We start from the raw sequence: 144,179 nt of genomic DNA, 5'->3' as shown, positions 1-144,179 counted from the left end.
AACAGTCCACCATTTGTAAAGTGAAGTGAATGTCGCTCAGCCATGTCTGACTCTTTGTGACCTTATGGACTATACAGTCCATGGAATTCTCCAGGACAGAATACTGGAGTGGGAAGCCTTTCCCTTTCCCAGGGGATCTTCCCAACCCAGGAATCAAACCCAGGTTTCCTGAATTGCAGGGGATTCTTTACCAGCTGAACCACAAAGAAAGCCCAAGGTTATTGTAGTGGGTAGCCTCTCCCTTCTCCAGGGGATCTTCCAAATCTAGCAATCAAACCAGGGTCTCTTGCATTGCAGGCAAATTCTTTACCAACTGAGCCATCAGGAAAGCCCCATCAATTATAAAGCATAGCTCAATATTAGAGTATTTAACATATGAAAATTTGTGCATCTTAAAACCAATATAATATTTTTAAAATGGACTTAAGAGTAAATTTGTGAGCTATAATATGTGCATAAAACATAATTTTATCTTAGGAAAAAATAGCTTTTAGTCATCTTATCTTGAATTATATAGTGTGCAGCTCAATATATTCTAGTCTTTCCTATCTCTCACTAAAGTTTCTTAGAAGTTAATCTAGATTTAGCACCTTCTTATTAAGATTATTCCTATGTATTTATACAACTTTCACCTTGTATTGTGTTTTCCCTCTAAAAAAAAAAAAATTTCCTGGTGTATACTACTGATTTTCTAATTTTATATTTTATCACACTCCAATTCCTTGAGGTGTTTTTGTAGTTCTGTTTCTCTTTATTCTCTTGTCTTTTTAAAGAAAATATTGATATTGTCTTTTCCCTACACTTATGATCTTATTTTATTTTATAATTTAGTGTATTTATTGCCAGATAAATTCATTTATTTTTTACTCTAAGTTATTTTCTGATGTTTATAAAATCCAGTGCTAGCACTTTCTGACTCTTAGAGACAGACAGATTTAGAATTATCAACTAGAAGAGATGGTATATTTTTCATTGATATGTTTGCATTCTCTTGTCCAATTCTATAATGATAAAATGTGTTCTTTTGAAAAATATAGCCTATATTCTTTAAAAATGTATTTCTCAAAATTGTTAGAGGCTTGTAAGAATCCCTAAAAAACCTTGTCATCAACGTTTTGTCACTATTACTAATTCACTCTAAATTTGGTTCTTTATAATCACTAAAGAAATAATCAATACGTGCAAAATTGGGTAAAAATCAACAGCACAGAATCATAAAGTTTGGGTACTAACTTAATAGATTCCATCTTTTTTTTTTTTTTTTCTTTTTAAGTTATAAAATCACACTTATTCACATAGCTGGGAATTTTGCATTGAAATAGGAGTTTTAATGTAAGAAAAGGCCCAGTTACCTGAGAGGACCAAAATTCTGAATGACAAGCATAATTTGATTTTTTAAATTTATGTACCTCTACACATTTCCCTAAAATGTTGTATCAAAATCATAATGAAATCACTTTTTAAATTTTCTATTAGGGGAGTTTATTTTTTATTTTTTCAAAATTTGAAATTAAAAAATAATTCTTGGCCCAGCATCCAACAAAAGCAATAAAAGGACCTGCAGTAATATTCACTTATATTTTTGTATTTGGGAAAACAGACAATACATTTGGAAGTTGAAACATTAAAAAATACTATTCAGTTCAATTCAGTCGCTCAGTCATAACCGACTCTTTGCGACCCCATGAATTGCAGCACACCGGGCCTCCCTATCTATCACCAGCTCCTGCAGTTTACTCAGACTCACGTCCACCGAGTCGATGATGCCATCCAGATACCATACTAAAATGATCCCTTTTTGATAAGAGAATTATAAAGTGGTATTGTTTATGGCATTCTTTTTGTTTATATTTCTCTTTTAATCTAAAAAATTGTATTTTAAAGTTTAAATATCTCAAAATTTGATATGAATTTCTCCACAGACCTTCTGTTATATTTTTGGATATTTTATTTTTAATGCCATTTCAGATTTTTATGTACATCTATCTTAATATTTTAAACACTTTTTATTTACTGGGTGGAAAGAATTTTTATTTAAATTCTTCTTATTCATTTTTATTTAAATTCAGATTTATTTTAGAGTACAGGACCTTGATTCCTTGATTCTGGTTCTCAGCTAGTAACCTACTATTCCTTGATCTTCCACAGGAAAGCATATGCATATAGATAATGTTTAGAAAAGGGACCACTTTGAAACCTTAAGTAATTTGAATTCAAACTGTACCAATCTTTCCTGAATTCTTGGACTATCATGAATTACTAATGTTTGCACTAGTGACAATTTCAGAACCTGGAACCTAGGCCTTCCCAGGCAAAGTATAAGCTTGTAAGACCATCTTACCTTTCTGGAATCATGGACCAAAATAATAATAATAATAATTTTCCAGAAAATACAAACAGCAGAATCAAAGAAAAAGAGAAATGTGTACGGAAGAATGCCCTGGTCATCTAAGAGTCTGAACATCTCTACATATTTCATTAAAATTCATGGAGAAAGGAATCAGATGGCCATTTGATCCAAAATCAATTATTTTTAAACTCTTGATGAATATACATTTTAATATCTTCAAAACTATATATGTTGGGCTCATTTGATGGTATGCTGTGAAGAAGAAGTTAGCTGTGAAATTCCCTTTATTAGCTGTCTTCTGTGTTTTGTTCTTAGTGCTTTTCTTGAAGTAGTTGGTTCTCTTCTCTATCCAAAGAATTTAACAGCCTATTCACAGTCAATCACAGATCCTTCTTTGTGTATCAAATGAAGGGTATCCAACGAGCTAGAGGATCTCGGCCTACATGTTTTCACACCATTATTCTAGTCTTTAATCATGTTTCAGCTTATCTATCAGGGACTACTGATGCAAATTGTTTAAGTTCTGAAAATTTTTATGGGGGAACTTTGATAATATTCCTCCTCGGAGTTACTGAAAGTTGTAAATCATGCATAAATTCAGTGAAGACACATTATAGACTAGGTTGAGACTATTCAAACTAATGTACTACCTTTATTTATTGTACTTTGTTTTAGTGAGCACAAATTTGGTGTCTGAACAAATTCAAGTAAGCTTATGTAATGTGCATTAGAAACTCAAAACAACAACCACAACGTATAGAAAAACAAAACAAAACTCAAAATAATTCCCATCTACTTCATAAGTGAAATACCATAGCCCTAAAACATACCTGACATCTCTATACTTTATATTATTATATTTAATTATGCCAGAGAAATTCCAGTTTCTTATTGGAGTTTGAAGTGAAAGTTAAGAGTATTAATTTCTCAGTCTTATCTGACTGTTTGCAACCCCATGGACCCCACAGACCCTGTGGACTATAGCCCACCAGTCTCCTTTGTCCATTAAATTCTCTGGGAAAGAATACTAGATATCCATTCCCTTTCTCCAGGGGATCTTCCCGACCCAGAATGAACCTGGGTCTACCACCTTGCAAGCAGATTCTTTAATGTCTGAGCCACCAGGGAAACCCATTGGGAGTTTAAGTTTTCTTTTTCCAGTTGTGGTTGTCCTCTAGTAGAAACTGTTAGTTCCTTCAGTGATTTTAATATTGGAATATTCTAGAAAAATAACAAGATGCATAATATTGTCAAAGCACAAGCTATATATTCATAAAATTTTGGAAATACAACATATAACCAGAATTAAAATGGCCACTGTAGTTAGCTATACATAAGGACCAAGTTTTTGCTAAAATACTATTTCTTAAGCAAAAGTGTTACCCTAGGGAAAACAATATGAACTATAATTTAGGTTCACATTTCTTGTAACAATCAGGATTTATAATAAGTGCTTTGCAAAATTTGGAGGAAATATAGAGAAGTTGGAATCTAAAACAGATTTTCTTACTTTCTAATTTCAACAGAATGCCTGCCAATTGCTGCTAGTTGTCTGGAGTTTATAACCTGTGAAATTAAAAGTAAATTGAGTTGGGGAGTTGGGGAGCTGTACTATTTAAACGTTTAAAAATTACACATGCACTATTTTCATCTAAACGCATTCTAGCTTTCAGAAAGATTTATATTAGTAGGATTTGGACTGTGTCACTGTGTCTTAACCAGACTGACACTAACCACAACACTATCTGTTAAGAGAATTCCTTAGCACTTTCGGGCTTTTCATTCCTTGTGATAGTATCTTACTAGTGTAAAGATAAGGCATTAGGGAAAATATTCTCTTATGGCACTTCAAATTCTGAAGTTTTAATTTCAGCATTGTTTATTCCAGGAAAAATAGTGTAGCTCAAACATTTTCAAATATGAATTAATTCAATAACTCATATCAATGTACTTATCAAAATGAATTAACTTACTGCATTTACTTCAAATATCAGAAAGAGAACACTTCAAATTATTAATACTAGTTACCATTTAGGAGTGAGATTAGACAGTGAGAAATGAGAAGGACTGTTTTTCCTTAAAAATTTGGGTACTGTGCACATAGTTTAATAAACATGCTTTAAAATGTAAGATTATATAAATGAAACATATGGCAAAATAATATATATTTAAAGGTTCAGTTGGATGAAATTTATATTATCTTTATTGTTTTTCTCTCCTAAGAACTTTATCATGAAAGAAATGATGCTTTCATTAGCCTTTCTCATCATTTTGCCCTCAAAGAAAAACAAACTTACAAACATAGGTACATGTTTCTAGTCATACCTTGCTTTTTCTTAGTTTTTTATATCTTCAGGCATTTAATTGACCTTCATAATTGCAGAATAAAATGTCTTTGTTTAACTATTCTCCTGTTGCACTTGAAATTCACTGAGAAATATCTATCAAATATAGCCAAAAAGTGGATTAGAGTGGAAAAAAGAATCTGGGAAGAAAATATTTTTTCTCACCTATCATAACTGACTTCGTTAAGGGAGTCTATAAGTCAAAGCTTTATCTGTTTGGAGCTGGAGCTCCTATCCCAGCACCCTGTAAAAATAAAAGAAGAAAAAGGGCACTGAAGTCTCTCTCCCAGAAAAAGAAGTGACAAAGATCCAAGAGTTTTTCCTTCTAGACATGTGCTTTTGCTATCAAAAATGTAGCTGACTCTGCAATCTGAGATTTTTCTAAGTAGCCTGTACTGAGAACTCCTGAAACCAGAATTATCAGTTTTGCCTACAGATCATTGACCATGTTATAGTGCCCTTGCTCCTTCATAAGACTTTTAAAATATCAGTTTAGCTGATCTAGTAGTCTGACAAGCCTTCTGCAGTCGTTAGAACTTGTTATCAATCCCCGTGATAGCAACTGGACTTGCAGATGTAGTTATAAGCATTGATGTTCTAAGTGACTTCTTTCTCTCTAGTTCTGATGGGCTTTCTAAGGGTCTGAAGAAATGAGGACACTGTTTAAGTAAGAAAGAGTTACTGAAAGGAAGAAAAGAGATAGAAGAGTGCCAGACAGAGAGAAATGGGTTGGCCTTCTTAGCTCTGTCTTATTTACCTTTACTAAGTTATTAGAACTTAGGACTTTACAACTTCCCTGGTGGCTCAGATGGTAAAGTGTCTGCCTACAATGAGGGAGACCCAGGTTTAATCCCTGGGTGGGGAAGATCCTCTGGAGAAGGAAATGGCAACCCACTCCAGTACTCTTGCCTGGAAAATCCCATGGGAGGACGCTGGTAGGCTACAGTCCATGGGGTTGCAAAGAGTGGGACATGACTGAGTGACTTTACATCACTTCACTTCACTTCACTTCACTTCACTTCACTTCAAGTTATTAGAAAGAAGTGAAATTAAGTTTAGTACTCTTCATGACATATTCCATTCTGCTTTACCCTCTCAAAATGTATCCTGATTAACATGTTTTATAAAGGCAGCACAGCTTAAACTTCTTTGAAAGTAAAAGTCCAAAGTTATTTATTTTTTTCTTTATATGTGTGTGTACTCAGTCCTGTCTGACACCTTGTGAGCCCATGGACTGTAGCCTGCCAGGCTCCTCTGTCCATGGAATTTTCCAGGCAAGAATACTCAAGTGGGTTGCCATTTCCTTCTCCAAGGGTTCTTTCCAACCCAGGAATTGAACATATATCCCCTCTGTCTCCTGGGTTAGCAGGTGAATTCTTTGCCACAGCAACACCTGGGAAGTCCTTTTTCTTTATTAAGTTAATATTCATTAAGGACAAAAACAATGTTCTAAACATTACTTTGGATAATGGGGAAAAGAGAGGAGTTGAACTTCTGTTCACAAATAACCTCATTTCCAAGAATAAGTCATGATAATAACATTTCTTGGTCGTATTTCCATTGATTTGTTTGGATACATGATTTTACTTTCCACCTAATTGTGTGGCAGGTAACTCTTAAATTATAAGTAATTGTGATGTTTGTGTTCTTTTATAACTTAGTTTCTGGGTTAAACATTTCAAGACTATTATTTCTAGATGTGAAAGAAAAAAAAAGCTTGGTATTAGATTTTTATATTTCTGGAGATTTAAAAGCCCATTAAAATAATGCTTCTTTGTACTACATATAGAAAATGCAAAAGATTCCACGAGAAAATTACTAGAGCTCATCAATGAATGTAGTAAAGTTTCAGGATATAAAATTAATACACAGAAATCCCTTGCATTCCTATACACTAACAATGAAAAATCAGAAAGGGAAATTGAGGAAACAATTCCATTCACCATTCAGCATAAATAATAAAATACCTAGGAATTACCCTACCTAAAGAGACTAAAGACCTGTATGCAGAAAGCTATAAGATACTGATGAAAGAAGTCAAAGATGACATAAACAGATGGAGAGATACACCATGTTCTGAACTGGAAGATTCGGCTTTTACCCAAAGCAAGCTACCAGTTCAATGCAATCCCTATTAAATCACCAGTGGTGTTTTTCACAGAACAAGAACAAAACTTTTCACAATTTGCAGGGAAACACAAACGACCCCAAACAGCCAAAACTATCTTGAGAAAGAAAAATAGAGCTGAAAGTATCAACCTTCCTGTCTTCAGACAATACTACAAAGCTACAGTCATCAAGCTAGTACGGTACCATCACAAAAGCAGAAATATGGACCAATGGAATAAGATTGAAAGCCCAAAGAAAAGCCCATGCATAAAGGGATGACTTATCTTTGACAAAGGAGACGACAGTATACAACAGAGAAAAGATAGTCTCTTCAATAAATGGTGCTGGGAAAACTTTACAGCCATGTGTAAAAGAATGAAACTGGAACACTTCCAAACACCATACAAAAAATAAACTCAAAATGGATTAAATACTTAAATATAAGGTCAGAAACTATAAATCTCTTAGAGGAAAACATAGGCAGTATCCTCCTTGACATAAATCACAGTAAGATCCTCTTTGGTCCACCTCCTAGAGCAATGGGAATAAAAACAAAAATAAACAAATGGGATTTAATTAAACTTAAAATATTTTGTACAGCAAAAGAAACAATAAACAAGATTAAAAGACAATCTCTAGAATGGTAGAAAATAATAGCAAATGAAACCACTGACAGAGAATCTCCAGAATATATAAGTAGCTCATGCAGCTCAATGTCAGGAAAACAAAAAGCCCAACCAAATAATGGGCAGAAGACCTAAACAGACATTTCCTTAAAGAAGACAAGCAGATAGCCAATAAACACATGAAAAGATGCTCAACACCACTAATTGTTAGAGAAATGCAAATAAAAACTACAATGAGATATCACCTCACACCAGTCAGAATGGCCACCATCAAAAATATCTATAAGCAATAAATGCCAGAGAACATGTGGAGTAAAGGGAAGCCTTCTACACTGTTGGTGGGAATGTAAACTGATATAGACATTATGGAGCACAAATATGGAGATTGCTTAACCAGGAATAGGAATAAATCCATCATATGACCCAGCATCTGCACAACTTAGCATATATCCTGAGCAAACCACAATTCTAAAAGACACATGTACTCCAAGTTTCATTGCAGCACTGTTTACAATAGCTAGGACATGGAAGCAACCTAGATGTCCATCGACAGATAAATGGATAAAGAAAATGTGGTACATTTATAAGATGGGAGGTTACTCTGCCATAAAAAAAGAATAAATGTTAGTCAATTCTAACGAGGTAGACAAACCTAGAACCTGTTATACACAGTGAAGTAAGTCAAAAAGAGAAAAATAAATATCATATATCAAGGCATATATATAGAATCTAGAAAAATGGTATTGATAAACCCATTTGCAGGGAAAGAATGGAGACACAGATGCAGAGACACAGTCTGGGAGGGAGAGAGTAGGAGGGATGGAGAAAGTAACACAATAGAAAGGGACACAGTGTGGGAGGGACTTGTAGACACAGTGAGGGAGGGAGAGAGTAGGATGAATGGAAAAAGTAGCATCAACATATGTACACTACCATGTGTAGAATGAATAGCTGGTGAGATGTTGCTTATAACTCAGGGAGCCCAGTTAGGTGCCCTCTGATGACCTAGACGGGTGAGATGGGGGCGGGGGAGAGGAGGAAATCTCTAGAGGGAGTGGATATACGTATAATTATGACTGATTCGTGTTGGTCTGTGGCAGGAACCAACACAACATTGTAAATATTGAAAAACAACAACAAAAAGAAAAAAAGAATGTTAAAAAGAAAAATTAGGGGAAGCCAGTTGAGGGATATAAGGAAACTTTTTTAAAATTATTTTTGCAACTTTCTTATAAATCTATAGTTCAAAATAACAAGTTTCCTAAGAGGGTGGGGGGAATACATTGTTCAGTTCAGTTCAATTCAGTCGCTCAGTTGTGTCCGACTCTTTGGGACCCCATGAAGCTCAGCACACCAGGCCACCCTGTCCATTACCATCTCCTGGAGTTCATTCAGACTCACGTCCATCAAGTCAGTGATGCCATCCAGCCATTTCATCCTCTGTCGTCCCCTTCTCCTCCTCCCCCTAATCCCTCCCAGCATCAGAGTCTTTTCCAATGAGTCAACTCTTTGCATGTACATTGTACAGCACGGGAATATAGCCAATCTTTTATAATAACTTTAAATGGACTATAATTTATAAAATTTTGAACCTGTAAAATTTTGAATTAAATTTAAATTAAATTAAAATTAAAATTTTGAATCTATAAAATTTTCAACTGTACTATGTTGCACAGTTGAAAATAATAATGTGATGTTATCAACTATACATCAATTTTAATTTTTTTTAAAAACATTAGAAAACAAATTATACTGTTAAATGAGCTGAAGATGATTTTAGGATTAGTTTACCTGTTTCAAAGCAAATGCCAATTAGTGGCAAAAAATGGTACACTGAACCATAGAAGTAAATCAAGCTGAGATTAATGTGGAGAGTCAGCTCATATTAGTTACCTTCCTCTACTGAAGAAAAAGAAAAGAAAAGAAAAAAAAAATGAATATAAAGAACATAAGAATCATGTGAACAGTTTTCAAATACAAATATCCAAGCCCCAGCCCTGATGAGTCTTTTTTATCACCTTGGTAACTGCCACCTCCCCCTAGGTAACTTTTTTTTTTTTGTCAGCTTTATTGAAATATATTTGGCATGTAATATTGTACAAGGTTGGTAAACAATGTGATAATTTGATACACATATATATTGCAAGCTGTTAATCACAATAAGGTCAGTTAACAAATTCTTTACCTTGAACAGTTACCATATACATATGTTTGTGAGTGTGTAGAATGTTTAAGATTTCTAAGCAACTTTCAAGTGTATAGTACACACTATTAAGTACATCACTATTCTGTACATCACATCCCTGGAACTTGCTCATCTGTAATTGGAAGTTTACACCCTTCTGATGAAGTTCATTTGAAGACCAGTGCTGAGGTGCATTATTTTTGTTTAAATTTTAATTAGAGGCTAATTACTTTACAAATTTGTGGTGGTTTTTGCCATACATGAGGTGCACTATTAAGCGCCTCTTGAGCACCAGCTGTAAAACCTATGTGAGTATGTGAGTCACTAGGGATTAGCTGAGGAGGAAAATTGAGTCATGTAGTTTCCTGGACCTTAGTACCTGGGATTTATGCTGAGGGTTAGTGAAAGTCCACTAAAGGCCCCTCTGGTAACTTAATTCTGCCATTCTGCTTTCTGATCGTCCCCTCAGCTGTTTTCAGTTTTTCATGTCATCCAGTATTATCTGCACTCAGAAAATGAGGAGACAGACTCAGAGAGGGAGGGATGGTAGAATTTTCTTATATTTACATAAAGGTGAGATAGTAACGGTAATTGTATTTAGAGTCACCGTATATCTCCTTGTCTTCCCTCCATCTCTACCTCCCCCTTGTTTGGCCTATATTAATAACAACTAACACTGAAAAAAAGGAAACTTACAAAGTAAGAAGAACATTGAATTAGGACATATGTCATTTTATGGTAATTTTAAATCTCTGGCACTAAAAAGACTTGTTTAAAAATATCAATGTGGCCATGATTTGACACCTGATTAATTTACCTTTGAATTGTAAGGTCTAATTTTAACAGGAATAAGCTATGATGACTTTACATGAGAGACCATCAGTATTTAATATAATAGAGTTTACGTTATAGTTTTAGAAACAATTCTGGATTATTTATTTCTCTGAAGGGATAGACGCAGTTTGAAATTAATGAGTTGTCCAATATCTGACCTATTTGTGGGCACCAGGGGAGATGTATATTTTGTCCCTTAAAGAAGAGCTAATTTTAAAGGGCTATATTTTAAGATTTATCATTGGCTGGGGTTGGTTGTTGGATGCAAGAAACTAAACTTCAGCTAAAAATTTAACATGTGCAATTGCTTAAATAATACCAATGGGAATATATAATTTACAAGGTACTATTTTATACATTATACTTTATCTTCACTATAACCTTGTAAGATGTGTCATTGCTCTGTGCAAATAAAGAAATGAAAAAAAAAAAAAAAAAGAGTATTACAAAGGTCAATTTACTTGCCAAAGCATAGATATATCAGTCTGAAATACAGGATTCAAAATCAACTCTTCTGGCTCCAAATACCATTTCCTTTTATGAATGTCTGTGTGTGAGCTTCACATAATATATCACGTTAGTTGTTCCTGTTCACTTTCCTGGCAACAATAAAGACAAATTTTGTGGAAATATGAAATATGACTATTCAAATAAGTTTATATGTCAATCAAACTATAATTAAATCATTTTTGAATAGTAATGGCATTTAAAATTGCAATTTACTAATTATATAATGATATTTTGAAATGATATTTGAAAAATTAATGATTTATTGCTTTATCAATATGTGAGCCGTGAACTTCCTGATGTTCAAGCTGGTTTTAGAAAAGGCAGAGGAAGCAGAGATCAAATTGCCAACATCCGCTGGATCATGGAAAAAGCAAGAGAGTTCCAGAAAACCATCTATTTCTGCTTTATTGAATATGCCAAAGCCTTTGACTGTGTGGATCACAATAAACTGTGGAAAATTCTGAAAAAGATAGGAATACCAGACCACCTAACCTGCCTCTTGAGAAATCTGTATGCAGGTCAGGAAACAACAGTTAGAATTGGACATGGAACAACAGACTGGTTCCAAATAGGAAAAGGAGTGCGTCAAGGCTGTATATTGTCACCCTGCTTATTTAACTTCTATGCAGAGTACATCATGAGAAACGCTGGACTAGAAGAAACACAAGCTGGAATCAAGATTGCCGGGAGAAATATCAATAACCTCAGATATGCAGATGACACCACCCTTATGGCAGAAAGTGAAGAGGAGCTAAAAAGCCTCTTGATGAAAGTGAAAGAGGAGAATGAAAAAGTTGGCTTAAAGCTCAACATTCAGAAAACGAAGATCATAGCATTCCGTCCCATCACTTCATGGGAAATAGATATGGAAACAGTGTCAGACTTTATTTTTCTGAGCTCCAAAATCACTGCAGATGGTGACTGCAGCCATGAAATTAAAAGATGCTTACTCCTTGGAAGAAAAGTTATGACCAACCTAGGTAGTATATTCAAAAGCAGAGACATTACTTTGCCGACAAAGGTCCGTCTAGTCAAGGGTATGTTTTCTCCAGTGGTCCTCTATGGATGTGAGATTTGGACTGTGAAAAAGGCTGAGCACCAAAGAATTGATGCTTTTGAACTGTGGTGTTGGAGAAAACTCTTGAGAGTCCTTTGGACTGCAAGGAGATCCAACCAGTCCATTCAGAAGGAGAACAGCCCTGGGATTTCTTTGGAAGGAATGATGCTAAAGCTGAAGCTCCAGTACTTTGGCCACCTCATGCGAAGAGTTGACTCATTGGAAAAGACTCTGATGCTGGGAGGGATTGGGGGCAGGAGGAGAAGGGGACGACCGAGGATGAGATGGCTGGATGGCATCACGGACTCAATGGACGTGAGTCTGAGTGAACTCCGGGAGTTGGTGATGGACAGGGAGGCCTGGCGTGCTGCAATTCATGGGGTCACAAAGATTCGGACACGACTGAGCAACTGAACTGAACTGTCTAAGCTATACAAATATAATTCAAGCTGAGCTATTTAAAATCCTGAAAGATGACGCTGTTAAAATGCTGCACTCCATATGTCAGCAAATTTGGAAAACTCAACAGTGACCACAGGACTGGAAAAGGTCGGTTTTCATTCCAATCCCAAAGAAAGGCAAGGCCAAAGAATACTCAAACTATGGTGCAATTCTGTTCCTTTCACATGCCAGCTGGTTATGCTGAAAGTCCTTTAAGTTAAGTTTCAGCAGTATGTCAAACAAGAAATTCCCTATGTTCAATCTGGGTTTAGAAAAATCAGAGGAACCAGAGATTAAATCACCAGCATTGCTGGATGATAGAGAAAGCAAAGGAATTCCAGAAAAAAACAGCTACTTTTGCTTCATTAACTACACTAAAGCCTTTAACTGTGTGGATCAAAGCAAACTGGAAAATTCTTAAAGAGATGGGAATACCAGACCACCTCATATATCTCCTGAGGAACCTATATGTTGGTCAAGAAGGAACAGAACTGGAAATGGAGAAGTGGGCTGGTTCAAAATTGGCAAAGGAGTATGTAAATGCTATATTATGTCACCAGGTTCATTTAACTAATATGCAGAATACATCATGCAAAATGCAAAGCTGGATGAATCACATACTGGAATCAAGATTGCCAGGAAAAATACCAACAGCCTCAGAGAAGCAGATGATACTACCCTAAAAGCAGGAAGCAAAGAGGAACTAAAGAGCCTCTTTACAAAGTGGAAACAGGAGAGTGAAAAAGCTGGCTTAAAATTCAACATTTAAAAAATGAAGATCATGGTATTTGATACAATCACTTCATAGCAAATAGATGGGGAAAAATTGGCAGCAGTGACAGATTGTATTTTCTTGGGCTTAGGACTGCAGTCATGAAATTTAAAAAAGTCATGTTCTTTGGAATGTAAATTATGATAAACATAGCAATAAAACAAGTACTAAAAAGCAGAAACATCACTTTGCTGATAAAAGTCCATATAGTCAAAGCTATGATTTTTCTAGTAGTCATATACAGATGTGAGAATTGGACCTTAAAGAATACTGAGAGCCAAAGAATTCATGCTTTTGAACTATGATGCCAGAGAAGACTCTATATAGTCCATTGGATTCCAGGAGACAAAATCAGTCAAGCATAAAGGTAATCAGTGTTGATATACCTTGAGAGGACTGATGCTGAAGCTGAAGTTCCAACACTTTGGCCAACTGACAGGAAAAGCTGACTCAGTGGAAAAGATCTCGATGCTGGGAAAGTTCAATTCAGTCGCTCAGTCGTGACCACTTGGGCTGCAGCACGCCAGGGATCCCTGTCCATCACCAACTTCCAGAGTTTGTTCAAACTCAAGTCCATTGAGTGGATGATGCCATCCAACCATCTAATCCTCTGTTGTCCCCTTCTTCTCCTGCCTTCAATCTTTCCCAGCATCAGGATCTCTTCAAATGTGTCAGATCTACTCATTTAGTGGCCAAAGTATTGGAGTTTCAGCTTCAGCTTCAGTCCTTCCAATGAACAGTCAGGACTGGTTTACTTTGGGATGGGCTGGATGGATCTGCTTGAGAGTCCAAAGGACTCTCAAGAGTCTTCTCCAACACCAAAGTTTGAAAGCATCAGTTCTTCAGTGCTCAGTTTTCTTTTTAGTCCAACTCTCACATGCATAAATGAATACTGGAAAAGCCATAGCTTTGACTATATGGACCTTGTTGGCAAAGTAAGGTCTCTGCTTTTTTATATGCTTTCTATGTTGGTCATAACTTTTCTTTCAAGGAGTAAGCATCTTTTGATTTCGTGGAAGCAGTCACCATCTGCAGTGATTTTGGAGCCCAAAAAGAATAAAATCTGTCACTGATTTCACTTTTTCCCCATCTGTTTGCCATGAAGTGATGAGACCAGGTACCATGATCTGAGTTTTCTGAATGTTGAGTTAAGCCAACATTTTCACTCTCCTCTTTCACTTTCATCAAGAGACTCTTTAGTTCTTCTTCACTTTCTGCCAGAAGAGTGGTGTCATCTGTATACCTGAGGTTATTGATATTTCTCCTGGCAGTTTTGATTCCAGCTTGTGCTTCTTCCAGCCCAGTGTTTCTCATGATGTACTCTGCATAGAAGTTAAATAAGCAGGGTGGCAATACACAGCCTTGACGTACTCCTTTCCCAATTTGGAAAAGATCTGTTGTTGCATGTCCAGTTATAACTGCTGTTTCCTTACCTGCATACAGATTTCTCAAGAGGCAAGTCAAGCGGTTTGCTATTCCCATCTCTTTTAAGCATTTTCCACAGTCCATTGTGATCCACACAGTCAAAGGCTTTGGCACAATCAATAAAGCAGAAGCAGATGTGTTTTTGGAACTCTTTTGCTTTTTCCATGATGCAACGGATGGCAGTTTGATCTCTGATTCCTCTGCCATTTCTAAATCCAGATTAAACATCTGGAAGTTCACAGTTCACCTACTATTGAAGCCTGCCTTGGAGAATTTTGAGCATTGTTTACTAGCATGTGAGATGAGTACAATTGTGCAGTAGTTTGAACATTCTTTGACATCGCCTTTCTTTGGGATTGCAATGAAAACTGACGTTTTCCAGTCCGATGGCCACTGCTGTGTTTTCCAAGTTTGCTGGCATATTGAGTGCAGCACTTTCTTAGCATCATTTTTTAAGATTTGATACAGCTCAACTGGAATTCCATCACCTCCACTAGCTTTGTTCATAGTGATGCTTCCTAAAGCTCACATGACTTCACATTCTAGGATGTCTGGCTCTAGGTGTGTGATCACATCATCATGATTATCTGGGTCATGAAGATCTTTTTTGTATAGCTCTTCTGTGTATTGTTGCTACCTCTCCTTTTTATATTCTGCTTCTGTTACGTCCAAACTATTTCTGTCCTTTACTGTGCCCATCTTTATGCCAAATATTCCTTCCTTTGGCATCTCTAATTTTCTTGAAGAGATCTCTAGTCTTTCCCATCCTGTTGTTTTCCTCTATTTCCTTGCACTTATCACTGAGTAAGCCTTTCTTATCTCTCTTGGTTATTATTTGGAACTCTGCATTCAGATGGATACATCTTTTCTTTCCTCCTTTGGTTTTTCTTTCTCTTCTTTTCTCAGCTATTTGTAAAGCCTCCTCGGACAACCATTTTGCATTTTTGCACTTCTCTTTCTTGGGGATGGCCTTGGCCCATGACCTCTGTCCATAATTTTTCAGGCTTTCTGTCTATCAGATCTAAAATCTTGAATCTGTTTCTTACTTCCACTGTATAATCATAAGGGATTTGATTTAGGTCATACTTGAATGGTCTAGTGGTTTTCCCTACTTTCTTCAATTTATGTCTGAATTTGGCCATAAGAAGTTCACGATCTGAACCACAGTCAGTTCCCAGTCTTGTTTTTGCTGACTTTGTAGGGCTTCTCTTTCTTTGGCTGCAAATATAATCAATCTGATTTGGGTATTGACCATCTGGTGATGTTTATGTGTAGAGTCTTCTCTTGTTGCTGGGAAAGATTGAAGGTCAAAGAGAAGGGAGTGGCAGAGGATGAGATGGTTAGATAGTATCAGTGTCTCACAAAACATGAATTTAAGCAAACTGAGCAAATTCAGAGAGATAGTGAAGAACAAGGAAGCCTGGAATGCTACAGTCCATAGGGTTGCAAAGAGTCAGACAGAGCTTAGTGAATGAACAGGAACAACAGCAACTAAACTATGCATAGGATACCAAAGAAACAGTCGTTCTTCAATGCAGTCAATGCAGTTGCTCAGTCGTGTTTGACTCTTTGGACCTCAGGGCCTGAAACATGCCAGGCTTCCCTGTCCATCACCAACTCCACAAGCTTGCCCAAACTCCTGTGTATTGTCAGTGGTGCCATCCGACAGTCTCATCTTCTATCGTCCCGTTCTCCTCCTGCCTTCAGATCTTTCCCTGCATCAAGATCTTTTTTAATGAGTCAGCTTTTCGCATCAGGTGGCCAAAGTATTGGAACTTCAACTTCAGCATCATTCCTTCTGCTGACTATTCAGGACTGATTTTCTTTAGGATTGACTGGCTGAATCTCCTTGCAGTCCAAGGAAATCACAAGAGTCTTCTCCAGCACCACAATATAAGCATCAATTTTTCAGTGCTCAGCCTTCTTTATGGTCCAACTCTTATATCTGTACATGACTACTGAAAAACCAGAACTTTGACTAGATGGACCTTTATTGGCAAAGTAATGTCACTCCTTGTTCATGTGCTGTCTAGATTTGTCATAACTTTTCTTCCAAGGAGCAAGTGTCCTTTCATTTCATGGCTGCGGTCACCATCTGCAGTGATTTTGGAGCCCAAGAAAAGAAAGTCCGCCACTCTCTCCATTTTGCCCATCGATTTGCCATGAAGTGATGGAACTGGGTGCCATGATCTTAGTTTTTGAATGCTGAGTTTTAAGCCACCTTTTTCACTCTCATCTTTTACTTTTTTCAAGAGACTCTTTAGTTCCTCTTCGATTTGTGCCATAAGGATGGTGTCATCTGCATATCAGAGGTTATTGATACTTCTCTCAGCAATCTTGATTCCAGCTTGTGCTTCATCCAGCCCAGAGTTTCTCATGATATAGTCTGCATATAAGTTAAATAAGCAGCGTGACAATATACAGCCTTGACATAGCCTTTCCCAGTTTGGAAGCAGTCCCACTGGTCCATGTCTGGTTCAACTGTTGCTTTGTGACTTGCATACACATTTCACAGGGGTCAGGTAAGGTGGTCTGTTGTTACAATCTCTTGAAGAATTTCCCACAGTTTTTATTATCCACACAATTAAACGTTTTGACAAAGGCAATAAAGCAGAAGTAGATATTTTTTTCTGGAACTCTCTTGCTTTTTCGATGATCCAGCGGATATTGGATGTTTGATCTTTGGTTCCTCTGCCTTGTCTAAATCCAGCTTGAACATCTGGAAGTTATCAGTTCACATACTGTTGAAACCTGGCTTGGAGAATTTTGAGCATTACTTTACTAGTGTGTGATATGAGTACAATTGTGTGGTAGTTTTAACATTCTTTGGCATCGCCTTTCTTTGGGATTGGGATGAAAACTGACCTTTTCCAGTCCTGTGGCCACTGCTGAGTTTTCCATATTTGCCAGCATACTGAGTGCAGCACTCTCTCAGCATCAACTTTAGGACTTGAAATACCTCAACTGGAATTCCATCACATCCACTAGCCTTGCTCAGAGTGTTACTTCCTAAAGCCCACTTGACTTTGCCTCCAAGATGTCTGGCTCTATGTGAGTGATCACACAATCATTGTATCTGGGTCATTACGATCTTTTTTTGGTGTAGTTCTTCTGTGTATTCTTGCTACCTCTTCTTAATATCTTCTGCTTCTGTTGGTCCATGCTATTTCTGTGCTTTATTGTGACCATCTTTGTATTAAATGTTCCCTGGTATCTCTAATTTTCTTGAGGAGATATCTAATCTTCCTCATGCTATTATTTTCCTGTATTTCTTTGGATTGATCGCTAAGGAAGGCTTTCTTCTCTTCCTTTGCTATTCTTTGGAACTCTGAATTCAGATGGACACATCTTTCCTTTGCTCCTTTGTCTTTAGCTTCTCTTTTTCCTCAGCTATTTGTAAGGTCTCCTCATACAACCATTTTTCTTTTTGCATTTCTTTTTCTTGGATATGGTCTTGATCACAATCTCCTGTACAATATCACACCCTCTGTCCATAGTTCTTCAGGCACTCTGTCTATCAGATCTAATCCCTCGACTCTATTTGTCACTTTCACTATATAATCATAAGGAATTTGATTTAGGTAATGGTCTAGTGGTTTCCCTCACTTTCTTCAATTTATTCTGAATTTGGCAATAAGGAGTTCATGTTCTGAACAACAGTCAGCTCCCCGTCTTGTTTTTGCTGACTGTATAGAGCTTCTCCATCTTTGGCTTCAAATAATATAATCAATCTGATTTCAGTATTGACCATCTTGAGATGTCCATATGTAGAGGTGTCTTTTATATTGTTAGAACAGGGTTGCTATGAACAGTGTGTTCTCTTAGCAAACCCTGTTAACCTTTTCCTTGCTTCATTGTGTACTTCAAGACCAAACTTGCCTGTTAACCCAGTTATCTCCTGGGTTACTTTTGCATTTCAGTCCCCTATGCTGAAATGAACATCTTTTTCTGGTGTTACTTGTATAAGTCTTATAGGTCATCATAGAACAGTTCAACTTCAGCTTCTTCAGCATTAGTGGTTGGGGCATAGACTTGGATTACTGTAATATTTAATGTTTTCCCTTAGAAATGAACAGACTTCATTCTGTCATTTTTGAGAGTGTACCCAAATACTTCATTTCAGACTCTTTTGTTGACTATGAGGGCTACTCCATTTCTTCTAAGGGATTCTTGCTCTCCATAGTAGATATAATGGTCATCTGAATTAAATTCACCCATTCCAGTCCATTTTAATTCATTGATTCATAAAATGTCAATGTTCCCTCTTTCCATCTTATGTTTGACCACTTCCAATTTACCTCTCATGGACCAACATTCCAGGTTCCTATGCTGTGTTGTTCTTTAAAACACTGGACTTTTCTCCATCACTAGTCACAGCCACACCTGGGTATTGTTTTTCTTTTGGCTCCATCTCTTCACTCTTTCTGGAGTTATTGTCTACTCTTCTCCAGCAGCATATTGGTCACCTACCAACATGGAGAATTCATGGTTCAGTGTTGCATCTTTTTGCCTTTTCATACTGTTCATGGGGTTCTCAAGGCAAAAATACTGAAGTGGTTTGCCATTCTCTTCTCCAGTGGACCACGTTTTGCCAGAACTCTCTGCCATGTCCCGTCAGTCTTGAGTGGTCCTACATGGCATGGCTCATAGTTTCATTGAGTTAGACAAGGCTGTGATCCATGTGATCAGTTTGGTTAGTTTTCTGTGATTGTGGTTTTCATTATGTCTTCCCTCTGATGGATAAGGATAAGAGGCTTGTGGAAACTTCCTTATGGGAGAGACTGACTCTGGGGGAATCTGGGTCTTTTCTGATGGGTGGAGCCATGCTCAGTAAATCTTTAATCCAATTTTCTGTTGATGGGTGCCTCTGTTCCCTTTATAACAACTGTTGTTCCCCCACTGTTGTTTGGCCTGAGGCCAAACTATGGTAGAGGTAATGTGGAACTTATGCACTCACTGTTGTGTTTGGTGCCCCTGACCCCACAGCAGGCCACTGTTGAGCCACACCTCTGTCAGAGACTCCTGGACACTCAGACAAGTCTGGCTCTGTCTCTCATGTGACTTTGCTCCTTTCTCCTGGCTGCTAGTGCACACAAGGTTTTGTTTGTGCCTTCCAAGAGTCTTTTTCCCCAGTCCTGTGGAAGTCTGTAATCAAATCCCACTAGCCTCCAAAGTCAAATTCCCTGGGGATTCTCAATCCCTTTGCCAGATCCCCAGGTTAGAAAATCTGTTGTGGGTCCTAGAACTTTCTTAACAATGCAATAATTTCTTTGATATAATTGTTCTGCAATTTGTGGGTCGTCTACTTGGTGGCTTTATGGTGGGACTAATAGTGACCTCCTTTAAGAGGGCTTATGCAACACACTGCATGTCCCAGGTCTTCTAAGGGCAGGCAACTGCTGACCTGTAACTCTGCAGGAGACACTCACTCAAAGGTATGTCTGGCTAAGTCTCTGTAGGTCTCTGGGTCCTGGTGCACATAAGATTTTGTTTGAGCCCTCCAAGCATCTCTGGTGGGCATGTGGTTTGATTCTAAATGCAATTTCACTGCTCCTACTGTCTTATTGGGGCTTTTCCTTTGCCCTTGGACATGAGGTTAGAAAGCAGAAAATGTAGTCAGAGATTTTAAACTTAAACACATAAAGACTAAAATAAACATCATTTAGCAAAACAATTTAATTTTTCATAGACAGAAGGAAATTCTTACTGCATAAATCATAACTTTTTTTGTTTGTTCTGTATTTTTGTCTTCCTTCCCTTTCTACTCAACTGTGTGTTAGGATATCTTAAGACAGAAGAACCAAAAGGATATGTAGACATCCTAATGTCTTGGGTGGATTTTCATTTCTTTATTTCACTGGAGTGATTCATTCTATAACTATCCAGTTTGTGTTTTCCTACCTTTGAGCCTTCATCAGATCATGGCCTTTATACAATTTTTAGAGATTTCATTTCCCATTTCCAATTTCTGCTTTAGTGCCTTTATAATGTCAGCACTTTTCTCAACATTTATGATAGGTGCATAGATCCAGATGTCATTTAAGTCCATATTCCTATGATCTACTTAATAATTGCTGAACATAACAAGAGCATTGTGAAGATTTTACCAGAACAAAAGGTAAAGATGGGCTTATTTACTTCACCTTATCTGATCAGTGTTCCTTTCCTACTTCCTTCTGATGCTCATCCCTCCCTACATGGATTCATCTTACTTCCTCTCTGATAAAGAGATGTAGATAATTTGAGAAAGCATTGTAAGGGAGATAAAATTGGCTTTCAAAAGTATCTGTAGTCTGAAAAAGTTTTTAAGAGATAAAGATATAAAATGCAAGTTTTGCTACTAGTTTAAGATATTATTTGTAACCCCATAACCCCATAGTAACCCCCAAGAAAATAGCTAAAAAGATAGACTACAAAGGAAATGACAGGGAATCAAAAGTATACAATAAAATTAGACAAAGAAAAAAACAATAGAAGTGAGTAAGAAAAATAATGTAAGATATATAGAAAAACCAAAAACAAAATGGCAGAAGAAAATTTAAGAGTATTACAGTGATTTGGAAAAGACCCTGATGCTGGGAAGGATTGGGAGCAGGAGGAGAAGGGGACAACAGAGGATGAGATGGCTGCATGGCACCACCAATTCGATGGACATGAGTTTGGGTAGACTTTGGGTGTTGATGATGAACAGGGAGGCCTGGCATGCTGCGATTCAGTTCAGTTCAGTTCATTTCAGTCGCTCAGTTGTGTCCAACTCTTTGCGACCCCATGAATTGCAGCATGCCAGGCATCCCTGTTCATCACCATCTCCTGGAGGTCACTCAGACTCACGTCCATCGAGTCAGTGATGCCATCCAGCAATCTCATCCTCAGTCGTCCACTTCTCCTCCTGCCCCCAATCCCTCCCAGCATCAGAGTTTTTTCCAATGAGTCAACTCTTCCCATGAGGTGGCCAGAGTAATGGAGTTTCAGCTTTAGCATCATTCCTTCCACAGAAATCCCAGGAGTGATCTCCTTCAGAATGGACTGGTTGGATCTCCTTGCAGTCCAAGGGACTCTCAAGAGTCTTCTCCAACACCACAGTTCAAAAGCATCAATTCTTTGGTGCTCAGCCTTTTTCACAGTCCAACTCTCACATCCATACATGACCACAGGAAAAACCATAGCCTTGACTAGATGGACCTTAGTTGGCAAAGTAATGTCTCTGCTTTTGAATATGCTATCTAGGTTGGTCATAACTTTTCTTCCAAGGAGGAAGTGTCTTTCAATTTCATGGTGGCAGTCACCATCTGCAGTGATTCTGGAGCCCCCAAAATTAAGTCGGACACTGTTTCCACTGTTTCCCCATCTATTTCTCATGAAGTGATGGGACCGGATGCCATGATCTTCGTTTTCTGAATGCAGAGCTTTAGGCCAACTTTTTCACGCTCCACTTTCACTTTCATCAAGAGGCTTTTTAGCTCCTCTTCACTTTCTGCCATAAGGGTGGTGTCATCTGCATATCTGAGGTTATTGATATTTCTCCCGGCAATCTTGATTCCAGCTTGTGTTTCTTCCAGTCCAGCGTTTCTCATGATGTACTCTGTATAGAAGTTAAATAAGCACGGTGACAATATACAGCCTTGACATACTCCTTTTCCTATTTGGTACCAGTCTGTTGTTCCACGTCCAGTTCTAACTGTTGTTTCCTGACCTGCATACAGATTTCTCAAGAGACAGATCAGGTGGTTTGGTATTCCCATCTCTCTCAGAATTTTACACAGTTTATTGTGATCCACACAGTCAAAGGCTTTGGCATAGTCAATAAACCAGAAATAGATGTTTTTCTGGAACTCTCTTGCTTTTTCCATGATCCAGCGGATGTTGGCAATTTGATCTCTGGTTCCTCTGCCTTTTCTAAAACCAGCTTGAACGTCAGGGAGTTCACGGTTCACGTATTGCTGAAGCCTGGCTTGAATAATTTTGATCATTCCTTTACTAGCATTTGAGATGAGTGCAATTGTGCGGTAGTTTGAGCATTCTTTGGCATTGCCTTTCTTTGGGATTGGAATGAAAACTGACCTTTTCCAGTCCTCTGGCCATTGCTGAGTTTTCCAAATTTGCTGGCGTATTGAGTGCAGCACTTTCACAGCATCGTCTTTCAGGATTTGAAACAGTTCATTTGGAATTTCATCACCTCCACTAGCTTTGTTCGTAGTGATGCTTTCTAAGGTCCACTTGACTTCACATTCCAAGGTGTCTGTTTCTAGATTAGTGATCACATCATCATGACTATCTGGGTCGTGAACATCTTTTTTGTTCTGTTCTTTTGTGTATTCTTGCCACCTCTTCTTAATATCTTCTGCTTCTGTTAGGTCCAGACCATTTCTGTCCTTTATCGAGCCCATCTTTGCATGAAAGGTTCCCTTGGTATCTCTAATTTTCTTGAAGAGATCTCTAGTCTTTCCCAATCTGTTGTTTTCCTCTATTTCTTTGCATTGACACTGAAGAAGGCTTTCTTATCTCTTCTTGCTATTCTTTGGAACTCTGCATTTAGATGCCTATATCTTTCCTTTTCTCCTTTTCTTTTCGCCTCCCTTCTTTTCACAGCTATTTGTAAGGCCTCCCCAGACAGCCATTTTGCTTTTTTGCATTTCTTTTCCATGGGGATGGTCTTGATCCCTGTCTCCTTCTCAATGTCACGAACCTCATTCCATAGTTCATCAGGCACTCTATCTATCAGATCTAGGCCCTTAAATCTATTTCTCACTTCCACTGTATAATCATAAGGGATTTGATTTAGCTCATACCTGAATGGTCTAGCGGTTTTCCCTACTTTCTTCAATTTAAGTCTGAATTTGGTAATAAGGAGTTCATGATCAGAGCCACAGTCAGCTCCTGGTCTTGTTTTTGTTGACTGTATAGAGCTTCTCCATCTTTGGCTGCAAAGAATATAATCAATCTGATTTCGGTGTTGACCATCTGGTGATGTCCATGTGGAGAGTCTTGTGTTGTTGGAAGAGGGTGTTTGCTATGACCAGTGCATTTTCTTGGCAAAACTCTATTAGTCTTTCCCATGCTTCATTCTGCATTCCAAGGCCAAATTTGCCTGTTACTCCAGGTGTTTCTTGACTTCCTAGTTTTGCATTCCAGTCTCCTATAATGAAAAGGACATCTTTTTTGGCTGTTAGTTCTACAAGGTCTTGTAGTTCTTCATAAAACCGTTCAATTTCAGCTTCTTCAGCATTACTGGTTGGGGCATAGACTTGGATAACTGTGATATTGAATGGTTTGCCTTGGAGACGAACAGAGATCATTGTCATTTTTGAGATTGCATCCAAGTACTGCCTTTCTTCATGGGGTCTCAAAGAGTCAGACACAACTGAGCGACTGAACTGAATTGAACTGAACAGTGACTTGGGACAGAGAATGGACTATAAAGACGTTTTACCTTCAAACTCCCTTTAATGTTTTATTTGTATGTTTTTATAATGAGCTAGATTCTGTTCATTTGCAGAATAGCATAGATTTATATAAATAAATAAAAATGTTGGTAGGCTAAATACTAGTCTTGGTATCATGTATAGATCTAAGTGAGCAAAGTGTTAAATTGTTTATTCCTTCTCCAACCATTAGAAATCAACACCCAGTAGAATTTTCTTTTTTCTTTTTTTTTTTTCTAATTACAGTTGACCATTGAACAACATGTATTGAAATTGTACGGGTCCACTTAAGTGCAAATTTTTTTCTTTTTCAATAAATACTTACTATTGCTGTAGTGTTAGTCACTCAGTCGTGTCTGACTCTTTGTGACCACACAGACCATATCTGCCAGGCTCCTCAGTCTTCTCTAGGCAAGAACACTAGACTGGGTAGCCACTCCCTTCTCCAGGGGATCTTCCCAACTCAGGGATCCAACTTGGTCTCCTGCATTGCAGGCAGATTTTTTACCTTCTCAGCCACAAGGGAAGACCTAATACTATAGTACTACTCAATATGAGATTGGTTGAATCTGTGAACGGGGAACAAAAGATATGGAAGATTGTTAAGTTATAGGTGGAATTTTTTTACTATAGAGTAATAATTTCTATCCTAACCCCTATAATGTTCAGGGATTAGCTGTACTAAGTAAAAATAAATCTTGGTATAGAAATGAAATTGTACACAAACAGGCAAAACTAAAGCACACTAATATATCTTCTAATAAAGGAAACTAAATCAATTAGGTCTCAAAATACAAAGCTATTATTTTTCCAATGAAGACAGATTTAAGAAGCTGATAACACTAAAATTGTATCAGTTGTTTATTGCTTTTACAAATTCTAAAACATTAGTGACATCTCTAATCATCTGCTAAGAAAATCTGTAAATAAAATTTAAATAATGCTTAGAATATAATGTACAAAACTCTTATTACAATAGTGACTACATTGTATTGTATTTGTTTGCTAATAAGAAATATAATCATTTTCTAAAATTTGAATATCAATTATCTGGAAAGATGGAGATTCTGTTAAAATGAGAAAACTAACCAATATGTTTACATATCAAAATGAATTTGCTGAGATCCAACAATAGAGTGAGCTTCTCTTATCTGCTTTAGAGGTAAGCAGTACTGTGCTTATCTCATTCATAGATATGTTTTTTATCTGTGTACTTGTAGTTACCTATATTCAACAAATCAGACAAATATGTCAGTGTATAGTTTTATTCCCATTCCTAACTTAGACAAGTGGAAGAAAAATGTTCTCAAACTGGTTTGCATAATTCTCTCAAGCCATTCTTTTATTGTTGATAGTACTTCTAATGTTTTATTTACTTGGCCACATATTAGTAACTGAGATGTGTAATTCCTATGACTAAATATTCTGTGATTCAGAATCTAACCTTTTACACTTGTCATCCCTTGTCTTCTTTGAGTCCCAGTCTTACATCTGACTTTATAGTATCGACTGACCCTAATAAAGTCAGTGAGATGATTATTTGATAAAGACTTCTGAAATTACATTCCTGTTTTACTATGATTTCCTAAAATTGTGGTAATAATGCTAATATAAGATCTTCACTCTGAACACATTTTAAAGTATATAATAGAGCTTTGTTAACAATAGGTATAGTGTTGCCCTGAAGACCTCTAGAAGTTATTTATCATGTATAACTGAACATTTATACCTGTTGTATAACAACCTCCCATATGCTTCTTCCCCCGGCCTCAAGCAACTTCTAGATTTCTACTTTCTGCTTCTATGAGTTTGACTATTTTAGATATTTCATACTGGTAAAATTATGCAATATTCACCCTTCTATGACTGGCTTAATTTATTTGCCATAATGTCCTCAGTGTTCATCCATATTGTCACATATGGCATAATTTCCTTTTAAAGCTAGATGATAATCCATTGTTAAGTATCTACAATATTTTCTTTATCCACTCAACTATCAGTGGACATCTAGGTTGATTCTACATCTTGATTATTGCAAGTGGTGCTGTAGTGAACATGGGAATGCACTCATTTCTTTGAGATCCTGATTTCAATTCTTTTGGATAAATAAGTGGGATTGCTGGATCACATGGTAGCTTAAAAACAAGCAAACAAATAGCCTGATTAAAAGTGAGCATATAATTTGAATACACATTTCTTCAAAGAATACGTGCAAGTGGCCAACAGTAGAAAAAAAATGTACACCAACACTAATCACAGAAATGCAAAAAAAAAAAAAAAAAGGATATGATAAGATGTCACCTTACCCCTTTTATTAATAGAATGACTGTTAGCAAAATGACAAAAGAGAACACGGATGTGGAGAAAAGGGGATGCTTGTGTACAATTGGTGGGAATGTAAATTGGAACACCACTATGGAAGACAGTATGGAAAATCCTAAAAAACTTAAAAATAGAACTATCATATTATCCAACCATCTCTGTTCTGGATATATAGCCAAAGGAAGTGAAAGCAGGATCTCAAATATCACCACCTCATGTTCATAGCAGCATAGTAGTCAAAATAAGGAAACAACTGAAGTGTCTATTAATGGATAAATGGATCATGGAAGCATGAAATACATATACAATGGAATATTATTCAACAATGAGAAAAAAAGAAATCTTGCCATTTGCAACAATACTGAAAGAAAAAGGTCAGACAGAGAAAGTCTAGTATTTATAATATGTTATATATGAAATCTAAAAAAAAAAAATCATAGAAGTAAGGAGTGTTACCAAGAAGGATGGTTACCAATGGTGGGGGATGGGAGAAATGGAGGAGATATTGGTCAAAGGGTACAAACTTCCAGTTATAAGATGATTAAGCATTAATTTACAGCATGATGACTATAGACAATAATACTGTATTGTGTATTTTAATGTTATTAAGGGAGTAAACCCTAAATATTCACACTATAAAATTAAAATTTTAATTACATGACAAAAGAGGTCTGTATAGTTAAAGGTATGATTTTTTTTTTGTCCCAGTAGTCATGTATGGATGTGAAAGTTGGACCATAAAGAAGACTGAGTGCTCAAGAATTGATGTTTTTGAACTGTGGTATTGAATAAGACTCTTGAAAGTCCTTTGGATTGCAAGAAGATCAAACCAGTCAATCCTAAAGGTAATCAACCCTGAATATTAATTGGAAGGACTGATACTGTAGCTGAAGCTCCAATATTTTGGCCATCTTATGTGAAAAGCTGACTCATTAGAAAAGACCCTGATGCTGGTAAAGATTGAAGGCAAGAAGAGAAGGGGACAACAGAGGATGAGATGGTTGGATGGCATCACCAACTCAATGGACATGAGTTTGAGCAGGCTCCGGGAGATGATGAAAGACAGGGAAGCCTGGCATGCTGTAGTCCATGGGGTCACAAAGAGTTGGACACGACTGAGCGACCAAGCAACAACAATTACATGACAGTGTGGAGGTGTTAGTCAATGCTATGATGATGTAATTTTGCAAAATACAAATGTATCAAACTATACATTTGAGACCTTAAATTTACCCAATGTTTTGTGTCGATTATATCTAAAAAACTTGGGTAAAATGTGTAAAATTCTAAGACCAGAGATGTTAAACTTTAAAAATTATGGAAATGTTTAACTTAGAATAAAATTTTGTAGCTTATTTGATAAGAGTCATTATAAGTTCTAGTATACAAAATAGAATATGATTTTAAATTGCAATATCACATATTTTTTTTTTTTTAGTCAGAAGTAGGTTTAATTTGCTCTTGACAATGCATCACTTAAAATTTCTAAAATTTAATTAGTCCCAAGAAGCAATACATCACTGAAGCCCTGTAGAGGCACCTCTTTCTTTGAATTTGTCAACTTAAGAACAAATGCAGAGGAATGTTTAAGGCCAAAGTTTTGTGTCATAATGAAGTTTTGGATATAAAATTAGATCTCAGTCCTTTTACTCATCTCTATAATATATATAAAATCAGTAATTCTAGGTTGTGTTGAATGAGGTGACATATGGAAGGAATTTCATATAATCACTAAATTGTTGCATGACTGGCAATGCCATTGAAATTCCTTTAAATGCTGAAGCTACCCTTATAGCCAAAAGTTAAAACATTTGCCAATATCCATGCAAAATATTAATATGATCATTTCAGTCTTGCTGTCACTTCTCCTTGTCAAAATTTTTTAGTGCCCCTGAACAATCTATGCTTGCTTTTCTCCTATAAGCCTCAGTTCAAGTTGACTTGTGTAGCCTCTTTGCCCCTGAAACAAGAACAATTCACTGCCCTGTAATGTAACAACTTAAATATCATCTCTGATTGTCCTGTATCATGCCACTAATATTAGTTTATATATGTCTCTTCTTTGTATTGGTGACTTCTTAGGGCAAGAACTATCCTGCTTATTTTTGCATATAAACATGAAATCCAGTGAAAATGCTAAAAAATTATATACGAGTATAATGCTTCGCTACTAATATCAGTAAACATTTTAAGCACCTAGAGTTCCAGGTATTATTCTAGGTGCTGGGGTATAGTAATCTACACAGGCATTGCTTTCAAAGAGCTTTGCTTTATTTCAGTGGGAGGAAAATACTTAGCACAACACAGAAATACATTAGAATTAAAGATATTTTCAAATCATATAAAAAGAAAATAAACCAGTACATATGTCTCCTATAAATAGGTTATTTAAAGAAAAATTCTCTAGGATGATATTTGAAATGAGTTCTAGATAATGAGAAAAAGCCAACCAACCATTTGTAAACTCTGGGATAACATGGTCTGAGGCAGAGACGACCACTAACGAAAAACATTGAAATTTGACATTATTTCTTAGATTTGGGGGAATTAATTTTTGAAAGGCCATTAAAATTATATTTTATTCAAAATTAATTAGTTTTAATTCTCTAAATGAAATCTTCATAAATGCACATCTTTAATAAGAGGGTGTGTTAAGTAAGGGAAGTTCTCTTAAGGATACATTATACTTCTCATTGTCAAAACGAATGTTAAATAGTAATTAACATACAGAGATTTGGCATTCATGGTCTAAATTATGGTCAGTGGTTCCAAAAACAGTAATAAAAAAATAGTGACAGTACATTTGAAGCAGTGATTCATTTAAAACTTAGAAACAAGTGGTTAAAAAAACCCTTAATTTGTTGTAATCTATATAAAGTGACACAATAAAGCTGTGAAGAAGATAATGAAGAAAGGGGCATTCTTATAGATAATCAGAGATATGCTATAGAGATGAGGTAAAATTTTAGAATAGGATACAGAATTAAAACTTCCAATCACTACCTTAATAATGCAATAAATGTTCTGAATGTCACCCCTATTTGAATTTGAAAGATGAAGGGTGGCATTCATATTGGAAATATGCACCCATCGCAGAGGTTAGCTGTATACATAGCTTTTAAATATTTGTTTAGATTTCTGCCTCTATATGAAGTTTTATCTTTCTCTTTTAAGTTCCTGAGGTAATCAGCATCACTTTTAACACTCTGCATTCCCCCCTTATGAATCCAAAGACTATATATCTGTGAACAGTTAAAATTTCCATAAAATGATGGAGATGAGGAAAAAGTCTAGTGCCTAGATGGCTCCTATAGTGAATAAACATTCTCTCAGTTAGTCAAAGAAATTTCATTTGAGCAGAATACATGTATACTTGAGAACTGATGTAAGAATAAGAAAATATTGATCCCACAAGTTGCTGATAGGGGGAGAGAACAATGCAATCGGCTTTGTACTCTCCCTTTCTGGAATCAACTGTCTATTTGGGCATATATTTTTCAATTGGGTGTCATGTTTTTGTTAAATACACTATGACTGAATATTATCAATTTCTTTTAATCAGAAAGTAAATAAATTGAATTATTAACTTGACGCTTAAATGCTAACTCACTTGCATTTATAAAGTACTATCAAATCATAATGAGAGTGTTTTTATCACCATATCAAAAGTTAAGTTCCAAACCAACTTTGTCTACACTGTGTCTACTATACTAGGAATACTTTCTCAAGAACACGGACCATTTGTATACTTACCCATATTGTAGTCTCTAAATGAGCTAGACTTTAGAAAGGCATTGACTCCATGATTAGTGAAAAAGTTATTTATTTAAAAAAGAAAGTTAAAGGGATGAGGTTGTTACAGATCTAAGAATCTGAAGTGGAAAGATTTTAAGTACATGAATAATAAAATATTTTTAGAGATGGATGAAGGTGACAGAAAGAAGGACATGGAGCTTACTTCCTCTCACAAATACCTCAAAAATTCATCTACCTGTGGAACTGTTCTCATAGAATGCATACTGAATCCTGGCAGATCTCATACAACAAAAGATGCAAGAAGGATCACCACAAACTGGATAGGATGAAAGAAAATAAATGAATAAGAACTGGAATTGTATACATGGGAGGGAGTTGTGATAGAGGAAAGATTCCCCCACTTTGGGAACTCCCTTCACAAGCTGGGAAATCCGTTTGGACAGATAAGGAGCTTCAGAGGCTCAGAGAAGAGTACAGAAGCCAGCTTTCAGCAGGAAGAATATAGAGACTACCACAGATAGTCCTGGCCCCCTTTCTGTACTCTCCAACTTAAGATGCTCTTTGCTGGTGTGTGAAGGGGTTGGGTACTGAACTCAAGTTTCAACAGACAGATATAGGGAGAGAAATGGGATTGGCTGCATAGAGACAGCCCAAAGGGACTAGATTTTAGTCTGGGATGCATTCAAGGGTATGCACAGGAATAGCCTGGGTGCTCCATAGAAGCCTCATTGTTAAAGAATGTGAAGGGATGGGTGGGTCTCACTATAGCAACCTCACAGCAGGTGAGTCTCCACCCCTACAAATTCTGGAAGTATTCAGGTACCAGCAGGTTGCTAACATAGAGGCAAGGTTGGAATCTGAGCCAATTCCCAGAGAGTATGCAAGTTCAGCAGATTTACACCATTTGCATTTTGTGAGCACAGTGCCTGTGGGATATCTGAGTGGATTACTGGTGCTTCAGTGCCTGGAAGTGGGTCCAGTTTTAGCAGCAGTAGACTTTATGTGCACAAATACATGGAGGTGGGGCTGGAGTCTGAACTGATTCCTGTAGCTCCCACAGCGTGTCCTGGTCCATGTCTCCAATGGGTCTGTATGTTGGGCTTCAGCAGATATCTTCTGTTGGCTTTGTGAGGAAGTGCCTGAGGTACATCCAGGCCTATTGCCAGCATTCCTTCAACTTAGGTGAGGCCAAGAATAGTGACAATAAGAGTGTACTGTATGTAAAACACAACAGGTGATGGGTAGTTAACAATGTTTCAGAGCAGAGTTTCCATGTGGACAGCTTCTGCAAAGGAATATTCAGATGCTCCTTTTCCACTGGGAGCAAGTCAATCCTACCTACCTCACACTGTAGCTTAGAACTAAAGCCAGAGACTGCTACTCCAACAAACAAGGAGCAGACTTTGCCCCAAATTGGACTGTAATAAACACAGAATAACAAACAGGCCTTGCTCAACATTCACTATCCAGTGCAAGCTCTGACCACCACAACACTGATCAGACCCACTCCCTGTCAAGAATATAAAGGCCAGCACATACAGGAAAATACACACTGTTTTCAAGTACACATGGGGCATTCTCTAGAACAGACCACATTTTAGGACACAAAACATGCATCAACAAATTTAAGAGGATAGAAATTCTCTCAAGTATCTTTTCTGACTAAAATAGCATTAAAATAGAAATCAACCACAAAATAGAAACAATAAAAAAAAATTGCATGGAAACAAAACAATATACTCATTAAAAAAATGGGGAGAGAATGAAATCACAGAAGAAATTAAAATACTTTTAAACAAATGACAATGAAAACATAACTATACAAAATCTATGGGAGGCAGCAAAAGCAGTCCTAAGAGGGAAGTTCACAGTCAGACAGGTCATTTTCAAAAAGCAAGAGAAAAATCTCAGATAAACAATTTTACCTATTATTTAAACAATGAGGAAAAAATAAAAACAAAGTGTAAAGTCAGTAAAGGGCTTCCCAGATGGTGTAGTGGTAAAGAATCTAATTGTCATTGTTGGGGATGCAAGAGACTCAGGTTTGATCTCTGGGTTGGGAAGACTTCTAGAGTAGGAAATGACAACCCACTTCAACTTTCTAGCCCAGAAAATTCCATGGACAGAGAAGCCTGGTGGGCTACAGTCTATGAGGTCACAAAGAATCACACATGCCAGAGTGTGCACACATACACACACACACACACACACAAGTCAGAAGAAAAAATAAAGATCCGAGATGAAACAAACAAAAATAGAGATTAAAAAAGAATAGAAGAACTCAACAAAAACCAAGAACTGTTTTTTTGAAAGGATAAACTGAATTGGCAGACCTCTGGCCAGACTAACCAATAAGAACAGAGAGACAACCCACATAAACAAAATAAGGAATGAAAGAGGAGAAATATTACCACAGAAATAATAACTAATAAAATACAAATACAAAAACCCATAAGAGAATATTGCCAACAAATTGATCAACCTAGAAGAAATGGATAAGTTTCTAGAAACATAGCCCACCAAAACTAAAAAAAAAAAAAAAAAAAAAAAGAACAAGCTGATCACTAGAAGTAAAATATAATGTGAAATAAAAAAACAACAACAGAAATTCTCTGGAAACTAAAATCAAGGACCAATGGCTTCACTGGTGAGTTCTTCAAAACATACAAAAAGAACATATGCCAATCCTTTTCTAATTCTTCCAAAAGATTGAAGAGAAGGGAACACTCCCAAAATTATTCTATGAAGCCACCATTGCCCTTATACCAAAATTAGACAAAGACACTATAAAAAATAAAAATTACATTCAAATATCTTTAATGAATAATACACACAAATTCTTCAGCAAAATATTAACCAACCTAACCCAACAACACATAAAAAGGATCATATGCAATGAACAAATTAGATTCATCACATGGTCACAAGGATGAATCAACAAACAGTGGGATAAATCACATCAACAAAAGAAAAGCAAAAGCCACATAATGTTCTCAATAGATGGAGAAAAAGCATTCATGATAAAGTTCTCATCAAAGTGAGTATAGAGGGAATATATCTAAGAATAATAAAAGCTACTTATGTCAGGCCCACAGTGAACACTTTACTCAATGGTAAAAAGTTGAAAGCCTTCCACTAGTCTGGAATAAGATAAGGATGCTCACACTTACCACTTCTATTTAGTATAGTACTTGAAGTCCTAGCCACAGCAATCAAAGAAAAAATAAAGGTATCCAAATCAGAAGGGAAGAGGTAAAATTGTCATTATACACAAATGACATGGCACTATATAAAGAAACCCCTAAGGACTCCAGAAAAACAAAACCCCACAAAACTACCAGAACTAACAAATGAATTCAGTAAGGTAGCAGGATTTAAGATTTACATACAGAAATCTCTTGCATTTCTTTACACTAACAATGAAATACCAGAAAGGGAAAGTCGGGCGGGGGGGGGGGGGGGGGACACTTTTAAAAGCACAACCAAATAACCCTAAAACATTTAGAAATAAATAAACCTGGTCAAGAAGGCAAAAAATATATATGCCTACCAGAACTAGTAAATATTGACAAAGGAAATTGAAGATGATTTAAAGAAATGGAAAGATATCCCATGCTCTTGGATTGGAAGAATTAAATTTAAAAATACTTATTTTTTAATAGCATATAGTGTTTTACAATGTTGTATTAGTTTTTGTTACAAAGCGAAGTGGTTCATATCTGAGCAAAACTGAGTGATTCAGAAACAAGCAAAACACTGTAAATCACATTTCAATATAAAATAAATAAAATTTAATAAAGTATGTTAAAATTTTAAAACATCACTATGGTTTTTTGCTCTTTTTGTCATTTTAGCAAAAGATCTTTCTAAAATTGGTGCAATCAAAACCTTTTGCATTTCTATTTTGCAGTAAATATTTTGGACATGCTGTGGATGGTATTATGTTAAGCTACATTTTGCTATTATACTTACAATTGTGTGTTTCTATGACAGTTCTGTGTCTTCAACAGCCTGTTTGTGTGTTCATGTATATGCAAGAATACAAGAAATAAAAACTTTATGAACCAAAAGACTGATATGTTTTTTAAACAGGCCACCAACATTTTGATTTATGTTAAATTACATTTTTGAGGTTAGAGTCATTATGAAAATAAAACAAATTGAGAATCACAATAAAGACCTGTAAAGGAAACTTTAACTTTCAGAGACATTTACTAGGGAGGGATAAAAACAATGTGAAATATTAAAACATGTAATGTATTTTGAGTTTATATAATTGAAATATTGTCAAAATGCATCAGTGAACTCATGCATTTATACATTACAGGATTGTTAGAAAAAGAGTTGTTTTTCTGAGTACATTTATCTTCTATTGTATGATTTGAGGAGCACAGATTCTGGAATCAACTGGCCATGTATGAATCCCAATTTTATAACATGCCAGAATTGTTTCTTGGAAAATGTACTGGAATGTTCTGTGTCTGAATCACATCTCTTAAATGAAGCTGGTTAGTAAAATCTTTGTTGTTTTCAGTCACTCAGTCATGTCCAACTCTTTGTGATCCCACAGACTGCATCACACCAGGATTCTCTGTCCTTTGCTATCTCCTGATGTTTGTTCAAACTTATGTCCATTGAATCAGTGATGCTGTCCAACCATCTCATCCTCTTTTGCCCCTTTCTCCTCCTCCCCTCTATCTTTTCCAGCATCAAGGTCTTTTCCAAAGAGCTGTCTCTTTGCATCACGTGGCCGAAGTATTGGAGCTTCAGCTTCAGCATCAGTCCTTCCACAGACTACTTGGGACTGATTTCTTTAGGATTGTCTGGTTTGATCTCCTTCCTTCCCAAGGGACTCTCAAGAGTCTTCTTCAGCACCACAGTTTGAAAGTATCAATTGTTATGCACTCAACCTTCTTTATGGTCCAACTGTCACATCCCTACGTGACTACAGGAAAAAATGTGTATACGGCTATACAGACCTTTGTCAGCAAAGTGATGCTTATGGTTTTTAATATGCTGTCTAGGTCCATCATAGCTTTTCTTCCAAGGGACAGGTGCCTTTTACTTTCATGGCTGCAGTCAGCGTCTGCAGTGATTTTGGAGCCCAAGTAAATGAAATCTATCACTATTTCTGTTTTTCCCCCATCTATTTTCCATGCAGTGATGGGACTGGATGCCATGATCACAATTTGTTTCCCGAGTGTTGAGTTTTAAGATGACTTTTTCACTCTCCCCTCTCACCTTCATCAAAAGGTTCTTTAGTTCCTCTTTGCAAATATAGTTCATTGAATATTTTCTTGAATTCTTCAAATTCCTTAAAATAGAGCAAAGCAATTGATAAGCAGTATTCTTGGTATTACTTTTTAATTATTTTTTGTATCAAGTACCTAAAATATCTGTAACCTAGTAATAAAGGTAATTATAAATGCCTTCCCTTTAAGGACTATATTTATGTACTCAATATTCTAAATTTGGAACAGATGAAGCAAAGTTGCAGTTTTCTATATCTAATGAGAATAGTTTTTAATATACTGCATGTTAAGTGAGTAGTATGGCTAAAAGGGAGAATCTAATGCATAGGGTGTAAAAATTACAATTAGCTTTAAGAAATTTCTTTATGAAATAAGTGAATTAGGCAATTATTAACTAGCAAATAAGTCACTTTCACTTTCACTCTATCAGATGCCGTGAAATTTAAAGAACTAACTGTCAGTAATGATTTAATTACATCTTCAAAACAGTAGGGTTCTGTTCAGTTCAGTTCAGTCTCTCAGCCATGTTCGACTCTTTGCGACCCCATGAACCACAGCATGTCAGGCCTCCCTGTCCATCACCGACTCCCTGAGTCCACCCAAACCCATGTCCATTGAGTTGGTGATGCCATCCAACCATCTTATCTTCTTCGTCCCCTTCCACTCCTGCCCTCAATCTTTCCCAGCTTCAGATCTTTTCCAATGAATCAGCTCTTCACATCAGGTGGCCAAAGTACTACAGTTTCAGCTTCAACATCAGCCCTTCCAATGAACCCATAGTTTTTACCATATTGACATTATAATTCCTTGAGCAGTAACTAAACCACAGTGATTGATGCATAGTATAATGAACATAGACAGCAATATTTTGCTATAATTATGTAACATGATAAATACTGCTACAATGGCAATCACATTTCAAATATAAATGTATCAAAGTAACACATACATTTTAAGTGTATATAATGTTTATTACATACAATAAATTTGGTATATTTTAAATATATTTAGTGAAAGAGGCAAAACAGGGAAAAAGGATAACATTATGAGAAATATTTGAGTTCTATATTAGAGAATTTCTTTGAACCAGACAGAATTTATTACTGGGTATATTGAACACCTATTGTTTGTGCAATTTATTTTGAATAAATTACTGTGGAAAATTAATTACTGTATTCAAATATTGATTTATTAGACATCCTATTATTTCCATTGCTATGAAAAAGATTCCTACCCTAGTTGTGGAGATGACGGGACACATGACAAGCAGCACTAAACTAAACTAAGCAGTTTATTAGGCCAAATAATCAAGTTAAAGAAAGTTGCAGGCTATAGGATCAATACACAAAAATCAATCGTATTTCTATCAACTTGCAATGAATAATCTGAAAGTGAAATTAAAAAAATTCCATTTACAATAGCATCAACATAAATAAAATATATCTGAATAAATCTATAAAGTACAAAACTAGTACTCTGAAAACTACAAGACATTGTTGGGATAATTTTAAGAAAATAAAGAATAACTAGAAAAATACCCCATATTCATGAATTGGAAGACTGAATATTTTTATGATGATAGAACTTCTTCAAAATGATCCACAGATTCAGAGCAGTCCTTAGCAGAACATCAGCTGACATCTCTGTAATTGATTCTTTAATCCAAATAGATTTACAAGGAATCCAAAATAATGAAAACAATCTTGAAGAAGAAGAACAAAGTAGGAGGACACACAATTAATTTCAAAACACACTATAAAACAACAGTAAGAAGACTGGCATGTGACTGGACATATTGAAATAGAATTGGGAGTCCAAAATAAACCCTGTGTTTGTGGTCACTAACATTAGACAAAATGAATCTTAAGCTGTAGTGTTTTCAAAAAATCATACTGGTTAAACTGGATAGCCAAATACAAAAGAATGAAATTTGACCCTTTCCTCACACCATATACAAAATTAAGGTGAATCAAAGGTCAAAATACAGTAACTAAAACTATAAAAAAAATTTTAAGGGAGGTTTGTGGGAACTTGCAACTAGAGCTGCTGAAGATCTTCTGAATCTTCCCAGGAGGCCAGGTGAGGATGGGGCCCAGGAAGCTTGGATGGCAAATAAAATCAGCCTCTTGGCAAAAATTTTAAAAATAATAATAAAAGAAAATAATTCAAGGTAAAACATAAGGCTGAATTGTCATAGCCTCAGATTTTGTACTGAAATTTTAGATATGACACCAAAAGTATGAGCAACAAAAGAAAAAAAACTTGGAATATGTATGCTTATCAAAATTTAGAACTCTTCTACTTGAAAGGATACTATCAAAAAAGGTAAATATAACCCACAGAATGGGCAAAAATATTTGTAACTTATATCTGTAAAGAACTAATATCATTACTATAAAAAGAATACTTACAATCCAACAAGAAAAAGACAACTCAATTAAAAATAAGTAATAGGTTTGAGAAGGTATCTCTTTGAAGAAGACATATGAATGGCAGTATGCACAGTGAAAAAGCTGGTTTAAAGTGAGCATTCAGAAAACCAAAATTATGACATCTAATACCATCATTTCATGTCAAATAGAAGGGGAAAAACTAGAAGCAGTGACAGATTTTACTTTCTTGGGCTCCAAAATCACTGCGGACACTGACTGCATCCACAAAATTAAAAGACACTTGATCCGTGGGGAAAAAGTTATGACAAATCTAGACAGCATAATAAAAAGTAGAAACATCACCTTGTTGACAAAGATCTGTATAGTCAAATCTATGCTTTGTTTTGTTTTGTTTTTCCCAGTAGTCATGTATGGATGTGAGAGTTGTCATAAAGAAGGCTGAAAGCCAAAGAATTGATGGTTTTGAACTGTGGTGCTGAAGAAGACTCTTGAGAGTCCCTTGGACAACAAGGAGATCAAACCAATCAATCCTAGAAAAAAATCAGTCCTGAATATTCATTGGAAGGACTGATGCTGAAGTGGAAACTCTAATACTTTGGCCACCTGATGTGAAGAGTTGACTAATTGGAAAAGACCCTGATGCTGATAAAGATGGAAGGAAAAAGGAGAAAGGGGATGACAGAGGATGAGATGGTTGGGTAGCATCACCAACTCAATGGAAATGAGTTTGAGCAAACTCTGGGGAATAGTGAAAAACAGGTAGAACTTGCATGTTGCAGAACATGTGGTCACAAAGATTCAGACATAATTTGGCAACTGAACAACGATAAGCATAATGAATAGATGCTCAGCTTCATTAGTTGATTCTCACTGTTTCTCACTGAATGAGAAACCAGTTCATACCCATTTAAGTGTTGAATCTGATAATAATTGTTGATGAGGGTGTCAAGAAACGTAAATGCTCATAATTCTGGTGAGATCTTGAAATAGTGAAGTGACTTTGGAAGATATTTAGAAGTTCTTCAATTGGATAAACATTCAGTTAAGGCATGACTCTGCAAGTGTTACATTTTCCTAAATCTATATCCAAGAAAAATTAAAATATATATCCATATATAAATTTATGCATGGATACCTATAGCATTAAATATATGCTACAGGTATATATAATATCCATAAGATGGAGTCAGCTTATTGCCCATTATCTGATGAATGGGTAAACATTCTATGACATTTCTATAATACGGAATATTATCCTTCCATTAAAAGAATGAAATACTGGTATATTCTATAACAGAAATAAACACTTTAAACATTATATTAAGTGAAATAAGTCATTTGTAAAAGAGCATGTTATAATTTCATTTGTATGAAATATTGAGAATAAACAAAACTGTAGTCAGAATTATATTTGTAGTTGCTTAGGACTAGAGTTGGAAATGGAGAGGCAGGATTTGATAGCTAAAGGCAAATCCCTTTAGCTATGTTGATAGCTAGAGGTTTATTTTTGAGTAGAAAAAATGTTCTAAAATTATACTGTGGTCAGTATTTCACATATCTGAAAGCAAACTAAAAAAAAACAAAAAACAAAAAACAAAAACAAAACAACAGCCAACAGCATTTATTCAGTTTATATGGCTGGATTGTTCATATATTGAGTATACCTTAAAAAAAACTGTTAAAATGAACACATGGAAATATGATAGGATCTAAATTCAATCTTGGAGAGATAAAAATTATAGTTTCTGAAACAAGAAGCACTATTTACAATAGCTGGAACATGGAAGGAGACTAGATGTTCATCGACAGATGAATGAATAAAGAAGTTGTGGTACATATACACAATGGAATATTACTCAGTCATAAAAAGGATGCATTTGAGTCAGTTCTCATAAGGTGGATGGACCTAGAGCTTATTTTACAGAGTAAATTAAGTCAGAAAGAGGAAGATAAATATCATATTCTAATACATATATATGAAACCTAGGAAAAATGATAATGAAGAATTTATTTGTAGGGCAGTAATGGAGAAACAGACATAGAAAACAGACTTATGGACATGGGGAGAGGGGAGGTGAGGGTGAGATGTATGGAAAGAGTAATATGGAAACTTACTTACCATTTGTAAAATAGACAGCCAACTGGAATTTGCTGTATGGCTCAGGAAACTCAAATAGGGGCTCTGTATCAACTTAGAAGGGTGGGATGGGGAGGGAGGTGGAAGGGAGGGGATATACATATACCTATGGCTGATTCATGTTGAAGTTTTACAGAAAACAACAAAATTCTGTAAAGCAATTATCCTTCAAATAAAAAATAAATTAATTAAAAAGTACTAATCAGAACATAAATAAATTTAAAAGAATAAAGAAAAGCAAGCAGGAAAGGAAGGAAGGACCCAACGAGGGATGGATATTAGAAATGATAAAAATGTAGTGATGCATCCATAAATAGATACATACATAATTGTATAAAAATAGTTGTTGAATCAGAAAACAAGAGGGTTCCAGAAAAAAAATCTACCTCTGTTTCACTGACCGTTCTAAAGCCTTTGTATAAATCACAACAAACTTCAACAAACTGCCATGAAGAGATGTGAATATAAAACCACCTTACCGATGTCCTGAGAAAACTGTATGTGGGTCAAGAAGCAACAGTTAGAACCAAACATGGAATAACAGACAGGTCCAAAATTGGGAAAGGAGTATTTCAAGGCTGGATATTGTCACCCTGTTTATTTAACTTCTATGCAGACTACATCATGAGAAATGCTGGGCTAGATGAATCACAAGGTATAATCAAGATTGCCAGGAGAAATATCGGTAATCTCAGATATGCAGATGATACCACTCTAATGTCAGAAATTGAAGAGCAACTAAACAAACAGCCTCTTGATGAGGATGAAAGAGGAGAGTGAAAAAGCTGGCTTGGAACTCAACATGAAATAAACTAAGATCATGGGATCTGGTCCCGTTATTGCATGGCAAATAGAAGGGAAAAAAGTGCAAACAGTGGCAGATTTTATTTTCTCGGGCTTCAAAATCACTATGAATGGTGACTGGAGCCATGAAATTATGAGACACTTATTCCTTGGAAGGAACGTTATGACAAACAAGACAGCATATTAGAAAGCAGAAACATCACTTTGCTGACAAAGGTCTGTATAGTCAAAGCTATTGTTTTTCTAGTAGTCATGTATAGATGTGAGAGTTGGACTATAAAGAAGGCTGAGGAACAAAGAATTGATGTTTTCAAGTGGTGGTGTTGTAGAAGACTCTTGAGAGTCCCTTGGGCTGAGAGATCAAACCAGTCAAGCCTAAAGGAAATCAACCTTGAATATTCATTGGAAGGAATGATTCTGAAGTGGAAGCTCCAATACTTTGGCCATCTGATGTAGAGTCAACTCATTTAAAAAGCCCCTGATGCTGGGAAAGATTGAAAGTAAAAGGAGAAGGAGATTATAGAGGATGAGATGGTTAGCATCACTGACTCAGTTGACATGAATTTGAGCAAACTCTGAGAGATAGTGGAGGACAAAGGAGCTACAGTCCACGGGGCTGCAAAAATCTGACACAATTCTGTGACTGAACAACAATGTGAAAATAAGAGTAAATAAGTTAGCATAGGAGAAATGGAAATACAAGATTCTTATACATTACCTGAAGTGATATAATATTACTAGCAAATAGATTAAAAAAATTTAAGGTATATACAATGTATCATAAAAGTGAAAAAACTAAAGTAATAAAACAAACAAATATAGTGGATAAACCAAAAAGGAAGCAAAAATTGAAACATAACTATCTGTTAATTGAAAGAAGGCAGAAAATTGAAGAAAAGTGGAAGAAAAAAGTTGATAAGTGGAAAAGGAAAGTAAAATGGAAGATTTTTAATTCAATGATGCCATTCTTCAAAAGGAAAGCAGATACCACATTTTGGATAATGTGACAGTGCACATAACACGTAACTTAATTTAAACTACTCTATTGTTTCTGTTAAGGATGTTTCATCTTGAAGTGATGCATATTTTCAGAGCCAGTTAGAGATAAAATATGCTAACTGAATTTAGAATCTAGTGTCATGTAGGAAAACGATCATTGTTGGCATGTCTCCTGAAGTGACAGTGTTTATATGCCATTGACTCAGGTATAGTCAGTTCAATTCAGGTCAGTCACTCAGTCATGTCTGACTGTTTGTGACCCCATGAACTGCTGCATGCCAGGCCTCCCTGTCCATCACGAACTCCCTGAGTCTACTCAAACTCATGTCCATCGAGTCGGTGATGCCATCCAGTCATCTCATCCTCTCATCCCCTTGTCTTCCTGCCCTCAATCCCTCCCAGCATCAGTCTTTTCCAATGAGTCAACTCTTCACATGAGGTGGCCAAAGTATTGTAGTTTCAGCTTTAGCATCAGTCCATCCAATGAACACCCAGGACTGATCTTTAGGATGGACTGGTTGGATCTCCTTGCAGTCTAAGGGACTCTCAAGAGTCTTCTCCAACACCACAATTCAAAAGCATCACATCTTCAGCACTCAGCTTTCTTCACAGTCCAACTCTCACATCCATACAGGACCACTGGAAAAACCATAGCTTTGACTAGACAGACCCTTGTTGGCAAAGTCATGTCTCTGCTTTTGAATATGCTATTTAAGTTGGTCATAACTTTCCTTCCAAGGAGCAAGCATCTGTTAATTTCATGGGTGCAGTCACCATCTGCAGTGATTTTGGAGCCCCCAAAAATAAAGTCTGACACTGTTTCCACTGTTTCCCCATCTTTTTCCCATGAAGTGATGGGACCAGAGGCCATGATCTCTGTTTTTTGAATGTTGAGCTTTAAGCCAACTTCTTCACTCTCCTCTTTCACTTTCATCAAGAGGCTTTTTAGTTCTTCTCCACTTTGTGCCATAAGGGTGTTGTCATCTGCATATCTGAGGTTATTGATATTTCTCCCTGCAATGTTGATTCCAGCTTGTGCTTCTTCCAGCCCAGCATTTCTTATGATGTCCTCTGCATATAAGTTAAATAAGCAGGGTGAAAATATACAGCCTTGACATACTCCTTTTCCTATTTGGAACCAGTCTGTTTCTTCCATATTCAGTTCTAACTGTTGCTTCCTGAACTGCATATAGGTTTCTCAAGAGGCAGGTCAGGTGGTCTTGCATTCCCACCTCTTGAAGAATTTTCCACAGTTTATTGTGATCTACACAGTCAAAGGCTTTGGCATAGTCAACCTCCTTGGGTATATAAGCATGCCTTCAAATGTGTACTTGAAATAACTGCATCTGTCTTTGTTGAAGAGTGTCATGTCCTTCAAATATTTCCAGGATACTAATAGTTGAGTGATTTCTGTTTAACTTTAAATTTGCCTCTAAGCAAGCTGCGTACTACAGTCAGTTATGCATTCTTTAAATTCAATAAAATTAACTCAAGAGAAAGGCATCATGAAATTCTTAATATTCTTTTTGTGGAAATAATGAATTTAAAGCAATGAAACATGAAGTTCTGATAATTTAACATTATATATTTCCTTTAGTCTGTTCATGGATCAAAATTCCATCTGAAAGTAAAAGTTACACCATATCCATTTTTTTTTTCCTAAAAATGTAGAAATCCAGAGGATGATAATATCCTAAGATTTGGAATCTAGAAGAATTGGAGTTTCCACTAAACCTTTAAGTTTAAGTTACTTCTAAATCAGACTTTCTCAAAAAGCAACAACAAAAGATTAAAAAAAAGAAAAAAAAACACTAAATTGGAATTTCAGGCCTGGCACAACTTTAAGTAAGACTCTTTAAATATTATCATGCTCATTGCTCCTTATAGATATAGCTTCCCTGGGAACCCCTCAGGAGAAGTGATGATCAATAAAGCAGCAATTGGATGTTCTTGAGTCTGTGTCTATCAAAATTCCATCAACTTAATTTCCAAAAATATTCAATTAGGGAAGTGTAGAATGATGCAAGTTTCTAAATATTCCTTTATTTTAATTTAGAAGAATCAGGCAAGTTTTGACTTCTGGAGCAATATAAAAGTGGCAATCAGAATCTTACCTGTAAAACAGTTTCAAATGTTGGACTGGCCCTTGAATGAGATACACAAACTATTCTGGAACTTATAGTACCCATATGTCTTTGTATAATTCAGACTAAGGCTGATTTAACATCCATCTGCATAGTGCTTGGGGAAGTCCTGGAATGGGAAAAGCAGTCAGATATACTGAGTGGATCAGAAACTTCTTGACCAGCCTTCAAGATAAATTCTATCAGTCCTTCCTGTTTTACTAATTTAATATCTCATTTATCTTATCTTGGAAATTCATTATTATCCATATTTTTCATTAGGTTTGCACCACTGTTTCTTTCCTAGTTGTCTGAGGTTTGGGTCTGTCATACCACACTTCTGATTCCAGCTTAAATCTGCCTATATTTGTTCTTGTTTCTCATGCTGTAGTTGCCTGACTCCAAATTCTAGCTGCAGAGTTACCGCCTATTATGCTTGTCAGGAAATCTTGCATTTGGGAGACATTAATAGACTGACTGAAATATGACTGAAATAGGACAGAATTCATTGATACTCTTTTTTTTTTTTTTAAGTGATCCATTAAGGCCTCATTCTGTTGGTCAGTCTTCCCCTAGCATTAAACTATGGAGATCTATTTAATACTGTTTTATCATATATACTTTCCAACATGACTTGGATGTATTTATTATATTGTTAGGCTTATATATAAAGCATTTTTTTTCTGAGTTCCAGTCACAAAATTAAATGAATAGACAGCATTCTTGGGCTTCTCTGGTGGCTCAGCTGGTAAAGAGTCTGCCTGCAGTGCAGGAGACCTGGGTTCAATCCCTGGGTTGGGAAGATCCCCTGGAGAAGGGAACAGCTACCTACTCAGGTACTGTTGCCTGGAGAGTTCCACGGACAGAGGAGCCTGGGGGCCGGGGGCGGGCGGCTACAGTCCATGGGGTCACAAAGAGGATTGAATGATTAAGATATTGTAGATATTAGAAATAGAAGGCTAAACTGAGCCTGAAGAGTTTCTACTGGTTATGGTTAGTCACATGGTTTTTTAGTATGTTTTCCTTATTTATTCTCTAAACAACTATTTTCTTTACTAGGCTATTATTCAGTAGCATTAACTAGGATATCTGATATAATGTTAACTTCTATTCTTATGAAATAAGTAGTATAAAATCTTAAACAATATATTTTATAAAATCAAGTCAGCCACATTCTTTTTATTTAATAATATACTTTTATTTAAAGTATCTATTGTGTTATATTTCAGTTGAAAAATCTGTGGAGATTATTCTTAAGACATTTTCATGATTGACATAAAACATAATATCTTCTTTCTTAGGAAATTGTATGCATCACTCCATGGAAACATTCTTTTAAAAGAAAGTACTCCTTACAATGTTTTAACATGTATCTTGTAAAGTGTATAAAATAATAATAAATAAATAATAAAATATTAAAGTTCCATTTAAATTAATTAAGGCTCAGCTTTTCAAATAAAGATATTAGTGCCCATAAAGTAATTGGAAGATTTTAACAATATAATGATATTTTTCCTTCACCTATTGTTTTCAAAGCAGAAGACAAAGGAAAGTCCTGTTCAGTATAGATGAACATTTGCTTATACTTCAGGTTTCCTCAGACCTTCCTTACCAGATTCTATCTTGTTTGTCTTCATGGAAGTTCTCCCCAGCTTTCTTTTCTTCTTTTCCATAGCTGCCTTTTCATATATTTCAATTCAAATAAAATTTCCCTAAATCTTCATTATATCATGTCATAACATCTAACTAATGTCTTTCCTAGGACTCCTCTGATGCTCTCATTATTTTATTTACCAGACTATTTATTTTTCCCTTATAGATTTAGATTCAGTGAAGCTACAAACCATGTCTTGTATATTACAAGTAATGTATAAGATCTCATAATATATTTTGACTAAGTCCTTAGCCAAATATATGTATTAGAAGTCTCTTCTATCACCTTGTGGCTTGATTTTTTCTTTACCCCCTTGATTGTGTCTTGTAATGAATATATATGCTTAGTTTCAATGACAGCTAATTAAATCAATCTTTACTTTTATGGTTATTGTCTTTTATGACCATTTAATAAACTGCCCTTACCCTCAAATCATTATAACATGTTTCTGCATTTTTATAGACAAAAATAAATGCTTTGCACTTAAGGTTTAAATCTGTAATCCACCTTGGATAAAGGTGTATTTATGGTACATTGCAGATAGGTCTTCATAGAACTGTTCAACTTCGGTTTCTTCAAAATAACTGGTTGGGGAATAGACTTGGATTACTGTAATATTGGTTTACCTTGGAAACAAACAGAGATCATTCTGTCACTTTTGAGATTGCACCCAAATGACTGTGTGGATCACAAGAAACTGCAGAAAATTCTTCAAACGATGAGAATACCAGAACACTTTACCTGACTCCTGAGAAATCTGTATGCAGGTCAAGAAGCAACAATTAGAACTGGACATGGAAAAACAGACTGCTTCCAAATTGGGAAAGGAGTACATCAAGGAGGTGTATTGTCACCCTGCTTATTTAACTTATATGCGGAGTACATCATGAAAAAAGCCAGGCTGAATGAAGCACAAGCTGGAATCAAGATTTCCAGGAGAAATATCAGTAACCTCAGATACACAGATGGCACCACGTTTATTGCAGAAAGTGAAGAAAAAATAGCCTCTTGATGAAAGTGAAAGAGGAGAGTGAAAAGTTGGCTTGAAACTCAAGATTCAGAAAACTAAGATCATGGCATCCAGTCCCATCACTTCATTGCAAATAGATGGGGAAACATGGAAACAGTGAAAGACTATTTTCTGGGGCTCCAAGAACATTGCAGATGTTGACCCCAGCTTGAAATTAAAAGATGGTTGCACTTTGGAAGAAAAGTTATGAACAACCTAGACAGCATATTAAAAGCAGAGACATTGCTTTGCCAACAAAGATCCGTCTAGTTAAAGCTTTGGTTTTTTCGGTAATCATGTATGGATGTGAGAGGTGGACTATAAAGAAAGCTGAGCTCTGAAGAATTGATACTTTTGAACTGTGGTGTTGGAGATGACTCTTGAGAGTCCCTTGGACTGCAAGGAGATCCAACCAGTATATCCTAAAGGAAATCAGCCCTGAATATTCATTCGAAGGACTGATGCTGAAACTGAAACTGCAATACTTTGGCCACCTGATGCGAAGAACTGACTCCTTTGAAAAGACTGTGACGCTTGAGATTGAAGGCAGGAGGATAAGGGGATGACAGAGGATGAGATGGCTGGATGGCATCACCGACTTGATGGATATGAGTTTGAACAAGCTCCTGGAGTTGGTGAAGGACAGGGAAGCCTGGTGTGCTGCAGTCCATGGGGTTACTGAGTCGGACACGACTGAGTGACTGAATTGAACTGATTTTCTATTTAATGATGTTCCTTTTTAAAATGCTTAGAAACATTTATTTAGTTCTGGTATTTCTTCTTGTAATGGGAAGATTCTTCATTCTTTATTATGTTCATTTTACAAACCAGTGGTAGGTTTTCTATTTATTCTGTGTTTGTTTTGATAATGAGTAAAGAATTTGCTCAGTTTATTTAAACTGAATGATTGACATAAAATTGTTTTAAATATCTTTTAATCATTAATATCTCCATTATCTACTTTTTCTTTAATCAATCTTGCTATGAATGTATCAATGTATTTGTCTTTTTAAAAAACATCTTTTGGTCCTGTTGGATTCCCCTAGTGGTTATATAGTAAAGAATCTGCCTTCAATGTGGGAGACATGGGTTTGATCCTTGGGTTGGGACAATTCCTTGCAGAAGGAAATGGCTACCCACTCCAGTATTCTTGCCTGGAGAATTCTAATGATAGAGTAGCCTAGGGTCCATAGGGTCACAAAGAGTCAGACACAACATGGTGACTGAACAACAGCATAGACCAGTGGTGCTCTGTACACTATAATTGATACTCAAATGAGACAGTTATAGTAATTGAAAACAAGCATTTAGAACCTTTCATGATTACTATAGTTCATCCATGGACATAATGAATGTATATGTTACCATAAACAGTAGGTGGACATGTTTATGTAGTGGTCTGTTCTCATGGTAAATTACATGTAGGGGATTTTGTGAACCAGTCTTTGTAATAAATATGTCCCCTGCAGGACTTATTATAATATGTAGTATATTGAGATTGTTTATCAGCAATATCCCCAAAGTTTATTAAAATCTGAGAAAGTAAAAACGTGTCATTTTTACAACTATATATATATATATTTAGCTATTTCTTTGTTGTACTGTTTAAAAAATAAAATTCAGTTGCAATCAAGCCAGTTTTGTGGTTTATAATTATATATTATTACTCAAATTTGGTACATTGCCAGGAGCCAGCGTGAGGAATCCCACCCGTGACAAGGTCATGCGGCAGAGGCCTGATGGGCAAGGCGAGTCAGGCCTTAGGTTTTCCCCCTGGTATTTCTTGAGCATGTACCCCAAAAATAAGAATCTGCCTGCCTTATTGTATTGTACTTTTCCACTCTTCTGACACTCTCTGGAAAAAGTTAACTCAGGGCTTTAGTCTTCTGCATTTGAAAGGGATGTTTCAGTTCAAACCCCCTCTGATAACTCTCTAGCTTGCCTAACAGGTTCCCCCCGACTTTTTACAGCTTGTCAATTGCTTGCAGCCCCCAAACCGCGAGAGGCACAAAGCTTAAAGCATCTTAAAGATACAGAGCCTTTTCTAAAGAGCTAAAAATCATATTGGTGATGGATTTCACTGTTGACTCAATGATTGCTGCAAGGCCTCCATATTCTTTATCTTTTAGGCACCTGGGAGGATGTTAATCAATGTAAATGGGATATGGAAAAAGATATATAATTGTTTTGATGTTAGCAACACTAGACTTTTGAGTTAATTACTTTTCTTTTGTTATAAATCAATGTACTCCTTTTACTTGTTATAAATTGCTGTATCTTTGCTATATAAGAATGTAACTTTATTTAATGTTTTCTGAGAGTGGCACCAGACTTTGAGAAGAACAACACAAATAAGTCTTCTGGTTGACAAACCCTTATCAGAAAAGGGCTGCAAAATGTTTATTGGCCCTTTTGGCTGGAAGATGATGTAAATCACCTAAGACTTGTGTATACAACTAGGTATGCAGAGAGAAAAACCTGGTTTTGATAAGAGTCTGGGCTGCTAACACTGCATAATTTTGTATTACCCATTGATCTCTATGTACAATCAAAAAGGTATAAAAGGCCTTTCTAGACAATAGAAGCCAGGCAAGTCCTAGGAAGACTGGTTCCCCCGTGTCTTCATGTCTTACTCCTTTTCTGGCTGAATTCCCATCTGGAGCATGGAGGCTCGCCATGTCTACTTACTTGCCCCGGCTTCTAAGATCCACGCAAGAGGGAGCCCAAGGTGGGGCACCCCCCACTATTCAAGAGGACACCAGTGGCCTAACGTAGATGGTGCAAGCTCCTTGTCTGGAACTTTATTGGCTTTTCACGTAAACCAAGTTATTCAGCCTCTTTTCTCCACTAAAATTTCCTACTATACTATTTCTTCTTAATCTCTTTATATTTCTAATTAAATAAATAAGTTTTTCCTCGCCAATGCCATCCCCACTTCAAATTCCCTGGATCCACTGAGGCTGGACCCCAGCAGTACATAATGATTTTAATCTTTATTCTCAGTCCTACTTTCTAATCATGAAGCAAAATTACCTGTCCTTTGTGTAAAAAACACACTTGCACACTGGCTTTTCTGAATGCAGGTATGCTAGTTAAACAATGATGATACAAGTAATTTGGAATCAATGGCATTCACTATAGTATGTACTGGTTGTACTTAGAAGTATATTCCCTCATATAATCAATTTTGTTTTGCAGCCATATTTAATAGTGAAGTATTCAAATCACAGCACGTTATTTATGGAGATGTATTGGAGAAGGCAATGGTAACCCACTCCAGTACTATTGCCTGGAAAATCCCGTGGACGGAAGAGCCTGGTAGGCTGCAGTCCATGAGGTTGCTGAGAGTCGGACACGACTGAGCGACTTCACTTTCACTTTTCACTTTCATGCGTTGGAGAAGGCAATGGCAACCCACTCCAGTGTTCTTGCCTGGAGGCTCCCAGGGACGGGGGAGACTGGTGGGCTGCCGTCTATGGGGTTGCACAGTCGGACACAACTGAAGCGACTTAGCAGAAGCAACAGCAGCAGCAGAAGCACTGGTTAATTAAACAAAGCCATCAACTATTAAGCAGCAACATTTATATATAAAATTTAAAGTTAAAAATTCAAATCAAAAGAATGCTTTGGAAAAAAGGTATACTGTCTTAATTGCAAGAAGATGTTCAGAATTTAGCATAGAAATATGGAAACAGTTTTGTGAGGTTCTTATATAAAGTATAACTTTTGGTTGCTAGAACCAATAAAATGTTTTTAAAAAGTAAAATAAAAATAGAATTTGTAATAAACAAAAATAAATAAATGTTTGATCTTTTGTTAGGCTGAAGAAAAATATGAATATAAAATTTGAATAATTCCATCTAGGACCTATGGGGTCGCACAGAGTCGGACATGACTGAAGCGACTTAGCAGCAGCAGCAGCAGCAGCAGCAGCAGCATCAGCAGCAGCATCAGCAGTACTAAACAAGATAAATTTTTATGTCTTGAATTAATTTGTTTATATACATTTAGAATTTAGACTTTTAAATCTTTTAATAGGAACAAGAGGTGTTTTGGTTGTGAGGGACTGATTAAAGATAAAATAAGAACTTATTGCATAAAATTGTAGATTTTGAAGTATTATGTTTAAATCCTAAAAACTTTGCTCCATTACTTCACCACAGTGCAAACAGAAAGTTAAAGTGTTATGAGAGTTTGAAGCAATAGGAAATCTCTTGAAATGTAGAGCTCTTATAATGCTTGTGAAAGTATTTCTTTTTAGGTCAGGTACACCTACCCCACTCCCAAGGTGTTTCCTATTTTCATACACTAAATGAAATTTTGCTGCTCTGTTATACTTTGGGAAATATTTTGGATTTAGAAATCTTGGGTTGATTTCTGATCATCCTAAAAATCTATTAAGCTCTTATTTACTTTTTGGGTACTCTAGTATATTATGAATGAAAACAGATTTCATTACTTTGTTCATTAGTCAGAGTATAAAATAATATAAATAATTGTGTTACTTTTGACATATATTATTCTCTTTAGAATTTAATAATCACTGCTTTTGAAGAAATTTATGTGAATATTTTTATATTTACATGCCTAAAGACATGGATTGTGGTTACCTACAAAATGATCTATTTGTTAGTCATGAAATCCCTGTCTGGACGTTAGCTGAGACTTTTTAAAATGCAATAAATACTTAACAATGTAACAGCAAAGCCAAGTATATATTTAATTTTAACTGTGATCAGTTATTCATAATCACATTGAAAACATAAGTTAATTTTAAATGCCTAAAAGTTGGATAAACACTATTTTTTCTAAAGTCCTTATTATTCATAGGTTATAAATTCAACTTTTGTTATATCCGCTCATCTAATTCTCAGTGCTTCATCTTATTTTCCCTGTTCCCTTCATATTTTTTCTGTGATATTGTCTTAAAGAGATTCTCAACTCTTTAAGAATTTCCATGTGGAAATGTTCACAGCCTGTGTGATTGCTTCATTATTATGAGTACTTCTCTAGCTCTGGATTTCTCTATTTGAAGGAGGTGAATCTCTGTTTGAAAGAGGTGCATAACCTTTATGCTTATGAAGAGCCTTACCTTTATGCACATAAGTTAATAATAGAAAGTTTTATCTCATTTATCTGCTAACAAAAGTATCACTAATTCAAGATAAGGGTCATTTACAGAATCTGATAAACAATTGCTGTATATCTTGTTTCTGAAGACATGTTCAAAATCATTTCTGGAAAAGTTTCAGAAACCCAAAGACCCTGCCAAATTTGCAGTTGACAGAGCATGAGAACTAGCAGTCCCATGCTGATAACCCATATAGAGGAATCAGAGCTCTCTCCGATGCTGTTCAGTTCAGTTCAATCGCTCAGTCGTGTCAGACTATGTGACCCCATGAGTTGGAGCACGCCAGACCTCTCTGTCCATCACCAACTCTTGGAGTTCACTCAGACTCACGTCCATCAAGTCAGTGATGCCATCCAGCCATCTCATCCTCTGTCATCCCCTTTTCCTCCTGCCCACAATTCCTCCCAGCATCAGGGTCTTTTCCAATGAGTCAACTCTTTGCATGAGGTGGCCAAAGTACTGGAGTTTCAGCTTTAGCATCATTCCTTCCAAAGAAATCCCAGGGCTGATCTCCTTCAGAATGGACAGGTTGGATCTCCTTGCAGTCCAAGGGACTCTCAAGAGTCTTCTCCAACACCACAGTTCAAAAGCATCAATTCTTCGGTGCTCAGCAAGAAGAGGTGGCAAGAATACACAGAAGAACTGTACAAAAAAGATCTTCATGACCAAGATAATCACTATGGTGTGATCACTCACCTAGACCCAGACATCCTGGAATTTGAAGTCAAGTGGGCCTTAGAAAGCATCACTACGAACAAAGCTAGTGGAGGTGATGGAATTCCAATTGAGCTATTTCAAATCCTGAAAGATGATGCTGTGAAAGTGCTGCACTCAATATGCCAGCAAATTTGGAAAACTCAGCAGTGGCCACAGGACTGGAAAAGGTCAGTTTTCATTCCAATCCTGATGCTGTTAATGGCATGCAAATTTATATTGTGTATAGCATATGGGTGGGCTACCTCATGGCTGATGAAAAACTCTATTTGTAGCTGATCTTCTTATCACATAAAGTTCAAAAGTGTAAATTCTAGAACACAACTAATAAACACTAATGTGAGAAATTCTGGAATGTTTAGATAGATAATTTTGACTTTTCACTTGAAGCAGAAGCAAAGTTTTAGCTGTTGCTCTGGAGAACAGGCTGGTATAGTCACTGATCAAAATCTAACTTTTCATCATTGCTAAGGAAATTTATTCTAAAATTTCATTACTCTCATAAAAATATGTAACAAATAAGATAGAAAATCTGAAACTGCTGCTGTAAACAACAGATGAAAGAAACCTATATTTCAAAATATAAGCTCGTAAATTGGAAGGAATGTGAAATGGTATAGTCACTATGAAAAACAGTCAGCTTTTTCCTCAAAAATTAAAAATATAATTACCATATCATACAGAAATGCCTCCTCTGTATATATATATATATATACATATATATACAAAAAAAATTAAAAGCAATGTCTCCAGGGGATATTTGTATACTCCTGTTTGTAGCAGCATTGTTCACAAACACCAAGAGGTGGAAGTTACTAAAGTGGTCCTTAGTAGAGGATTGAAGGAACACAATATAGTATATACATATATATATATATATATAACATTATTCAGACTTAAAAAGAAAGGCAATTTTGATACATGCTACAACATGGATGAAACTTGAAGAATTTGCACTAAAGGAAATAAGGCAGTCACAAAAAGACAATTACTGTATGATTACATTTATATGAGGTCTGTATGATAGTCAGATTCATAGAAAAAGCAAGTAGAATGGTGATTTCCAAGGGCTGGGGGGAGAAGGGAATAGGGAGTTGTTTAATGAGCATAGACTTTCAGCTTTGCAAGATGAAAAAGTTCTGGAGATTTTTTGTACAACAATCTGGATATATTTAATGGTATATTTAAAAATGGTTAAGATGATAAATATTATGTGTGTTCTGCTGCAACAAAGAAAGTATAGATGCACTCCTACTAATCACATTTTGACAGTAATAGAAAAAGAAGTGTATCCTTGAACTAAAATATGTAAAATAAATTCTCTGAACCAGTATTTGAGAAGTAGCTTCAAATAAGTATCAAAATACAGACTTATTCTCAATTTGTAGGTATAACTATAGGATATAAATGATAAGAAAAGCAGAAGCTCATTTCTCTCAAGTATGGAAACAATTTTCTGAGCCAAACTCCTGACTCTAGATCTTATTAATTTGTCTTTTTCTCTATGGCTGTTCTGAGATTGCAATGCCAGGAATGTAACAAAATATGTAGCATTGGGGGGGGGGGTGGGGAAGTGGATCTCTATGCAGTGTTTTGAAGAATATTTATTTTGACATTTTATCTAAGTTATTATAAAATTTACTTTGAAAGTATTTGATCTCTTATGTAAACTAACAGTCATTATTTAAATTTTGGGAAAATTGGGATAAACTTAGGTAAACTCATCAGAAGTTACAACAGTACTCTACCAGTGTGCTTTATAATTTAAATTTAAAACATGATCACATTCCCCTCATTGAATAACTCCAGTTTTTTTCTTGATGCTTTAGGTTATTTTATAATTCACATGAAACACTTTAGATGAAAATAACATACAAATGATGTTACCACATCATAATACTCTGGTTTTAGTTAAAATTTTAGAACATCTTATTTCATAGTATCCAATAATAAAATAACATCAATTTTTCCCCAAATAGTACAATAGGCTTCATTGAGCTTAAACTGCAAACTCAAATTCATAGGGCATTGTTAAAATGCCAAAGCTTGATTCCATCCAAAAAAATTACTTTCAACACTTTTTTTTTTTTTTTCCATAAATCTAAACCTGTGCTCTGAGGCACATTTGTAACTTTGGATCAGCCTACACAGCTGAGCAAACATTTTATCTAATGCATGTTATTAAGAGTTCAAATCTGCGTTAGAGATGAACTAAATGGAAAATGTAGCCCTCAAAGAAATAGGATTAGAGTGTTTGTTCTCTCTCTGTTTCTTCATGAAGCTTACTCTGTAGAGGATTTCCTGGGCAAAATTTCCTCTGGATTAAGGTTCAATCCAACTGTGCTCTACATTTATCCTGCAGCTTAAAATCTTAGAATGATGAGAGGTTTCTAGAAAGGAATGCTAACTCAGAATTCAGAGGCCTGTGCAGGGCTTCTTGCTTGCGGGACAAATGAGAGAGAGATCTAAAATCATACCTACCTTGCTTGATTTATCTTCTAACATTAGGTCTGAATATAGCCTTCCAATGACATTGAATTTATTCATTTAATAAATAACATAAACAAAATTTTCTTTTGCCTTATCTTTGTTGTATGTTTATACACAGTTTGTTCATGTTTTCTTTTATAACAATTTTAGATTTACAGAATTATTTTAAATATAGCACAGAATTCCCATATAACCCACATCCAATTTCTCCTATCATTAGCACCTTACCTTAGAATTGATCACAATTATGAACTGATAGCAATACATTATAATTAACTAAAATTTATACTTTTTCAGAGTTCTTAAATGTGTCCTTAATGTTCTTTTTTCATTCGAGGGTTGCACCCAAAATTTATCATATTTTCTTTAGCCATGAGGCTATGACAGTTTCTTAGACTTCTTGTTTTTGATAACCTTGATGGTTTTGTGTGTGTGTGTGTGTGTTTTCTTTAGTCAGGTATTTTGTAGACAGAACACTCTATAGATCATCCTCAATTTACAATGATTCAATTTATTTTTCAGCTTTAACTTGGTGTGAAACCATATGAATCCCAGAGAACCCATACTGCAACTTTTTATATATATGTATCTTTTCCCAGCCTAGTGATACATGGTACCTCTTATACTCTTTCCTGGTGTAGGGCAGTGGCAGTCAGCTGCTGCTCCCAGTCAGACACTTGATCACGGGGTAAACAATAGATACAGTTGTAAGCATACTTCCCTCATAGCTCAGTTTGGTAAAGAATCTGTCTGCAACGCTGGAGACAAGGGTTTGTTTCCTGGGTCAGGAAGATCCCCTGGAGAAGGAAATGGCAACCAACTCCAGTATTCTTGCCTGGAGAATCCCATGGACAAAGAAGCCTAGCAGGCTACTGTCCATGGATTTGCAAATTGGGCATGACTTAGCAACTAAACCATCACAAGCATTCTATACCTCTACAACCACAATAATTTTTTTTTTTTTTACTTTTAGTACAGCATTCAACAAATTACAAAATATAGTCAGTTTATTATAGAATAGACTTTGTATTAGTGGTTTTAAAGTTTTTGTTTTTAATCTTATTATAAACAAATAACAGGTCTGCTCTGAACACTATCTGCTGGTGGAATATTCTGTAGTAATCTCCAGTAAACATAACAATATCATTTCCACCTTTTAATAGAATGTAATCTATCAAGTGACAGGAGATTTGGAGGCAGGGGTGGAGAGACAGAGAACTAAAGTGCTAAATTTTGTTTACATGCAAAGGGAGCAATAACATCAAATGAGTTTTCTGAAAGCTTGTATGAAGATGAACCTTTTGTCATAAGGAAATGAGTAAAAACAAAGAATCAAAATTTAATTAGGTAAAATAGCAGGTACTAAGAAATAAATTGTTGAATATCAGAATTAAATGCAAATAAGAATCCTAATAAGATTCAAAAATTTGTCTGTGGTAGATATGTAAACTGATATAATAATAAACATCATACTGAAAATAAAGAGAATAAATAGAAAAAATTGAGTCAAAATTTAGCCATCTCAAATTTAACCAAACAGCAACTTAATGCATGGAGAAATATAGAATAAGAATGTGCTATTGTGACAATTTCATAATTTTTTCAAAAAGAGACAATAGAAAAAATACTAAATATGAATAGTTAGAAAAGGATAGATTCAAATGTGAACATACAACTTTATTTACATGTAATGAACAAAAGTAATGGAATACATGAATAGCAAATAAACAAAAATAATGATTCTTGTTGACAAATATTTTATTTTTTTAATGTAAAAAGTAACTAGGAATTAAAGAAGAAAGAGGAGGAAGACAAAGACAAGAAAGAGGAAGGAGACAGAAGAAGCAGTAAAAAGAGAAGAATGTGGTAGAGAAAGAGAGGGAATGTGGAGGAGAAATATAAAAATACAACCAGAAAAAGTGTGTTAAGACAAGTATATAACAGTTCAACTATTCCTTTGAAATCATACTTATTTTAGAAATCAAAATTACCAAATATGCTCAGTTATATGTTTTCTACTATTGAAAATTATAAAATAGACAGGTACTTAGCAATATTGGGTATATAGACATTCCTGGATACCAAAATCAGTGGATGCTCACATCACTTGCATAAAATATTGGCCTCATTTCTCATCCCAAAATTCAGCCATCCATGGATTGATCCCTGGGAATCTATTCCCTGGGACTACTCTCTGGGAATCTATATTCCTGGGAACTGATGCATATTCAGTTCAGTTTAGTCACTCAGTAGTGTCTGACTCTTTGCAACCCCATGAACTGCAGCACGCCAGGCCTCCGTGTCCATCACCAATTCCCGGGGTCCACCCAAACCCATGTCCATTGAGTTAGTGATGCCATCCAACCATCTCATCCTCTGTCGTCCCCTTCTCCTCCTGCCTTCAATCTTTCCCAGCATCATGGTCTTTTCCAATGAGTCAGCTCTTCGCATCAGGTGGCCAAAGTATTGGAGTTTCAGCTTCAGCATCGGTCCTTCCAATGAATATCCAGGACTGATTTCCTTTAGGATGGACTGGTTTTATCTCCTTGTAGTCCAAGGGACTCTCAAGAGTCTTCTCCAACACCACAGTTCAAAAGCATCAATTCTTTAGTGCTCAGCTTTCTTCACAGTCCAACTCTCACATCCATACATGACCACTGGAAAAACCATAGCTTTGACTGTACGGATTTTTGTCGGTAAGTAGTGTCTCTGCTTTATCTAGAATGATCTTGTGGAGTAGGAAATGGCAACCCACTCCAGTATTCTTACCTAGAGAATCCCATAGATAGGGAACCTGGCAGGCTACAGTCCATGGAGTCACAAAGAGTTGGACACGACTGAGCAGCTAAGCAAAGGATAATCTTCAACTAAGGTCTGCATATTTTCCAAAAGTGCTGGAGACAGTATATATATTCCATTGCAAAAGTATTAGGAAGCCTATATATCCCATTGTTTACTATTGCATTAACCTGCACAAAGTTGATGTAATTTTTCTGCATTTTTTGCTTCTTTTAAGTCAGATGTTCTTGTGAACTAACATTTTCTGAATGGTTTCTTGTCTCCTCCCTCTTTCCCTCCTTCCTCTTTTTCTCCTTTCTTTCTTTCATCTTTCCTTTTCTTTTTCTCTTTCTAAACCTATTTTTAGGCATTTCAAATTCCTAAAGTGTGAACTATTGAGTAGTCTACCATTTGGCCCTAAAACAGCTCTTGCCTTTCATAGCCAAGATTTATCTGTACTGTATGATTTATTTCATTAGAACTTCATGTATTTGGATGATAATAAGCCACACAGAATCTAAAAAAAAAAAAAAAATCAAAACCAAAACATCATATAAAGTCACAGTTTTTGACTTTGCTTTGATGTGGTGAAATTGATATTAGACCAAAACAGAGAGTGGAAAAGAAGGAAGAGTCAGACACAGATTTGCATTTCTTTCATAATTGAGATTCTGTTTGATACCGTGTGATATCCCATTTTTCCAGTCCTAGTATCATAATAGGAAAAGGGATACGTAGGCAAAGCAGAAACTTTTCCGTCATTGATTAAATTATAGAAATTCAAACTATTTTTACAGTTCACAAAATTGAACTATGGATGACATAAGCAAAACAAAACTAATCATGTAAGCATGCATTGGCTTGAAATTATGGACCATAAAGTGGTCCATATTAAAGTTTATAGCAAGGCTATTCTGAGATGTCATCTGCATCAGTATTCTTTTTATTTACTTATTTATTTATTTGTATTTTTGACTGCTCTGGGTCTTCACTGCTATGTGGGCTTTTTCTCTGTTTGTGGAGAGTAGAGGCTACTCCCCAGTTGCCATGCATGGAGCATGGAGGCTTCCCATTGTGGTGGCTTCTTTTGCTGCAGAGAACTGGCTCTAGGGTGCAGGAGCTTCAGGAGTTGCATCATGTGCGCTCAGTAGTTGTAGCTCTGGGCTCTATAGCATAGGCTCATTAGTTGTGTTGCACAGGCTTAGTTGCTCCCTGGCATGTGGGTTCTTCCCTGATCAGGGATGAAACCCTTGTTTCCTGAGTTGGCAAGCAGATTCTTTACCACTGAGTCACCAGGGCAGGGCCTCCCTGGTAAAGAATCCAAGAATCCTCCTCTGATACAGGATACCTCAATTTGATTCCTGGTCTGAAAGATCCCCCTGAGGAGGGGATGCCAATCTACTCCAGTAGTCTTGCCTGGAGAATCCCCATGGACACAGGAGCATGGAGGACTACAGTCCATGAAGTCTCAAAGATTCAAACATGACTGAGCGATTCAGCACAACGCAGCACAGCACTATGGCAACCCTGGTTATTCTTATTTATTTGTATTACTTGAGTTTTAGTCTCTGTAATTACAAGAAAATTATATAAAGTGTAAGAATTAAAACAACTTTTTTTTTTTCACTCTGCAGGTGATAGGACTATCTATATAAACAATCATATGATAATCTAAAGAACAAGTATCAAAAATAATAAGTATTTCAATTAAGTGTTTTGTTATTAAATAAATATACAAATATTATAGATTTTTTTTTTTACTAGAGTGATAGTAAGGAGAATAACATGGAATAAAATATCTCATTTAGAGCAGTGAGAAAAATGTAAAAAAAATAAAATTAAGGAAAATTTTGAACTATGCAGTAGCTATGCTTTTTAAGGCTCTAAACTCTACAGTAGAGATTTGCCATGAACTTTGGCTCAGGAGATTATATATTTTAGACCTACTGTTGCTACTGCTACTCCAGAAGATCTTCCCAACCAAGGGATTGAACCACCTTTCTTGCCTCTCCCACAGTCATGAAGATTCTTTACCACTAGTGCCACCTGTGAAGCCTTTAGACCTACCAAATCTCTTGAAATAAAATTCGCTAAATATATGACTTTCCATTATAGAACCTAATTTACATAAAATTTAACAAAATTATTCTGTAGTACTTCTGAAAGAGTATACTTGAAAATACTCTGGAAGATTTCAAATGGAAGAGTAATGAAGAAATTTATCCTTTAGATGTCAAATGTATTTTAAAACCACAGGGTTCAGATTATACAACATTAAATTAAAGTAGTTATAAACAATGTGTGAAAAGGATAATTTCTTTCTGTGGTTGTTTTACTTCTAAAATATTTTTATGTGAGATTCTTTTAAATATTGACTTAAAATGCAATGGGAATTTTTGAAAAGGCTGTATGGTGATCTACAACAGAAGCATGTATTTATAGACAGGTTAAATACTCATTTATTTACATTGAATTAGTACATGCAAGTAATTTTTCCTTGTTTTTCTATTAGCTGATTAGATTTGCCATTATATCTTACTGCACAGTCAAAGTATACTAAACTGCAATTAATATAATCTGTTTAAGATTAAAATAATCTGAATTTTTAATATTTAGCAACTTTATTAACTTATAAAAATAAAATTTATTTTATAGAATCTTCATACATGTTTAATTCTGGAATAACAATATGTATATAGGATAGCTGCAAAGAAAATACCAAGTGTTCTGATGTACCCCTTATTTAGTTTGTTTGACATTATATTATATTTATATTTATATTTATATTCCAGAATATCAGATTGCACTTATTTGTTAAGTCTCTGGGTTAAACTCCCCTGTACTGTACTACTGTGCTTCAGTCATGTCTGACTCCATGTGATTCTATGGGCCATAGCCTGCCAGGCTCCTCTGTCCAAGGGATTCTCCATGCATGAATACTAGAGTGGGTTGCCATCAGCTCCTGCAGAAGATCTTCCCAACTCAGGGATCAAACTCTTGTCTCTTATATCTCCTGCACTGGCAGGTGGGTTCTTTACCATTAGCACAACCTGGGATCTCCCCTGGTCTATGACAGTTTCCCAGTCATTACTTGTTTTTTTATGTCCTTGAATGCTTTAAGGACTGCTAGTCAATATTTTGTAGGTTTCTCAATTTGGGTTTGTCTGATGTTTTTCTAATGATTAGACTTGGTTGATTAGTTTTAGAGAAGAATATCATAGAGGTAAAGTATCTTTTTTTCCCCTTAGAGTTCTTATTATTTACATCATTTATAGGGTTGTTTGATATCCACATAACATCATTGGTAGTTTTAGCCTTGATCATTTGATCAAGGTAGTATCTGCCAGGTTGCTCCACTTTAAAATGATTGTTTCCCCTTTTCAGTATCCTTTATTTGGAAGTAAGTCACTATGTTCTGCCCATAGTTAAGGGGCAAGTGTTTAAACTCTACAACCTTGAGAAGAGAATATTTACCTGTAGTATTTGAATTTTTTTCTCTGGTGGATGATTTGTCTCTTCTCTTGTCTTTTACTTATTTATTTTATAGTTTATAATAATATGACCTGGATATTTATTTTATTTTTACCTTGCTAATATAATAATATGCCACTTATTTTTGAATATTTTCTCACATTATTTCAATAGGACATTGTTTCCATTGGGGAATCTTTCAAGTTGGTTCTTGTGCCACACTGACAACCCCATCCTTTTTGGTTTTGAGTACTTTCTTTTCAGTATTATAAAATGCATCTCAGTTCTCTTAGAGGCTAGAGCTGGGTAATATATGTATAATTAATGATTCATGCATATACACACATATCTATTACTGTTTATTATATGTTTATCTGTATGTAGGCACACATACACACACATCAAAAAATGAGTTTATATGGATATCTCTAACACAGGCTCTAGACTAGCTTTCCTTGTTATCTATTTATAACTTCCGTCTCTGACAGTGAAACACTTAGCTCCCAGTATTCTTGTTAATCCATGCCACCAAGAAACGTGACTGTACCAACCAGAGTGCATTGCTTATGTTGAGGAATTCCTTTTGTTTTTAACCTTAGAGTCTCCAGTCAAAACACCATTTCCCAAAATTACATAAGATTCTGTATCCCTCCCACCCTTTTAAGAGAGTAAAATGATATATCTGTAATACACTTAGATTTATTTACAATAGTTGCATTCCATCCTAGTATTTTTCACCATTATTTACTTTTTTTTTTTTTGCATACATGAAAGATCACTCTTGGTAATAAGTGGTTCTGTGGGTTTTGACAAATGCCTGATCATGTATCTTCCCTCCCTAGTTCTCCACTATTCATTATACTCTGGTAACCACAGAGGATCTATTTCTTTATGCCTCTTATTTTACCTGTTTATTAAATAATAAAAAATATAACCTGTCTTTATTTCCAGCTAAAGTTTAGGTTCCCTTTTTATTATGCTTCACTTCTCATCTCTCTGACTTCCCAGAAAAGGAGTTAGAGACTTTGGCCTTTATTAGAAAACACAATCACCAAGGAAAAGGAGTGCATCAAGTGAAAGGAGTACTATTTGTAGGATGCAGATTGAAGCACTGAGAGTTTTCCAAGGATAGAATCTGAGTGGAATGGTTTGTTCCAGTGTGTTGTTCCTCCTTGTTTAAATGTATGAAAATTTAAGATCCAGTACTTTCACAAGGGGTTAGAATCACAGCAGGTGTTTTGACTGCATTGTTTTAGAATTGAGGGCCTTAAGAATAGGGAAAAGAATTCTGAGCACCGACCAGCACAGCTTACCAGAACCTTGGCAAAACCAATACAATATTGTAAAGTAATTAACCTCCAATTAAAATAAATAAATTTATTTTAAAAAATAAAATAAAATAAAAAGAACATTGGGATTTCAAGCCAAAGCTTTTTATGTAAACTCATGGTTCTGTACCTCACTTACCTATTACTGAGTAACAAATTACAACAAATCTTAACAGGTTCAGTCCACAGTGAATATTTATCTTTTCACAATTTCTGTGCAAGAATTTGATGTCAACCTAAATGATCAGATTTGATATTGGCATCAAGCGCTGAAAACCTCAAAGTTTCACATTTATCAAGCCTCAGCCAGAGGTTAGTGAAATGAAGTGATGGTTTTAGCAGCCTAGTAGGCAAAGCGCTAACTTTTATTTCCTAATATGGATTAATTTGAAGAATAGACTGGCTAATAATGGGATTTACATGATTGTTTCAATATAATGTATTTCTCTGTGAAGGTGTACTGAGTTGTTTAGGGCATCAGAAATTGTTTAAATCCCATATCAAGTCTTTCATGAATATTACTTTTAAAAAGATTCAACTAATATGAAATAAACTTATTATAGCACCAAATATTTAAAAGTATTAAATATTTTTTAAATTTTAAAATATTAAAGAAACAAGCTATATACTAGCCAAAAACAGTTTTTTCCAGGAAAAGTTGTTTTCCATAACATAAATTCAGTGGTATTGAGAATCTTATTAGATCAGTGATATCTGAGTCGTAGATTGTGAACAGGAGAAAAAATATCTAATATTTGTCATTATCAAAACAATAGTCTATTTCAAAACGCAAGACCTTTGGATTTTAACTGCTGCTGCTGCTGCTAAGTCGCTTCAGTCGTGTCCTACTCTGTGCAACCCCATAAACGGCAGCCCATCAGGCTCCTCCGTCCCTGGGATTCTCCAGGCAATAACACTGGAGTGGGTTGCCATTTCCTTCTCCAATGCAGAAAAGTGAAAAGCGAAAGTGAAGTCACTCAGCTGTGTCCGACTCATAGCGATCCCATGGACTGCAGCCTACCAGGCTCCTCTGCCCATGGGGTTTTCCAGGCAAGAGTACTGGAGTGGGTTGCCATTGCCTTCTCCCAGATTTTAACTAAGTTAACTTAAATATTTGATGTTTACTATGACACTTTAAAATATCTGGAGGGAAAAATCCATATATGCAAATCATCTCCTCAAAAATGGAAAAAAGAAATCTGGTATAATCAAAAAATTAATTTCCATTTTCTTTTGAATCACGTTTGTTCCAAGTGAGAGCTTCTCCAAGAATATGTTACAGTTTTAATCCTGGACCAAACTACTAATTAAGACATATTGTCTAATGTCTTCCTAAACATTAGTATGCCTGTGTTACCTTGAATATTGGACTGTTCTGGACACTGTTACCTCATTTTTAATTTCATGTATATCCAATTTATATCTTAATGATTCCTCATTTCTCTTAAGGAAACCTCTATTTGTAGCTTTTGTTCTCTCTTCCATTATTTAGTCTTCATTCTGACAGCAAGACAGACTCCATCCTAGTCCTTTGTAGATTTACTGGCAGACTTAATCTCCAGAGGCAGTGCTCCAATCTCAGGCCTTTTAAATCCCTTTTTTATCCTTTGGATTTGCAGTATTCCTTTATTTTCACTAGCTCATGTTTAGAAATTGACATATTTTCACAATAATAAGAGCCATAACTTTTTTTAATTTATGTTTTAGTAAAATTTAAACATTTTTTTCCATGGGAAAACATGTTTAGGTCACAGGCATAATTTATAAATCTGGAATTAACTTGACATGACATATGACACTGGTTCTTATATCTGAGGACAACTTCATGAATCTAAGGTGTATGATTCCTGTTCCCTTTCCTGACTTTTAATCCCAAATGGCACTGCCTACCTAGAGGCACTAAAAAGTTAAAGTTAGAAGCTCACACATAATTGCTCTATGGCAATCCATTCAAATCAACAGCCTGGAAAAAAGTAGGATTTGTTTTGTCCAACAATGCATAAGGAAGATTGCAGTCAGCATTAGCGTCTTCTGCAATAAAGGTAAAGATACAAGCATACGGGGGCTTCTCTGGTGGTTCAGAAAGTAAAGAATCTGCTGGCAATATGACAGAACTGGGTTCAATCCCTGGGTCAGGAAAATCCCTTGAAGAAAGGAATGGATACACACTCCAGTATTTTTGCCTGGATAATTCTATCGCAAAGGGCACTACTATTTGTCTGAATTCACCAGTACAGTCACCAGGCTATCTGAATAAGGTTCAGCAGTGCACACCTCAGTTGAGGCTTTAGGCACCACATACCCCTCTCCCAAGAGAGAAAGAACCTCCACCATTATGGGATTTATAATCTAGAGAAATAAGTAAATTCAGTATTCTCCAAGGCAGACTGAATCCTAAGAAGCAGCAAGTGAAGGGTGATTAATTAGCAATTTTTGATGAAAACATTAAAATCAAATAAAAAATATGACAATATTAATAAAGTAAGAGCAGGGATAATAAAGAACAGAATGATGAAGTGTATTTTTTAGAGTAATTCAGGAAGATATAGTAAGACAATTTAATCAGAGAAAGAGAGTTCTGTGATAAAGCTCATATTTCTTAACATATAATAGGTGTTAAACAAATTTTAGGTTTTTAAAAATTATACACCAATATTAAAATCTATGTTTTTATTTTTTGTCAAGATATAAAATCAAGTTATGTACATTCTGTGAAGTTTCCTACACCTTGTGTGACCCTATTGTTTCCTGTCTTGGCAAAAAACACTGACTCATTAAGTCCACAGTAAATAAAATGAATTTCCAAACAAACAAACAAAAAATGGAATATCAGCAGTGATAAAAACCTTGATTATCAGCCAAAACCACTGAACACTAACTTAAATTCACCTTTATTTGCCACATTTTCCTCTGCCTCTATTTTCCCTGCCTTGTCTAACATCATCTATCAAATGAACACCATGAATCAAGTGGTATTTTGAGGAGTCCTTGGTAACAGTTCCAGCAATGCAATAGTAGTTGCAGCCTGACCTAGACATTTTTGCTTTTTTTTTTTTTTTTTAGATGATAGCATACTGTGAAAATGGTATAGAAGCTAAAATACTTACCTAATTGGAATACTAACCAGTCCTGAACAAATATTCTCATTTAAATATGACTTGAAAATATACAAAATTTCAGGGCTAAAATAAGTATAAAATAGGTATAGAATAAACTGCCTCAGAAATCTACAGTCTTATTGCTGTTGGGCCATCCCATCAGAAATGTACTACATTATCTCAAGCAATTGAAGGAGAAGAAAAGGTGTGACTCAAACTATTTTAGGAGGAAAAACTTATTACAGGAATTTTGCACTTCTGCCTCCTTATTTACCCATGATGACTGAGAAAAAGAGAAAACAGTCCAAATTAGTATAAGTTAGATGTTATCTGAGGAAGAAGTTGAAATCATTCACCTATTTTAAGAGACTAAGAATCGGTACAGATGGGGAGAGATAAGGTGAGAGAGGTAAGACAGGGATAGCAGATTAAGAGGATCACACTACAATGTGTACAATAAATAAACTAAAGGGATATATTATAGAGTATAAGCAATATAGCTAATATTCTATAATAACTGTAAAGTGAGCTTAACTTTCCTTTTTCCTTTTTTATTTTTTATTTTGTTGTTTTCTGTCAAACTTCAACATGAATCAGCCATAGGTATACATATATACCCTCCCTCTTGAATGTCCCTCCTATCTCCCTCCCCATCCCACTTTTCTACATTGATACAGAGCCCCTGTTTGAGTTTCCTGAGCCGTACAGCAAATTCCCATTGGCTATCTATTTTACATATGGTAATGTAAGTTTCCATGTTACTCTTTCCATACAACTCACCCTTTCCTTCCCTTTCCCCATGTCCATAAGTCTATTCTCTATATCTGTTTCTCTATTGCTGCCCTGTAAATAAATTCCTCAGTACCATCTTTCTAGATTCCATATATGTGTGTTTGGTCAATTCAGTTCAGTTCAGTCGCTCAGTCGTGTCCGACTCTTTGCGACCCCATGAATCACAGCACGCCAGGCCTCCCTGTCCATCACCATCTCCTGGAGTTCACTCAGACTCATGTCCATCGAGTCTGTGATGCCATCCAGCCATCTCATCCTGGGTCGTCCCCTTCTCCTCCTGCCCCCAATCCCTCCCAGCATCAGAGTCTTTTCCAATGAGTCAACTCTTCGCACGAGGTGACCAAAGTACTGGAGCTTCAGCTTTAGCATCATTCCTTCCAAAGAAATCCCAGGGTTGATCTCCTTCAGAATGGACTGGTTGGATCTCCTTGCAGTCCAAGGGACTCTCAAGAGTCTTCTCCAACACCACAGTTCAAACTCATCAATTCTTCAGCACTCAGCCTTCTTCACAGTTCAACTCTCATATCCATACATGACCACAGGAAAAACCATAGCCTTGACTAGGCGGACCTTAGTTGGCAAAGTAATGTCTCTGCTCTTGCATATACTATCTAGGTTGGTCATAACTTTTATTTATCTTTTTCTTTCTGACTCACTTCACTCTGAATAATAGGTTCTAGGTTCATCCACCTCACCAGAACCAACTCGAATGTGTTCCTTTTTATGGCTGAGTAATATTACATTGTGTATATATACCACCACTTATTTATCCATTAATCTCTCAAAGGACATCCAGGATGCTTCCATGTTCTAGCTATTGTAAATAGTGTTGCAATGAACAATGGGATACATGTGTCTTTTTCAATTTTGGTCTCTTCAGAGTATATGCCTAGGAGTGAGATTGCTGGGCCATATGGTGGTTTTATTCCTAGTTTTTTAAGGAATCTTGATACCATCTTCTACAGTGGCTGTATCAATTTACATTCCCATCAACAGCACAAGAGTGTTCCCTTTTCTCCACACCCTCTCCAGCATTTATTGTTTGTAGACTTTTTGATGATGGCCATTCTGACCAATGTGAGGTGTTATCTCATTGTAGTTTTGATTTGCATTTCTCTAATGAGTGATGTTGAGTATCCTTTCAGGTGTTTGTTAGCCATCTGAATGTCTTCTTTAAAGAAATGTCTGTTTAGGTATTTTTCCCACTTTTTGATTGGGTTGTTTATTTTTCTGGTGTTGAGTTCCATGAGTTGATTATATATTTGGAAATTAATCCTTTGTCAGTTGTTTCAATTGCTATTACTTTCTCCCATTCTGAGGGTTGTCTCTTCACCTTGCTTATAGTTTCCTTGCTGTGCAAAACTGTTAAAGTTTAATCAGGTCTCACTCATTTACTTTTGTTTTTATTTGTGTTACTCTAGGAGGTGGGTCAGAAAGCATTTGTTTTTATTTGCAGTACTCTAGGAGATGGGTGTGAGAGTTGGACTGTGAAGAAAGCTGAGCACTGAAGAATTGATGCTTTTGAACTGTGGTGTTGAAGAAGACTCTTGAGAGTTCCTTGAACTGCAAGAAGGTCCATCCAGTCCATCCTAAAGGAGATCAGTCCTGGATGTTCATTGGAAGGACTGATGCTAAAGCTGAAACTCCAATACTTTGGCCAACTCATGTGAAGAGTTGACTCATTGGAAAAGACTCTGATGCTGGGAGAGATTGAGGGCAGGAGGAGAAAGGGGCGACAGAGGATGAGATGGCTGGATGGCATCACCGATTCGATGGACATGAGTTTGAGTAGACTCTGGGAGTTAGTGATGGACACGGAGGCCTGGCGTGCTGCGATTCATGGGGTCACAAAGAGTTGGACATGACTGAGCAACTGATCTGAACTGAGATGGGTCACAGAGGGTCTTGCTTTGATTTATGTCATTGAATGTCCTGCCTATGCTTTCCTCTAATAGTTTTATACTCTCTGGTCTTACATTTAGGTCTTTAATCCTTTTTTTTTTTTTTTTAGTTTATCTTTGGTTTGCTGTTAGGAAGTGTTTTAATGTCATTCTTTTACATGCAGCTGTTCAGTTTTCCCAGCACCATTTATTGAAGAGGCTGTCTTTGTCCTATTGTATATTCTTTCCTCCTTTGTCAAAAATGAGGTACCCATAGGTGCATGGGTTTATTTCTGGGCTTTCTGTCTTGTTCCATTGTCTGTTTCCGTTTTTTTTTTTTTTTTTTTTTTGTGCCAGTATCATACTGTCCAGGCTTCTCTGATAGCTCAGTTGATAAAGAATCCACCTGCACTGCAGAAGACCCTCGTTCAATTCCTGTGTCAGGAAAATCCCCTGGAGAAGGGAAAGACTACCCACTCCAGTATTCTGTCCTAGAGAATTGCATGGACTATTCCATGGGGTCACAAAGAGTCAGACACGACTGAGCGACTTTCACTTTCACTAAACAATCTTAATTATTATAGTTTTGTAGTATAATCTGAAGTCAGAAAGGTTGATTCCTCCAGTTCCATTCTTCTTTCTCAAGACTGCTTTGGTTATTTGGGGTCTTTTGTGAAACCATATGAATTGTGAAAATTTTTATTGTAGTTCTGTGAAAAATGTTATTGGTAATTTGATAGGGATCACATTGAATCTGCAGATTGCATTTGATAATACGGTCATTTTCAGAATATTGATTTGTCTTGCCCAGGAACATGGAATATCTCTCCTGTTTATGTATTCTTTTATTTTTTTCATCAGTGTCTTTTAATTTACTGTGTACAGTTCTTTTGTCTCCTTCAGTTCAGTTCAGTTCAGTTCAGTTCAGTCACTCAGTTGTGTCCGACTCTTTGCGACCCCATGAATTGCAGCACTCCAGGCCTCCCTGTCCATCACCAACTCCCAGAGTTCACTTAGGTAAGTTTATTTCCAGATATTTAATTCTTTTCGGTGTGATGGTGAATGGGGTTGATTCCTTAATTGCGCTTTCTGATTTTTCATTTTTAGTATACAGAAATGCAAGTGATTTTTGTGCATTGATTTTGTATTCTGCACTTTTGCTAATTTCACTAATTAGCTCTACCAATTTTCTGATGCTATTTTTAGAGTTTTCTGTGTACAGTATCATGTCATCTGCGAACAGTGAAAGCTTTAATTCTTTTCCAATATGGATTCCTTTTATTTATTTTTTTTATTCTCTGATTGCTGTAGCTAGGACTTCCAGAACTATTCTGAATAATAATGGTGAAAGTGGACACCTTTGTCTTGTTCCTGATCTTAGGGGGAATGCTTTCAGTTTTTCACCATTGAGAATAATGCTTGTTGTAAGCTTATCATATATAGCTTTTACTATGTTGAGGTAGGTTCCCTCTATGTTCATTTTTTGAAGAGTTTTAATCATAAATGGTGCTGAAATTTGTCAAAGGCTTTTTCTGCATCTTTTGAGATTATCATATGGTTTTTATCTTTTAATTTCTTAATATGGTGCATCACACTCTTTGATTGGCATATATGGAAGAATCCTTGCATTCCTGAAATAAATCCAACTTGATCATGGTGTATGAGCTTTTTGATGTGTCGCTGGATTCTATTTGCTAAAATTTTGTTAGAGATTTTTGCATCTGTGTTCATCAGTGGCATTGGCCTGCAGTTTTCTTTTTGTATGTTGTCTTTGTCTGGTTTTGGTTTCAGAGTTATGGTGGCCTCATAGAATGAGTTTGGAAGTGTTCCTTCCTCTGCAATTTTTTGAAAGAGTTTTAGGATAGGCATTAGTTCTTCTCTAAATGTTTGATAGAATTCTCCTGTGAAGACATCTGGCCCTGGACTTTTGTATTTTGGGAAATTTTTGATCACAGCTTCAATTTCAGTGCTTATAATTGGATTGGTCATAATTTCTATTTCTTCCTGGTTCAGTCTTGGAAGATTGAACTTTTCTAAGACTATGTCCATTTTTTCCAGGTTATCCATTTGAGTGCTAGTTGTTCATGATAATCTCTTATAATCCTTTGTATTTCTGCATTGCCTGTTGTAACCACTTCTTTTTCAATTCTAATTTTGTTGATTTGATTCTTCTCTCTTTTTTTTGATGAATCTGGCTGAAAGTTTGTCAATTTTGTTTATCTTCTCAAAGAACCAGATTTAGTTTTATTAATCTTTACTATTGTTTCTTTCATTTCTTTTTCATTTATTTCTGCTTGGATCTTTTAAATTTATTTTCTTCTACTAATTTTGTTTTTGTTGTTGCTGTTGTTGTTGTTGTTGTTGTTGTTGTTGTTCTTTATCCAGTTGTATTAGGTATAAAATTATGTTGTCTATTCAATTTTTTTCTTGTTTCTTGAGGTAAGATTATATTGCTACAAACTACCCTCTTAGAACTGCTTTTGCTGCATCCCATAGGTTTTGAGTTGTCATGTTTTCAGTGTCATTTTTTTCTAGAGGTTTTCTGATTTACAATTTGATTTCTTCAGTAACCTATTGGTCATTTAGAAATGTGTTGTTAATCTCCATGTGTTTGTGTTTCTTACATTTGTTGTTGTTGTAATTGATATCTAATCTCATAGCATTGTGGTCGGAGAAGATGCTTGATATAATTTCAATGTTTTTTTAAAATTTACTGAGGCTTGATTTGTGACCCAAGGTGTGATTTATCCTGGAGAATATTCCATGTGCCCTTGAGAAGGTGTATTCCTCTGCATTAAGATGGAATGTCCTGAAGATGTCAATGAGATCCATACCATCTAATGTATCATTTAAGATTCATGTTTCTTTATTAATATTCTGTTTTGATCATCTGTCCATTGGTGTGAGTGGGGTGTTAAAGTCTCCTACGATTATCGTGTTACTGTTAATTTCTCCTTTTATGTCTGTTAGTGTTTGTCTTACGTATTGAGGTGCTTCTCTGTTGGGTGCATAGATATTTACAATTGTTATTCCTTCCTCTAATATGGAACCCTTGATTATTATGTAGTGTCCTTCCTTATCTCTTTTAATATTTATTTATTTTTTCCATTTCTATAATTTTATTTATTTTTAATAAAAATATATTTATCTTAATTTGAGGTTAATTACTTTACAATATTTTATTGGTTTTGACATATATCAACATGAATCCACCACAGGTATACACGTATTCCCCATCGTGAACCCCCCTCCCTCCTCCCTCCCCTTTAAGTTCAGTTTAGTCACTCAGTCATGTCCGACTCTTTGCGACCCCATGAATCACAGCACGCCAGGCCTCCCTGTCCATCACTAACTCCTGGAGTTCACTCACATTCACGTCCATCGAGTCTGTGATGCCATCCAGCCATCTCATCCTCTGTCATCCCCTTCTCATCCTGCCCCCAATCCCTCCCAGCATCAGAGTTTTTTCCAATGAGTCAACTCTTCTCATGAGGTGGCCAAAGTACTGGAGTTTCAGCTTTAGCATCATTCCTTCCAAAGAAATCCCAGGGCTGATCTCCTTCAGATTGGACTGGTTGGATCTCCTTGCAGTCCAAGGGACTCTCAAGAGTCTTCTCCAACACCACAGTTCAAAAGCATCAATTCTTCGGCTCTCAGCCTTCTTCACAGTCCAACTCTCACATCCATACATGACTAGAAAAACCATAGCCTTGACTAGACAGACCTTAGTCGGCAAAGTAATATCTCTGCTTTTGAATATACTATCTAGGTTGGTCATAACTTTCCTTCCAAGGAGTAAATGTCTTTTAATTTCATGGCTGCAATCACCATCTGCAGTGTTTTTGTAGCCCCAAAAAATAAAGTCTGACACTGTTTCCACTGTTTCCCCATCTATTTCCCATGAAGTGATGAGACTGGATGCCATGATCTTTGTTTTCTGAATGTTGAGCTTTAAGCCACCTTTCTCACTCTCCTCTTTCACTTTCATCAAGAGGCTTTTTAGTTCCTCTTCACTTTCTGCTATAAGGGTGGTGTCATCTGCATCTGAGGTTATTGATATTTCTCCTGGCAATCTTGATTCTAGCTTGTCCTTCTTCCAGTCCAGCATTTCTCATGATGTACTCTGCATAGAAGTTAAATAAGCATGGTGACAGTATACAGCCTTGACATACTCCTTTTCCTATTTGGAACCAGTCTGTTGTTCCATGTCCAGTTCTAACTGTTGCTTCCTGACCTGCATACAGATTTCTCAAGAAGCAGGTCAGGTGGTATGGTATTCCCATCTCTTTCAGAATTTTCCATAGTTTATTGTGATCCACACAGTCAAAGGCTTTGGCATAGTCAATAAAGTAGAAATAGATGTTTTTCTGAAACTCTCTTGCTTTTCCCTTGAGCCAGCGGATGTTGGCGATTTGATCTCTGGTTCCTCTGCCTTTTCTAAAACCAGCTTGAACATCTGGAAGTTCATGGTTCACATATTGTTGAAGCCTGGCTTGGAGAATTTTGAGAATTTCTTTACTAGCATGTGAGATGAGTGCAACTGTGCGGTAGTTTGAGCAATCTTTGGCATTGCCTTTCTTTGGGATTGGAATGAAAGCTGACCTTTTCCAGTTCTGTGGCCACTGCTGAGTTTTCCAAATTTGCTGGCATATTGAGTGCAGCACTTTCACAGCATCATCTTTCAGGATTTGAAATAGCTCAACTGGAATGCCATCACCTCCACTAGCTTTGTTCGTAGTGATGCTTTCTAAGGCCCACTTGACTTCACTTTCCAAGATGTCTGGCTCTAGATGAATGATAACACCATCGTGATTATCTGGGTAGTGAAGATCTTTTTTTTTGTACAGTTCTGTGTATTCTTGCCACCTCTTCTTAATATCTTCTGCTTCTGTTAGGTCCTTACCATTTCTGTCCTTTATTGAGCCCATCTTTTCAGGAAATGTCCCCTTGGTATCTCTAACTTTCTTGAAGAGATCTCTAGTCTACCCCGTTCTGTTTTTTTTTTCCCCTCTATTTCTTTGCATATATCGCTGAAGAAGGCTTTCTTATCTCTTTTTGCTATTCTTTGGAATTCTGCATTCAGATGCTTATATCTTTCCTTTTCTCCTTTGCTTTTCGCTTCTCTTCTTTTCAAAGCTATTTGTACCATCCTTCTAATCTTTATTTTAAGCTATTTTGTCCGATATGAGAATTGCTACTCCAGTTTTCATTTGCTTCCCATTTTCATGCAATATATTTTTTCTCTCACTTTCAATCTATATGTGTTTTTATGTCTGAAGCAGGTTTCTTGTAGATGGCATATATATGGGCCTTGCTTTTGTATTCATTCAGCCAGTCTGGGTCTTTTGATTGGAACAGTTAATTCATTAACATTTAAATTAATTATTGATATATATGTTCCTACTGCCATTTTCTTAATTGTTTCATGTAGATTTTGTAGATGTTTTTCTTCTCTTATATATCATGGCTGTATAAGTCCCTATAACATTTGTTGTAAAGCTGGTTTGGTGGTCCTGCTTTCTCTTATCTTTTGCTCATCTGAAAAGCTTTTTATTTCTCCATCAATTTTGAATGAGATCCTTGCTGGATACTGTAATCTTGGTTGTAGGTTTTTCCCTTCCAACACTCTAAATATATCCTGCCATTCTCTTTTGGGCTGCAGAGTTTCTGCTGAAAGATCAGCCATTAAGTGTATGGGATTTCCCTTGTATGTTACTTGTTTCTTTTCCCTTACTGCTTTTGATACTCTTTCTTTGTGTTTAGTCTTTCTTAATTTGATTAGTATGTGTCTTGGCAAGTTTCTCCTTGGGTTTATCCTGTATGACACTCTTTGTGTCTCTTGGATATCATTGACTATTTCCTTTTCCATGTTGGGGAAATTTTCAACTATAATATCTTCAAAAAAATTTTTCATGCCCTTTCTGTTTTTCTTCTTCTTCTGGGAGCTCTATAATTCGAATGCTGGTGTGTTTGATATTGTCCCAGAAGTCTCTGAGACTATCCTCAGTTCTTTTTGTTCTACTTTATTCTGTTCTTCAGAAGTTATTTCCACCATTTTATCTTTCAGCTTACTGATTCATTCTTCTGCTTCATATATTCTGCTATTGATTCCTTCTAAAGTATTTTTTATTTCAGTAATTGTGCTGTTTTTCTATGTATGCTTATTCTTTAATCCTTCTATAACATTGTTAATTGATTAATTTTCTCCACTTTTTTTCAAGGTTTTTGATCATCTTTACTATCATTATTCTGAATTCTTTTTCCTGTAGTTTACCTATTTCCTCTTCATCTATTTGGACTTCTGTGTTTCCAGTTTGTTCCTTCATTTGTGTATTTCTCTGCCTTTTCATTATATATATATATATTTTTTTTTTACTTATTGTGTATGAGGTTTCCTTTTCCTAGGCTTCAAGGTTGAATTCTTTCTTCCTTTTGGTTTCTGCCCTCCCAAGGTTGGTCCAGTGGTTTGTGTAGGCTTTGTATAGGGTGAGATTTATCCTGAAGTTTTGTTTGTTTTTCCTCTAATAGGTAAGGCTGAGTGATGTGGTAATCCTGTCTGCTGATGATTAAGTTTGTATTTTTGTTGTTGTTTAGATAAAGCATCCTCACAGCATGCTACTGGTGGTTGGATGATGCTGGGTCTTGTATTCTAGTGGCTTCCATTGTGTGATTTCTCTTTGATACTCCCTAGAGTTAGTTCTCTGGTAGTCTAGGGTCTTGGAGTCGGTGCTCCCACTCCAAAGCCTCAGAGCTTGATATCTTGAAGCCAGAGTGAATGCTGAATGCCCTGGATCCAGATCATGTTCCTTGGCACTAGGCTTCCTTCATATTTTCCTAGTTATCTGTGTTGGAGGAAAACTGTCTGAAGCAAGTTCATGGAGTGACATCTCACTGAGTAGGGCCTTAACTTTTTAAAATTGTGAATCACTATTTTACACACTTGAAACTTGTATAATAGTACAAATCAATTATACCTTAGTCAAAAAAATCTCTAATGAGAAATCTTGTGATGTAGAGGTTAAACGCATAGACTCTGTAATTGGAGAGTCATGACACAATCCTGACTGTTAAACTTGTAATCAATTTGAAAGAGTGCAAATCACCTTTCTGTCCCTTAATTTCCTTATCCATCTAATGATGATATCTGCTTCAGAGTAGTTTTATGTTGAATAAAAAATTGTCTGTTACACATTTAATGCTGTGTTTGAGATTATTTTTATGCTAGTTAGTTTTTATCCTTTTTCTTTCCAGCAGAAGGAGAATAGAAAATTCACATATCTGAGTTGAGTTCTTATACCTACTGAATCAGCACAATAGTTGGAACAACCTATTCTCATGGGTTATCCCTGTTTTGTACCATGGTGCACTTCTCCAATAGATTTCCCTTTACTTAGTCGCTCTTCCCAAAATTATTGTTCAAGCCTGTACTTAATTTTTATTGACCATTGGGAGATATTTTATTGAAGAGTACTATATGCTGTTGTTATTATTTAGTCATTGAGTTGAGTCCAACTATTTTGCCAGTCCTTGGACTGTATCCCACCAGCCTCCTCTGTTCTTGAGCTTTCCCAGGCAAAATATTGGAGTGGGTTGCCATTTCCTTCCCCAAGGGATCTTCCCAACCCAGGAATATAACCTGCTTCTCCTGTGCTGGCAGGTGGATTCTTTGCCACTGAGCCACCAGGGAAGCCTTAATATATGCTATTACTATTCAACAAAAAGTTCTTCAAATGTCTCTGAGTAATTCTCACTAACTATTAATAATCATGATGTGTTAATTATATCATTTTCTGTCTTTGATTCCCACCCCCCTCCCCTTCTAAGGGCTATATTTACTTTCCTTAGGTGTTCTGTAAAATCTAAATTTCTCACTTAATTTTTAAAATTATTTTTTGTGTGTGTGTCAGTGTTTTTATTTCCAGGCCATGCCCTGTGTGATATATTTTAGGAGTTATTTAGCAACTCAATGTGCTTTTCTGACTTAATGATAGAAGATAATTGCTTTACAGTAAAAAAGTAATTAAAATTTACTGAGCATCTGTCAATAGTTCATTTCAGATTTAAACAAACAAAAATAAGAAAAAAATATGATATTTGGAAGCCAAGTAATATTGCAAGAATAAACATCTAAAAAATGGTGGGTCCAAAATCAGTACACACAGTTTATATATTGCACTATGTTTAAATCTCCCTTTGTTACTTCTATACATATAACATTTTTCTCAAATTATTCCTTTATGCTATATATATATATATATATATATATATATATATATATATTTCATACCTTCAGAGCTGTCTTAAGTTTAACATGATAATACTGTGTATTGAAACCATTCAGGAGAAAAAAAATATATATATATATAATCAGTGGCTGTGGAGTGACTTTACCCCTCTGTGTTTCTCTTGTTTAATTTCAAATGTTGAACTGTGTGAGTGGCAGTGTGAGGACGAGCTTCACTTACCTCAGTATAATTGGTATGGAGTGGTTCTTTGCTCATTCATTGGAGGCATTCATTGTAATTCATTGGAGGCATGACTTACTACACAACGTGAGGGACCCAAGAAAAAAAAAAGAAGGCTCTGGCTGGGGGCAAGACATCAGTTTCCTTTTCCCTAGACTCCACCACCCTGACACTTTCAGTCTCCCAAATGGATTGCAACATCCATGAGGGATGTACTAAGTGTCTGGATAGGGATTAGGTGAGAAGCCCTCATTAAGTCCCCCCTTGAAAGCACCATGGAGCTGTCTGGATGAGTCAGGGATGGGCAGCAACTTATCTAGGCCCAGATGCTACAGGGTTCTCATTTAAATTTGACCCTTCCCATTCCCATTCTGCATTTTTTGATAGGATTTATTTATAAAACGCACAAAGATAAAATTTCAAAACAATGATTACAGAATATTCAACTCCAAGTACAGCACACAATTTTGAGTGCTAAACCCTATGCAAGTTCACTGGTCCATGAAGCCAAATTTGATGAGAAGAATTTATGGAGTTAAACACTGTTCTTTTGGACTGATTATACTGGTATCCATAACTTACCCTGACTTCTCCTTATGAAAATTAAGAGAGCTCAACATTTCTTTAGTATACACCCACCTGGGGCCTTAAGCTCAAATTATAGGACTGGAAACTTGTTGTGAAGATAACTGCTTAAATAGGAACACTGGAGGATACTCAGAAAAAAAAAAAAGACAGAAACAGTGAAAGAAAATGATATTCTAGGTCAAGTCAATAGCATGATAAAAACACCAAGAAAGGAAATGTAAACTATATTTTGGGGGTAAAAAGAACATTGACATATATTGTTGAATTAAGGAAGAGAGGTAAAATAATAGTGGGAATCAGATTGAAAAAATAAATTGTTTTGGTTATACATCATTTTCACTCAAAGACTATTTGAAACTCAAAAGTGATCTACTAAAGGGAATTATATGGCCTGATATTAATTGGTTGATATAGATTTCAGTTTTATTGACAAGAGTTTGTGTTTTGTTTTGTTTTCTCTCTTAGCCTATATTAATAACTACCATTGTGGCTGGACTGACCTTATAGTTCTCATTATGATTTCAAGACACCCTCCAGTAACATCATCAAGAAACTTTGAAACAATAAAGGTTGATTAATTATAATGAAAATGAAAATCATTCAGTTGTGTCTGATTCTGCAACATGAGCCCACCAGACTCCTCTGTCCATGGAATTCTCCAGGCAAGAATACTGGAATATGTAGGCCATTTTCTTCTCCAAGGGATCTTCCCAACCTAGGGATTGAACTCACGTTTCCCACATTTCAGGTAGATTCTTTACCACTGAGCCACCAGGGAAACCCAAAGTGTTAGTCAGTCAGTCAGTCAGGAGGCCCACCAGGCTCCTCTATCCATGGAATTCTCCAGGAAAGAATAATAGAGTGGGTAGCCCTTCCCTTCTCCAGGAATCTTCCTGACCCCGGAATCAAAATCAGGTCTCCCACATTGCAGGCAGACTCTTTACCATTGAGGCACCAAGGAAACCCTGATTAATTATAAGACCTAGAAAATACGCAGTGCAACTGGAGTCACACAGCAGGGAGTTGGGAATGGGAAATGCGGAGAGTGAAGGAGAATCAGAGCGAGAGCAGGTAAAAGAGTGCACTAGTCTGAGGTTCTGCTTTTACTGAGGATGAAGGTAATAGTCTAGAAGTTTTGTGGGCTCATTATTGCTGAATTTAAAACAAAAAGTGGTAATTTAAAGTGTGGGGGCAAAATAAAAAGTGGCCCAAATGATCAGTTATGGAAATCAACCAGGATTTATAAAAAAAAATAAGCCTCAGTGCTGAGAGGTGGCCTGGTACTTTATTTAGTCAAGTTTCTGGGGATGTAGATATTTATTCTAGATAGCTGACTTTGGAGTAGATAGCCCTTGAAATGGTTGTCTCAGCAATCAAAGTTTAAGCTAGGCACTTGCATCAAAAGAAAAGAAAAGAAAATGCTCGTTTTGGCAGCACATATACTAAAATTGGAATGATACAGAGATTAGCATGGCCCCTGTTCTAGGATGAAGCACAAATTCATGAATCATTTCATATTTTTTCAAGGCAAGATCCTCTATGACCCACTTCCTAGAGTAACGCAAATAAAAACAAAAGTAAATGAACGGGACCAGAATTAAACTTAAACACTTTTGCACAGCAAAGGAAACTGTAGTGAAGTCACTCGGTCATGTCCAACTGTTTGCGATCCCATGGCCTATAGTCTACCAGGCTTCTCTGTCCATGGGATTTTCCAGGCAAGAGTACTGGAGTGAGTTGCCATTTCCTTCTCCAGAGGATCTTCCTGGCCCAGAGATTGAACCCAGGTCTCCTGCACTGCAGGCAGATGCTTTGCCCTCTGAGTCACCAGGGAAGCAAGGTGAAAAGACAACCCTCAGAATGGGAGAAAGTAATAGCAATTGAAACAACTGACAAAGGATTAATTTCCAAATATATAATCAACTCATGGAACTCAACACCAGAAAAATAAACAACCCAATCAAAAAGTGGGAAAAAGACCTAAACAGACATTTCTTTAAAGAAGACATTCAGATGGCTAACAAACACCTGAAAGGATGCTCAACATCACTCGTTATTAGAGAAATGCAAATCAAAACTATAATGAGATATCACCTCACACTGGTCAGAAAGGCCATCATAAAAAAATCTGCAAACAATAAATGCTGGAGAAGGTATGGAGAAAAGGGAATACTCTTGCACTGTTGATGGGAATGTAAATTGATACAGCCACTATAGAAGATGGTATCGAGATTCCTTAAAAGACTAGGAATAAAACTACCACGTGACCCAGCAATCCCAGTCCTAGGCATATACTCTAACGAGACCAAAATTGAAAAAGACATATGTATCCCATTGTTCATTGCAGCACTATTTACAATAGCTAGAACATGGAAGCAACCTAGATGTCCATTAATAGATGAATGGATAAAGAAGTGGTGGCATATATACCCAATGGAATATTACTCAGCAATAAGAAGAAGGAACACATTTGAGTCAGTTCTAATGAGGTGGATGAACCTAGAACCTATTATACAGAGTGAAGTGAGTCAGAAACAGAAAGATAAATACCGTATGATAACACATATATATGGAATCTAGAAAAATGGTACTGAAGAATTTATTTACAGGGCAGCAATGGAGAAACAGCCATAAAGAATATACTTATGGACATGGGGAGAGAGGAGGAGAGGGTGAAATGTATGAAAAATGTAACATGGAAACATATTACCATATGTAAAATAGATAGCCAATGGAAATTTGCTGTATGGCTCAGGAAACTCAAACAGGCACTCTATATCAACCTAGAGGGGTGGAATGGGGAGGGAGATAGGAGGGACATTCAGGAAGGAGGGTATATATGCATACCTATGGCAGATTCATGTTGAGGTTTGACAGCAAAGAACAAAATTCTGTAAAGCAATTATCCTTCAATAAAAAATTAATTAATTTAAAAGATACATGATTTACATTCTACTAATAATGGTTTGAGACTTCCTTGGTGGCTCAGATGATAAAGAATCTGCCTGCACTGCAGGAGATGTGAGTTTGATCCTTGGATTGTCAAGATCCCCTGGATAAGGGAATGGCAACCCACTGTAGTATTCTTGTCTGGGAAATCATATAGGTATAGGAGCCTGGCAGGCTACAGTCCATGTGATCACAAGGGATCAGACATGACTTAGCAACTAACACAACAACAGATGATAATTTTAAGTTAACTCTGAAGGGTTACATGTCACAAAACTCATTAGCTAAATTTCAAACCGTAAGTTATGTGTTAGAGGTGGGTAAACTAGAAATTAAGAACCTGAGTACTAGCATTTTGAGAAGGTGGGAATCCCTAAATTCCCAACTAGAAATAAGCCTTGTGGATGGGAATTTTGTAAAAGAATAAAAGTGTAAATTTTCAAATTTATGGGAACTGACACAAATTACATGAGAAAAAAAATGACAAATTCAGTGTTGAAATTAGAGATTGTGTTGAGAATAAAGTCAAACACATACTGCAAAATTTGAAGGACATTTTGAAACTTCTGACAGGAATCATATGGTGAAGGAGATCAGGATCCATTCATATCTGAGTCTTGATGAGCAAATGCTGAAGGCAAAGTCAAGGTAGACCAGTAGGAAAAAAAAAAAAAAAAAAAAAAAAAAACAGAGAGATAATTTTAAGTAAGACTGGTTTAATAGTTTGGCAAAACAGAAGCCACATGAAGCTGTGTGCAAGTAGTTGTAAGTTTTGTCAGAACACACAGGGAAATAGGGAAATAGACACATAGTACAGAGAGTATATTTTTTTTTTAAATTGATATATTCACCATTGTGGTCAGTGTGTTATTTCAAAATTAGAGCTGGCAAATCACCAAATGAGTGGGGTATTAGACTCTTCCAGTGTGGTAGAACTTTCAATACATCTTCATGGCAGTCCTGAAATATAAGACCAGAATCTAGTAAGATAGTAAAGTTTATCTCCAGGGGCAACAATTTATACCGAAAGAATAAGTACAAATTCCTCTACTGCAGTTGTAAGTTCCAAATTTCCTAACTTATGGATCTGAGTGATTAAAACTATTAAATGAGTTAGTCTTATAAATCCACTTTCATGGGCCAAGCTATGTCTTTCAAAACTCATGTGTTGAAATCCCTGTCCCCAGTACTTCAGAATGTGGTTTGGAGATAAAGGACATTAAATAGATGATTATGGTTATATGAGGTCATTAAGGTGGCCTCAATCCAATATGAATGATATTCCTATAAAAGGAGGTTAGGACACACACATACACAGAGGGAAGACCATATGAAGAAAGAGGGAGATGACTCAGAAGAAATCAACTATGCAGACAACTTGCTCTCAGACTTCCAGCTTCCAGAACTGTAGGAACATAAATTGATGTTGACTAGGCTACCTAGTATGTGGTACTTTACTATGGAAGCCGTAAAGACAAATATATCCTTCCTATATAAATTCTAAGAAAGAGTTATCAATTATATCTAGAAAAGTTAAAGGAGGGTCCAACTGATATTTGGTTATGCCAGTTTAGGAAAATACATGTTTTGAATATATTTCAGTTCAGTTAATTCAGTTCAGTCGCTCAGTCATGCCTGACTCTTTGCAGCCCCATGAACTGCAGCACACCAGGCCTCCCTGTCCATCACCAAGTCCCAGAGTCCACCCAAACCCATATCCATCGAGTTGGTGATGCCACCCAGCCATCTCATCTTCTGTCATCCCCTTCTCCTCTTGCCCCCAATCCTTCCCAGCATTAGGTTTTTCCAATGAGTCAACTCTTCACATGAGGTGGCCAAAGTACTGGAGTTTCAGCTTTAGCATCATTCCTTCCAAAGAAATCCCAGGGCTGATCTCCTTTAGAATGGATTGGTTGGATCTCCTTGCAGTCCAAGGGACTCTCAAGAGTCTTCTCCAACACCACAGTTCAAAAGCATCAATTCTTCGGTGCTCAGCTTTCTTCACAGTTCAATTCTCATGTCCATCCATGACTAGAAAAACCATAGCCTTGACTGGATGGACCTTTGTTGGCAAAATAATGTCTCTGCTTTTCAACAAGCTATCTAGGTTGGTCATAACTTTCCTCCCAAGGAGCAACTGTCTTTTAATTTTATGGCTACAATCACCATCTGCAGTGATTTTGGAGCCCTTTTTTGGGCTTTATTTTTTTATAAAGTCTGACACTGTTTCCACTGTTTCCCCATCTATTTCCCATGAAGTGATGGGACCAGATGCCATGATCTTCGTTTTCTGACTGTTAAGCTTTAAGCCAACTTTTTCACTCTCCTCTCACTTTCATCAAGAGGCTTTTTAGCTCCTCTTCACTTTCTACCATAAGGGTGGTGTTGTCTGCATATCTGAGAATATTGATATTTCTCCCTGTAATCTTGATTCCAGCTTATGCTTCTTCCAGCCCAGCGTTTCTCATGATGTACTCTGCATAGAAGTTAAATAAGCAGGGTGACAAAATACAGCCTTGACGTACTCCTTTTCCTATTTGGAACCAGTCTGTTGTTCCATGTCCAATTCTAACTATTGCTTCCTGACCTGCATACAGGTTTCTCAAGAGACAGGTCAGATGGTCTGGTATGTCCATCTCTTTAAGAATTTTCCACAATTTATTGTGATCCACACAGTCAAAGTCTTTGGCATAGTCAATAAAGCAGAAATAGATGTTTTTCTGGAACTCTCTTGCTTTTTCTTACTTACATTCAAATATGTATAAATAGAAGAAAATGCCATGAAAAAGAAGTTTCTGAATAGATAAGCAGAATATATAATTGATGACTATATTTTTTTCAGATCAATCCGTTAGTTAAATTAGAGGCAACAGCTAAAGAATGCTTTCCTTAAAAATTAAATAACTCTTTATGAAATAAATATATTTCTGATGACACCAAACCTTAAGCAATCTGTCTATATCCTTTATGCCTTAATAAGAAACCTATAACTATACTCACATGAACCCTAAGATTTTCTCTTTAATATTAGTTTGACTTTTAGGAGTTTTTCAGTATTAATAGAATGTATTTTAATAGTTAGTTCATTTTTAAACTTGTTTCACAGCTGCTGCCCAGTTTACATTTCATTTTAAAAAATCTTTCTCTGTTCTCCTTATTATTTCCTAACATTTCATTTATTCTCCATAAATATTATTAAAACAAGTATAATGGTAGAAATGATTTTCATTGCAGATATGGGACAACAGATGATGACAATAGATATGGCAAGGAAAAAAAAAAAACATACTAAACATGATTGTCTTAAAATTAGATCTTCATTACACATAAAGGGTAATTTAATATTTTTCCTGGTTTTCTTCTGTCTTTTTTTGCTACTTGACCCTTGCCACTTAGGATAACTTTAGCACTAGCTGCCAGCTTCCCTCCCTCCATCTCAAACAACAATAAGGACAATAATTTCCTTTTTATTTCTTATGTAGAGGAATTGACTTTTCTAATGTAAATATCTTTTATCTGGGCTATGCTTAGAAGACCTCATCTCTCATGCTTATTTATCTTATTATTCTATTTCAAGGTATTTTATTTAAGATAAAGAAAACTTTTCCTCTTAATTCAACTGAATCAACTAAATCAATCAGCATGCACTTTTTTCACTTGATAACAAGAATATTATTTATAATCAATAATTAATGAGAAGCTGGGTGCATGCAAAGTTGCTTCAGTCAGGTCTTTAACTGGAGACTGAAAAGATAACAGAATAATCGAAAACAAAAAGCAAAGAAAGTCTTAAACTACAATGCAATGTCCTTAGAAGTAGTAAAAGCAGAAAGTATAACAATAATGGGGTGACTGGGTAGCACATACAAAAATTCTATTATAATTCTGAAGGGAAGGATAAATGAATAGCATGAATAAGAATAATATAATTGATAAGAATGCACTGATTTAAGATTTGATACACTTCACCCAGTTCATGATAGGGCTCCCGATGGGTGGAGACTTTTCACATAATCATAGTATTGATTACCCTCTTTTGCTTCACTCCCATTATGTGGTTCAGGGAACCACACTCATTAAGAGCTGTTCTCCTTAGCTGGCTTTACAATCCTCAAGGGATTAAAGGACAGGAGAAGAAGAATCATCCTACACTGATGCTACCAACACCTCACAGTAACTATGACATTGTTTGCACCATTTTTCTGCTCAGAGGGAGCAGCAGCATGCAATGATCTTCCCATGGCAAAGTGCTCAAGAGAAAAGCTGTCCAATTATATGACCTATTTTCTACCCATGATGATGAATTTCTGCTTCCAGATATTGCTGCTTTCCTTCAATCTTAGGCCACTCTCTTTGCTCAGTTTTGAGTTCTTTATCGGTTTTCATTTGATTTCCATTCACTCAGTCATTCACTTCTGTCTCCAAAGCTGAGCTTGGACTGGGCCTGAGCAATTGAGATTTGTCTCTATCTTTCCATTTTGTCTGGTGTAATGCATACTTAAATTTGAATGAATACAGTTATTTAGGGCAAAGCAACAGGTGAAACTAGAAGGTTAGAATCTGCATAGGGACAGTGTATAGCTAGATGTAGGGAGAATATCTTCTAAAAGCCATAGATATTCAGAGACAGAAATGCCCTATCCTGAAATCTAGTAATCCGTATCACTTGACATGCTCACATAGATGCTCCAAGGAATACTTAACAGATACATTTTAGAGATATTCAAGTTGAAAATATCTCAAGGATTATTATTCTAAATTTATCCTTAGATTTTTAAACATATTACATGATACTTAATCTTGGTATCAATAAAATCACATCTTTACTTCTTTCTCTAAAAAATGTATTTCCAATGTTTATGTATGTTTTTGATTGAACATTCCTTATCCCAAGACTGTGTTGCACAGTTCAGTGTTCGGTCACTATTAGCCACTCAGCACACTCTGAAACTTATTTTATTTCTAACTGTAAGAACTGCAAGTATAATTACCATGGATGCTATTTGCTTTTCCATTCAAGAACTTAGAAGATGTAAAAATTATCACCTGTATTATAACTTTCTGAGAACCATAAAATTAATTCTTGAACAGATTCAGCACTCCAAATAGATTTCCTGTTATTTGTCACCTACTACCTCAATCTGGTAAGAAAACTAGAAGTCACTATCCAGATACTGTCCTCTTACATTTATTCATAGTAATATTTTTCATTCATAACATGCTATATTTGTTTCATATACTTGTTCCATAATTGCCTATGGAAGCACTTTTTTTTTATAGGCAATTTCATTTTTATAATACACTACTGACTGTGTGGATCACAATAAACTGTAGAAAATTCTGAGAGAGATGGGAATGCCAGACCACCTGACCTGCCTCTTGAGAAACCTGTATGCAGGTCAGAAAGCAACAGTTAGAACTGGACATGGAACAACAGACTGGTTCCAAATAGGAAAAGAAGTACGTCAAGGCTGTATTTTGCCACCCTGTTTATTTAACTTATATGCAGAGTACATCATGAGAAATGCTGGACTGGAAGAAACAAGCTGGAATCAACACTGCAGGGAGAAATATCAATCACCTCAGATATGCAGATGACACCACCCTTATGGCAGAAAATGAAGAGGAACTAAAAAGCCTCTTGATGAAAGTGAAAGAGGAGAGTGAAAAAGTTGGCTTAAAGCTCAACATTCAGAAAACGAAGATCATGGCATCTGGTCCCATCACTTCATAGGAAATAGATGGGGAAACAATGGAAACAGTGTCAGACTTTATTTTTTTGGGCTCCAAAATCACTGCAGATGGTGATTGCAAGCCATGAAATTAAAAGATGCTTACTCCTTGGAAGGAAAGTTATGACCAACCTAGATAGCATATTCAAAAGCAGAGACGTTACTTTGCGGACTAAGATCTGTCTAGTGAAGGCTATGGTTTTCCCTGTGGTCATGCATGGATGTGAGAGTTGAACTGTGAAGAAGGCTGATCGCCGAAGAATTGATGCTTTTGAACTGTGGTGTTGGAGAAGACTCTTGAGAGTCCCTTGGACTGCAAGGAGATCCAACCAATCCATTCTGAAGGAGATCAACCCTGGGATTTCTTTGGAAGGAATGATGCTAAAGCTGGAGCTCCAGTACTTTGGCCACCTCATGCGAAGAGTTGACTCATTGGAAAAGACTCTGATGCTGGGAGGGATTGGGGGCAGGATGAGAAGGGGATGACAGAGGATGAGATGGCTGAATGGCATCACTGACTCGATGGACGTGAGTCTGAGTGAACTCCGGGAGTTAGTGATGGACAGGGAGGCCTGGCGTGCTGCGATTCATGGGGTCGCAAAGAGTCGGACACGACTGAGCGACTGAACTGAACTGAACTGAAGCTCCAGATTAGGCTGAGTGTAGTTCTGTTTGAATCATTTAACAAGGAGTCTTGCAATCAGAGCTATGTTTTCTTAGAAAGTATTAGATTTCTCCAGATACCATGTTCAGTGATGACCAACACCAGAATTCTTCCACCTGGTGTACCTGAAAGTGAAAGTGAAAGTCACTCAGTCGTGTCTGACTCTGCGATCCCATGGACTATTCATTCCATGGAATTCTCCATGCCAGAATACTGGAGTGGGTAGCCTTTCCCTTCTCTAGGGGTCTTCCCAACCCAGGGATCAAATCCAGGTCTCCCACATTGTAGCTGGATTCTTTACAAGCTGAGCCACCAGGGAAGGCCAATAATTACTAGAGTGGGTAGCTTATCCCTTTTCCAGCGGATCTTCCCGACCCAGAAGTCAAACCAGGATCTCCTGCATTGCAGGCAGATTCTTTACCAACTGAGCTATCAGGGAAGCCCATCTGATACTGAAGCCCAGCTGTACTTCAGTTCAGCTCAGTTCAGTCGCTCGGTCTTGTCTGACTCTTTGCGACCCCATGAATCGCAGCACCCCAGGACTCCCTGTCCATCACCAACTCCTGGAGTTCACTCAGACTCACGGCCATCAAGTCAGTGATGCCATCCAGCCAGCTCATCCTCTGTCATCCCCTTCTCATCCTGCCCCCAATCCCTCCCAGCATCAGAGTCTTTTCCAATGAGTCAACTCTTCGCATGAGGTGGCCAAAGTACTGGAGTTTCAGCTTTAGCATCATTCCTTCCAAAGAAATCCCAGGGTAGCTCTCCTTCAGAATGGACTGGTTGGATCTCCTTGCAGTCCAAGGGACTCTCAAAAGTCTTCTCCAACACCACAGTTCAAAAGCATCAATTCTTTGGTGCTCAGCTTTCTTCACAGTCCCACTCTCACATCCAGACATGACCACTGGGAAAACCATAGCCTTGACAAGACGGACCTTAGTCAGCAAAGTAACGTCTCTGCTTTTGAATATGCTATCTAGGTTGGTCATAACTTTCCTTCCAAGGAGTAAGCATCTTTTAATTTCATGGCTGCAGTCACCATCTGCAGTGATTTTGGAGCCCCCAAAAATTAAGTCTGACACTGTTTCCACTGTTTCCTCATCTATTTCCAATGAAGTTATGGGACCGGATACCATGATCTTCGTTTTCTGAATGTTGAGCTTTAAGCCAACATTCTCACTCTCCTCTTTCACTTTCATCAAGAGACTTTTTAGTTCCTCTTCATTTTCTGCCATAACAGTGGTTGTCCAATGAATAAATAAAATTGAAATAACAAGGCATGATGTAAAAATACTAAAATAACTGAAAGCAGACCATAGAGATAGATGGCAGGTAGGTAGACATGTAGGTGTATATGTATATAGGTGTGCTAGTGGATGGATGGATGTGTAGATAGATAAATATATAGGTGGAAGGATATTCCTCACTAGTGACCTTTAGAGAAATTTGTTATAACAATGATTACCCATCTCTCATTTTTACAGAGATTGATCCAAATTTTAGCAAGTTATTCCTTTCCTACCTGAGAAAAGTATACATTGCAAAGGGAATTTGAATAATACCTTTGGAGAAGAAAATGGCAACCTACTCCAGTATTCTTGCCTGGAGAATCCCATGGACAGAAGAGCTTGGTAGGCTACAGTCCGCGGGGTCACACAGAGTCGGACATGACTGAATGACTTCATTTTCACTTTATTCAAAATTGCTTTCATATTTTCCCTGAGCTGTCACTTTCTTGATGAAGCCTAATTTTATGTTAAAAAAATCATGCATGCCCACAAAACCTTCGTGTCAGTTTTTGATACTTATAGGCTTTATATTAATATCTTCTTATTTGCAGGTAAATTTTATATGTATACTTAATGAAGAAAATTTAGAGACTTTATTGTTTTGTTCTTCTGGATGCTTGTCTTTACTCAGGGTGTGCTGGCCATTATCTCTTTGACAGAAGATATAGTTGGTGTTGATTTATCTGAAGCCTGTGCAGGGTATGAGTCAGGGCTTCCTCTCTGTTATATCTGCCAATGTCTTGTTGGGTGTGAAGTCTGCCCCTCAACTGTTGGATAATAAGCTTTGAGGGTCAGGTTCCACCATGAATGTTTTATTACCCATGAATGTGCACCTTGCCCCAAAAGAGGGATTGGTAATGCAGGTAAGGCCTGTGTGGTCACCCAGGACCTATGAATCATTTCTGTATGTGTCCATGGTTCTGCTCAGCAGCAGTCCCCATCACAAACCTTTCTCTCTTATATTCATCACAGATCTAGTTAGTGCAAAGCTGTTGTGTTTAGTAGTCTGGACCTAGAGCTGGTGGTTTGGAGTTGTGGCTATGCAAGAATTGAGGCGACTGAACTGCTGCCTGAGATCTTGGCTGCCTCTGTGGCAGTCTTCTCCCAGGACCTGTCTGCCCCAGATTTAGCAAGCTTCAGTGTGGAGTGAGCAGAACTGGAGTACTCTCACTGGGAGACAAATCACTGTGTACTTTTGAGTGCGCCGACAACGACTGCCACCATTTCACTGTAACCACAGCCCAGATCCTCCAGGCTGCCTCTGTGTAGCTAAATGAGTCCTATGCCAGGGGCTCTCTGCTCTAGATTCAGCGGTTAGCCTTGGCTTACTCTTGGGTCACCAACTCCCTCTGCTCACACTGGCAAAGTCCAATTTTGACTGTGTTGGAGCTCTTCTGCCAGTTTCCAGTTAGTTTTCCATGAGAATTATTCCACATGTGTGTGCATCATATATGTGTGTGTATATATATATATATACACATATATTACTATTGCTACATTGTGATGAAGCTAAATACAGATATATTAGCAGTAATGGTTTGGGCAGGACCTGATGGTAGTTTTTACTCATATGCATTATTGGAGATGATATTTGAAGGCTACTCAGGAATAACCAGGACTTCCCTGGTGGCTCAGATGGTAAAGTATCTGCCTACAATGTGGGAGACCGGGTTCGATCCCTGGGTCAAGAAGATGCTCTGGAGAAGGAAATGTTACCCCACTTCAGTACTCTTGCCTGGAAAATCCCATGGATGGATGAACCTGGTAGGCTACAGTCCATGACGTTGCAAAGAGTCAGACGCAACTGAGTGACTTCACTTCATTTAGGAATAACCATAGAACTCGAAATTGAGTTGTGTTGCAAAAGCAGAAGATGAAATATTGTACTTATTGTTGGAGTCTGAAGTTCAAATAATGTCGTAAAGTAAACGGTGATATTTTCCTCATTAAGATCTTATAAAAGATGAATAATACTTTTTTTTGCCCACTTGATTTAATGATTTATTTTCCTCTGAGGAATTTTTTTTCCAGTTTTATTGAGGTATAATTGACAAAAGTACACATCATGGTTATTTGATATACATATACATTGTGAAAGGATTCCTCCCATCTAACTAATTAGCATATCCATATTTGTTAACACTGTATTGTTTAATGAAAATTACTAAGAGAACTGATATATTAACACCCCTCCTTGTTCCAACATTGATGACTATGACCAAGCACTGACACTATTAAACACTGTCTTTCTTTAATATTTTGTTTCTTCTGGTTAATATCATGACTGATTTTGTGTATAACTGAGGAAAAAATATCATGTTTACTTAAAACATGTAGCAGAATAACAAAGCTAATGCCTATAACTACTGTGCTTTTGAAGTTATCCCAGTTTTATTCATAACTTTAATTGGAGAATTTGCCTGTTAACCAAAGATACCTCACATGCTGTGCATTTTGAAAGATCAAATCTGTGGAAGAATTTATTAAAGAAATCACATTTAGTGATGCTAATAAAAATAGTCTCTACTTTAAAGAGGATGGCACATACATGGCCCACATGCTGTCCCTCTGTTCTTCCATTTCCATGTTTTGGTTACTAATTGATAAAGATACAATTTCCTACTGAGCCTTTTGAGAATCCTCCTCAACACAGCACTGTGCAACCAGTTAATCAGAGATGGTATGAGAGTTGGAATTCATTTGTCATCCCCATTTTGTGCATACTTGTTCTGTTGCTTCAGTTCGGTCTGACTCTTTGGTATCCCATGGACAGTAACCCACCAGGCTCCTCTGTCCATGAGATTGTCCTGATGAGTAGGTTGCCATTTCCTCCTCCAGGGGGATCTTCCCAACCCAGGAATTGAACCCACAGTCTCCTGTGGTTCCAGCACTACAAGCAGATTCTCTACTACTGAGCCACGAGGGAAGCCCATCCCCATTTTAACAGTAAGCAAATCCTTTGTTCCCCCCAAATAATCACTTTAAGTGTGGACCATCTAGGTTTTTCTCCCACCACAGTATAGTTTTCTGGTTTTTGTCAACAAGATCTGCTGTCCTTTATCTTCTCAGCTCATCTGAGCTCACAGACAGCTGTGGATGTCTCTAGCAAACTGATAGTCCTACCTTAAACACCAGAATCTCTTAGTCTCTGCTTCAGAACTTTCTCTGGCACTACAGGTTTCTCTTGATTAGGGACAACCCAGAATTGTGGGAAAGTGCAGTCTGGGAGACCAATACTCAGTGAGGAGCAATCTATTTCCCCAAGTAGGAGAGAAGAACCAGAGGATAAATGTCCTGGCCTTGCCATTCCCTCATGGCTCAGCTGGTAAAGAATCCCACTGCAATGTGGGAGACCTGAGTGTGATCCCTGGGTTGGGAAGATCCCCTGGTGAAGGGAGCAGCTATCCATTCCAGTATTCTGGCCTGGAGAATTCCATGGACTGCATAGTCCATGGGGTCGCAAAGAGTCTGCCACTGACTGAGTGTCTTTCACTTTCATTTTCACTTGCCATTCCACAGTAGGAAGGTCCCAGTATGTGTTCTCCATGGCTTATCAGAAGTTCCAGAGGGAGGCTGAGTGATTACCTGCTCATTAGTGTTTCATTTCCCTGATTTTCTTTCTTCATTCTTCATTTGTGTTTCCTAGCATCACCCAAGTCCTCTTGTCAGGGTCTGCTCTTAGAACTAAAACTAAAACGGTGTCTTTTGTCTTCATGTTATGTAGAACATTTATTCATAAACAGTCAGTGACGTTCCTGCTGATGATCCATGGACTGAGAGGAAAGCTCTCACTCACCACTCCATAGACGATCTAGTAAAAACATCTTTCTTTCCTCTATAGAGAGTCCCACAGGAGAATTAACTGATAGCACTATAGGTCAGAAATCCAACAGGATTCTCACTGGCAAAAATCAACATGTCAGCACAGTAGCTTTCTTTTTTGGTGCCTTTAGAGGATACTCTATTTCCTTGCCTTTTCTAGTTTGTGAAACTGTGCACATTTGCCATCTCTGTCTCTATAGATATATTTTTGATGTTGCTTGTTATGGGGAGGTGAGCTCTATGTCTTCCTACCCTGCCATCTTAATCCCCCTCCTTTTTACTATTGATTTTTATTTCTGTATTTGAATTATTGATAATAGTGATTTTAGTGAAATTGGAGGAAACTGGTAATATCTAAAATCTATTATTTCAGAAAATCAGGGGGTATTTTATATTGGGCATACTGTGATGTTTGCTTTCTCTTACATAAAAAAAAAAAACAATTAAAGTCAATCAGTTATTTCATCTTTAATGATATTCACTTTTAACATTTTTTTATTTGCTCTCTAACATTGACAAAATTACAGACAGACAGACACACATATACACACAGAGAAGAAAAAAATCTTCAAACCAGGATTACCTTGCAAATATTCATACCATTGCAGATAATGAAGCATATTGTGGAGTATCTGTAGAATTCTATAATATCAAACGTGACTAAAGAATGATTTATTGTACTACCTTAATTTTCCACACAAGGAGGCCAGAGGAATTACATATTTTTTCCCAGACATATACATTGCTAAAGATAAGATTTCCTTTTTCTTTAAACAGTAACTGCTAATGTGATTTTAGTCATACTGAAAATTTTTAGCCATCACTGCAAGTCATCCCAATGATTTAATCATATATCCACTGATCATAAGCTGACAAAAGTAACAATTCTTTAATATATGGATTTTAATTTTACAGCTCTAAACTTTACTCAAGAAAAATTAACCAGTAAGAGAAGAAGACAATCTTCCACATGCAAATTGTGTGACGAAAAGTCAAGTTGAAAATTGAATCATATGTTAAGATTATTGAGACGAATGTTGTCCTACACATGGAGTTCTCCCTTTGAATTGATATCCCATCCTGTTTCACTTCCTGTTTGGCGTTAGTAGTAGACCAGGTCAATAAGGGTTAGAGAAACAACCTATAGTTAAACAATCAATCATCTTTGCTGCTTATTGTTAGAAATAAAGAAAAAGCAAATGACTAAAAGTTAGAAAACTGGATATATCTTAGAGACAGGTATAATCCTCATTGATTGGAGAGTTTTCTTAATATATATTTTTATGTTAATGGCCAAAAGCCTTTTTTATATATGAATTACAGGTTTATTTTTTATCATTTCCATATATTTCTAACAGAACTCACAGTCCACATTTGGCTCATAAAATATAGCATTAGGAAAAAACCAAGAGCCTCTGCTATAGATCAGAGTCTAAACTGATAAGTAAAGTTGTTTTTAGGGGATACTAATAGCCTTCATGGAAGAATTAAGTACATAGTTTAGAAATCAGAGCTACAAGTAATGACTCAAAAAACTGAGCCTGTACTTTTTCTTCATACTAGGTTTGGAGGGGATATTATCCTTAATTGTTTCTATGTAGTGGAAACCTTTTTTTTTTTTTTTTTTTTTTAAATTCTAATATATTATGCCAGACCATAAATAGGAAGGGTGTGTAACTAGGTAACATAACTTCTAAGTTGAGCTAACCATTTCAAAGTGAATATAGTCACGTTGAGAGGAATCTTATCAAATGAGATTAGGCCATATCCTTGTGAGCTAAACAGCAATTGGAGAATTAGTTTGATTTTTCTAAGTCATATTTTTCAGTTTAGGAGATGCCTACCCCAAGTAAGTAATTACAAGTAGATACTCCAACTGACACATTCATTTACCAGACATATGGTTTGAGTGTATACTTCATGTACAGTGTAGTATGCGCTGTATACTAGAGATAGCATACATAAGTCCCATAATTTTCCTTCCCTAGTGAAGTTTTTATTCTTATCAAGAAAACAGGCAGAATGCAATAAATGTTTTGACTAGAGAGAGAAGTAGATAGATTAAAGATAAATTAGATTGGAAAAAAATAAAATTGATAGATATAGACAGACAACAGATGGTTATATATGTTACACAGAAGAATATAGCATGTTAGAGGAGAGAAGTAGCTGATTGACAGGGATGTGAAGGACAAAAAGATGTACAGAGAAACATGTCTGGATCAAATGGATCACAGACCTCAATAGAAAATATAAAACTCGAAAAGTCTTAGAATATAAGAGAAAAACTAAATAATCTTGGGTTTGGTAATAACTTTTTAGATACAAAACCAAAGAAATTCATGAAAGAAAGAATTGATCAGCTAGACTTCATTAAAACAAATTTAAAAACTGTGCTTTATGTAAACATTGACTAGAGAATAGAAAGATAAGCCACTGAGTGGGAGAAAATATTTGAAAAAGATATATCTGATAAGTAATGTCTATCAAAAATATTCACAGAATTCTTGAAAATCAACAATAAGTAAACAGACAATCTGTTTAAAAAATGAGTCAAAACCTTGACCTCATCAAAGAAGATAGATTGCAAATAGCATATGAAAGGGTTCTCACCTGTGTGTCTCGGAAGATATGCAAATCAAAACAGTGAGGTACTACACCAATTAGAATGGCCAAAATCCAAAACACTGATGCTGCCAAATGCTAAGAAGTGTGTAGAGCAAGAGTAACTCATTCATTGCTGGTGGGAATGCAGAACTGTGAAGCTCACTATAAAAACTAATTTTCAAATTTCTTTTGTGTATATGTGTATATGAGCATGTGTAATAAGTAAAGTACACATACATGCATGTGTGTCTGGCTCAGTCACTCAATTGTGTCCAACTCTTCGCAACCTCATGGACTGTAGCTCGCCAGGCCCCTGTCTGTGGGATTTTACAAGCAAGAATACTGGAGTGGGTTGTCATTTCCTTCTCTGGGAAAGCTTCCCAATCCAGGGATTGAACCTGTACCTGTATATATCTGTATGTATATACATATATACATACATACATACCTTTTTGACTTACAAAGAGCTATAGATATTTAATGTAGACACTTTGATGACTTTATGAGTTTGGAGATAAATATATATCTTAGAAACCATCACACCATTCTTCACTATAAACATATTCATAACCTCCAAAAGTTTCCTTTCACCTTCTTTATATATTGTTACCATTTTTAATATGATAAAACAAACCTATCCTTTTAGCAAATTTCTAAGTATATAAAATAGTATTGTTACAAAACTAAACATTCTTACCATACAATCCATTAATTTGCTCCATGGTTTTTACCCAAAGGGATTGAAAATGTATGCCTATGAAAATATCTACATATGCATGTTTATAGTAGCTTTATACATAATTGCTAATGTTTAGAATCAACTAATATATTTTTCAGTAGGTGGTGGTGGTGGTGGTGGTTTAGTCGCTAAGCTGTGTCCAACTCTTGCGACCCCATGGACTGTAGCCTGCCAGGCTCCTCTGTCCATGAGATCCTCCAGGCAAGAATCCTGGAGTTGGTTGTCATTTCTTTCTCCATTTCAGTAGGTAATTAGATAAATTGTGGTATTTCTAGGTAATAGAATATTATTTAGCACTACAAATAAATGAGCTATTAAGCCATTCAAAGACATGGAGGAATCTTAAATGCATATTGCTAGATGAAAGAAGCCAGTCTAATAAACACTATTAATATTCCAACAATATGATATACTTGAAGAGGAAAAACTCTGAAGACAGTAAAAAGATCATTGGTTGCTAGGGGTAGGGGGCAACAGTGAGATGAATCAACAGAGCACAGAAGAGTTTTAGGACAGTGAAACTATTATGTGTCATTATGCATTTTTTAAAACCCACAAAATGTACACCACCAATGGTAAACTATTGGTTTTATGTAATAATGATATGTAAATGTAGGTTCATCAGTAGTAACATGTATTACTCTGGCGAGGGGTGTTGACAATGGGGAAACCTATGCATGTGTGGGTACAGGGCGTGTATGGGAAATCTCTGTACTCAGAGTTTAATTTTTTTGTAAACCTAAAACTGTTCTAAAAGTAAAATCTATTTTAAAACACTCAGGTAAAATTTAAGCTGAAGACGATTAATTTGAAGATGCCAACAGTGTGAAGCATGTGGAGATTTGTGTTATAAGCAGAGGGAACAAGAGTGAAGCCTAAAAACCTTGCTGGTCTGTATAGTTAAATATAGAAAGAAATCCAGTGTGACAAGACCATTGTAGGCAATTTTGATACAAGAGGGCAGAGAAGTAGTGAGCAGTCAGATTATTAAAGACTTTATAAGCTAGAGCAGAAGGAAAGTTTATGCTTAATGTGATGGTAATACACTGGGAAGTTTGAGTAATGAAGGAACATCATGACTTTTTGTTAAGAATGATTTACAGCATAGTGGTGAGACATGATAGAGGGGGCTTTCCCTAAATTTGGTGGAATTTGGGAGGTATCCAACAGAGATATAATAGCTAATTGAACTTCTAGTGTGAAAGTAATAGAAATGCAGTGAAAAAGACCAATTCAATTATCTTGGAGGTAATCACAAAGAATTTGTTAATTAATAAGTAGGATAAAAGGAAAAAAACAATTATGAATGAACCATCAATTTTGGATTGAGTCAGCAGGTTAGATACCACTGTCATTTACTGATTTGGTGAAATTTTGGAGAACCACAGGAGGGTTATCAAGAGTTCTATTTGGGAAATGTTAATTTGAGAAAATGAAGAGCTCCTTGGAAGAATAGTTATGACAAAGCACCTAGACAATATATTAAAAAGCAGAAATATCAATTTTTCGACAAATGTCCATATAGTCAAAGCTGTAGTTTTTCCAGTAGTCGTGTATGAATGTGGAAGTTGGGCCATAAAGAAGGCTGAGCATTGAAGAACTGACATTTTCAAATGTGGTGTTGGACAAGACACTTGAGAGTTCCTTGGACAGCAAGGAGATCAAACCAGTCAATCCTAAAGGAAATCAACCCTGAATATTCATTGGGAGGACTGATACTGAAGCTGAAACTCCAATATTTTGACCACCTGATGTGAAGAAGAGTCCCATTAGGGGTGATGCTGGGGAAGACTGAGGGCAAGAGGAGAAGGGGGCAAGGATTTCATCTCAACCATTGAGGATGAGATGGTTGGGTGGCATCACTGACTCAATGGACATGAGTTTGAGCAAACTTAGGGAGATAATGAAAGACAGAGAAACCTGGCATGCTGCAGTTCACGGTGTCACAAAGAGTCAGATACAACTTAGCAACTGAACAATAAAAAAAATGAGATGGGCTTCCTTTACCATTCAGCGGTAAAGAATCTGCCTGTCAGTGGAGAATGTGCACATTCAGTCCCTGGGTCGGGAAGATCCCCTGGGGAAGGAAATGGCACCCACTCTAGTATTCTTGCCTGGGAAATCCCATGGACAGAAGAGCCTGGTGGGCTACAATCAATTTGCTGCAAAAGAGTCTGACATGACTAGAAACTAAACAAAATAATTTTGAGTTGCCTGGAAGAGAGTGATGTAGATGCTTTAATTTAATATTTGGATATATGAATTTGGAGTTGAGTGGAGAAATCAATATTATGTTTAAAATGCAGGATTCAACAGTGTAAGAATGATCTATAAATCCCTTTGAATGGATGGGATAACTCACGGAAATATACAGATAGAAAAGAGACAAGCTGTCAGGATAAAAATATACCTCTGTTTGATTTGGCTATATGGAGGTTTCCTGATGACTTTGGTGCAGTTCAGTAGAATGGTAAAGGCAAATGTTCAGATGTTCTTTTACTAGATATTAAATTTGAATCTAAAATTTGACTTTTGAATATTATGTTAGAAAAATTTAAGGGTATTTTTAGAGGTAAATGGGGGACTTTAAATGATTTCCTAAACTAACACAACATTGTAAATTAACTACAGTTCAATAAATTTTGTTTTTAAAATGTTTTCCTAAATTTTCAGACTGATGCTAATATTTTCAGAAACGGTTGAATATCTGAACACAGAATTTTACTATAAGCAGAAGGAGAATGAGGAGTTTCCTGGAAGGGGGAGAGGAGACCAATGGGGCAGGATTCAACTGTTTGTCATCACCATTATTTCAGATCAGCAAGGTAAGACCACCTGGAAGACCATGAGCTACAATAGCCATTAACCCCTGAGTAGTTGATATATGGAGACAGGGGCCAATATTTTAAGAATAGGCAAAGAAACTACACTTCACTCTTAATAGAAAGTTAGCTTTTGAGTGCATGTGGAATAGGAGACCCTTCCTTTAATATTAAAGGGGAAGCTTTATCTTAGATCTAGAGTTTATACTGGGAATAAGAAAAGGCAGAGAAAACCACTTAGCAAGTTCTGCAACATTTCGAGTTTATCTGAGAGAGTATGTTTTAAATCAAAAAAAGATTTAATTGACACTAATTGGCAAGTCCAAGGTTTTGACTTTTGTTTTATATAGCTTTTTAATTTTTTCACATTAATAAGACTCATGGGATAGAAGAGAGTTAATATAGTTATAAAGTTAACTATTTTCACATGATAATAATATCGTGGCAGTATTTTCACTCTGCTAGTGAGTGAGTGAAGGTCACTCATTCATGTCTGACTCTTTGCGACCCCATGGACTATACAGTCTATGGAATTCTCCAGGCCAGAATACTGGAGTGGGTAGACTTTCCCTTCTCCAGGGGATCTTCCTGACCCAGGGATTGAACCCATGTCTCCTGCATTGCAAGAAGATTCTTTACTAGCTGAGCCACAATGGAAGCCCAAGAATACTGGGGTGGGTAGCCTATCACTTCGCCAGCAAGTCTTCCGACCCAAGAATCGAATCAGGGTCTCCTGCATTACAGGCAGATTCTTTACCAACTGAGCTATGAGGGAAGCCCCTGCTAAACTCTGTTTAATTCTGGCTCATTTGCTTTTATATATGTATTTATCAGATTATCAAGAATCAATATGTCTCATTTACATTTACTCACATTTGTAATTTGGACAATTTTGATTTACATCGTTCCTTAAACGGAGAGAAGTTGGCCACCGTTTTCTGTTAAAACAATCAAATACATAAAATTTTTGGTAAGTAATTATGCTATGTATCATAAACCAGTCTCTTCTCCCTCACCTTAAATAATTCTGCTTCCTTAACCTTTCTACTGGCACTTTAAAAACCTTCATTCATGTGGTGTCCCCACCACATTCTTAAATATTTCTAATGAAAATGTTCAAACCTGATGAAAATCAAGTAAAAATCTAATCAGATTACAGAGATTTTATAAGAATGATAAATTTCAATTCAAACCTTTAAGCTAATTCAATTGATTTTTAATCTTATTTTATTTAAAAGGAAGCAAAACTAACTTACCAAGTATGTTTATCTTGTCTTGGAAGCAGAGTATTCAATATCCATCAACTTGTTTTTAGCTGGTTATTCTTCAGAGATGGTATAGGCTCACAAAACAGCAGTAATTTTTTTTTCTTTTTCCATTCTTTTTTTTTTTTTTAAGGAATGCTACTTTTAATTTGTATTTGTGCTTATTTGAAAGTAGATTTTATGAAATTTGTTTGACTTCCCCTCATGACTTTTATAATTCTTTATTTAAACCTGTGGGTATTAACTTCAAGTTGTTTAAATCTATGGATTCAACATCTGTATCCATGAATTTTTTGACTCCTTTGTTGATTCTGTTTCTTCTTTGTATCTATAGATTCAACATCATTAACTTCTACATTCTTATTTGAATATTCTTTTTTAATCTTTCTGGGGGTCTTTCGTTGAATCCTCATCTCCCCAAATTTTGTGTAATTAACCGCCAAGCCCTTCTAATGTTTTTCCTTATTTTTTTTAAATGAAGCTTGTCTGAGTCCATCTTTTGAATTCGTCTTTCCCCCACTTTACAAATTATGTCATTAGTTCTTTGGATACCACTTCCACTCATAGATGCAGTTTCAGACTACTAAAATTGTTTCATCAAATATGCTTTTGAATTATCATCCAAGGCCTACTTTCCCTTTTTGGCATCTTTCTTGCCATCCTTCTTGGCATCCTTCTTGGCGTCCTTCTTGGCGTCCTTCTTAGCATCCTTCTTGGCATCCTTCTTGGCTGCATCCTTTGGTTCACTTTCTGCCTCACCAGGCTTCTTCTCATCCTTCTTTTCTTTTTTACTATCCTTCTTCTTTGAATCTTTTTTGTCCTTTGATTCATCACCTTTCTCACCGGCTTTCTTTGGATCTTTTTTCCCTTCCTTATCCTTCTTTGCATCTTTCTTTTCACCTTCTGATTCTGTAGCAGACTCCTTGCCCTTCTTTGATGCTTTCTTATCTTTTTTGTCATCTTTCTTTGCATCTTCTTTTTCACCCTCTGCCTTTGAATCAGACTCCTTGCCCTTCTTTGAACCTTTCTTACCTTTATCTTTTTTGTCATCTTTCTTTGCATCTCCTTTTTCACCTTCTGATTCTGTAGCAGACTCCTTGCCCTTCTTTGGTGCTTTCTTATCTTTTTTGTCATCTTTCTTTGCATCTCCTTTTTCACCTTCTGATTCTGTAGTAGACTCCTTGCCCTTCTTTGAATCTTTCTTATCTTTTTTGGAATCTTTCTTTGCATCTCCTTTTTCACCTCCTGAATCTGAAGGAGACTCCTTACCCTTCTTTGAGCCCTTCCTATCTTTTTTAGCACCTTTCTCTCCACCTGCTTTTTCATCTTCAGATTCTGTCGCTGATTCCTTGCCCTTCTTTGAATCTTTTCTCTCTTTTTTTAAATCTTTCTTTTCATCTGGTTTCGCTTCTTGAGCTTTTGAAAGTTTCCTGGATTTTTCCTTTGAAACTGTGGACTCTGCTTCTGAATCTGATTTGTCCTTGTCTTCTTTACTTTTCTTAAGCATCAAAGATGAAGGTTTAGCTGCCTTTTTAGCATCCTCCTTGGAGGGAGAAGTTGCTTTCTGGGGATGCTGACTCCTGGCAGCTAAATAAACAGATGGTCTCTCAGAAATTCTCATTAAAGAACGGTGCATCCATAAAGGTCGTTTGCGATCTCCCCTTAACTTCTCTGCATCATAATTCTGAAATATTGGTTAGAATAATGATGAAAAATTTGTGTGTGAATTACACAGCCCTTTTTACCAGATATTGAATGCATTCAACTTTGACCATGAAAATATTTTAGATTTTGATAAATAGAGGATAAATGGTAGTTTACGTAGTTTATTGTGCTTTTTTTAAAAAAATGTTCCTTGTTGTACTAAAGGACACTCATACCTCATTTGGGGGCTAATTTTAATTTAGAGGACTTTATAATTCCCTCAAGATTTATATTAAAATTCTCAGAAACCTCCACTTTCTAATGATATATCATAAGCTCTTTTCACAATCATGAGAGACTTTTTTTTTTTTTAAACTCTGTGTTCTTGAAGCTTGTTGGAATATCTTACCCACTTGCCATTTCTATGCTAACTCAGGAACTAATTATTCTCTAATATCTAAAAGTTTTATGTTCAAGCATATCCTGGTCTCTATTGTCACGTTCAAGATCTCTGGAAGTTTGAATGCTACCTGTGGTTAAAATTAAAAGCCTGGTACTCTTCTCCTTGACAAGATATAATTTGAACATCAGCTAAGAACCTGCAATAATGAAAGCAATAACCTTTCATTGACAACTAGTTTCGGTAGAACGGTGTATTCTGTTTTCAACTCCTAGTCAAATATTTTTAAAAAGTTAATTGCAAAAATAACAAATTTTGGAAAGAATGTTAATAAATGGTAAAACAAACAAGAAAGAAAAAAAAAAGAAGAACATGAAAAAAACAGAAGAAATTGGGTTACATCAACAAGAGTTGAAGATACATCATTTGGTGAAAACTTCTCTTGAAATTTTTCATATTCCATGATGATCCCAGAAACATTGGGAAATATTAATCTTCTAATGCTCAGAATTCTGAATTATGTATTTCCGGAAATGAGAAAGCATTGAAACTTTCTCAGTGTATGATGTAACTCCATGATTCTAATGAGGGGATATCTCCAGCTGAGGAATATTTTCTGAATGTTCATACCAACTGTAACATTAGGATATCCAGATTTCTATGTTTCTTGGATACATATTTTCTGTAATGTGGTATTGCTGAACTAATATTTGATAGAAAATATGGGCATATTTTTTATACAGTGAAATGCAAAGAAAATATATCTACTTTCTCCAAGTAGTAGAATTGAATTACCTTTAACTGTACTATTCATGGACTTCCCAGGTGGCACTAGTGGTAAATAAGCTGCCTCCTAATTTAAGAGGCATAAGAGATGAGGGTTAGATCCCTGTGTTGGGAATATCCCCTGGAGAAGGGCATGGAAGTCCACTCCAGTATTCTTGCCTGGAGAATCTCATGGAGAGAGGAGCCCAGTGGGCTACAGTCCATAAGGTTGCAAAGAGTTAGAAACTACTGAAGTGACTTAACACACATGTATGGTCCAGTATGCTAGTTAAAAGCCTCATGTGAACTGAATCCAATTGAATTATAAGATCCAATTGCTCAGTTGCACTAGTCTCATTTCAAATGTTCAGTAGCAATATTAGAATTAGAATGTAAAGATATAAAATACTTCCATCATCACAGAAATCCCATTGGTCAGCCCTGATCTATAACATATATAAAATATTCATGATTTTAAGATTATTATGAGTAACATTATATAACTTTTTCAATACTCACAGGACTTATATTTTCTCGTAGTTGGGAAGGTTTTGATCTCCTTCTTTTTCCTGGCCTTGGTGGTTTGGGAAATACCAGGGCAAAGTGTTGCTGATTCCATGATTTTTTGCTTAATTCACTGACTGAAATAAAAAAACAAAAAATAAGTATACATCTCAGAGTAAATAGAATTTTATCAGGTCTAAAATGGCAGTAAGGTAATTGTATGTAAATGAATAAATAAATGATTTAAATTATGGTTTCATGCATTTGGTAATATTTGAAAATTTTTATTATTAATATGAGGAAATTAAATTTGATCATTTTAAAATTTTGACCAGCTTTATGGTTAGCTATATAGTCACTGTGAAACTAAAATAGTCTATAATGTAAATAGAAAGAAGCAGTTTTACTGTTTCCTCTTAATCCTTCTATCTCTCCATTCTAGATTTTTCTTTTTAATACTCTTTTGTTTGGAATACAACTCTGCTGAGAACAGAAGATGTGGTAACTACTTCTGTAGCTTCCAACGCACTTAGCACATTTCTTGTTTAACATAATCAGTAAATATATGATTGATTCTAAGATATTCTTAATTATTAATCATTTTCTAAGCTACAAGAGTAAATGTTATATGCCCAAGAACTGCAGTATTGTAAGTGATATACTAATGAACAAAATTGATAAGGAGTACCTACAGAATTATGATTATGATGGTTGAGTTACATAGAAACTCTAATATAAACAGTTAAAAACATTAAGGTTACCAATGAGACCAGTGAAAGAGATATGTTCACTCAATTTAAATATGTACAAAACATGCTATATATGAGACTTGTCATTCTAAAGACAGAATCAGGATCAGTGAGAAAATATGCAAAATGAAAGATGAGTTTAAGTTCAATATATTAGTTCAAATTGATTACTTGATATCAGAGAAGGAGAAGGAAATGGCAACCCACTCCAGTATCCTTGCCTGGAAAATCTCATGGACAGAGGAGCCTGGTGGGCTGCAGTCCATGGGGTCACAAAGAGTTGGGCACGACTAAGCAACTAACACTTACTTACACTTCAACATCAGATTGACTGGCCTTGTCAAGTAATGAATTCTTTGTCAGTTATAAGTCTGGTACAGAGTATCAGGAATGTAGCAGAAGACATTTCTGACACAGATGAGAAGTTGTTTATCCATTTTTTACACTGCTTTTCATGTCAGATTTTCTGATTGTTTTGAGTTCTAACATATAAATTTGTTATTTATGTTGCTAAATATATTTACTTAATTTTCTTTGAATTATAGACAAAATATCTTTGGAAGGTATTTACTGAACAAATCATAAAAGTGCTTGAAAAATTAAAAGTTGATTTTTAATGCTCCATAACAGCTGTTGTTATATTACTTATCCCTAAAATTACTTACACATTTTCTTTAAATGAACTCTTTCTTACCTGGAACGTAATTATCATATGCTCCAAAGTTTATTTTTTGGCTATTAAAATAAGAGGGAAAAGTTTTAATCAATTTATATAAAATCGCTCTATTTAATTATCATTATTACACATAAACACTTGCCACTGCAAGCTAGAGAAATATTCTGCATTCTTAGATCTGTTTATTATGTAAGGTTACTTCAACACAGAAAAATGGAGAGTGGTAAATACGTGTTTTTAGCACAAACTTCAACATAATTAAAATAAGGTGGGTAAAGATTTTTCATAAAAAACTCAATTGACATATCTTAAATATTGACATTTATGATTTATTTTTAATGTGAAACCATGAGTGAAATTTTCCCCACTTTGTGTTCCAAAGACTCTTAAAATTGAACTGTAAGACACTGTAAGAATTATAAGATATAGTCTTAAAAAGACTATGCCTAGGTAAGGCCAGATCCTCAAAATAATCTCAGAATTTAACTGAATCCAAATTAATAAATGGTTTTTCCATGAGATGCGAATGTGTGTATGTGTGTGTTGGTCAGTGGTTACCACAATTATTGATATGGATTTTGATGTTTTCAAGATAAATAAAACTGGTGTTACAAAGTAGTTTCTATTTGTCTTAGCAGTATAAATGCATGTTTATGCTGACAAAGAAACATTTTACATCTAATTCTTATTTATTTTAACTAAGGCACATGATATGATCTGTTAAATGAATATATTTAAACATTAGCCCATTATATTATAAAAATAAAGTCACTGATGATCATGAGTTTCAGTTTTACACACACACACACACACACACACATGCATACACCTAAAAACACACATGCCCACAAAGCATTTTACTTTTTGATATTGAATAAATAATACTAATGAAATATAGTAAAAAAAAAAAAAAAAAGTATCTTGGTAGCTTCATTACAATTTTAGTTCCCAGCAAAAAACCTGGCACTCATTTGCCACTCTACAAAAATTTGAATGAATTAATTGAATAAAATTTAAGATGTATTGACTATTAAGTTATCTGACCTAGTATTTCTTGACTGGGGATGTGTATTAAAATTACTTGTCCTACTATATCTAAATCTCTAGGCTTGGATCTAGCCAACGTACATTTATACACTGGTGAAATTTTTTTTTTATTTTCAACCATGGTTATAAACTTTTTTTTTCCCGAAGTGTTCTGAAACAGGAAACATGTTATTATATATGAGATTTTGAAGTGGTACATAAGCATGGTCCATGAAATTGTATGTAATCTATGAGGAATATTCTTTGATCATAAAAAATTGAATTAAAAATTAATAACAAAATTACAGTTGACCCTTGAACAACAAGGATTTGAACTCATCATTTCAGTTGCTCAGTCATGTCCAACACTTTGACTCCAACACACCAGGCTTCTCTGTCCATCACCAATTCCCAGCTTGCTCAAACTCATGTCCATTTAGTCAGTGATGTCATCCAACCATCTCATCCTCTGTCATCCACTTATCCTCCTGCCTTCAGTCTTTCCCAGCATCAAGGTCTTTTCTAATGAGTCACATCTTCTCACAGTTCCAAAGTACTGGAACTTCAGTTTCAGCATCAGTCCTTCCACTGAATATTCAGGACTGATTTCCTTTAGGATGGACTGGGTTGATCTCCTTGCCCTCCAAGGGAATCTGAAGTGTTTTCCAGCATCACAATTCAAAAGAATCAATTCTTCAGCCTTCTTTATGGTCCAACTCTCATATCCATACATGACTACTGGCTAGACAGACCTTGCTGGCAATGTCTTTGCTTGTTAATATGCTGTCTAGGTTGGAAATAGGTTTTCTTTCAAGGAGCAAGTGTCTTTTAATTTCATGGCTGCAGTCACCATCTGCAGATTTTTGGAGCCCAAGGGAAAAAAAAAAAGTCTGTCACTGTTTCCATTGTTTCCCCATCTATTTGCCATGAAGTGATGGGACTGAATGCCATGACCTTTGTTTTCTGAATGTTGGATTTTAAGCCTGCTTTTTCACTCTCCTCTTTCACTTTCATCAAGAGGCTCTTTAGTTCCTCTTTGCTTTCTGCCATAAGGGTGATGTCATCTGTGTATTTGAGGTTACTGATATTTCTCCCAGCAATCTTGATTCCAGCTTGGGCTTCCTCCAGCCTGGAATTTCACATGATGTACTCTGCATATAAGTTAAATAAGCAGGGTGACAATATACAGCTTTGACGTACTCCTTTCCCAATGTGGAACCAGTCCTATTGTTCCGTATCCAGTTCTAACTGTTGCTTCTTGACCTGCATACAACTTTCACATGAGGCAGGTAAGGTGGTCTGGTATTCCCGTCTCTTGAAGAATTTCCCACAGTTTTCTGTGATCTACACAGTAAAAAGCTTTAGTGTAGTCAATGAAGCAGAAATAGATGTTTTTCTGCAATTATCTTACTTTTTCTATAATCCAACAGATGTTGGCAATTTACTATGTGCTTCCTCGGTCTTTTCTAATCCAGCTTGAACATCTGAAAGTTCACGGTTCATGTATTGCCGAAGCCTGGCTTGGAGAATTTTGAGCATTACTTTGCTAGCATGTGAGATGGATGCAATTGTGCAGTAGTTTGAACAGTCTTTGGAATTGCCTTTATTTGGAACTGGAATGAAAACTGACATTTTCCAGTCCTGTGGCCACTGCTGAGGTTTCCAAATTTGCTGGCATATTGAGTGCAGCACTTCCACCACATCAGGATTTGAAATAACTCAGCTGGAATTCCATTACTTCCACTAACTTTGTTCATAGTGATGCTTCCTAAATCCCACTTGACTTTGCACTCCAGGATGTCTGACTCTAGGTGAGTGATCACACCATCATTGTTATCTGGGTCATTAAGATCTTTTTTTTTTTTTGTATAGTTCTTTGTATTCTTACCACCTCTTAATATTTTCTGCTTCTGTTAGGTCCATATTGTTTTTGTCCTTTATTGAGCCCATCTTTACATGAAATGTTCCCTTGGTGTGTCTAATTTTTGAAGAGATCTCTAGTCTTTCCCATTCTATTGTTTTCCTCTATTTCTTTGTACTGATCACTGAGGAAGGCTTTCTTATTTCTCCTCGCTATTCTTTGGAACTCTGCATTCAGATGGTATATTTTTGCTTTTCTCCTTTGCCTTTTGCTTCTCTTCTCTTCTTAGCTATTTGTAAGGCCTCCTCAGACAACCATTTTGATTTTTTGCATTTCTTTTCTTGGGGATGGACTTGATCACTGCCTCCTGTACTTTTAGAATTTGAAAAGTGTTCCCATAATTATTTGATACTTACAGGGGAACTTAATTGATATTGGTAGAACATTCCATCATAAGCAGAAGAATGCTTTTTTTTTTTTTTTTTTTTAATATACATGGAACATTCCTCAGGATTGATCATATTCTGGGTGTCAAAATGAGCCTTGGTTAATTTAAGAAAGTTGAAATCATATCAAGCATATGTTCTGAACACAAGACTGTGACATTAGTAATCAATTTTTTAAAAAGCCTAAAAAACATAAACATGTAGAGACTAAAAAAAAAAAATTCTACTAAACAATCAATTGGTCATTGAAGAAATCAAAGAGGAAATTAAAAAATACCTAGAGACAAATGACAATGAGAGTATCACAATTCAAACCTATGAGACAGAGAAAAAGCAGTTCTCAGAGGAAAGTTTATAGCAATACAATCTTACATGAGGCAACAAGAAAAATCTCTAATAAACAATCTAACCTTACCCTAAAGTAACTTTCTAACACCACACACAAAAATAAACTCAAAATGGATTAAAGATCTAAATGTAAGACCAGAAACTATAAAACTCCTAGAAGAGAATATAGGCAAAACACTCTCCAACATAAATCACAGCAGGATCCTCTATGATCCACCTCCCAGAATACTGGAAATAAAAGCAAAAATAAACAAATGGGATCTAATTAAAATTAAAAGCTTCTGCACAACAAAGGAAAATATCAGCAAGGTGAAACGACAGCCTTCTGAATGGGAGAAAATAATAGCAAATGAATCAACTGACAAACAACTAATCTCAAAAATATACAAGCAACTTATGCAGCTCAATTCCAGAAAAATAAACGACCCAATCAAAAAATGGGCCAAATAACTAAATAGACATTTCTCCAAAGAAGACATACGGATGGCTAACAAACACATGAAAAGATGCTCAACATCACTCATTATCAGAGAAATGCAAATCAAAATCACAATGAGGTACCACTTCACACCAGTCAGAATGTCTGCGATCCAAAAATCTGCAAGCAATAGATGCTGGAGAGGGTGTGGAGAAAGGGGAACCCTCCTACACTGTTGGTGGGAATGCAAACTAGTACAGCCACTTTGGAGAACAGTGTGGAGATTCCTTAAAAAATTGCAAATGGATCTGCCTTGTGACCCAGCAATCCCACTGCTGGGCATACACACCAAGGAAACCAGAATTGAAAGAGACACATGTACCCCAGTGTTCATCACAGCACTGTTTATAATACCCAGGACATAGAAACAACCTAGATGTCCATCAGCAGATGAATGGATAAGAAAGCAGTGGTACATATACACAATGGAGTATTACTCAGCCGTTAAAAAGAATACATTTGAATCAGTTCTGATGAGATGGATGAAACTGGAACCGATTATACAGAGTGAAGTAAGCCAGAAAGAAAAACACCAATACAGTATACTAACACATATATATGGAATTTAGAAAGATGGCAATGATGACCCTGTATGCAAGACAGCAAAAAAGACACAGATGTGTATAACGGACTTTTGGACTCAGAGGGAGAGGGAGAGGGAGGGATGATTTGGGAGAATGGCATTGAAACATGTATACTATCATGTAAGAATTGAATCGCCAGTCTATGTCTGATGCAGGATACAGCATGCTTGGGGCTGGTGCACGGTGATGACCCAGAGAGATGTTATGGGGAGGGAGGTGGGAGGGGGGTTCATGCTTGGGAACGCATGTACACCCGTGGTGTATTCATGTCAATGTATGGCAAAACCAATATAGTATTGTAAAGTAAAATAAAGTAAAAATAAAAAATTAAAAAAAAAATAAAAATGTGAAACCACAAAAAAAGAAGTAACTAAACCCAAAATTAGTAAGACAAAATTCAAAAGATAACAGCATAAATGAGTGAATTAGAGATGAAAATACAATAGAAAACATTAATGAAGCTAAAAGATGGTTCTTTGAAAAGATAAACAAATTTGATAAACTGTTAATGAGACTCATCAAGAGAAAAAGGAAGAGAACTCAAATCAATAAAATAGCAAATGAAAAAGAAGTTAGAGCTGACATTAAAGAAATATACAATATCATAATAGATTACTCATGGCATTATATACCAATAAAATGGACAATCTAGAAGAAATGGACAAATTCTTAGACAATTACAATCTCCCAAGACTGAACTAGGAAGAAATAGAAAATATGAACAAACCAATCAAAAGTACTGAATTTGAAACTGTGATTTATAAATTCCCAACAAACAAACTTCCAGGACCAGATGGTTTCACAGGCAAAGTCTCTTAAATATTTAGAGAAGAGTTGGTGGGTTGTCATTTCCTTCTTCAGGGGGTCTTTCTGACCCAGGAATTGAACCCATATCACCTGCATTGGCAGGTGGATTCTTTGCCACTGAGTCACCAGGGAAGCCATTCTCCTGAAACTATTCCCAAACAAAATACAGAGAAAGGAACATTCCAAAGTTCATTCAATGAGGCCACCATCACCATGATGCCAAAACCAAAGACACTACAAAAAATAGAAAATTACAGGCCAATAAACTGATGACTATAGATTCAAAAATTCTCAACAAAATACTAGCAAATGAAATCCCTTCAGTACATTAAAGGATCATCAGTTCAGTTCAGTTCAGTCTCTCAGTCGTGTCCGAGTCTTTGCGACCCCATGAATTGCAGCACGCCAGGCCTCCATGTCCATCACCAATTCCCGGAGTTCACTCAAACTCACGTCCATAGGGTCGGTGATGTTATCCAGCCATCTCACCCTCTGTCGTCCCCTTCTCTTCCTACCCCCAATCCCTCCCAGCATCAGAGTCTTTTCCAATGAGTCAACTCTTCACATGAGGTGGCCAAAGTATTGGAGTTTCAACTTTAGCATCATTCCTTCCAAAGAACACCCAGGGCTGATCTCCTTTAGAATGGACTAGTTGAATCTCCTGTAGTCCAAGGGACTCTCAAGAGTCTTCTCCAACACCACAGTTCAAAAGCATTAATTCTTCGGCCCTCAGGTTTCTTCACAGTCCAGCTTTCACATTCATACATGACCACTGGATAAACCATAGCCTTGACTAGACAGGCCTTTGTTGGCAAAGTAATGTCTCTGCTTAAAGGATCATACACCATTATCAAGTGGGATTTATCCCGAGAATACAAGCAGTTTTCTATATTCACAAATCAATTAGTGTGTTACACCACAATAACACATTGAAGACTAAAAACCATATGATAATCTCAATAGATGATAAAAAGCTTTTGACCAAATTCAACAAGCATTTATGATAAAAACTCTCCAGAAAGTGGGCAATGAGGGCACATGCCTCAACATAATAAAGGCTTCATATTTCAAAACTACAATTAACATCATACTCAATGTTGAAAAGCTTGAAAGCATTTCCTCTAATCTGTGATGACAAATCAAGAATATACAATGGAGAAGACACAGTCTTTTCAATAAATGATTCTGGAGAACTGGACTGCTACATGTAAAATAATTGAAATTAAAACATCGGATCACACCATACACAAGAACAACTCAGAGTGTATTAAAGACCTAAATCTGAGACCGGATACTATAAAACTCTTAGAAAAAAACATAGGTGCACAGTATATTACAATGCTTTTTGACATAAATTGCAGGGATATATTTTTGATCCATCTCCTAGAATAATGGAAATAAAAATAAACAAATGTCACCTAATCATGCTCAAATATTTTTCACAGCAAAAGAAACCATAAACAAAAAGAAAAGAAAATCCACAGAATCGAAGAAAATATTTGCAAACAATACATCCAAGAAGGGATTAACCTCCAAAATTTACAAACAGCACACTCAGCTCAATGCCAAAAGAATGAATAACTCAGTCAAAAAGTGGGCACAAGACCTAAATAGACATTTCTTTAAAGAAGACATAGAAATGTCCAAAAGACACATGGAAAGATGCTCAGCTTCACTAATTATTAGAGAAATGCAAGTGATAACTACAATGAGATCACCTCATAGCAGTCAGAATGGCCATCATCCTGAAAAAAAACTAAAAATAAAGCTATCATATGATTCAACAATCCCACTCCTGGGCATATATCTGAAGGAAAACATTGTTTCGAAGTGTACATGCACCCCATTGTTTATTACAACATTGTTTACAATAAGCAAGACATGGAAGCAGCCTAAATGTCAATTGATGAAGGAATGGATAAAAAAGATATGGTACACATATACAATGGAATATTAGTCATTAAAAAGAATGAAATAATGCCATTTGTTAACAACATGGATGGACCTGGAAATTATCATATTAAGTGTGTTAGATAATGATAAACATCATAATCACTTCTATGTGGAATCTTAATAAAAAGATACAACTGAACTTTTTTACAAAGCAGAAAGGAACTCACAGACTTAAAAACAAACATTATGGTTACCAAAGTGGAAAAGTAGGGGGATGAATAAATTGGGCTCCTGCGTTGCCATATACATACTACTGTATTTAAAAGTAGATAACCAACAGAGGCCTACAGTATAGCACAAGAAACCTTGATCAATATTCTGAAATAACCTCAATGGGAAAAGTATTTAAAAAAGAGTTTGTCCATGTATATGTATAACTGAGTTACTATGTTATACACCTGAAAACTGCAAATCAGCTATTTTCCAATATAAAATGATAATTGTAAAAAATTAGAGCAAATATAAAAATCCAATGTCTCCTTTTTGAAAAGATTATTAAAATGTATTGACTTTAAAAAAGACTGATTAGAAAAAGAGAGAGAATACACAGATTACCAGTATCAGGACAGACGAAGGTTTTATAATTATATACATTTTAAAGGATAATGAGCTATATCAGTAATAATTTAATTACAGTAAATTTAACAAGTGAAATAGATGAGCTCCTTGTAAAATTTTTTTATTTACCAATAAGTGTGTTAGTCTCTCAGCCGTGTCCAACACTTTGTGACCCCATGGGCTGTAGCCCACCAGGCTCCTCTATACATAAAATTTTCCAGGTAAGGATACAGGAGTGGGTTCCCTTCTCCAGGATTGTTTACCAGTACTGACACTCAATGAAACAATAAAACGGTGAATAGTCTGATAACTATTAAATAAATTTCATCTATTATCTTAAAGCTTCCCAGAAAGCAAAGCACAGGCTCATAGCATTTTATTGATAAATCAAATTTAAAACTTAAGGAAAAAATATTAACTCTACAAAATTTTTTCAGAAACAAGAAGGAGCAGAGGTTTATACCCATTCTTGAGACTGATATAAAGAACACTGTCATCAAAATGTCTCAAGAACATTACTAGAAATGTATATTATAGACTAATACTATGTACACTATAGACTATACTATAATAATACTATAGACTATGCATTATTACAGACACAAAGTTCCTTAATGATTTCTTAATTATTCTTGCTGAACAATATGTAATATACATAAAGTCTCATATGTCATGATACTGAGGTTTACTCTCTGGAATGTATATGTGTTAGTTTAAGGTACATGAATTAATTAGTGTAATTACTTCAAAAAATATAAGAAAATCCTCTTGATGATCTCAAAATATTTAGAAGTTTTGAAAATAAGTAACATTCATTCATGATTAAAGAGTCTGAGAAAGCAAAAAATAGAAAACATCTTCCTCAAATTGATAAAATGAGTCTAGACAATACTTACTATTAAAATTAAATTAATGGTGGAATATTGACTGTCTTCTCTCTAAAATCGGTAAACAAGTTATGGATATTCACTTCATTCCTGCATTGTAACTTAGACCCTGTTTTGTTCTATAAGGCACTAAAAGCATTAAGACTGGACAGGAAGCAAAATGGCCTTTATTCACAGAGCACATGATTGAGTAAATACTATTTTGAATGACAGCTAAAAAATAATTACTTAGAGATATTTAGTGAATGTAATAAGATCATATAAGCTCTAATATATAAATTAATTATATTTTTATAATTATAAAATAATTTACATTTAAAGAAACAATAGAATATAACTTGCAATAAATTTTTTTAAAACAATTTTATTGAAATATATGAGACCTATGTAAAGAAACAAAAAAAAAATCCTCTGGGAAATGAAAGATGAAAAGGAAAAAATTATACATGTAAAAATATATATTTCTCTGATTAGAAATAAAAGAACCTTTTTTCTCTGATTAGAAGTAATAGAACACTTTAAACCCACTAGAATACCTAAAGTTTTAAGGATTAATGACACCAGTCATCAGCTACAATACAGAGCATCTGACATGTTCTTCATCAATGATGGATACATAAATAGTACTATTAATTTTGAATGTAATTTGATATATTAAAATAAAGCTAAGCATACACATGTTTTATGGTTCAGTATTTTCACTAGTAGCTTATCCAAAAGAATTCTACCAAAAGCTTGGGGAAAATATTTATAGCAGCTTAATTCATAAGAACCCAAAACTGAAGTACCCATAGTAATCAAAAACTAAAGCAATCAATTGGGGAATGGGTAAACTAAATACGGTATATCCATGTAATGGAATACTACTCAGCAATGTAGAGGAATGAATTACTAGTGTATGCAACATGGCAACATGGATGATTCAAAAAAATGCTATACTGAAAGAAAAGAAAAATTCCAGAAGCCAAAAATTAAAGCATATAAATGTTATGATTTAATTTGTATGATTTTCAGGAATAGGAAAGATTTTCAGTGGTAACTTGGCAGCCATTTATGAAGAGGGGAGGAATGGACTGAGTATAAACTCGCAAAATGTAACTTAATGATATGGTTGAAATTCCTGTTTCTTAAGGTTGGCTAGGTTAGGGTTAACAACAATTCAATGCATTTAATTATGTTTTTTACTGAAGAGAATTTATAGGACCCTAAAATAGCAATGATCCAAATATAGTTCTCACTCACTATGTAAATTTACACACATCATAAGCAGTTAAATCTATTTACTATTTTAGGACTCGATAGTTCCCCTAAGTCTGGTTCTGCTAGTAATTGAATCTCTCTCATTGCCTCTCTGTAACAGTCAAGAAATTTTTTTAGACCAGGATGTATTCAGGTTTAATTTTTGAAGTTTCTTATGAAAAAAAAAAAAAAAAACCTGCCAATATATATATGTTTTAATCGGTTTTATTTAAAAACCATTTTTATGTGAATATAAATTTATTTCTATCCCACATTAAAGAAGTCCCTCAAAAGTTTGGAAATGGTCTAATTTAATTACTTAAAAAAAAGAAACATGACATTTAAGTCGAAAGGCTGTTATTTTGTGATATGATTAGTGTTTGAATTAAGGTCTTTGAATATATTATATTAAGGTCTTTGGGCTTCCCCGTGGCTCGGACGGTAAACAATTCACCTACAATGCAGGAGATGTGAGTTCAGTCTCAGGGTAGGGAAGATCTTCTGGAGGAGAGTATAGCAACCCACTCCAGTATTCTTGCCTGTAGAATCCCCATGGACAGAGAAGCCTGGTAGAGTCCTCCATAGGGTCACAAAGAGTTGGATACAACTGAAGCAACTTAGTGCACTCACACGCACATGCACTCACACACACACACACACACACACACACAATGTATTATACATACATACAGAATAACTAACACTTCATCTTAACTAAGATTAAATGGAACACAGAAGCCACAATTCTATCTTTATTTCCGATCCACATATCTAATTGTTAGAAAAAAGTTTGAGTATCTGTGAGCTTTTTTTATGTGAAGAATAAACACACTGTCAGCATTAGGGAAAATAATATGTTCAGGACTTAACAAAGGGAAGCTAGCTTTAGATTTTCCTGAATAAAAGGTTGAGATCCCAAACTAAGAGACATGAGGAGATATTTTAAGAAAAAAATCTGTTTCTATATTACCACTGGAAATTGTACTTTATTAAAGGGTTACACATTGAACCAAGTTTGTAGGATTTAGTTTTGGCCTGGAAACTTAATATAAGAACAAAATACACCTGCTTTTCCTTTTTCCTTTAATAGTATCTCTGTTTGGAAATAATTATAAAAATGAATAATAAATTCATAGGGTAAGGACACTCAATAATGTAATATTGCCTCCAATTTCATTTTGTTGAAGTCTTTTTATGTTATAGTAGAAGAACAATTTTAAAGGTTATGTTCCATTTCCATTTACACTAATTATAAAATATTAGCTATATTCACTATATTTTACAATATATCATTGTAGCTTATTTATACTAGTTTGTGCAACTCTCATTGCCTCCCTCTTTATTGCCCCTCCTCACTTCCCTCTCCACACTGGTAGCCACAAGTTTGTCTTCTGTATTTCTGAGTCTGTTTCTTGTTTGTTATATTCACTAGTTTGTTTTGTGTTTTTAGGTTCTATGCATGATATCATGCAGTATTTTTCTTTCTTTAACTTATTTTACTTAACAAAACATTCTTCAAGTCCATCTATTTTGTTAGAGTAGCACAATTTCATTCTTTCTTTATGGCTGAGCCATATTCTATTTCATGTATATATATGAAATACATATATGTGTGTATATACATAAATATATAAATGAGCACAAGTCAAACATGTGCTAAGTTGTGTCTGACTCTTTGCAGCCCATGCACTATAGTCCACCAGGCTCCCATGTCTGTGGGTTTCTCTAGGCAGGAACACTGGAGTTGGTCACCATTTCCTTCTCATTATGTATAATAATAACTATATATATATACATATATATATATATATATAGTGGCTTACCAGGTACCACCACAGTGGTAAATAATCTTCCTGCCAATTGAGGAGACACAAGAGACACAGGTTTGATCTCTGGATCAGGAAGATCCCTTGGAGTAGGAAATAGCAACCCACTCCAGTATTCTTGCCTAGAAAATTTCATGGACAGAGGAGCCTGGCAGGCTATAGTCCATGGGGTCACAAAGAATTATATGTGACAGAGATGTGGCATATATAGCATCTTTATCCATTCATCTGTCGATGGGTATTTACATTGCTTCCATATCTTGGTGCCTGCAGTTTCATTTGAAATGCCCGTAGACAACCTTTATGTGTGAATATCCCAATATATCCAGTCAACAGGTTTTGGATTTTGGGGTTCTGTGTCAATTGCATAGTAAATAAGGGCACAGAAGAATTAGCAAAAAGTTTTCCAGGTACTGACAGGGGACTGAGTCAATCTTGTATTTGCAGAGGTGTCTCTAAATAAAAGCAAATGTCAAGAGCCACATGGGATTTTCTGGTGAGGGGTGGCTCTAAGTGCATGCACACACACGCACACACACACACACACACACACTCACACACACACACTTGCTGATACTGACATCTAGTAGGTAAGAATACTGCTACACATCTTAAAATACACAGGACTCCCATTCCTCCGTGCACCCCCACTACTCTGTCTTCAACTACAAAAAAGAGTTATCCCTCCTAAAATGTCAACTGTACCAAGGCTGGTAAACCCTATTCTATATATCAAGGTGGATCTCTAGGCCAAGAGAGTATGAAAGAACTTATTAATGAAATGTAAGGAGAGATAAGAAAGCCTTTTTCAGTGATTAATGCAAAGAAATAGAGGAAAACAACAGAATGGGAAAGACTAGAGATCTCTTCAAGAAAATTAGAGATACCAGGGGAACATTTCATGCAAAGATGGGCTCTATAAAGGACAGAAATGGTATGGACCTAACAGAAGCAGAAGATATTAAGAAGAGATGGCAAAAATACACAGAAGAACTGTACAAAAAAGATCTTCATGACCCAGATAATCACGATGGTTTGATCACTCATCTAGAGCCAGACATCTTGGAATGTGAAGTCAAGTGGGCCTTAGAAAGCATCACTATGAATAAAGCTAGTGGAGGTGATGGCATTCCAGTTGAGATATTTCAAATCCTGAAAGATGATGCTGTGAAAGTGCTGCACTCAATATGCCAGCAAGTTTGGAAAACTCAGCAGTGGCCACAGGACTGGAAAAGGGCAGTTTTCATTCCAATCCCAAAGAAAGGCAACGCCAAAGAATGCTCAAACTACCATACAGTTGCACTCATCTCACATGCTAGTAAAGTAATGCTCAAAATTCTCTAAGCCAGGCTTCAACAATATGTGAACCATGAACTTCCAGATGTTCAAGCTGGTTTTAGAAAAGGCAGAGGAACCAGAGATCAAGTTGCCAACATCTGCTGGATCATGGAAAAAGCAAGAGAGTGCCTATTTCTGCTTTATTGACTATGCAAAGCCTTTGACAGTGTGGATCACAATAAACTGTGAAAGAGATGGGAATACCAGACCACCTGACCTGCCTCTTGAGAAATCTGTATGGGGGTCAGGAAGCAACAGTTAGAACTGGACATGGAACAACAGACTGGTTCCAAATGGGAAAAGGAGTACGTCAAGGCTGTATATTGTCACCCTGCTTATTTCACTTATATGCAGAGTACATCATGAGAAATGCTGGACTGGAAGAAACACAAGCTGGAATCAAGATTACCAGGAGAAATACCAATAAGCTCAGATATTCAGATGACACCACCCTTATGGCAGAAAGTGAAGAGGAGCTAAAAAGCCTCTTGATGAAAGTGAAAGAGGAGAGTGAAAAAGTTGGCTTAAAGCTCAATATTCAGAAAAATGAAGATCATGGCATCCGGTCCCATCACTTCATGGGAAATAGATAGGGAAACAGTGGAAACAGTGTCAGACTTTATTTTGGGGGGTTCCAAAATCACTGCAGATGGTGACTGCAGCCATGAAATTAAAACATGCTTACTCCTTGGAGGGAAAGTTATGACCAACCTAGACAGCATATTCAAAAGCAGAGACATTACTTTGCTGACTAAAGTCTGTCTAGTCAAGGCTGTGGTTTTTCCTGTGGTCATATATGGATGTGAGAGTTGGACTGTGAAGAAAGCTGAGCACTGAAGAACTGATGCTTTTGAACTGTGGTGTTGGAGAAGACTCTTGAGAGTCCCTTGGACTGCAAGGAGATCCAACCAGTCCATTCTGAAGGAGATCAGCCCTGGGATTTCTTTGGAAGGAATGATGCTAAAGCTGAAACTCCAGTACTTTGGCCACCTCATGCCAAGAGTTGACTCATTGGAAAAGACTCTGATGCTGGGAGGGATTAGGGGCAGGTGGAGAAGGGGACGACAGAGGATGAGATGGCTGGATGGCATCACCGACTCAATGGACATGAGTCTGAGTGAACTCCGGGAGTTGGTGATGGTTAGGGAGGCCTGGTGTGCTGTGATTCATGGGGTCGCAAAGAGTCGGACACGACTGAGAGACTGAACTGAACTGAACTGAACTGAAGGAAGAGAAAGATAAAATGCACAATGGATATGAGGTTTGGAAGCTAACACTGGAAGTTTTTGAGTTTCTGATTTTTAGATACCATATGTAATGCTAAATTTTGGGGAAAACCTCTCCACTTCCTTCAGATGTCCTAGACAAGCTTAAAATTAGTATTGGAAGGGTAGAGTTGACAGACACAACCTGAATTAGAGGTGAAAGCAAAACAGGGTTAAAACTCTTCAGGTTCGGATGAATAAAGATACAAAAGAAGAATAAATGGGAGGAAGGCATAGTGAGCTCAATGAGGAGAATTTTATTTATCAGGGACAAAATTGGTAGCCATGGAACAGAAATGTAAGCCTAATATTAAGTTCCTATCATTGCCAGACAAATTCAGAGGAAAGAAAAAGTAGAAATTTATTTTCTGCATTTCAAAATGAGAATGAGAACTTGCCACTTGAGACAGAAGGTATATGATATTTTATTAAGGATTTTTGTATGTCATTGGCCAAAAATGAAGCTATTTGATTATGAATTCAACCACACTTTTATTCTATAACAGCATAAGTGTTTGGGGATTACAATAGTAACCAACATTATAAAAATAGTCCTAAAACTAAAAATAAAGTTCTTAACCATTATCGTGAAATTCTCTGAAAGCTACACAATGCTCATGATAATAATAACATCAGTATTTTATTGCACTGAAACATTTTAAAGAAATTACGATATAATGTTATTCTCTCATGGTGTATGACTGAGCAGAGATTACTGTGAAATAGTTAGCAAGTCACCCAACATCTAAAAAGCAATTATGACAATTATAAACATTTTGCCAAAGATTGTTCTTTAAAGTAGTGATTATATTATAAAGAGGTAGGCACAGGGAAGCCTGTTTTATTTTCAAGATTTGTGTTTTATCTTTCCTTTAACAGGATTGTCCAAAGAAAACCCAGTTACATTTTCCTTTATATTTCAAAGTTACATACTTTTGCCTTTGTTCCATGTCTTCACGGTAAAAAAAAAAAAAAAAAAAAAAGTTTTAAATAATTGAAAAGTTTTATTTTTCTAGCTCATTTTAACAGAAGATAATTTAAGAATAAGTATACTATTATCATCCTAGGTCTGGATGCTGCTGCTAAGTCACTTCAGTCGTGTCCGACTCCGTGTGACCCCATAGACAGCAGCCCACCAGGTTCCCTCGTCCCTGGGATTCTCCAGGCAAGAACACTGGAGTGGGTTGCCATTTCCTTTTCCAATGCATGAAAGTGAAAAGTGAAAGGGAAGTCGCTCAGTCGTGTCCGACTCTTCGCGACCCCATGGACCGCAGCCTACCAGGCTCTTCTGTTCATGGGATTTTCCAGGCAAGAGTACAGGAGTGGGGTGCCAGCTCCTTCTCCGAGGTCTGGATAATCTGCTTCAAATTGCAAAGTACTTTTGCACACTCAGTATTTCTCAAGGAGATACATTTAGTGTTAAACTGTTCTTTATTTTGGGCTGTGCCACTTACTACCAAAGTTTTTGCACCCTTGACTTATGTCCCCTAAATTTCAGTAACATTCCTTAGTCACGGTGACAAAGAATATGTTCCCATAAATTTCCAAATGGCCTCTAAGGAGATGATAGTTCTCTGAATATCAATCATGTATTCTTTCATTTTATATGATCCAAAATACAATATAGTGAAAAATGAAGAATCACATTGAAAAAGAATTATCCATTGTCATATATATATATTTTACTTAAGTGAATGAACTAGTTAAGGCTTGGATCAAAACAACCTATGATGCTGCTTGAGAACATAAGTGTCTACTAAACACATGCTCTCAGTGGAATAAAATAATACAGCAAACATCTCTTTACACTGAAGAGAATAAATGTAAAGTTAACTAGAGCATTTCAGTTATTTTAAAAGATAAAATTTGACAAGAGGACTTACAATCTTGGTACAGACATTTCCCCCACCTATGATTTTCCAGGACTTAAGCATTGTGAGTTCAAATTAGTGATGCTGAGTGGTGACATCATAATTACCCAAGAACCCTGAGAGTTAAAAGAAAAAAAAAAAAAAACCAAGAAGAGCCACTTTTACTTGTGTTTTATGTTTTCTATTACTCAGTCTAATATTGGTATTTACTTTCATAAACATGTACTGACTAAATGGTTTTAAAATAACCAATTGATTTACATCTTAATAAAAATTGTTGCAGTTTTTCATATAGGCTTAATTTATTGGATGGTATGACAAAAATATGAATCTAAACATCTATCTGTTAAGCTTGGTTGTAATCCTAACTTCCCTGACATTCATGTGTCTTTTGCCAAATCCTTTGCATAATCTTACATTGCCTTTTACTTTTGTAACCTTATTGGTTGCACATGGATACAAGTTTTTAAAGAAGACTTGCACTCATGCTTAGTCATTCAGTCATGTTAGACTCTTTGCAACCCTATGGACTACAGTCCATAAGGCTCCTCTGTCCATGCAGATTCTCCAGGCAAGAATGCTGGAGTGGGTTGCCATGCCCTCCTCTAAGGGGTCTTCCCAACCCAGGGATCGAACCCAGGTCTTCCACTTTGCAGGCAGCTTCTTTACTGTCTGAGCCACCAGGGAAGCCTTAAAGAAATCTAGGTGCTTATTAACATTATCAACTTATTGATAGAGCTGTGTTAGAAAATTTTAATCCTGCCTACCAGTCCATCCAACTAATATATATGAATAAAAATACTATATAGAATAGTATTTGCATATGTTGCCATTATTTAGCTCCTCAGGGAATTTCAGCTGACTCTTTTTCCCCTTAAATTATATAAATTATATATATATATAATTTTTTGAATCAATAATGAAATTGTTGTTTTGATTTCTGCTCTACAAGAAAGCAATTCACATTCTTTTGCATTATGGATTATCACAGGATATTGGATACAGTTTCCTAGTGCTATACAGTTAGGACCTTATTGTTTTTATCCTCCATATACATAAAAATTTGCATCTGCTAATCCCAAACTCCCAGTGCTTTCCTACCCAACTCCTCACTCCCTTGGTGATGACAAGTCTGTTCTCCATCTCTGTGATTCTGTTTATGTTTCATAGATACATTCATTTCTGGTATATTTTAGATTCCATATATAAGTGATATCATATAGTATTTGTCTTTCTCTTTCTGACTCACTTTGCTAAGTATGATAAACTCTAGATTCATCCATGTTACTTCAGATGGCATTATTTTATTCTTTTATGGCTGAGTTATATTCCATTGTGTGTGTGTGTGTGTGTGTGTGTGTGTGTGACTTCTTTATCCATTTTCTGTTGATGGACATTTAGGTTGCTTCTATGCCCTGGCTATGGTAAATAGTGTTGCTATGAACATAAAGATGCATGTATGTTTTTGAATTATAGTTTTTTTCTGGATGTAAGCTCAAGAATGGAATTGCTAGATCATACAGTAACTCCCATTTTTAATTTTTTGAAGAACCTCCATATTGTTTTCTATACTGACTGTACCAATTTACATACCCCCACCAGAATAGGAGGGTCCCCGTAAATTCCTCATTACCTTCAGCATCAGACCCTCACCCCATACACAAAAATAAACTCAAAATGTCTTAAAGTCTTAACATAAGACATGAAAACTCCTATAAAAGAACATAGGCAAAACATTCTCTGACGTAAATTGTACCAATGTTTTCTTAGATCAGTCTTCCAAGGTAATAGAAATAAAAGCAAAAATAAATAAATTAAGTCTAATTAAATTTAGAAGATTTTTCATAATAAAGCAAACCATAAACAAAACAAAATGACAGCCTATGAACTGGGAGAGTATATTTGCAAATGATGTGACTGCTAAGTGCTTAATTTTCAAAACATAACACAGCTCATACAATACAATAACAACAACAAAATTAAATGACTCTTTTGAAAAATGGAAAGAAGACCTAAATAGACATTTATCCAAAGAAAACATGCAGCTAGCTAATAACAACATGTAAAAAAAAAACAATTCATCATTGCTAATAATTACAGAAATGCAAATCAAAACTACAGTGAGATGCCACCACACACCAGCTTGAATGTTGTTGTTGAGTCACTAAGTCATGTCTGACTCTGATATACTACTTTACTATCCACTAATTCAACACTATTAATGCTGATGTTTTCCGGCAAAGTGCTTATTTAGTAAGAAAAGTATGAATTTCTATGCCCACAGTAAGTATTTTGTAGGCTATAAAGTAATTTTTATATTAATTATTTATTTCTTAAATAACAAAGTAAAAAGGTAAGGATAACTGGTTCTTGATATTAACAGTTATTTCCTAAGATTTTGCAAAATGTTGCTAATTGAAAATATGGCAAATAATTTTCCCCATAAAATATGTATATATAGATAGATATTAATACATAAAAGTGGTTCTTAGATAAAATAGGTTTCTCAAGCCTGTGATGGTTTCAGTGATTCACCTATTTATGTGTATATACCTGTAAAGATGTATATATGTATGATTTGTATATCTATCTATCCATAGATAGATTATCAATTTGGACATTTCCCTCTGTGTTGCAAAATGATTTCAGACACTAAACAATGGCACACAAAAGTAAAAATAAAATTACTAAGTGAATTCAAAGTGATTTTGTATAATAGCCTGTATTTTTGTTATAAAAAGTGACCCTGTAATTGTGCAAGTATCAGAAGTTTTCATTCAGTTCAGTTCAGTTCAGTCGCTCAATCGTGTCCGACTCTTTGCGACCCCATGAATCACAGCAGGCCAAGCTTCCCTGTCCATCACCAACTCTTGGAGTTCACTCAGACTCACGTCCATAGAGTTGGTGATGCCATCCAGCCAACTCATCCTCTGTCGTCCCCTTCACCTCCTGCCCCCAATTCCTCCCAGCATCAGAGTCTTTTCCAATGAGTCAACTCTTCGCATGAGGTGGCCAAAGTACTGGAGTTTCAGCTTTAGCATCATTCCTTCCAAAGAAATCCCAGGGCTGATCTCCTTCAGAATGGACTGGTTGGATCTCCTTGCAGTCCAAGGGACTCTCAAGAGTCTTCTCCAACACCACAGGTCAAAAGCATCAATTCTTCAGCGCTCAGCTTTCTTCACAGTCCAACTCTCACATCCATACATGACTACTGGAAAAACCATAGCCTTGACTAGACAGACCTTTGCTGGCAAAGTAATGTCTCTGCTTTTGAATATGCTATCTAGGTTGGTCATAACTTTCCCTCCAAGGAGTAAGCATGTTTTAATTTCATGGCTGCAGTCACCATCTGCAGTGATTTTGGAGCTCCCCAAAATAAAGTCTGACACTGTTTCCACTGTTTCCCCATCTATTTCCCATTAAGTGATGGGACTGGATGCCATGATCTTCGTTTTCTGAATGTTGAGCTTTAAGCCAACGTTCTCACTCTCCTCTTTCACTTTCATCAAGAGACTTTTTAGTTCCTCTTCACTTTCTGTCATAAGGGTGGTGTCATCTGCATATCTAGGTTATTGATATTTCTCCCAGCAATCTTGATTCCAGCTTGTGCTTCTTCCAGCCCAGCATTTCTCATGAAGTCCTTTGCATATAAGTTAAATGAGCAGGGTGACAATATAGAGCCTTGAAGTACTCCTTTTCCAATTTGGAACCAGTCTCTTGTTCCATGTCCACTTCTAACTGTTGGTTCCTGACCTGCATATAGGTTTCTCAAGAGGCAGGTCAGGCGGTCTGGTATTCCCATATCTTTCAGAATTTTCCACAGTTTATTGTGATCCACACAGTCAAAGGCTTTGGCATAATCAATGAAGCAGAAATAGATGCTTTTCTGGAACGCTGTTGCTTTTTCCATGATCCAACAGATGTCGGCAATTTGATCTCTGGTTCCTCTGCCCTTTCTAAAACCAGCTTGAACAATTAGAAGTTCACAGTTCATGTATTGCTGAAGCCTGAGTTGGAGAATTTTGAGCATTTCTTTACTAGCATGTGAGATGAGTGCAATTGTGCAAATAATTGATGATAAAGTTTCCCGACTGACTGCAGTCAAGACATCCTCACCTGTTGCCAGTGCCCAGGAGTTGAGTGCTTTGGACTGTGACCCGTTTAAAAAAAAAAAAAAAAAGGAAAGCAAAGCTCTTCATTACCCAGATAACCACAATGGTGTGGTCACTCACCTAGAACCAGACATCCTGGAATGTGAAGTCAAGTGGGGCTTAGGAAGCATCACTGTGAGTAAGGCTAGTGGAGATGATGGAATTCCAGTTGAGCTATTTCAAATTCTAGAAGATGATGCTGTGAAAGTGCCACACTCAATATGCCAGCAAATTTGGAAGACTCAGCAGTGGCCATAGGACTGGAAAAAGGCAATTTTCATTTGCATCCCAAGAACAGCATTGCCAAAGAATTTTCAAGTCACTGTATGATTGCACTCATCCCACATGCTAGCAAAGTAATACTCAAAATTCTCCAAGCCAGGCTTCAACAGTATGTGAACCACGAACTTTCAGATGTTCAAGCTGTATTTAGAAAAGGCAGAGGAGCCAGCGATCAAAGTGCCAACATCCACTGGGTCATCGAAAAAGTGAGAGAGTTCCAAAAAAAAAAAAATCTGCTTTATTGATTATGCCAAAGCATTTGATTGTGTGGATCACAACAAACTGTGGAAAATTCTTAAAGTGATGGGAATACTGGATGACTTGCCTCCTGAGAAATCTGTACACAGGTCAAGAAGCAACAGTTAGAACTGGGCATGGAACAACAGACTGGATCCAAATTGGGAAAAGAGTATGTCAAGGCTGTATATTGTCACCCTGCTTATTTAACTTATATGCAGAGTACATCATATGAAATGCCAGGCTGGATGAAGAACAAGCTGGAATCAGGATTGCCAAGAGAAATGTCAATAACCTCAGATATACAGATGACATCACCCTTACAGCAGAAAGTGAAGAAGAACTAAAGAACCTCTTGATGAAATTGAAAGAGGAGACTGAAAAAGTTGGCTTAAAACTCAGCATTCAGAAAACTAAGATCATGGCATCTGGTTCCACCACTTCATGGCAAATAGATGGGAAAACAATGGAAACAGTGACAGACTTTATTTCCTTGGATTCCAGAATCACTGCAGATGGTGACTGCAGCCATGACATTAAGACACTTTCTCCTTGGAAAAAAAGCTATGAACAACCAAGACAGCATATAAAAAGCAGAGACATTACTTTGCCAACAAAGGTTCATCTAGTCAAAGCTATGGTTTTTTCAGTAGTCATGTATGGATGTGAGAGTTGGACTATAAAGAAAGCTAAGCTCTGAATAATTGATACTCTTTTGAGATGGTTGGGTAGCATCACTGACTTGATGGACATGAGTGAATAAGCTCCAGAAGTTGATGATGGACAGGGAAACCTGGCATGCTGCAATCCATGGAGTCACAAAGAGTTGGACATGACTGAACGACTGAACAGATCTGATATATTTGCAATTTTTTCATAATTTCTCTACATATAATTATTTGTATAATACAGGGTTTCCAGATGTCACTAGTGGTAAAGTATCCACCTGTGAATGTAAAAGACCCAGGAGACTTGGGTTCAACCCCTGGATTGGGAAAACCCCTGGAAGAGGACACAGCAACCTACTCCAGTACTCTGCCAGAACAATCCCATGGACTTAGAAGCCTGCTGTGCTACAGCCCATTGGGTTGCAAAGAGCTGGACATGACTGAAGTGATTGAGTATACACACACACACACACACACACACACACACACCAACTCTACATTTAAGAAGCAAGGATATCCAACACCCTTTGAGAAAATACTGTCTCATCGACTGTATGGATCACAGAAATTCAAGAAGTGGGCCTCACTGTAGCTCTCAAGAATTTCCTTTTTAAAGCTGAAGTTTTCTCTTTATGAAGCATCAGGAGAGATCTGGCCCTTATCTAGTGCCTGGGTTATATTAAATATTCAGTAAACATTTGTTGAGTAAATTAATAAACTTGAAATTGACTACACAATTGAATAAGAAATCAAATCAGTAAGAGTCAGAGTTTCTACCCACTGTCTTTCTGGAAACACAACATGGAATTTGAAAGAGGCAGTCAGTTTGGGCTTTACCACCCCCTTGTCCAAAGGTTTACACAGTTAAGTGTTAAACTAGTCTCATAAAGCTGATGTTTTAATAACAACATTAGATTGTTTTCAGGCATTGAAAAATTTGACATATTGAAGAAATAAAAATGTTGCTGCATAACAAGCTATTTCCAAAGCGTTGGTTAACTTAAATCAGTATATAATAGATCTAACCATTCTTGCCCTTGAATTTTTATGTGTAGCTGTAAACAAAATTAGTTATCTCTGAGAACTTTAGATGTTTAAAACAGTGATTTAGTGGGCCTCATTTACTCCGGTTTTTCCATATGTCACATATATCTACCAGAGAAGGCAATGGCACCCCACTCCAGTACTCTTGCCTGGAAAATCCCATGGACAGGGGAGCCTGGTAGGCTACAGTCCATGGGGTCGCTAAGAGTTGGACACGACTGAGCGACTTCACTTTTCACTTTCATGCATTGGAGAAGGAAATGGCAACCTGCTCCAGTGTTCTTGCCTGGAAAATCCCAGGGACGGTGGAGCCTGATAAGCTGCCCTCTACGGGGTCGCACAGAGTCAAACACGACTGAAGTGACTTAGTAGCAGCAGCAGCAGCATATATCTACTCGCTTCCATTCAATTCTAGTATCAATATGCATATTTTTATTAGTGAATGTGTCTTTTGTGTGTGTCAAAATCATCTGGAGGACCCATTAAATATTGACTGTTGGGACCCAGTGCTAAGAGTCTCTGATTTAATATTTCTCTGGTAGGGCTTGTGAATTTGCATATCTAACAAGGTCCCAGGTGAACTAATAAGTTCGCTGGTCAAGGGACCACACATTGAAAATTATTGCTTTAGGCCTGTTGTTATAATTTTATGTTTTTAAATAATTATTTAATCTTATAAGAGATAGATGGAGGAAACAGAGTCCTTTCAGTCCTCCCAACTATGGGATAGATGGAGGAAAGGAAAAAAAAATACATATTTTTAAATTTATGTAAAGATATATCAGTAATGACAAATAACATTGTCTTTTTAAAATTTTTAAAAAAGTTATACAGTTTTTCAAGGAGGAATTCCATCCACAGTTACTACAAAATATTGGCTACTTTCCCATGCTGTATGATGTATCCGGGAGTTGGTGATGGACAGGGAGGCTTGGCGTGCTGCAATTCATGGGGTCACAAAGAGTCGGACGACTGAGCGACTGAACTGAACTGAACTGAACTGAACTGATGTATCCCTTTACCTTATACATTCCAGAGTTTGAACCTCCCACTCCTCCAACCCTGTGGATCCCATCTTATACTCCCCACTGGTAACCACTAGTTTTTCTCTATATTTGTTTTAGGATTATTCTCCAAGTATAAATACATGTCAAATCCAAGTATCTTTTGTACTAATAAATGTCAAAACATTGTACTCTGAATATGGTATTCTAAAAAACCCCAGCTGCTCGGTTTCCCAGATGCGTCTCAAGTGCACCGTCTCAGTTGTGCCCTGTGTCTCCTCTGGAGAGCTGATCTCAGGCTGTGACCCTCCTGGCAGATGTCAACCGTCCAGGATCACAGGAAAATGTTGTTAGCAATTGGGAGCCTCCTAACAGTTTGGTGGAAGATGCAATCTCTGGGGCCAAGATCTCAGCCAGCCTCTTGTCTTCCAGCTTTGGCTGTTGCAAGCCTATCTCTCTACCTCCAGTGGGGGAGAGGGGCCTGTACACAGCCAACTAGGTCTCCTTTGGTAATTGTCCAATCCTTTGTTCTGTGCACAGGCCAGGCTGTGCATTCTCTCTTTCATGGGAGCATTCTCTCTCTCTCTCTTTTTTTTTTCCTATGGTGATCCCACAGTTTGGGTTGTCTTATGTTAGCTCCCTCAGATTGTCCTCATGGCATTCAGGCCCAGTCCTTTCCCTAAGCAATGATTATGCAGCCTGTGCCTCCCTGTTCAGCCCCTTCTCACTGGTGGCAGACATGAGCATCTGAGCTACTTCTCTGGTGGCAGTTGCAGTTAGGTGCGCTTAATCTGTGTGTGTGTGTGTGTGTGTGTGTGTGTGTGTGTGTGTGTGTGTGTTTTCTCCCCATTATGTTGTCCTCTGAGATTCCAAAACTCCCCACAGACCGGCCTGTGAGAGGGTTTCCTACTGTTTGGAAATTTCTCTTTCACAACTGCCTCCCCAGGATGGGTTTCCATCCCTAACTCTTTTGTTTCTCTTTCGTCTTTTATATTTTGTCCTACATCCTTTTGGAGAGAATGGGCTGCCTTTCTGGGTGCCTGGTGTCCTCCGCCAGCATTCAGAAGTTGTTTTATGGAAGTTGCTCAGCATTCAGATGATTTTTTGATGAATTGTGGGGGAGAAACTGATCTCCTCTTCCTATTCCTCTGCCATCTTGGGACTGCCTTCCAAGGATTGGGTTTTAAAGGTTACAAGGAGGTTAGGAAATAGGCCATACTAAGTGACAGAAAATAAATATCTGCATGAAGACAGAAAACTCAAATGGATGAATCATAAGTGTAAGAATTTTATGGGTGGAGGGAAGAAACCTGCTTTAATAGGAAAGAATAGAGCAAACCTATTGGCAAAATTATTTGTTCTAACTTGTATGGAAGTTATCTGAAGGACTTACACACAGCACTTGTCTTTGACCCAGACACAGTCGAAAAATGCAGACAACCTTACTGTCAGCTTCCATAGCTGCATTTCTGGCATTCACAGATCCAATCAATAACAGATCATGTAGCACTACAGTATTTATTGAAAAAAAAAAAAATCCATGTATAAGTTGACCTGTGCATCTCAAACTCTTGTTGTTCAAGGATCAACCGGACATCCTGTTGGTTCTGTTTCTCTGAAGAACCCTAATACACCTGTGCTGTGGGGTGCTTCATTGTTCAGTTGTGTCTTACTCTTTGTGACCCCATGGACTGTAGCTTGCCAGGTTCCTCTGTCCACAGATCCTCCAGGCAAGAATACTGGAGTGGGTTGCCTGTGTCCTCCTCAGCTAATAAACCTACGGCCTATTAAACAAAGCAGTAGCCTGATAAGCCAGAAATATAAGACTCTAGCTAGCCCCACTTCCTCCTAGTTGAGCTTAACCCTTCAACTGAGCAGTAGTTGAGCCATGTTTCAGGATGTGAGGTTTGGTGCCAGAATGTCTGGGTTCACAGCCTGGCTCTACTAATAACTAATCATAAAACCTTGGGTAAGTTATGAAACCACTCTGCTTTGGTTTTTCCATCTGTAAAATAGGAATAATGTGATATTAGTACCTGTATCACAGGGTTGATATGAGGCAAATTATTTAATTCATACAGAACATTTAGAGTAGTGTTAAACTTACTAAAGCTCTCAATAGTTATTAGCTATTATTATCTCCTGGTTACAGATTGAATTTCACAGGGATATTTTAATGGAAATTTGAAACTCTGAAGATAGCCTTATCTGAAAAATAGGGTCTTTGTAGATGTCATTAAAGTAAAACTTAACATGTGATCATATTGGACTACAATGAGTCCTAAATCGAATGATAAAGTGCCCTTATAAGTGACAAAATAGAGCATACAGAAACACAAGGGAGAAGATGATGTGAAAATGGTGCCAGAGACTGGCACCAAGAAGAGGTATGCTGGGAAGCAGGAAAGCTACAAGGAAGGTATGAAACTAACTCTCTGAGCCTCCAGAAGGAACACACTCTTTTGAAACCTTGATTTCAAGCATCTGACTGTCAGAACTAAGATAGAATGCAGTTCTGTTGTTATGAACCACCAAATCTGTACTACTTTTTTTTTAATGGCAACCATTGGAAACCAATATAGAATTCTTTCCATAAACATTTATAAAATTGTTACCTTCCAAACACTGATGTGTTATCCGAACATGTTATATTCAATAAGACCCAGGCCTAGACATCAATTTGTTAAGTTTAATTACAATAAATTTGAGGAATAACAGCAATATAAATAGATACAAATTACTAAGTGATGGAGTTCAAGAAATAGAGTAGTAAACAAGTTGCATTTTTTTTCTCTTTACATTTTACTACTTATTGCTTTGTTCCGTTTACATTTTTTGCATTTCAGTGACACTTCAGACCATTAAAATAGTGTCAGCTTCTTCTACAAATAACTGAAACCCCATTGTTCTCTCTGTTGAAGAGTGAATGTAATACCTTGTGAGAATAGATGTGTAGCTTTAAATAAAACAAAATTATATTCTCTCTTTCATTAGAGAATATAATGGTATGTGAGCAGTTATGAATAGAATAGAATAATGTAATCTGGTTGTGAAGGAAAATATACGTATTTCCCTGTTAATTCAGTGTCAGACAAGTAGAAAAAAAAATACATATAAAAAATGCAAACAAATTGCTGGACCTCAAAGATTTAACAGTGCTTCACAGCTTTTTAAGCTCAAGTAACATATGAAACATAAAACAAGTTTTTTAACTTCTGGGAATATCAGACATAAAATTGATCATCTCACATTTTATATATATCTGTATCTACCCATATATATATACACACACATATGTACATATATATGTACATATCTCAACTTTTTAAAAATAGAACATTTTTAAAAATTGTATTAAGCATCATAGCATATGATTTCTTTTGTGTTCACACTTTCAGAAAAAATGCAAATTTTTTAACACAGTCTATTTGAGTTTTCCAGGTTGGAATTCAAGTTTAGTTATCAGTTAATCCCTTGTGCTCTAAGCATGAAATCAAGTAAGTCAATATATTACCCCTATAGTGTCCTCTCACTATTTTTTTTTCAGTATCTATAAATTTATATGTAAAAAATATAACATAAACTTTGGAACTACTCTAATCTGATGTAAGAAGAATAAAAATGTTCCTTATTATTGGAATAAAAAGGTGGGATTGAAAAATGTGCTTAAATGCTAAAGGGAGGTCTTGCAATAACATCCATTTGGATTGTAGATACCCTGGAGAAGGGCATGGCAATCCACTCCAGTATTCTTGCCTGGAAAATCCCATGGACAAAGGAGTCTGACAGGTTACAATCCATAGGGTCACAAAGAGTGAAACACAACTAAAGCGACTTAGAACAGCACAGCACAGCTTTCTCCAAAGAGAGATATTGGTCATTTTTAAATGAACAATTTGAATATTCACAATTAGGACAAAAATCTAGGAGAAGGGCGCATTTGTTCTTTCCTTATCATTGAATTGTTATGGAGGGGCATTTGTTTTGATGCAAGTGACCTCAGGAGAGTCATAGAAGTAACATCAATGAGGTTTGCTAAATATTTGGGCAATGAGAAAAGCAATTCAGTCATCACTGAATTATTCAGGAGATGATTGTCTAAGTAATGGACTTTTTCAGAATTTGTTCCCCTGTTTTCCATCTGTTGCTTACAATGGGTCATTTCGCTGCTCATTAGTCTCCTTATCAGAGGAAAGGGGATTATTGTGAAATTCCAGTGTCGCTTACTGCTGCACCTTGTTTGCATCATGATGAAGATTGTCTTTGCTTTTGTGTCGCTGGTTCCAGTAATCCATTTCCTGGCATCAAGGAGCATTTTAGAGCAAGAATAGCTCTTGAAAATAATTTATTCCAATACTACCAGAGATGTTACATGAGTTTTGTCCTAAGTCACATAGCTGGAAGGGAAGTAAAGCAATGGGTCAAACCCTATTCCTTCCACTGAGGTCACTAGCTGCCTTTGCCACATTATGATAATATTGAAAGTTAGCTTTAAAAAAATAGGGGCATTAGGGATTCTGTAGATATATCTACTGATATTTACTGCTTGGATCAATGTAACCCTCTCACAAAAGCTGCTTCATATCTGTTTATGTTATAATGCTGGCTTTGGGTGTCTCCTACAAGATTTTATGTACCTTTTAAGCTTGGCTTTGGATTTCCAAGCAAATTTTCACATTTCTTTCTCTTCTTTAGTTCCATCAAAATATACATACAAGTCCTTTACTTTGAAGATTATTTTTAATTGTTTGTGAATCATTACTACAGGAAAATAAGAAATTAGGGAAAATAATGTATTTAGAGATAAGATCTTTCTTGAGATGGTGGCTGGAGGTTTCTAAACTGGAGATTTCACTGAACTTTTATGCTCTCCATTTAGTTCTACACTTGAGACTCTCATTTGGTTCTCTTCTTTCTAACCACATCATTTTCATTACTCCAGGATTCACTTGGGAAGAATGGGAGGTGCCCTTTGCTTCTAGCACAACTGTCACATTGGGTGGCATATACTTATTTGGGAAAGTAAAGACTTAAATTTTAAAAAGTGGCAGAAAAGGGCAAGAAGATAACAGTAGCATTGTCATAAGTATTATATTTTCTTTGAAGGACATTGCTGCACGATGTGTGTATGTCTGTGGTTGTGGGTCTGTGTGTTTATAACCCAGTTTCTATTTTGCAATTGAAATTAAATTAGTCATGCCAGGAAAGTAGAGTCACTTATGTAGCATTTTACTAGATTGACATTCAGTAATTTGCCTACCTCATTGCACTAACATAAACATTTTGCAAAGACTATAACCTGTTGCTGTCTCACTTGTAATAACTGACACAATGAACTAGGGTAGAAATATATATATCAAAATTCATTCATCAAACATTTATTGAAGTGTAACTATATTCCATTAATTTTTCTAATCACAATAATGTCATATTTCATTATGCTTTCCTTTCAACCCATATCTTTTCACAAAACTTTTTTTTTTTTTTTAAGCCACTCAGTCATGTCTGACTGTTTGTGACCACATAGACTGTACAGTCCATGGAATTCTCTAGGGTAGAATTCTGGAGTGGTCAGCCTTTCCCTTCTCCAGGGGATCTTCTCAACCCAGGGATCAAACCCAGGTTTCCCAAATTGCAGGTGGATTCTTTACCAGCTGAGCCACAAGGAAAATCCTTCACAAAACTAGCCAGTCTTATATCCTACTTCACTATTTCACAAACATGTCCAGATCGAAAAGCCTGCCCTATATTCTCAAAAGCCTTACCTTCACACTTTTTTGGCTTCCAGGAATGAACTGTTCCTGCCTATAAAAGCTGTATATATTTTAAAATTTGATTTTTATTAACATCCTCTTCCTTGGAAACACTCTTTCTTCTATGCCCCTAGATACATTCAAAGTAGAAAAGTGAACCCATATTAATCAAAGACCAACCAAATGCCGAACTTCTAACATGTGCCATCATTATTAATCTTAACTGAAATGGGTACGTATAAATAATAACTTATATTTTCTTCCTTAATCACAATTAATTTTTCCATACTCTTTTTTAAAGTAACTTTTATTGGAGTATGCTTCATTTACAAAGCTGTGTTAGTCTCTGCTGTATACCAAAGTGAGTCAGTTATACATACATACATATATATATAGGTATATTACACTCTTTTTAAGATTCTATTCCTATATTGATCATTACAGAGTATTGAATAGAGTTCCCATGCTATACAGTAAGTTCCCATCAGTCATCCATTTTTTATATAGTAGTGTGCACATTCAATCCCAATCTCCTAATTTGTCCTTCCCCCTTCCTCCTTGATAACCATAAGTGTGCTCAAAATCTGTGACTCAATTTCTGTTTGTCAATAGGTTACTTTAGACAATTATTTTTAGATTTAGCATATAAGAAATACCAAATGATATTTGTCTTTGTCTGACTTAATTTCAGTCAGTATAACAAACTCTAGGTCCACCCATGTTGCTGCAAAAGGCATTATTTTATTCTTTTTAGGACTAATATTCCATTGCGTATATGCACCACATCCTCTTTATCAATTCCTCCCTCAATGGACATTTAGGTTGCATCCATGTTCTGGCTTGGAGAAGGCAATGGCAACCCACTCCAGTACTCTTGCCTGGAACATTCCATCATCCCATGGATGGAGGAGCCTGGTAGGCTGCAGTGCATGGGGTCACACAGAGTTGGACACGACTGAAGCGACCTAGCAGCAGCAGCAGCATGTCCTGGCTATCGTAAATAGTGCTACAGTGAACACTGGAGTGCATATATGCTTCCAAATAATGCTGTCCTCCAACTCCCCGACCCTGACCCCGACCCCGCCGCCAATATATGTCCAGTATGGGATTGCTTGATTATATGAGAGCTGTAGTTTTTATTTTTTTAGGACTCTCCATATTGTTTTCCATAGTAGCTATACTATTTTACATTCCCACCAGTGTAGGAGGGTTCCCTTTTCTCCACACCATCTCCAGAGTTTACTGTTTGTAGATTTTTTGATGACGACTAGTCTAAGTGGCAGAGAAAGCAATGGCACCCCACTCCAGTATTCTTGCCTGGAGAATCCCAGGGATGGGGAAGCCTGGTGGGCTGCCATCTATGGGGTCACACAGAGTTGGACACAACTGAAGCGACTTAGCAGCAGCCGCAGTCTAAGTGGTGTGATGTGATACCTCTTATAGCTCTGATTTGCATTCCTCTAATAATTAGTGATGCTGAGCATCTTTTTATGTGCTTTTTAGCCATCTATAGTTTTTTTGGAGAAATGTCTGTTTGGATCCTTCACTTTTTTTTTTTTTTAATTGGCTTGTTCATTTATTTGCTATCGAGTTACATGAGCTGTTTGTATATTTTCGAGATCAATCCCTCATGGATCTCTTCATTTGCAAATATGCTCTCCCATTCTGAGTTTTCTTTATATTTTGTTTATGGTTTCCTTTCCTTGGTGGCTCAAATGGTAAAGTGTCTGCCTGCAATGTGGGAGACCCAGGTTTGATCCCTGGGTTGGGAAGATCCCCTGGAGAAGGAAATGGCAACCCATTCCAGTACCCTTGCCTGGAAAATCCCATGGATGGAGTAGATTGCTAGACAGGAGACTGGGTTGCAAAGAGTCAGACACGACTGAGCAACTTCACTTTCCTTTCCTTGCTGTACAATATCTTTTAAGTTTAATTAAGTCTCATTTGTTTATTTTTGTTTTTATTTTCAATACTTACAGAGTTATTTCAGAAAAGGTCTTTCTGTGATTTATGTCAGAAAGTGTTCTGCCTATATATTTGTCTCAGCATTTTACAATATCCAATCTTATGCTTAGGTCTTTAATCCCTTTTGAGTTTAATAAGTAAGTGTGTTAGTCACTCAGTCATTTCTTACTCTTTGTGATCTCATGGACTGTAGCCCACCAGGCTTCTCTGTCATGAAATTCTTTAGGCAAGAACACTGGAGTGGGTTGCCATTTCCTTCCCAGAAATGAATGGGAAATGAAATATTTCCCATTTTTATTAGCTATTATTTGTTTGCAAGCACGTTCCACTCGAGCAGAGAGTCCCGTTTGCAGGCACATCTCCGCTTCTCTATTGTGGCCGTATTAATTTCCTTCAGATAACCATGTAGGGATTCCTTTATATGGTATTTGTTGCTCTACCCTTGTTGCTCTAAATATTATTTTCTTTAATTTTTGTTAGTTTGATTAATATATGTCTTGGCATGTTCCTCCCTGGGTATATCATGTATTGGATTCTCTACATTTTTGGGCATGAGTTAGTGTTTCTTATGTTATGGAAGTTTTCAACTGTAGTATCTTCAAATATTTTCTCAGTTCCTTTCTCTCTCTCTCTCTCTCTCTCTCTTTTTTTTTTTTTTTTTTTGTATTTGTGAGATGCATATAATGTGAATGTTGGTGCACGTAATATTTACCCAGTGGTCTCAGAGACCATATTCATTTATTTACATTCTTTCTCTCTCTCTTTTTCTTTATTCTGTTCAGTGGTAGTGGTTTCCACCACTCTGTCTTACTTACTCATTCTTCTGCCTCATTTACTCTAATATTGATTCCTTCTAATGTATGAAAAGTAGGAAATCAAGAGATACCTGGAATAATAGGAAATTTGGGCTTGGAATTCAAAACAAAGCAGGGCAAAGGCTAACAGTTTTACCAAGAGAATACATGTAGAGAAGACTCTACACATGGACCTCACCATATGGTCAATATCAACATGAGATTGATTATATTGTTGCAACCAAGGATGGGAAAGCTCTATACAGTCAGCAAAAACAAGAAGAGGAGCTGCTTGTGGCTCAGACTTGGATTGAAGGAAGTAGGGAAAACTACTAAATCATTAAGATATGACCTAAATCAAATCAAAGGGGATGACAGAGGATGACATTGGTGGATGGCATCACCGACTCAAAGGACATGAGTTTGAGTAAGCATTGGGAGTTGGTGATGGGCAGGGAAGCTTGGCATGGTGCAGTCCATGGGGTCACAAAGAGTTGGACATGACTAAGCGACTGAACTAAACTGAACTATGATTATACAGTGGAAGTGACAAATAGATTCAAAGGACTAGACCTGATAGACTGAGAGCCTGAAGAACTATTGATGGAGGTTTGTGACATCTTACAGGAGACAGTGATTAAGACCATCCCCAAGAAAAAGAAATGGAAAAAGGCAAAATTATTGTTTGAGGAAGCCTTACAAATAGCTGAAAAAAGAAGACAAGTGAAAGGAAAAGGAAAAAAGAAAAGATATACCATATAAATGTAGAGTTCCAAAGAATAATAGGAGAGATAAGAAAGCATTCCTCAGTGATCAACAAAAAGAAATGGAGGAAAACAATAGAATGGAAAAGACTAGAGATCTCTTCAAGAAAATTAGAGATACAAAGGGAATATTTCAGGCAAAGATGGGTACAATAAAGGACAGAAATGGTATGGACCTAACAGAGGCAGAAGATTTTAAGATGTGGCAAGAATACACAGAAGAACTATACAGAAAAGATCTTCATGACCCAGATAATCACGATGGTGTGATCACTGGACTATAGCCAGATATCTTGGAATGTGAAGTAAAGTGGGCCTTAGGAAGCATCAAACAAAGCTAGGGGAGGTGATGGAATTCCAGTTGAGCTATTTCAAATCCTAAAAGATGATGCTGTGAAGTACCGCCCTCAATATATGAGCAAATTTGGAAAACTCAACAGAGGGCACAGGGCTGGAAGGGCAGTTTACATTCCAATCCCAAAGAAAGCAATGCCAAAGAATGCTCTACTACCATACAATTGAATTCATCTCACTTGCTAGCAAAGTAATGCTCAAAATTCTCCAAGACAGGCTTCAACAGTTCATGAACTGAGAACTTCCAGATGTTCAAGCTTGATTTAGAAGTGGCAGAGAAACCAGAGAGCAAATTGTCAACATGTGTTGGATTGTCAAAAAAGCAAGTGAGTTCCAGAAAAACACCTATTTCTGCTTTAGTGGCTACACCAAAGATTTTGACTGTGTGAATCATAACAAATTGTGGTAAGTAAAGAGATGGAGCCAGAGTACCTTGCCTGCCAGAGCACCTTGCCTGCCTCCTGAGAAATCTGCATGCAGGTCAAGAAGCAACAGTTTGAACTGGACATGGAACAATGGAATGGCTCCAAATTGGGAAAGTAGTACATCAAGACTGCATATTGTCACCCTGCTTATTTAACTCATATGCAGTATACATCCTGCAAAATGCTGGGCTGGAAGAAGCACAAGCCTGAATTAAGACTGGTGGGAGAAATATCAATAACCTCAGTTTAGTAGATGACACTTCCCTTATGGCAGAAAGCAAAGAGGACTAAAGAGCCTCTTGATGAAATTGAAAGAGGAGAGGGAAAATGTTGGCTTACATCTCAACAGTCAAAAACCTAAGATCATAGCATTTGATCCCATCACTTCAAGGCAAATAAATTGGGAAACCATGGAAACAGTGACAGACTTTCTTTCTTTGTGCCCCAAAATCACTGCAGATGGTGACTACAGATATGAAATTAAAAGACAGTTGCTCCTTGGAAGAAAAGCTATTTCCAACCTAGACAGCATATTAAAAAGCAGCCACACTGCTTTGCTGACAAAGGCCCATCATGTTCAAGCTATGGTTTTTCAAGTAGTCATGTATACATGTGAGAGTTGGACGATATGGAAAGCTCAGTGCCGAAGAACTGTGATGCTGAACACTCTTGAGAGTCCCTTGGACTGCAAGGAGATCAAACCAGTCAGTCCTAAAGGAAATAAGTCCTGAATATTCATTTGAAGGACTTATGCTGAAGGTAATGCTCCAATACTTTGGCCACCTGATGCGAAGAAGTAACTTATTGTAAGAGACCCTGATGTTAGAAAAGATTGAAGGCAGGAGAAGAAGGGGATGACAGAGAAGGAGATTGTTAGATGATATCACCAACTCAATGGACATGACTTTGAACAAGCTCTTGGAGTTGGTTATGGACAGGGAAGCCTGCCATGCTGTAGTCCAAGGGGTCAAAAAATTTGGACACCACTGAGCAACTTAACTGAATGCATTTTTCATTTCAGTTATTTTAATGTTTATTTATGTTTGTTCTTCAAATTTTCTGTGTGCTCTGCTTAGTCATTCAGTCATGTCTAACTCTTTGCCATCCCATGGACTGTATCCTGCCAGGCTCCTCTGTCTATGAGGATCCTCCATGCTGGAATACTGGAATGGGTTGCCCTTCCCTCTTTTAACTATATATATGTGTGTGTGTGTGTGTGTGTGTGTGTGTGTGTGTGTGTATGTATGTATATATATATATATATATATATATATATATATATATATATATAGAGAGAGAGAGAGAGAGAGAGAGAGAGAGAGAGAGAGAGAGGAGCCTGGTAGGCTACAGTCTATGGGGTCGCAAAGAGTCGGACACGACTGAGCGACTTCACTTTCACTTTTCACTTTCACTTCATATATAGAGAAGGCAATAACATTGATTTTTTATCTATATGAGAGGAGAAACCATGAGTAATTTAAACCTATATCTGAAAGTGACAGAATATTTTGACATATGTTCAACAAAATAAATGCTTACTGAATCAAGTTAAACTGAACTTGGGTTTGATCCTTCAGTCAGGAAGATCCCCTGGAGAAGGGAAGGGCAACCCACTCTATTATTCCTGCCTGCAGAATTCCATAGACAGAGGAGCCTGTCTTTCCTGGTGGCTCAGATGGAAAAGCGTCTGTCTACAATGTGGGAGACCTGGGTTTGAGCCCTGGGTTGGAAAGATCCCCAGGAGAAGGAAATGGCAATCCACTCCAGTACTATTGCCTGGAAAATCCTATGGACAGAGGAGCCTGGTAGGCTACAGTCTATGGGGTCACAAAGAGTCAGACACGACTGAGAGACTTCATTTTCACTTTTCAGAATTTCATTAAAGAACTAAGACTCAACTTAAGTGCTTACATAGTTTAATGAGAAATGCCATAATGTCTGGAAATATTTCTTGGGGTACAAAGTCTGATTTTAGTTTAAAAGCACTATTGTAATGACTGATAGACTCATTTTAATCAACCTGGAAAGTTTTGCAATCAAAATCAGAGCATGGCAATAGGAACATATATAACAATAATTACTTTAAATGTCAATAGATTAAATGCTCCAAGCAAAAGACAAAGACTGGCTGAATGGATAAAAAAATAAGACCCACATATATTCTGTCTATAAGAAACCCGCTTCAGACCTCAAGACGCATATGCAATGAAAGTGAGAGAATGGAAAAATATATTCCATGCAAATGGGAAGCAAAAGAAAGCTGAAGTAGCAATCTTCATACCAGAAAAATATACCTTAAAATAAAGATTACAAGAGATAAGGAAGGACACTACATAATGATCAAGGGATCAATCCAAGAGGAAGACATAACAACTGTGAATATCTATGCACCCAACATAGGAGCACCTCAATACATAAGACAAACAGAGACACAAAAGGAGAAATTGACAGTAACACAATAGTAGAAGGAGATTTTAACACCCCACTCACACCAATGGACAGATCAAAAACAAAATTAATAAGGAAACACAAGTCTTGAATGATGCATTAGATGAGATAGATCCCATTGATATCTTCAGGACATTCCATCCAAATGCAGAGGAATACACTTTTTTCTCAGGTGATCATGGAAATTCTCCAGGATAGACCACACCTTTGGTCACAAATCAAACCTCAGTAAATTTAAGAAAATTGAAATTGTATCAAGCATCTTCTCTGACTACAATGCTATGAGATTAGATATCAATTACAAGGAGAAAAAAAAAACAACTGTAAGAAACACAAACACATGGAGATTAAACAACACGGTTCCAAATGACAAATAGGTTACTGAAGAAATCAAAAGTGAAATAAAAAAAAAAAATCTGGAAACAAATGACAATGAAAACACAACAACTCAGAACTTATGGGATGCAGTGAAAGCAGTTGTAAGAGGGAAATTTATAGTAATACAGTCCTACCTCAAGAAACAAGAAAAAACATCAAATAGACAGCATAACTTTACATCTAAAGCAACTGGAAAAAAAGAAGAAGAAGAAAAAAAAAATAGTAGAGGGAAAAAAATCTTAAAGATCCAAGCAGAAATAATTGAAAAAAAGAATGAAAGAAACAATAGTAAAGACTAATAAAACTAAAAGCTGTGTCTTTGACAAGATAAACAAAACTGACAAACCCTTAGCCAGACTCATCAAGAAAAAAAAAAAAAAAAACAGAAGAATCAAATCAACAAAGTTAGAAATGAAAAAGGAGAGGTTACAATGGACAGTGCAGAAATACAAAGGATTATAACAGACTATTGTGAAGAACTCTATAGCAATAAAATGGATAACCTGGAAGAAATGGATAGATTCTTGGAAAAGTTCAACCTTCCAAGACTGAACCAGGAAGAAATAAAAATTATGAAGAATTCAATTACAAGCACTGAAATTGAAGCTGTGATCAAAAATCTCCCCAAAAGCAAAAGCCCAGGAGCAGATGGATTCACAGGAGAATTCCATCAAACCTTTAGAGAAGAGCTAATGCCTAGCCTTCTAAAACTCTTTCAAAAAATTGCAGAGGAAGGAACACTTCCAAACTCATTCTACAAGGCCACCATCACTGAGATACCAAAAGCAGACAAAGACAACACAAAAACAGAAAACTACAGGCCAATATCACTGTTGAATGTAGATGCAAAAATCCTCAACAAAGTTTTAGCAAACAAAATTCGGCAACACATCAAATAGCTCATACACCGTGATCAAGTTGGGTTTATTCCAGGGATGCAAGGAGTCTTCAATGTACACAAATAAATTTATGTGATACACCAAATCAACAAATTTAAAGATTATAACAATATGATCATCTTAATAGATGCAGAAAAAGACTTTGACAAAATTCATCATTTAAAAGTCTTCAAAAAATGGACATAGAAGTAACCTACTTCAACACAGTAAAGGCTATATATGATAAGCTTACAGCAAACATTATTTTCAATGGTGAAAAACTGAAAACATTCCCCCTAAGATCAGGAAAAAGATAAGGGTGTCCACTTTCACCACTGTTATTCAACATAGTTCTGAAAGTCCTAGCTACAGCCATCAGAGAAGAAAAAGAAAAGGAATCCAGATTGGAAAAGAAGTAGAGCTCTCACTGTTTGCAGATGACATGATACTCTACATAGAAAACCCTAAGAATAGTATCAGAAAATTACTAAAGCTAATCAGTGAATTCAGCAAAGTTGAAGGATACAAAACCAATATGCAGAAATCACTTACTTTTCTATATACTAACAATAAAAAATCAGGAAAAGCAATTAAGGAATCAATCCCATTCACCATTGCAACAAAAAGAATTAAATATCTAGGAATAAACTTACCTAAGGAGAGGAAAGCACTGTACACAGAAAAGTATAAGATACTAATGAAATAAATCAAAGATGATATAAACAGATGGAGAGGTATTCCATGCTTCTGGGTAGGAAGAATCAATATTGTGAAAATGACTATACTATCAAATGCAATCTACAGATTTAATGCAATCCTTATCTAATTACCAATGGCATTTTTCACAGAACTAGAACAAAATTTTTCACAATTTGTATGTAAACACAAAAGACCCTGAATACCCAAAGCAGTCTTGAGAAAGAAGAATGGAGCTGGAGGAATCAAACCACCTGACTTCAGGCTATACTACAAAGCTACAGATATCAAGACAGTAAGGTACTGGCACAAAAACAGAAATATAGAACAATGGAACAAGACAGAAAGCCCAGAAATAAACCCATGCACCTATGGGTACCTTATTTTTGACAAAGGAGGCAAGAATATACAATGGGGCAAAGACAGTCTCTTCAATAAATGGTGCTGAGGAAATTGGATAGCTACATGTAAAAGAATGAAATTAGAACACTTCCTGACACCATTCAGAAAGATAAGCTCGAAGTGGATTAAAGACCTAAATGTAAGACCAGAAAATATAAAACTCTTAGAAGAAAACATAGGCAGAATATTTGATGACATAAATCAAACTAAGATCCTTTATGACCTACCTCCTAGAATAATGCAAATAGAAACAAATGTAAATAAGTGGGACCTGATTAAACTTATAAGCTTTTGCACAGCAAAGAAACCTACAAGCAAGGTGAAAAGACAACCCTCAGAATGGGAGAAAATAATAACAAATGAAACAAAGGATTAATTTCCAAGATATACAAGCGGCTCATACAACTCAATACCAGAAAAAGAAACAACCTAATCAAAAAGTGGGAAAAAGACCTAAACAGACATTTCTCTAAAGAAGACATACAGATAGCTAACAAACAGATGAAAAGATGTTCAACATTGCTCATTATTAGAGAAATGCAAATCGAAACTACAATGAGACACCACCTCATACTGGTCAGAATGGCCATCATCAAAAACCCTACAAACAATAGATGCTGGAAAGGATGTGGAGAAAAGGGAACACTCTTGCACTGTTGGTGGGAATGTAAATTGATGTGGCCACTATGGAAAACGGTATGGAGATTCCTTTAAAAACTAGGAATAAAACCATGATATGACCCAGTAATACCACTCCTAGGCATATACTCTGAAGAAACCAAAATTGAAAAAGACACATGTATACCACTGTTCACTGCAGCACTATTTACAATAGCTAGAACATGGAAGCATCCTAGATGTCCATTGATATGGATGGATAAAGAAGTGGTGTCATACATACACAATGAAATATTACTCAGCCATAAAAGGAGCACATTTGAGTCAGCTCTAATGAGGTGGATGAACCTAGAACCTATTATACAGAGTGAAGTGAGTCAGAAAGAGAAAAATAAATACCGCAATCTAGAACGTGTTTGGAAAAGGCAATAGCACCTCACTCCAGTACTCTTGCCTGGAAAACTCCCATGGATGGAGGAGCCTGGTAGGCTGCAGTCCATGCTAAGGGTCGGACACGACTGACCGACTTCAGTTTCACTTTTCACTTGCATGCATTGGAGAAGGAAATGGCAACCCACTCCAGTGTTCTTGCCTGGAGAATCCCAGGGACAGGGGAGCCTGGTGGGCTGCCATCTAAGGGGTCGCACAGAGTCGGACACTACTGAAGTGACTTAGCAGCAGTAGTAGCAGCAGAACATCTTTACAAAATCTAGAAAAATGGTACTGAAGAATTTATTTACAGAGCAACAATGGAGAAACAGACATAGAGGATAAACTTATGGACCTGGGGAGAGGGGAATACAGGGTGAGATGTATGGAAAGAGTTACATGGAGACTCCAGGGAAGAATACTGGAGTGGGTTGCCATTTCCTTCTCCAGGGTGATCTTCCCGACCCAGGGATCGAACCCAGGTCTCCTGCATTAACCTCTGAGTCACCAGGGAA

General features: G+C 36.3%; 1 protein-coding gene and 1 non-coding gene across 2 annotated transcripts; one reads left to right on the top strand and one right to left on the bottom strand.

The window, feature by feature from the left end:
- The first annotated feature begins 78,678 nt into the window (after positions 1-78,678).
- LOC128052940 (U6 spliceosomal RNA) lies at positions 78,679-78,782 on the top strand. The gene has a single exon (XR_008199890.1). It is a non-coding gene; the product is annotated as a U6 spliceosomal RNA (small nuclear RNA).
- Positions 78,783-99,777: 20,995 nt separating this feature from the next.
- On the bottom strand, positions 99,778-132,055 carry CYLC2 (cylicin 2). The gene is made up of 4 exons (XM_052644557.1): positions 131,988-132,055; positions 103,906-103,946; positions 102,478-102,599; positions 99,778-100,833 (listed from the first exon to the last, which is right to left on the bottom strand). The coding sequence occupies exons 1-4, from the start codon at positions 132,053-132,055 to the stop codon at positions 99,778-99,780; spliced, it is 1,287 nt and encodes a 428-aa protein (XP_052500517.1).
- Positions 132,056-144,179: the final 12,124 nt, after the last annotated feature.

This window comes from Budorcas taxicolor, chromosome 8, assembly GCF_023091745.1.
Source record: "Budorcas taxicolor isolate Tak-1 chromosome 8, Takin1.1, whole genome shotgun sequence".
Lineage (NCBI taxonomy): Eukaryota > Metazoa > Chordata > Mammalia > Artiodactyla > Bovidae > Budorcas > Budorcas taxicolor.
The sequence above is the reverse complement of the archived record's forward strand: the minus strand, read 5'-3'. Positions and strand labels throughout refer to the sequence as shown.

What these genes read in the sequence shown, in the direction of transcription:
- CYLC2 (XM_052644557.1), bottom strand. Translation starts at nt 132,055, where the DNA reads ATGGATTACTGGAACCAGCGACACAAAAGCAAAGACAATCTTCATCAT. An exon ending in GATGCAAACAAGGTGCAGCA is followed by an intron (nt 103,947 to 131,987) that starts GTAAGCGACACT and finishes TTATTTTAATAG; the next exon opens with CCAAAAAATAAACTTTGGAG. An exon ending in TACGAGAAAATATAAGTCCT is followed by an intron (nt 100,834 to 102,477) that starts GTGAGTATTGAA and finishes CCAATATTTCAG; the next exon opens with AATTATGATGCAGAGAAGTT.